The 125,257-nt window shown below is 53.8% G+C and overlaps 5 protein-coding genes and 1 pseudogene across 7 annotated transcripts; 3 read left to right on the top strand and 3 right to left on the bottom strand.

The window, feature by feature from the left end:
- The first annotated feature begins 36 nt into the window (after positions 1-36).
- MBOAT4 (membrane bound ghrelin O-acyltransferase MBOAT4) lies at positions 37-1,319 on the top strand. Its single transcript, XM_075422106.1, has 2 exons — positions 37-189; positions 828-1,319. The coding sequence occupies exons 1-2, from the start codon at positions 37-39 to the stop codon at positions 1,317-1,319; spliced, it is 645 nt and encodes a 214-aa protein (XP_075278221.1).
- A 2,903-nt stretch (positions 1,320-4,222) lies between these two features.
- Positions 4,223-51,050, bottom strand: PRAG1 (PEAK1 related, kinase-activating pseudokinase 1). Of its 2 annotated transcripts, none has more exons than XM_075421549.1 (6): positions 50,869-51,050; positions 26,365-26,759; positions 23,172-24,997; positions 14,112-14,269; positions 9,173-9,912; positions 4,223-5,727 (listed from the first exon to the last, which is right to left on the bottom strand). In XM_075421549.1, the coding sequence occupies exons 2-6, from the start codon at positions 26,647-26,649 to the stop codon at positions 4,690-4,692; spliced, it is 4,047 nt and encodes a 1,348-aa protein (XP_075277664.1). In that variant the 5' UTR covers positions 26,650-26,759; positions 50,869-51,050; the 3' UTR covers positions 4,223-4,689. The 2 variants fall into 2 exon arrangements, with proteins under 2 accessions (XP_075277664.1, XP_075277663.1); XM_075421548.1 differs by lacking the exon at positions 50,869-51,050 and adding an exon at positions 29,054-29,139.
- Positions 51,051-51,469: 419 nt separating this feature from the next.
- On the top strand, positions 51,470-52,223 carry CLDN23 (claudin 23). Its single transcript, XM_075420126.1, has one exon. The coding sequence runs from the start codon at positions 51,470-51,472 to the stop codon at positions 52,169-52,171; it is 702 nt and encodes a 233-aa protein (XP_075276241.1). The 3' UTR covers positions 52,172-52,223.
- Positions 52,224-53,285: 1,062 nt separating this feature from the next.
- LOC142361509 (uncharacterized) lies at positions 53,286-69,112 on the bottom strand. The gene is made up of 38 exons (XM_075422105.1): positions 69,069-69,112; positions 68,703-68,719; positions 68,467-68,604; positions 67,301-67,466; positions 67,031-67,144; positions 66,521-66,714; positions 65,957-66,076; positions 65,471-65,590; positions 65,163-65,390; positions 64,818-64,931; positions 64,617-64,736; positions 64,208-64,333; positions 63,900-64,106; positions 63,566-63,734; positions 63,261-63,429; positions 62,803-63,028; positions 62,356-62,481; positions 61,934-62,149; positions 61,421-61,729; positions 60,967-61,179; positions 60,192-60,785; positions 59,562-59,777; positions 59,106-59,344; positions 58,895-59,024; positions 58,370-58,548; positions 58,066-58,252; positions 57,510-57,728; positions 57,187-57,370; positions 56,698-56,899; positions 56,462-56,626; positions 56,053-56,253; positions 55,417-55,960; positions 55,153-55,281; positions 54,856-54,963; positions 54,546-54,782; positions 53,998-54,421; positions 53,641-53,776; positions 53,286-53,359 (listed from the first exon to the last, which is right to left on the bottom strand). The coding sequence occupies exons 1-38, from the start codon at positions 69,110-69,112 to the stop codon at positions 53,303-53,305; spliced, it is 7,287 nt and encodes a 2,428-aa protein (XP_075278220.1). The 3' UTR covers positions 53,286-53,302.
- Positions 69,113-71,040: 1,928 nt separating this feature from the next.
- Positions 71,041-71,873, bottom strand: LOC142361508 (uncharacterized; annotated as a pseudogene).
- Positions 71,874-90,923: 19,050 nt separating this feature from the next.
- PPP1R3B (protein phosphatase 1 regulatory subunit 3B) lies at positions 90,924-98,436 on the top strand. 2 transcript variants are annotated; one of them, XM_075421547.1, is made up of 2 exons: positions 90,924-91,190; positions 94,902-98,436. In XM_075421547.1, exon 2 carries the CDS (start codon positions 94,933-94,935, stop codon positions 95,791-95,793), a length of 861 nt encoding a protein of 286 aa, XP_075277662.1. In that variant the 5' UTR covers positions 90,924-91,190; positions 94,902-94,932; the 3' UTR covers positions 95,794-98,436. The 2 variants fall into 2 exon arrangements, with proteins under 2 accessions (XP_075277662.1, XP_075277661.1); XM_075421546.1 differs by lacking the exon at positions 90,924-91,190 and adding an exon at positions 92,325-92,357.
- The last annotated feature ends 26,821 nt before the right edge of the window (positions 98,437-125,257 follow it).

Below are 125,257 nucleotides of genomic sequence, written 5' to 3'. Positions count from 1 at the left end.
CAGGCATCAGAGGCAGTTGAAGAAGCATGGTGCTCGATGCACTGTGCAGACTTGCTCATCCTTCTCGCTGCAGCTCCGTACCAGCCGGCGGCTTTCCCCTTTGCTGCCCTCTTCCATCACCTCTGTGCTTTGGGGTGCCACTCTCTGACTGCCCAGTACATGGTCATCACCCCTGCTGCCGTGCCGAGGGCAAGCTGTGCCAGTGGATGCTTTCTAGCGGCTCTCCTGGCCAGAGGTGCAGCAGGACGCGTGGTAGCAAGTCCTCGCTGACTCGGGTAGGGATGTCTGTGTGGCTTGGGCGTGAGCTGTCCCCATTCCCCTCTCTGCAGTGGGGCCAGATCAAGGACATCAAGCACAAAACAGCCAGGCCGGACACTCTGGTGTTGTGAGAGCTGGGTTTAGTGGTGTACCAGGAAGAGCACATGGGCAAAGGGAGCAGGGCCGGGAAGAGGCACAATCTCTGGTGAGATTAGGATGGGGGCCAGGCAGGGCCAGCAGTATCTGCCCCAGTCCACTCCCCCTCCATTCCTGCTTGCAGCCATGATGGCCCTGGTGATCCCTCAGCCCCACGAGAGGTCAAGAGGCAGACTGAAAGGGCACTGTGGAGGCTGCAGGACCCAGACTAAGCCCCACTATCAACACCCCAGCAGGGGTTACAAGCCCCATTTTTTACCAAAAGGCAGCCAAAGGGCATCTGGTCCCTTCTAGGTACATATTCCTCCTCGCTGGGGGCTGTCTCCTTGCTGGCATAGCCATGGGCAGCTATGCTGTGCTGCTCCTCACCCCTACCGCTGTCTCCGTGCTCGTCCTCCTCTCCATCCGTCCAGGTGCTGGGCTTCAGGCCGGAGGCAGGACAGGGAGACCTTTCCCTCCGCAACCTGTGGATGCTGGAGACAACCCACCGCCTGGCCGTCTTCACCCGGACCTGGAACAAGAGCATGTCCCGCTGGCTGAGGAGACTCGCCTTCCAGCGCTGCCCAGCCCAGCCACTCCTAGCCACCTTTGCCTTCTCTGCCTGGTGGCATGGTCTCCGGCCCGGGCAGGTCTTTGGTTTCCTGTGCTGGGCTGTCATGGTGGAGGCAGACTACTGCATCCATCCCTTCCTCAGCGCCTGGGCCACCTCCCAGGGTGTGAAGCTTTTCTACCATGGCACAACCTCGGTCTTCACACAGCTCATTGTTGCCTACATCGCAGTGGCTGTGGAGACAGAGAGCTTCTCCATGCTCTGTCTGTTCTGGACTTCCTGCAATGGCATCCTTCCCCTCTCCTATGGCCTTGCGCTGCTGCTGCTGCTTGCCAAGAAGCCAAGGCAGAACTGAGCCTGCCCTGGGCTACCTTATGCGGCTGGTGGGGCACATCCCCTCACATGTGAGCATGCAGGGTGAGAAGTGCTATTAACCAAGCAATCTTATATAATGGTATCTCCAGAGAACCAGGTTGACTATTGGGATATCCCCCAGCTTCGAGGGATGCTCTGAAGCAGGGAGGCGAGGTCACCAGACCACTGGGCAAGCGGGCTTCTAGCAGCACTGCCTGCCCAGTGTTTGTCTTGGGGCTTTGGGACTCAGCCTCATCTCGTGTAGGAATGACACAGCCTTCCCACCAAACTCATCTGTGCTACAAATGCACCGGTCAGCAACTGTGTCCAGCTCCTGGGAATCTGTCCTCCATGGCGACAGCAGGCACTGGCAGACAGCTGCCTTGCTACCTTTCCTGTGCGCATGGACCACTGGGAAAGGGGCTGGCAGACTGTCCAGGGGCAGCACAAGACAAGAAACACCCCTTTCCCCACCCAGCAGTACTACCAAGATGCATGGGTCTCTGATGCTCCTCTGGAGATTGCTCCTCAGCACTGTCCCTGTGGCATGTGGACCCCAAACTGTTTTCCCAATTAGATGTCTCCTGCAATCCCCACTCCTCCTGAGTGGGTGACATGCTTGGCTCCCAGGGTGCAGGGTCAGCTGTGTCCCCTGCCAGTCGGGGAAGGGGGATGGCCCATCCCCTCCACCATTCTTGCAGAGGGGATGGGTCATCCCCTCTTGCTGGGCGTGGGGGCAAGAATGCCTGCTAGGAAAAGGGGGGCTACTGCCCATGGCATGCTGAGGACAGCACGAGCAAGAGGGTGTAAGCCAGCAAAGTCCTCAAACGTGGCTGTGGCATTCAGCCAAGGCTTAGGTGTCGCTTTCCTCACAACAGCTACAAAGCAGAAACCCTAATGTGCTTCTCCAGTTCATGCATTGACCTAGGACCCAAAAGCCTAGGACTGTTTATGCTGGAGAAGCAGCATGAACTACCATCGGGGAAAGTACCAGCAGAGCATGGAGCTAAGAGTTTCTGTTTACATGAGAGCAAGAAGCCACCCACCAAATCTCAAAATACTACAGCTGAAAATCCTACAAGACTATTGGTGACCTCTGGGCTGCTGGGCATGCTGCTGCAGGGTACCAGTACCAACACCAGACCCAGTCTCAAGTGCCCAAACTCAAGGGAAAGCATTCTGATCAGGTTAACGTCCTACTCTGTGCAGGTCCTGTGCCAATACCTGTATCAGTGTTTGTCACTATGGTGAAACTCAGTATGCAAAATGGATCCAACCTTGTTTTATGTGGGCTGGTGGGATGTTTGGCTACTTCTTGAGTCCCGCTTTGCAAGCTACTTGCCCCACTTATTATCTCCCCGTTGCCAGCACAGCTTGGATTTGTCATGGCCAGGCCCTGTCTCCTTCAGTGCTGTCCTGCAGAGCTGCCTCCAACTTATTCCCTACATCCACGCTTAGAAACTGAGTCATCTCTTCCTCTTGTCTCTGAAAAACATGCTGGGCTCATTCAGACAGGTTCTCCAGCTATTTAATGACACTGCTGGCCCATGTGAGACCACATGCAGCAAGCCAGGGCCAAACTTTCCAGGGCGATGTGTCCAGGATAGTCCATGGGACAGTGGTTCCCAAGCCACCAGGATCCTGCCACCTATGTTGGAGGGAAGTGGACCCAAGAGTCAGACACAAGAAAGCCAGCGTATACAAAAATCCCCAATGGCCGCAGTTGGAGCCATCCCACATTCTTTCAGCAGGCAGGGACGTGCACAGCCTCTTCCCTAAGGGGATCGCGGGAAATTCATTGCAAATGGGTGCCCAGCCAAGGAACCATCCCCTCCCATCAGCAGCAACCACAGCCAAACAGATAAAAAAATCCAGGTGAGAAGCCTGGAAAAGATTCACAGAAAGTGTACAAAGTGTCAAAAGAACTGGGGAATTAAAATTCCCCCAAGAGCAGGCTGGATCTGGAGGTGAATCAAGGCTGGAGGAAAGCGCTCGTGAATTTCTCCCCATTTTGAGCTGGGAGGGGTTAGCTCAGCTAGTGGCATCCTGTCTCAGCTAAGCTGATGTTAGGCTCTCTCCATGTGTCCCAGACCTACCCCTTCTCCAACTGCTGCAGAACTGCTGCCAGGAGCAGGGCAGCTCATCTCTGCCTCGTATTCGGGTGGAAGAGAGTAAAAGCAGCCCACAACCTTTTGGAAAATCATTTTTTCTGAGCAGCAGCACAGCCTCTCTGCCAAGCTGGGTGGCTCCTATTACATCTGGATGGAGGTAAACGGGGCGGAAGGAGCTAGGCTAGCTTCTCCCTCTTCCATCCTGCTGCTCTTGCCTAGCATGTGTTGGAGGAGCGTGTTCGCAGTACACCAAGTCCTATGCATTCCTAACTCAAACACCAGCAGCAATAAGACCCTCCCAGACCACAGGCTAGTGGCCCTGGCCTTTCACATGCCAGCTCATCTCTCGTTAAAGGGGTTAAATAAATGCTAGACACAGGGGACAGATGAATTCCCAGGTGAAGGGAGGCAGCTGGAGGGATGGGGAAGGCAAAGCAACCCGGCCCTGACTTCCCCCCTAAGGCCTTGGAGGTGAACTGGGGATTTTCCATTTCATTAACTTTACAAGGGGTAATTCCCAGCATGCAGCATCATCCTCACGAACAGACCCATCCTGGGCTCCCTCTCACCCTTTCACCACCACCAGCCTGCACGGCTGCACCACTAGGGAGGAAAGCCATGCCGTATCGGTATCGAACGAAGGTAATAGGCAGCTGATACTGAGTTGTACACAGCGGAAAACACAGCTGATACACAGAAACAAGCAGTAATTTTTGTTTTTAAAGCAAGAAGCAAAATGGATGCCAAAACCCACAGAAGATGTGAATTTGAAAGCCCCTCCTGGTCCTCCCATGCAAAGGAGCATTACACAAATTGCTCCTGCTCCCCAGGAGCAGCAGCCAACCGCTCAGCCCTGCCGCCCGCTCTGGAGAGCGGTGGTGTTCCTGGGCAAAGAGGCTCTGATGCTTTAGGAGGGGGTGGAGATCAAAGGACTGTCCCACAGCTGCAGACATCTACTCACATACACTGTGTTCATTAGAAACATGCACACACACAGGTAGGAGTTTATTAGTCCACAGGCTTACCATATGAAAAAAAAAAAAGAGCCCCAAAATAGGGGTAGGTTCCCAGTTTTGCCTGCTCGCAAATTAACAGTGCTGAGGGTACTAAACATGCCCTGTGCACTCTGACGGGAGCATGGGGCAGGAGCTGCACGTGCATTCACAGCTGAGAGTGAAGCCTCTCACGTACAAAGGGGTTGGGTACTTCCAGCCGCGAGGCAGCCAGGAGCCCTCAGCTGCCTCTGAGACACGTCCACGGTCAGAGGAGCTGCAGCAGTTTTAATGTGTGCGAGAGGGAGGACGGCTCAGCAGACGCTAAGTACTGGCAGCACAGCCAGTCCTCCAGTTCAACGCTCCGCTCCGTGTCCACAGCCCTCTCCGCGAACTTCATCATGAGCAGGGCACGTTTCATGTCCACCCAGTTCTGCAGCACCCGGCGGAGGGCTTCCTCGTGGCTGAGGGGCTGCTCGGTGAGGTCTTTCCGTGGCCCCCAAAGCAGACACTGCAGCATCCGCTTGGCCTCGGTGATCCGCACACGCTTGATGGGATCTGCTTCCAGCAGCAGGTGGGCCAGCTGCTGGAGCCCCCGGGAGTAGATGGACAGGCTGGGCAGAGCAGGGAGGTCCTCAGGGCTGTACTCCTGCTCCCTGAGGTGCACCTTCTCCTCGAAGGGGTTGGGCTGGTGCAGCAGCTCATAGATGAGAATACCAGTCTGAAACTCGTCAAATTTCTTGTACTGAGAAGCCGACACAATCTCCGGGGCCAGCCGGGCCTGACTCTTCTTCAGTTTGGAGTCTCCAGTTCCTGGCTTCTGCTTGGCTTTCAAAAAATTGCTGATGATGAGGCGGGGTAAGTGTTTGTCGTCTTTGGCTTTCACACAGCTCATGGGGGGCTTGCAGGGGACAAGCAGGAGGTTCTCCAGGCACAGGTCACGATGGATGATGCCATGCTCTTTGAGATGCTCTAGGCCATTGCAGAGCTGGAGGAGCAAGAAGCAAACACGACGTTCATACAGCTCAGGCTTAGCTTGGTGCAACATCACTGAGTCCCTCACGAAGTCGGCGGTGGTCTGACTCGGCACCTCCCGTGTAATGACCACCACACAGTCATGCTCACTGGCAGTGCGGGAGGGATGGAGGCCTTCCCCAGGCATGCTTTTCCCCACATCTGAGGCCAGCAGCATGCTGGAGGGGACAGAGGCCACAAAATGCCCACAGTCCTGCTGGATGTTGAAGTGGACCGGCACTGCAGGGCTGCAGTATGAGGCAGCCACCTTGGACTCCTGGGTCTTACAAATCTGTGAGGAGAGACCAAAAGGAAAGTCTCATCAGTGACAAAGACAGGGCAGAGACCAGAAGTTCAGAGGTGGGTTCCTAAGCTGAGATTTGCAGATGTTAAGGAAGACATCAGTAGAAGCAGGGTGCACACTGGTCCCTTTAGTACTTTAAACTATCTCCTGGCTTGAGGATCTTTCCTCACCCCAACGTTAGCAACCAGTTGTGTGAGTCCCATTTCTGAGCACGCTTCCTTTGCCAGGCAATGCCCAGTACCTGCAGGGAGGGAGGGAGATAGTCTTCCCGCAAGTAACTTCTGGAGATTTTGTTTCATTGCCAACAGAAGTGACGTAGCTTTTACATCACAGACATCATCCCTGCAATCCAGGAGACATTTTGCAGGGGGGAAGAAAACCCTGTGGCAGAAGATGTGCTGCCTCCATCTCCAGAGATGGTTAACGCTTGCCTAGACAAGGCCCCGCACGATGTGATACGTCTGCGAGGGTGGCCCTGCTTGGAGTGAGGGGTGGACAGAGACCTCCAACACTTTCTTCCCACCTAACCCTCCTCTGGTCCTAAGCCCTGGAGCCACTTTCACATCCTCCTCAAGCACTCTGCTTCCTTGTGTCACCGACTACTCTCAAATCCCTAATCAATGGCTAAGGGAAACAAGCAACAAGCTGTACTCGTCAGCACAGGTCAAAAACACCAGAGAGAAAGAGGGAGCTAACAATAAGCTTAGAAATAAGTGAGAGTGCAGCAAACTCGAGGGGAAAAAGCATTTTATTATCCGGATTCTCTTAAACCCACAGGACTTTATCTTCATTTTGTTCTGTGTTTTAGCTTTATGACTGCATTAAAGACTAAACAAACTCAAGCTCGGGTTTATTATAGGAGTATCCATTAGCTTATGGGGCCTTCTGGCGTTTCTATTATATACTTTTTTTATTTTTTATTTAGTGATGTATTTATATCTCACCCACAGGAATCAGCAACAGGCTGAAACTCAGCATAAAAGGTTTCAAACCCTGGAGCGTGCCACTGCCAGTCACAGCATGCGTGCAAAATCGGACAAGAAATCAATTTTGCCTCCAAGTTAAAATAAATGCAAGAATAGAGAGGAGCTGGAGAAGTGGGCTGCTTTTGTATTCCTCTAGCAAGGGTTTGAATCTAGGCATTTGCAGGTAATTCGCTCAGAGGAGTCGATACTGTGGAGATGGGGCATTGTGAATCCCCATTGTCCCCTCTTTTCTAAACAAAAATACCCTGCTGTGCCTGCATGCTTATTTTGTGGAAAGACAAGCGTTGGGGAGCTAGGCAGACTGCAGATTAACGCAGTGGGACACAGGAAGACGTGCAAGGTCCCCAAAGGCAGAAGAGCCCTTCCAGCCCTCCGCTGAACAAGGCTGCTTGTTTCTCCCCACATAGGGAAGATGTGTAAGGCTTAGGAAAAGCGGAGGAACTCCTGTGAGACAGGAGTGTCTGGAAGAAGAACTGCTACCAAATGAAGACAGGGAGATCTTCCCCAGCCAGCCATTCTTCGCGACTTTGGCTGCACAAGAGGCATTCTCCATGCAGCAAGCTCCACGTAGGAGCCCGGGGCTGGCTTAGTCACGCATCTTTAAGCGGAGAAAGAAGCCAAGGCATGCAGAATATCTTGGCTTAATCCCTCTAAAGCCATTTCATGTAACCCTGGCTCCTTCTGTTTATACGTATCCATGTCTGCCTGTGCACAGCCCAAACTCAGGCTCTTGCTGCTCAGCAGCCTTCTTGGCTCAAGTCAGATCCTCTGCCCTTTTTGAGCTCTCCAAGTCTAATTTTAATACAGCCCCGTAATCTCTTTCATGTCAGAAAATCTGTACCAGAAGCCAGGAGAGACAGCTAGGAATCAGCCAGCTGTAAAGGTTCACAATTATTCTGTATTTCAGCTACCGAAAGGAAGGTGGCACACGGGAACAACGCAGGAGGTGTACGCGTGCACGTGTGTAAACACATGCGCGACTTCACTTTACGCTGGTGCAGAGTATGGCACTGTCAGAGTGGTTTTGGCTCTGTTAAGGTGCTCTGCAGCGTACCAAGCGCACAGAGTAAGCCCACATCACACGCAGGGACACAAGCGCAGTCCCATTCAGAGACTGAAATGTGCTGTTTCTGCCTTGGCAAGAATTCATGCACTACAGCCATAGAGCCAAGCCTCTGAACCCCACCTAACACGGCAGGCAGGAGCAAAGGTGTGTGCATGCCACGGGGAACCGCAGATTGAAAAGAAGCACGCCAGTTCACCATGCAGTTCTCAGGTTTCAGGAGGAAAGTTGCGATGGATTTAGGTATAACAGGCAAGAGAAGCTGCTGCTCTGGGTGCTGGACTAGGGATATTGGTGCAAGACCTCATCTAACTCCATTCTGGTTATTTACAGCCCCCCTGTTGGGTTGACTGTACTTCCTTTAGAATACCAGCTGGCTTTAAAGCTACCACTTAACTAAAACATCCCTTTGGGGCTCATAATGGCAGAAGCGATTCAGCAGAGTTTTTTTTTTTTTCCCCTTGCTTAATGCATCTCTGACAGTGCTTTTTTGGGGAATTACTTTAGGTTTAGAAAACAACCTGAAGAGTAAGCAGCAATGAGATTCCCCTAGGGTTAAGTCAGAATAGAAATGAAAGGCTCTCTATTCAAGTGGTAACATGGGTCAAGAACCCAAAATCCATGGGATGTGCTTGAAACGTGTTGGATAAGCTCACTTATCCAGGTTTCAAAGAGCTCAACTATTGCACCTGAATTTTCCATTTCAGACATGGATTCCGCAGAGTTACAGGAAGATATTTCAGAGCTGACATTACACAGCATGCCTAGGTCAGCCCCGCATTGTTTAATTGAGATCTGCGCTATCTTAACGCCTGTAGTTTCAAGATCATATAAGCACTCACACAGTTTCTGGGTCAGACCTTCCACTTAAAAGGCAGGCAAAGGCAAAAATGCTGTCTTTTGAACAGCCTTTCATCAGCTTGTGTCATCAGAGGCGAATGCCTCCGAGTTTACAACACAGTATTTGCACAAAGATTTTTTTGGAGAGAAACTGGTTGGGTTGCAGACCCTGCTAGTCTACAGCAACAAGCGACTGACTGGCATTTGTCACAACAAAAGCTACTTCTAATTAACCTTTGCAAGGGGTAGGAGAAAAGTGGCAATTTTGGAACGGGTTTCACTCGCCAGACTTCAGATGTGAGAAAAACAAGCAGAGTAAAAAGGCCATTGTGTGCTGCTGGTGCTTCTCAAAGGTGTACCACGAAGTCCACTTCCCACTCTTTCATTCAAATCCATACACCAGAAAGGGGGAAAAAGAAGCTCGAAGGTTCAGTCCCAATGCAGCTACAGATTCCCCCACAGCCTTGGACCCCGCAGCTCTTTGCCTCACCCTCCCAACTGGAAAATGGGGATAAGCCCGGGCACCTCCTGGACGCGGGCCTACCTTCACAGCGTAGGTGGTAGAAGGGTCCTTGGAGCAGGTGGCACAGTAATAGATCGCATCCCCCGAATCGCAGCAGGGCTTGTTGCACGCCAGCTTGAAGAGTGACCAATTGTTCTCGCTGAAGTGCAGCTCGTTCTTCTGCTCCCGCATGAAGCAGTCCTCACACTTGGCAACCAGGCGGCGCAAGGACTCGGCGTAGAGGGCCCCCAGCTTGGCGTACACCCCCTCCTTGCTGTCGATGTTGCTCAGGAGGTTGTGGAGCTGGAGGCTGGAGCCCGATGACACCTGGCTGGACACACTGAGCTGCGAGGAGGACAGGGACTGGACGTTTCTGCTGGGGACGCAAGCCCCTGTGCTCTTACCAGTGGCTGCGCCCCAGTAGCCGTTTCCTTTGGAGCCTTTCTCCAGGGACTCGGAGGAGGAGAAGGCACCGGGGCGGCCACCCAGGCTGGCTGGGTGGACGAAGGGAGGCTCCTCTCGGAGGCAGACATTGCTCTCAGAATGGCTGACGTTCAGCCTGGGGCTGGCAGCACCGGCTCCTCTGCCTGAAGACGCTTGTCCTCCAAAAAAGCCGTCCGGGGAGGACACCGTTCTGCTCACTGTCTTCTTCTGAGGCAGAGGTGGTGGGCAGCTGGAGGCAGAGGAGGGACCATCCTCACCGCAGGTGGGAAAGAAAGGGACAGGGGGAAACACTTGGCTCTCAGCTGGAGGGGGCGAGTGGTTCGGCTCAGACGAGTGCCCTAGGAGACAGCGACACACAAGAAGATGTCATGAATGGCCCTTGCAGGCTGGGAGCACAGGTTCCTCTCCGTGTCCCTGCCACCCCCACAGGCTACCTCTCCCGGGGCCCTGGCCGGGAACAAAGCAGCAAGCCAGGTTACATCTGAACCCAGCGCACAGTCCTCATCTACTCATGACTGCAAAGCTTCATTGAAAGAGTTGGGGATTTAAGCCAGTTTAATACAGCAGGTTTGCAAAGCAGGCTGCAACCAGCCTTCTGGAGAAATGCCCCCACCCCCCCGGAAACCACTCCTCTGTGAACTACACGCACAGTAGTAAAAAGGTAGTTGAGGGTAAATATTTAAGCTGTGATGTCATCCACAAGGAGGTAACAACGAAGCACTCGGGGAGACGAGGACAGCGTCAAACACAGCCTGTTTTGCCTGGGAGCTGCCACCCAGTGCTTCAGCAGCACGGCACGATAAGCAGAGGGTGACTCATGCTACACAGCTCCGGCTTAAGCGTGACCAGAGCAGCCCAAGAATTATATCGAACTTGTCTCTCTGCCTCACACTGGGTAAGGGTCACAGGGCAAGGCCTGGGATTTTGGCAGTTTCAGTCCTCCTGAAAAAAATCTGGCCTCCTCCCTGCTGCTTGTCCCCCAGCTTATTGCCAGACCTCTTTGCTCAGAGGGCAGCCATACCACTAAACCCCAAGCAGCTCCACGTGCCATCTGCACATGGATTGGGACGGCTGGCTCATTTCAGGCAGCTGTAGCAGATGTTTTCCTACCCTGGCCAGAATGGAGACAGGTAATACAGTTGCATGTCATGGAAGCAGGGGAAGGAAACGAAATATAAAACAAATTTAAAAAAAAAAGAAAAAAAAAGATGAACCGCATAAAGTTCAACAAGGCCAAGTGCAAGGTCCTGCACGTGGGTTGGGGCAATCCCAAACACAAGTACAGGCTGGGCAGAGAGTGGCTCCAGAGCAGCCCTGAGGAGAAGGACTTGGGGGTACTGGTGGATGAGAAGCTCAACACGAGTCGGCAATGTGCGCCTGCAGCCCAGAAAGCCAGCCGTATCCTGAGCTGCATCAAGAGAAGCGTGGCCAGCAGGTCAAGGGAGGTGATTCTGCCCCTTTACTCCGCTCTCGTGAGACCCCACCTGGAGTACTGCGTCCAGCTCTGGGGCCCCCAACATAGGGAGGACATGGATGTGTTGGAGCGGGTCCAGAGGAGGGCCACAAAGATGATCAGAGGGCTGGAGTACCTCTCCTATGAGGACAGGCTGAGGGAGCTGGGGCTGTTCAGCCTGGAGAAGAGAAGGCTCCGGGGACACCTTACAACAGCCTTCCAGTACCTGAAGGGGGCCTACAGGAAGGATGTAGAGGGGCTTTTTACAATGGTGTGTAGGGATGCACATACATGAATGGCTGTAAACTAAAAGAGGGGCAGATTTAGATAAGATATTATGAAGAAATTCTTCTCCACGAGGGTGGTGAAACACTGGCATAGGTTGCCCAGAGAAGCTGTGGCTGCCCCCTCCCTGGAAGTGTTCAAGGTCAGGCTGGATGGAGCTCCAAGTAACCTGGTCTAGGGAAGATGTCCCTGCTCATGGCAGGGGGGTTGGAACCAGATGATCTTTAAGGTCCCTTCCAACCCTTACCATTCTATGATTCTATGATTCATTCTATGATTTGACATTGAAATAAAAAGTAATAATTTCAGGTCACAGAGAACAAACAAGGAGTGGAGGGGTCTGCAAGGGAAATCAAAAGAAAAGACGTAATTACTTCAGAAAATTTTCTACGCCACTTGAACGTGGTGGGACTCTTGAGAAACCTGAGCTCTGCTAACACCTTGCATGCAAGTGTAGACCTTGAAAGGTGCATGGCAGCGTTTTGCTCCAAGCAAGCTCAGCAGATAGCAGGATCTATTGCTCTCTTTGAACCCAGCTTCCAAAGCTGCAGAGTGGTAGCAAGCCACCCTTCTTCGTCACCAGGCTGCTGGTGAGGGTTCAGCTGCCAGCAGGCCCTTCATCACTGTGGCTTTCTGCCCGCTCCACAGGAATGCCCTGGGACAGCTTCACGTCAGCCCGCGCTTGTCCCTGTCACAACTCTAGTGACTCACCAGCTCTCATCACAGCCTCCAGCTGCAGGGCCTCAGGTCCCCAAGCTCCCAGCCTGTCCTGGCGTGTCACATGCAGGCTCAGAGCCGCACCAGCTGTGCCAGGACAGCAGTCCCAGTTAGCTGCTCACCACCCGAGACCATATGAGGTGAGGGGCAGGTCCCCTAGTTCTCAGCTACCAGAGTGGATGCTGGCATGACCTGTCCCTGTCCCTCCCCACCGCAGTTTGGTAGCATGACATCAATTTTCACTTGTCCCCTCCACTGCCACAGCTGCCTGTATGCTCCTGCTGCAATACAGCCCATCCTGAGCAGCAGCATCGAGAGACACCCCAGGAAGGAGCAGCACCGATTTCAGCTTCTATGGAAGATGAGCTTCCCATGCAAGGCAGTTTCGGCACCCTGTTTCTGACAACACGCTCAGAAACAGCTCTGTAGGAAACGCTGTGAATCAGCACGCGTCCCTCGTGTCCCAGTTCCTGGGTGCCGAGCTATCAGACTCCTGTTGGGCCCTCGCCCCGGTGTCTGCCTGCACTGTACACCCAGTCGCTGAGCAATTGACTGCTCTCTGCTTCCAGCTGCTCTGCAGCGGCACAGTGAACCATGGAGCCCGTGGCACGACAGAGATGCACGCCCCAAGCTTTAACGAAAACCCCGATATCTGCATCACACCCTGCCGGGTCCATGGGAAAGATCCCCTCTGTTAAAGCCCTGTCAAAGGCCACAGGCAGCGATCGTTCAGCGTGGCACCTCTTGCCACTTCCAGCCCAAGGGGCTTTGACAGAGGATAAAGCCAAGAGAAATTCTTCGGCATGCAGCCCAAGAGCAGCTCAACAGAGGCATCTCTGCCAGGACACGCAGCTGGATCCCCATTTCAAGAGAGACAGAGCCTTACGGAACAAACGTCAGCGCTGCAAGCTTTGGCAACCGGTCCACACGCCTAGCCCACAGATGCCAAACTGCTCTTACCTTTTTTTCCTTTTCTTTTACGTGCTGCTGGGCTCTGCCCCAAGCACAGGGTAACGAATGAAACCCTTTCACAACTTTCCTAACAGTGCTCTGCACCTTCAGCATAGAGTCATTCTGCATGTCAAGGGCTTAAAAACTGCCCCTCACTTCGTATTTTAACATCTGACAGCACAGCAAATTAATTTGAGCTCACCTCACTCAGTGACTGACTGCATAGCTTCTTGTTTGCACCAGCAAGAAAAATTGCATTTGGGTTATTAATTTAAAAACTCAGCTTTCCTGAGATGAGTTGAAACAGTTGCTTCCATTAGGGGAGGCAGAGAAATCCTCTTGTCCCATATAACTTTTGACAGCAAATTGCTTCTGTGCCCCGCAAGTAAAGATCCAACATACGTGATTTTTTCTTCCCCCTGTACAATTTCCTGGCATGGTCTCACTCTCAGGCTCCAAGTTAGCGGTGGAAAAATGGAGTTTCCAGAGCTCTGGTTCTTAATTTTATTGCTGCATGCTATTGCTCTTGGAAAGACAGAGCTTCCACTACACGAAAGTTGCTTTTGCAAAGGAAATACTTTCTGAGCTGCTGAACACGTTAGTGCATGTCTAAGTTACGCACTGATGAAAAAAGTGACTTCATAGTAAGTATTTTTTTAATCTCAGTTAAACGAGTGCAGGCAGATTTTTTTTCCCCTTCAAGAAATAACTGGGAACACAATGAGGGGGAGAGACTCCTTCTGGTACTCCTCAAATCTATGGAGGACTTTCTAAGGCAGGGTTACGTTTGACCTTGTGCAATGTCTGAAGCACAAGCTGGATAAGGAAAATTGCTTTCACATGGCGGTTTTATCCAGACAAGAGGAGAGCTACAGGATGAATGATTTTGGCACTTGCCAACCAACAGAGGAAAACGCCTGTGATGTTGGCCTGACTCTGTCACACTCATTTTAAGCACATCAAGAGGGAAGGGTAGGACAAGTGGAAAGATGAAGGGTTGTTGGGGGAATGAGGTGACTGGACCCTCACGATCCCTGCTCTGAAGATGCTGCCGCAGCAGTGGGCCTGGGGATGGAAGTCACTCCTTCCTCAGGTCCGATGCTACCTCTCCCACACCCAATATTCACTTACTGCCATCGCTGCCGGTCTGCGTGTCCGAGTCGAGGCTCTCGGTAGAGCCAGCCGTGAAGCTGACGTGGACACTCCTGAAAGGTGGGCTGAGGCTCTCAGCAGAGCTGTTGCTGACCCTCTCCAACTCAGCGTTATTCGAGTTCATTTTCAAAGTATGCCTAGAGAGAGTGAAAGAGAAGAGTCAGGAGACACATGGCAAAAGATACCCTGCGTGCACTTGTGCATGGAGCTTCAATCCGAGAGCAGCCTTAGCTTGGTCCCTGACCATCCATACAGACACTGTACAGCCTTTTACCACGCCACAGTACCTCGTTCCTCTGCACTTTTCTCTTTCTCCGGCACCTGGGGATCGCGTCTCACTGACACGGAGCAGGTTATAGCCCTGCAGCCCCCATGCCAGCTCCCCATGACAAACCAGCTGCGCTTGAGCAGAGAGAGAACCACTGAGCCAACAGCATCCAGCCCCAGTCTGCGCCTCCTTTGCCTAGCACATGTGGGGGTCCTGGACCACATCCCACCCTGGCCACTGTCACTGGGAAGTGGGGACGCACCAGTGTTTGCCTTCAGTAAGGTTATCAAGGGAAGGGAGTGGCATCATTCCTTCCATTTTACAGAAAGGCAGGTTGAGGCTGGGAGTCAGGAATCTTCGTGGCAGAGGCGTAAGTGGAAGAAGAGCCCATCCCTAGCAGCCGTCGTCTCCTCAGTGCACCACAGTAACAACAGACACTGTCTGAAAGAAGCAGCACCTCTGCAGAAACCAAGTGTCTGCTGAACTCAGGACCTACCTTCCAGCCTTTAATGCAAGACCTACAGTTTTTCACGCAGCTTCCATCTAAACAAATAAATACATCATAAACTGGGCTTATAACCTGCAGGTCACAGTTTAAGTGATCAGTTGTAAGCAAGCAGGACTTTTCACTAAGTTAAAGAATTTCCCCTGCATTTTCTTCATTTTTTTCCTCCTTGGAAACCAACAGAAACTTGGAATCAGGCAGCACATCACAGCATAAACACTCCTAGCTTTGGTACAGTTCAGACTCTCTATCGGCCAGCAAACGAAGGTCATCGGTCCACATTTTTTAAGTAAAACTGCCAATCCGCTGATAAAATTTAACACATTGTTGATTAAGAATGTGGAAAGGTTAGTGGCAGGCCTGTAAAAGAGAAAAAGGACTTCCACCAGCTATCTTGCTGGAAGGTATCCGGCGTTTCCTAATCAGACGGTGGAATGGCTGCTGAGAAAGATAAACAAAGACGAGCACAACCGCTTTCTTGTGGCACCCTGTTCACGCGCACAGGATCCCTCCTCTTTCAAAACCCCCAACCACAGCAGATGCCACGAGCGATTTTTTATTTCAAGACTGAGAAATGTTTTGTTCCCCATCCAGACAAAGCACTTACTCTCGTGTCCACACCACCACATGGAGAGCAGAGCGTATGGGAAGCCCGGAAGAAACTTCTGCCAGACTTCCTCATTTGCCTGAGCAGCCTTGGTCTAAAAATACTCCGGGGCTGATGAAAATAAGGCTCTAAAAACCACCTCAGGTATAACTCAGCAGAGACACTGGTCTTGCACCAGTGATGAATTTACCACAGCAAGCCTCTTGGGGATGATTTACGTAACTTTGCAATGCACCACACAAGTCACAGTTAAAAAACAGAGAGAGAGAGAGAGAGAGAGAGTGAGAGAGACACATTGAGGTTTTCAGCTCTGTTATGATTAATGCTGTTGAAAGCAACCAACTGGACTTAAATGCTTTTCTTTTTTTTTATTATAAAGATATATCTTTATCCTATAACTTTCTCAGATGTTTAACTTTTAGTAATTTGGGGGGAAAACCACAAACGGCAGCACACCCACACGGGTGCACTGTCTGACCTGGCAACAATCAAGGAAGCTTTTGAATCCATAAGAAAAGCAGAAGATTTTGCAAGAGAGCCGGTCTCAGTTCGCACAGATGAGGTTTTCCCACACATTCCTCCCCTCCCTCCCTCCCTTCCTCCCCCCTCCAAGAAAAGTTGGTGCATTTCTGCTTCTTTCCCATCACTTAAACACAAATCCGCAGAGCTGCCTTACCATTCCCGCACTCAGAGAGAGATGGGACTTTGCTCGGCAGGGTCCAAGGTCCACCGCGCACAGCCACACCTATTCCTCCTCCAAGCAACCTGGGCGCAACGCGCCGTCTGCCAGAACCGTGCTGGCTCCTGCCTTTGCCGAGCTCAGCGCCGCGGTGAAGTCAGATGTACAGAGAGCCCCGTTTCCTCTCCGTACCGCCGTGACTTATGTAAAATGCAGTTCCTGAATAGGCACACCGAAATAGAAATTGTTTGCCGCTTAAACGACATCCTGCTCTTGTTTCAGATGTTACAGCCGGGCCAGCTAACATGGCCTGGAAATATCGCTGCTTTACATCCCCCTCCTTTCCTACGACCTGCTTGAAGCCCAGGCTACACAGATTAAAACACTGCCCGCTATGCCAACGAATTACTGAAAACACTTGCTAGGGTCAAAGTCTCCCATTTCAGTAAAATTCCAGCCAAGAGCTGAACAAGCCATCACTGTGACAACCTATGGGATCCTGATTTACAGCTAACCTGAACTTCCCCTGCTTTGCTCATGTTCCTTCCTACCACGTGTGACTGCAAGGGCACGGTTGCTATGCTCCATCTCACCCTTTTCACCAAAGGATATTGAAAATAAAGAGCACCAGTTCATCTTAAATGTGAAGAAACCATTGGGATTGCTCCCCCCCCCCCCCACTGGCTTTGCTAACATCTGTGGGCTCCACTCCCCTTCAGAAAAATGCAGCAGTGGTTGATTTGCCTCCATTTCAAAAATCTGTGTTCAGCACCTTAAATGTAACCAGCAGCTTCAAGAGCAGCACCAGAGCCTCCTTCATGTGCCAGTGCATAAAGAACAGGCCACAAGAGTCAGCTCTCCCAATCTAATAACCTAAAAAAGTCGGATTTCCAGTTCTCCAAATTATTCTGGCGGCTTTAAATACACTTCAGTTACTCAACATCCTTCATGCAACATGCTGGCATATTCAGGCGAGCCTTCCTATTTGCCCAGTTTTCCCATCCTAAACAGTTTCATCCACCTGGCTTTCCACACGACTCTCGCACTGCTGGCTAAAACAAGTCAAGGCTGAAAACAGTGGTCTTGTAACAAACAAAACAAAAAACAAACAAACAAAAAAACCCCACCACAGTTCGGAGTGCTATAAACATTGCAAGGGGACCCAGATCATTTACCATGCCTCCTGTTGCACCTCCAGCCGGGGCCTGCTTCGTCTTTCCCATGATTCATATTCGAGCAGTAGCCATGTGCTTAATTTCACATTTTTTAACGTATCGGAGTCCCACCTGATGCTGCTGTGGGACTCCAGCACCACTGGCTGTGCGCCTTGCACTGCTTGGAGAGAGGGGAGATGGGCACCAAAGCGTGGCTCCCCTAACAGCAGCAGACACACATCCCTTGGGATATCGCCCCAGGGACCCCTCGGCTTCTGGGCACGCCTTCGGCTTGAATCCCTTGCCCAAGATTTGACACACAGATGTGGCTACCTTCCAGAAGTGCAAGGGGCAGGGAGGTTTCGAGCAAGGGAGAAGCCCACTCAGATGCAAGAGCCGCAAGGCTCCCAACTTGCTCCTTTCCAGAGGCCATCCCGAGTCCAGCGTGTTGGCAGCAGCAGAGGATGCTGGAAGGCATTTCTCTCCCACAGAGAGATCCGATCACATGGAGCGCCCGCTCTGCAGCCCCATCACCGGGGTTTTCCAGCCTTGCTGTGCTGGCAGGTCGCTCGTTCTCAGCACAGGTGATGGGACTTGAACAGGTAAAAGAGATACTGAGCTTTATCAGTCATGCAACAGGGGAAGAAAGCAGGGCAGAGAACACACACAAACCACCACAAACCAAATTGCACTCCAGGAGAAGGGCAGTGATAATGTCAACAGGACACCCCCTCCCAGAATAAAACACTGGCACTAACGTGCGGCAGAGAGAAAAGCCAGACTGCATTACAGCATCAAACACAACATGACTGGGCATAATTACTACACAAGAGGAAGCACTATTGTACCATATGCCTGTCTATCATGAAATGTGAATAATTGTATCTTCCTCCTTCCTCTGCTGCTGTTTCTTCCAGCATCTTCTGCTGGATGCACAGGGCAGTTAAAAAACAGCATACAGGAGCTTACAACATTTGAGGCTTGGATTTGTACTTACCCTTCTGCCACCAGCTGGCAAATGTGAGAAAACCAAAATCAAGGTGAGGGAAAGAGAGGAATTTGAAACACTCCCTAGCTCTGTCCAGAGGACTACACCACTCCTCCCTGCACCAAAAAGGTTTTATGTAGCTCTGGTTAAGTTGAAACAAGGGTTTGGAGTCTGGAGATGCAAAGGGAAATTTGGATAGGGTGCAGAACCAAGATGAGAGATGGGTCAAAAATTAAATCACTGCATGCTCCGATGTGGTGGAGAGGACAATGAATCTCATTTCAACTTCCAACTCTGCGCTTTTTTAAATGGCAAGATAGGAAACACACATAAAAGTGAACGACTTTCATTTTAAAAGCAACAATCTCTCCTAAAAGATTGGCTGATAAATCATGACCTTTTAAAAATTATTCACTGGCAAAAGCAGCACAAAAAAAATCCCGACTAGTTTCAGACACAAAACACAGAGGGAATACAAAAGGTGTCTTCCATCCCTGTCCTGGAGCGTGATTCTCTCTCCTGCTTGAGCCATACCCTCCCTTTTTTTCTTTATTTACTTATTTAATTAATAATTATGTATTTAAATAGACTCCATCCAGAGGGTTTTGTTATTATTCTTATTATTTATTATTTTAATAATAATAAATCTGGCTTGTCCTAGACCAAACAGCAAGTTCGTGCTGTCACCCACGGTCACAGAGAACTGGGTCAAAATCTGGGACCTGTGTGACTTCCAATTGCTTTTGTAATTGCCACAGCAGCTCCATGTAGCCTGTCTGCTTTTGTCACCGGGGTACACCCTGACACTGAACTCCAAAGGGAAATGGGTGCCTCGGGAATGGTAAGAAGAGGGGTATATTCTGTCTCAGGTGCAGTGCTGCTCCATCACAGACCGATTCCTGGCAAGAAACACACAGCACTGTCCCACCAGCCAGCACCACACCCCCGGCGAGAAACAAACCTGGCTCCTTTTCTGGTGATCCGATTCCCCACACGGCTGGTTTTTTCTAACACTCTTGTTTTCTGTTCCCTCTGGCAACAAGCGGCAGCAGCAGCACCGTAACATGCAGTCTTGGCACATCCCAAGCTCATCTGTCCTGGCTGTTTCCAGCGATGGCGGGTGTCAGGACGTGCCACGCACACACCTTTGTTACCCCAAGCGAGCGCATTCAGCAAATTTCAGAAGCTATCTACCGCTCTGCCTTTTGAAGGTGGCATTAATTATGATGAAAACAGCTCAAAAGCCAACAGCTCAAGATGCAAAACAGCATCACTGTTTCCTTTCTTTAAGAGGCACATGAAATAAATTAACTGTCAAGGTTTTGCAGGCTAGAAGGAACCGTTAGGATCAGTTAGCCTGACGCTTAGCATAAGAGAGACGTAAATTTCAGCAAAGATTCATCCCTCATGCCCAGAAACTCAAAGCCACACTAGAGCATTTCACACTGACGAACCTTTAAGCCGTCATTGCGCCACTGGCTCCCCTGGCGAGCCCTTTCCATAGCCAACTACCTTCCCGGCGTTTGCAAGTAGGCTAGCCACCAGCTGCCCTGTCTAATCTCTTTCCTCGTGTAATTCAACTCACTTTCCATTCCAGTTCAGACCAAGCAAACTTTAAATGCCTATAATCTTCCAAACAAGCGTGTGTCCAGAGTAGCTTTATATAGGATGAAACAGGCACAAAGTCATTACTTTCCTTTTTTGTGCCAACTTTTTAAACTCCCTAAAATCGCTCTTTCCACCACCCTAAGAGACAGCTTACTGCAAAACCAGAGTTTCCCCAGTGCCTGGCAGGAATTTACCCTCTAAAAACTTTTTTCCCTTTTAATTGTTAGTACCAAGATGAACAAAACAAAACCCACAGACTCACTTTTTTCTTTCTCTGCTTTGAAACCAGTTTGAACACACACACAGGTTTTCTTTAAAATGAGCAAGTAAGTTTAATGAGGAAAGCCAAACAGGCGAGCTTCATTTTCCAGCATGAAATCAAGTATCTTGCTACAGGTTGAGATCTAGAAGGAAAGAGGATGGTTACACACATTTCCTGCACCTGAAATGAACCCTGATTTGCTAAGCCCCAACCCCCGAGACTGTGCCACAACCTGACCTACACTGGCTTCATCTCCATCCATCCATCCAAAGGAGCCTTTGCAGCTGTGCCACCAGAGATCATCTGGGGCTGATCAAGTCTGTCTCTGCGAGGGACTACATAAGCGTAACAGAAGTATTGGTGGTGGTTCTTCCATTACGGATGAGCACACGCCCGCAGCCTGCCCAGGCCTTGGAGAGATTGGATGCGTCTCAGAGTCATCTTTGTGTGCAAGACCTCCTCCCTTCTTCAGGCGTTTGGCTGCAGCCCAGGAAGACTGGAGGAGATGCTCCTCCAGCAGCAGGTAAGAGTCACGTCATGACCTGAAGCAGAAACGACTGCCCAGGGTAACACAATCCCGCTATGGTGATTTTAACCAGCTGTGCAGGTAGCCATCCCTCCCACCGCCACGCACAGGTAACACCACCCTGGTTCCTGCATCGACACGCTCAGAGATGCCACTCTTGAGATGAGAACGAGAGCACCTTCAAAGCAAACAAACAAAGCAACCAGCTGGGTTTGCACTGCTTACGAAATCTGCCATCTGATCAAATCGCTCCTCAGGCCGGCTGCGCAGGGGTTTGGTAGCCAGAGGGAGGGCAATGTTCTTTGAGTAAGGTGCCCCAAGGCTCAGCTGCAGGCATCAAGGCGTTTAGCAGACAAATACCTGCAGCCACAGGAGGTAAGAGCAGTGCCAGCACCTACCTCAACCACCTGGCAGGGTTTACAGCTCTACCAGAGCTCCTGGTCACAGATGCCCTGTGTTCCCTGACCTCAAGTTTCCCTGCCTTCTTTCACACAGGCTTTCTAGCACACAGACGCTATCAGGATGACTCAGAAGCCACTGTTACAGTTGGCACAGGCCGATCACACCAGGAACATGACACAGCCCCTCCAAGGAGCAGAAGATGCTCTGTGCCCCTCAGGATGGCTCATTGTAACTCCACGTGGAGGGCAACAGCAGGACACCCGCCTGGCTTGGAGCACAGCTGCTCCAAGTCACCCAGCCAAGGAAACCCTGACACATCAGGGAGCTACTGCCTCCCCTCCCAGCCCTCACAAAGGCAGAAATGAGACGGAGCGCTGCCAGGGAAGCATCCTCGCCCCCAGCACAGAAAAAGGGCTCTGCACAGCTGCTCCTCCATGGGCAGAAGGAGGTCCTTGCACTGCAAGTGGAAGATGCTGCTGGGGTATATATTGCTGAGTTTGAGTGCCACCACTCTTCTGCCCTGCCCAGTGACTTTTGCTCGGCAGGGGGAGGAGTCAGGTCCTAGAGGACTTTCAGCATGCTGTTTGGTGTCTCCCAAATGATCACTGCCTGACAGCACCACATCGTCACAGCTCTGCTGGGCCTCAACAACCCAACACTTCACACGGCAAATAGAACGGCAAGCCACAGGCTGATATGAGACACCAGGCGGCAGCAGCCATGAAAGAAAGTTCACAGGGTCAAAGCTAAAGTATATCTTAGATTTCAAGCAAATCTTTGATTTCAAAGGCAATGAAGCTCTTCTGTGTGCTCACTTGCTCGTGGACCTTTTATTTCCTCTGACTCCAAGAGGCATGCAGCATCAGAGCAGGAAGCCCAGCATTAAGGAGGACTAAAGCCTCTCGTTCACCTCTTCCCTTTCCTTGAGAAACCTAATTTGTTCACCACCTGGTCAATTTAAAACACTAATTCCCCGGGCTAGCGAACACTAAAAACATTGAAAATTCAATGTGAGAACAAAACAGAGGATGAGTCAACACAACCTCAGCCTGGAGGTCACTGACGCCTACACGTAAGCTTGACCATGGACCCCAAGAGCAAGTTCTCCTCCGAACATCTTCTTGTCTTCTCCCAACTTTTAAATCAAGGAGCTGGAGTCAAATCTGTTGTGCAAAGCACAGTTCCAGGTAACAAAAAACTGCCGCATGCAATAAAGCAAATACAGGACAACCGCAGAATGTGGAAGTGTCCCTCCCCGCTACGATCAGACAACCTGATCCATTAGTTGCATGGCAAGGAAATAAACCTTTGCTTTGTTCCTCCATTTTCTCTTTTTCTTTTCCCCCCTTTGTTGTTTTTTTTGGGGGGGGTGGATACACACAGCTGCAGATACTGAATGCACACAAAGTATCGGAAGAGTGGGTTTTTAACTGCTTAGCAGAGCTACTTCCTTCCCAGATGGACAGCTCTCCCTCATTCACGTTTGTTTTGTAGGGCCTGCTGTCACCCTGCCTGCAAACCTGACTTCCAGGAGAGTGGCGAGGGGAAGGCTGCCTGAAGCCAGGCAGCTCCCACACATCACGAGCACATGGTAGGCAAGCTCCAGCTACCTGCTTGCAGGCAAGGAGTCCTCCCTGGGAAACTGCAGCTTCAAGAGTTAACCTCAAAAGCAAAAAGACATCAGAGCCAAACTGAAAGTGAGGATCACTATTAGCGCCAAGAGAAGTTGCCCAGCTCCACCCACAAGAAGAGCTCACATCCCCAGATTTTCCATACTATTCAACATCGAGGAACCATGCCGAGGCAGAACAGAGCTGACCTGAGGAACACCAGCCACCCCAGGCACAGACCTTGTTCTCACTTGAATATTGCGACCCAAGGCCATACCTTGCAGCCTGAAGGGCTTTTGCAAGTACACACGGCATTCGAACCCAGGACTTGCAAAGATCTGACAGCATTTCAGATTAAAACAGTTAACTAGTTTTTTAGCCATGCAGTCACAGTTAACAGACTACTGCACACACGCTCAAAGGGCTGTACCTGGACTGCTTTTTCGGCGGCGGTGGTGGTGGTGCAAACTCCACACCATTGCTCTTGTCTTTAGGGAAATCAAAGGAGAAAGACGATGATTTGCTGATCCCAGTCTGGCTCTCCAGCATGGGGCCATTATCCACGAGGTCGGCACCAGCTCTTCCATTCTCAGCTCCCACTGCCCATGGGTGGGTTAAGAGATCCTGCTCCTCCTCCTGCTCCTGTTCCTCCTCCTCCTCTATCCGGCACTGCTTGGTCCACGCTGGGGGGTAGTATTTCTGTCTCCTGTCATAGGACGAGCCTGCCAGGCCTCTGCTGGACTCCTCCACAGAGACCCCATTGACATGAGTGCATGGAGATGGGGACGCCCCAAAGGCGCTGGTATTGGTATAGCTCCTGGGCAGCAGCTGAACACCAGCTCCATCGTGGCTTTTATCATCACCAAACCTCGCCACATGGGAGCTTACTGGGGGCACACGGTTCCCCTCACTGCCTGGCTGGCTGTTTTTGGACATCTTTGGGGGAATGGCTGGACTCTCAGCAACTGAGGTCTTGGCAGGAGCTGCCAGGTGAAATCTTGGACCGTTTTCACTTCCAGATGCTTGAAAAATCTCTCCAGGCTCAATGGCAGGTGGTGAAGTCCCAAAATCAGGGTGGGAAGTAGGGCTGATGCACGGCCACTGAACTCCCACAGCCGAGTCAGGGCTGCTGAGGAATATCGTCTTGTGATCATCCTCGGTGTGCGCCGTCATGATAGTGATCTTTGCCGCCACCTGCCCGGTGGAGTCCTGGTGTTCCTTCTCACCACCCAAAGCCCAGCTGCCATCCCTCCACGTCCCATCAGCTTGCTCCTTGCCAGTACCACGGGCCAGCTTCTCCACTTTTGCCTTTAGCTGCGCCGTCTTCCTCTTGGTGCTCTCGGCATAGATGGGATCTGCGCGGGCTGGGTCGGCGAGGCGCGGGCGCTGCGGCTCCACGAGAGCCTGCTGAGGGATGCTCGAACCCTCCGGCCAGGGACCACCGGTGACGGAGGGCTCTCCGGGGAGAGGCAAGTCCTCATCCTCTTGGGACAAAGCAAAGGCATCTGCCTTGCTGCTCCCTGTGCTCTCAGGGAGGGCAACAGGCTCTGCATGGAGAGCCAGCTTTTTCCTCTCTGAACACAGAGCGTAGGGGAGAGGATCGCCCTGGTTTTTAGTGATGCAGAAGGCCACGTTCACAGCTCTGCGCTCTTCTTCGCCGAACTTGACCGCCCTGCCACTCGGCCTGGGAATCTCTGGAGCATCCCGCTGCCTCCGTCCGCAGGGAACGGGGCTCTCCGTCTCGCACTGGGCACCCTTCCCCTCCGCGCAACGCGGCTCCCGGGAGACGGGGTGCTCTCTGCGGCAGTCTGTGATCGAACAGTACTCGCCCCCTTCGCTTTCAAAGCCGGAGGAGAGGCGACTGCAGTCGCCCTCCGAGGCGAGCGCTGCTCCTTCTCTGGCTTGGGAAGGAGGGGTTCTGCTGGAGTTCACAGTGCTTCTGTCCCCCAAGGTGGATGGATTCGGGCAGGGGGCCCGATGCGGCAGGGCAAACTTGTCTTTGGCTCTGTCCTCTTTTTTGCCCACCTCACCCACAAGCACCAGGCTGTGGATGGAGACGTTTCTCTCCACTCGACTCTCCAGGCTGTGCAGGCCCACCATGGAGTAGCTGGGAGGACAGCAAGACAGGCAGTCGCCGGGTGGGTTGTGAAGGAAGGGCTTTCTCACACCACCCTTGCCAAAATTGTCGAGGCAGATCCGCTGTGCATCTCCCGATTTCAGAAGGAGTTGTTTGCCAGAAACCACGCCCCAGCTGACCTGCATGGGCCAAAGAGACAAGTGCACTGTCAGGATGAGAGAAATTTAAAAAAAAAGGGAAAAAAAAAAAAAGCGAGAGAGAAAAGCCCAGCTCTGCAGAAAAGTCCTCTGACATTTGCCGTCTGTTGTGCTCTCTGCTCACCCCATCAATAACTACCGCAAACCCTTTCTACTTAAATTACACTTGTCCTATTTCCCGGACCATTTGCAATCCTTGCATTGCCAACAATGGCAATGCACTGAAATAAGGCATTCTCTTTTCTCTTTCTACGGGTTCGCTGCCAGAAACATGTCCAACCTGTCATCCTGTCTGCGAATCACCGTGCAATTAAAGATTCAGAGAGGGAAGGAATATCTGCACCTCTGTCTGCTTATTTTTGTTTCATTTCACACTGCTACTCCAGAGCTGCACGCTGCAGAGCGCAGACAGACTATCACAGGTTATCCTGGGATAGCAGCTTGGCCATGCTCAGCATTAGGGACTGGGGGGTCAGGGGGCAAACGGACCCAAAATCCCAGCATCTGAGGGAGACCAAGGAGATCCCTTGCCAAGGGAGGAGAGGGAGAGGCAGCGGGCAACGCATGCCTGCGGAGCGACCCCTCGTCCCAGGGTGGCAGAACCCGCTCCCATAGTGCAAAGCTCAGCCTGGGGCCAAATCCGCGCGCACAGATCAAACCCCACTGACGACGGCAGCCTGCGCTCTTATGCCCTTAGAAGAGAAGCAAGGGACAGCAACGGGAGGCTAAGCAGAGAGCCAGCAAGCCCTGACTCTCCTCTGGGGCAAAGGTGGGAGATACGAGCCCACCCACGCCATGGGCAGGGTGAGAGCAGCCCACGCTTCGCTCTGCGTGGCTGGGGCAGTGCTGGTACCAACCGGTCAGGGAGAGAAGCGAACCACCCATCGTCACTGCGGCTGAAACCACCAGGGTTTGCCAGTTCGCAGGCAGGCAGCAGTGCTGCACCCGGAGGGCACTGCTGCTCTGGCAAAGGTTGGGAGCCAAGGCGCTGAGCGAGGAAGGCAGGGCACTTCTTTCTTCCTCATCCACAAAGATCCAATTAGCACCAACTGCAGGACTTCTTTTCGCTATATCTTCCCAGGTAAATAACTTTAACCTGCACCTTCATTTAAAATCTGGAAGTTCCTAAACAAACAACGTACTTTTAAGCTCCTTTGCACATGCCTTGTGAGCAACAGCTCATTCAGCTTCAGCCAAAGATACCCTGAGAAGCTGATATATGGCTTAAAAACCTGAGTCAAGACCAGAAGGAAAAACAAAGCGAAGGAAACCGTTTTAACAGATATTCCTAGCACTCCCGAGGAGAGGTAAGTAACGGGAAGTCATGCTTTGACTGGATTAATCATTACCTGTGACAGATCTGCATTCATATTCACATCCGCCCACGCGTCAGAAACATCCGAGTTTATCATAGTTGGCTTCACAGCAATCGTTGGCTTTGAGAAGGGGGAAGTATTTACACCTTCGTCTTCCAACACAGGGCTCTCAGGCTTGGTCCTAACTCCATTCAGGAGCACGGCACAAGCTCCCACGTCTGGGGGTGTTTGCAGCCGATGGGAACTCTTGGGGCTGAAGCAGTTTTTGCAGGAGCCGGGCTTCCAAACGTGTTCCACAAAGTCACTGCACGCAGACATCTTCAAATCCTCGTGGCTCAGACCGAGCGCCCTCTGCGTCTTCTGCACTGTCCTCCGCTGCTCATTTTGCGTTTGCTTCCCAGCGTCGCTCTCAAAGATCACCTAGTTATCTGGAAAAGCACAACACTGTCAGATTAGTTTGGTTATGCCCCAGAATAAGAAGATTTTTAAGACGGCAGGTGATGATTACACTTACTCTGCCTTCATCACAAAGGCTTATTGTTTACAAGGCTTTTTTCACAGCTCAGCTAAAGCCCACGCAATCACTTAAAAAGCCGCAACTTCTGAGCATAGCTCTGTAACAGAGAAGACATCAAGCAAACAGCATTCCTACGTGATTTAATTCCCTGGTTAATGAGCACGTATAACCAGCCTCGCGCGAGGTTTAGATCAAGGGTAAAGGAAAGAGGTCTTGGAAACAGCTGTTCACAGCCCCACAAGCAGAGCCAGGCAGGAGAAATTCCTTCTCCAGAGTGGCATCCTCTCTCTGCAAAACAAAAAGACCTGGAGATCCAAGGACCAGAAGCAACGACCGTGTAACCAAGGGGACCGGCAGCAACCTTCCTTCACCCAGAAGCACCACTGTGATTACTGCCGTGGTACACAAAGACTTCTCTCCGACCCAGCGACACGGGAGAAAGGCAATCAGCAAGGCTGGGGCTGGCATTGATCTGAGCAAGTGCCTGGCAGAAAGCTCTTATCTGGTTTGCCAGGAGCCACAAATAACAGTGTCAGCTCGCTGAAATGATTCATTGTCTGCAAGGGGAGAAACGTTTTGCTCTTGGATTACTCACAGACGAGGATCCCTTCCCATCTTCCTTCCCCAGGAGGAAATGCCCCAGGAACAAGACATTCCTGCATTCCTGTGCCCCCCCCCTTCCCCCTCCCACGGCCAGGTCTGATTGCGCTAAGCCAGTAGCTACCTGGAGCTAACAACTTTGGAGATACTTCAGAGGAGGACTCCCACAAAGCTCAGTGGATTAGGGAAGAGAAGATCAGAAAACGCAACTAAGATGAGGAAAATTGCAGCCGGCTGCCGTGAGTGCCAGGGCATGCAATCCCCCCACATGGCTCCGCAGAGTCCTTCCCCACCTCACCAACTTTAGGTCACCATCTCCCAGCCAGCTGACCCCGGTGCGAACTGAGGCTCCTTCCCCGAGGGTCTCCGAGTGAACAGGCACTTCTACACCCCAATCCTGATGACACAGGAGCAAAATTTACCCGCCTGATCCTTCGGCGCTTCCTCCCCGCAGGCATGCCGCAACACCACCACAGCTGCGGACACCTTCGCACCTGCACGAACGCCTAAACCAGGCCGTGCTTCCGAAAAGCCTCTTGCCTCTGGGCTCAGAGCTGCCCTGGCCGGCCTCTCCAACAGCCACCTCGCTGCACGGTGAGAAGAAAGAGTGCTCATAAGAGCCCCGGTGGGACAAAGCGAAGAGGGGGGACAACCACTGACCCACAAGCATCAGCTGAATTCAAATGCCACCTTTGGGACAGGAGCTTTGATCGGCTGAAGCGTCAGTACCTGCAGACTCCCGTCTGGCAGGCTGACAAATTAGGATCTGCTTTGTGAAGAAGCAGAAAAAAAGGGGGACTATCGATGGGGTTCACGAATCAGATTGGTGCAGGTCTCTCTCTTTTTTTAGGGAAGAGACTGTTTTACACAGGTTTTTCCACGGACTTCCCAGAGCCCAAATTAACCGCAGGACGGCAAATCACTCTTGGACATACCCCAACACCTTTAACGAGATTAACATCATCTGCAGGGAAAACATCTTTTAAAAAATATTCTATTCTTTGTTCCCTCTCGGCTCCAGCAAGCGATGCCTGGCATCACCCAAAGCCGAGCAAGTGTCCTGACGAGAGCCAGCAAAGAAAAAAAAGGAAAATCAAAAGAGAGGAAACCAGGGACCGGAGCCAGAAAAAACTCTTCGCTTCTGCTCTAACAACCGGCGCTGCCAACCGCCTTCTGCAGAGCGGGGTTTCCTTCGCCGCAGCCGAAGCTCCCGCTGTTCTTCGCTGCCCGCGGCGGGCGGCCCCGCGTCCGCACAAACCCACGCGTGGAAACCGGCCCTCCTCGGGCCAGCCGAAAGCCGGGAGCCGGGGCTGAAGCACCCCCGGCGAGGACCCGCCGTAACGGCTACCTGTTACCTGGGATGGAGACGCTGGGATGCGGCGCCGGGATGCTCCGGCACAAGAAGCAGCCCCCCAGAACCCCCGCGAACCGAGCAGGCACGGCCCCTCCGGGGCACCGGAGGAAAAGTTTACCGGGGGGGGGGGGGCCCAGAGGTTCACCCCCCCCTCCCCGCGTCCCCTCCCGCATGCTCGGCGGGCACCGGCCCGGCCCCGAGCGGCGGCGGGGTCCCCTCCCAGCCCGGCTTTGTCCCTGCTCCCCGCTCACCAGCCTCCCGCCGGGGCTCGGGCTCCGCTCCCGGCCACGGCCACGGCCACGGCCACGGCCGCCACCGGGCGAGCGGCGAGCGGGGGCCCCGCGTGGGCCGGGGGCCGCCCCGCCTCCAGCCCCGCCCCCCTTGGGACGCGGCGTGGGCGGGGCGGCACCCCCCGCGCTCCCCCCGCACACGCGTGGCTCCCCTTCGCCGGCTGCGGGCTTCGCGGGCATCCCCCCCGCGGGCACCGACCTCCTCGGGGGGGGATGCCGGGCGCCCGCGTACCCCAGCAGCCCCGCACAGACCAGGGCCGCAGCCGGGCCACGGCGCCCCGCACCCCGACACCGGGCTTGGGGTGACTGGAAGATGCCGGGAGCCAGAGAATTCCAAAATTTCTCTTCCTTCCCGCAGCGTCTCCTCGGGGTGAAGTTCAGGCTGCCAGACCAGGGCTCGGTGAACTTCACCCCGAGGAGACGCTGCGGAAAGAAGTTTGCAGTGACCAAAAATCAGGATTTGACCCCAAGCCCCACATAGAACACGCACCGCACTCAACACGGAAAAAAAAACCCCAGTCACCCTGGTAAATTCTTCTCCTTCGGGGAATTTCGGCAGCAAATTGCAAACCTTTTTCCTCGCAAACCTCCCGGCTGGCTGGTCTTCCCCGGTTACAGCTGTCTGCTCGTGCTCTCCCTTCTTTTTTTTTCTTTTTGATCAGTTACTAGAACAGCCCAGAGACCCCACAGAAACACAGGAAAATACGGGAACTCCCCTGCTCAATTTGCCGTATCACCGTGAAGACGTCTGCTTAACACACCTCCCGCTTCTTTCGAGCAAGCCACTCGCCGGCGATTTGCTGCATCTTTTGCGCCGGTGCGTCCGGGCGAACGAGTAAATTAGCCCTCAGAAACGCCTCCATCACAACAGAATCCTCGCTCCTAGCACAGAGCCACGGCTCGTCTGCGAGAGGGGAAAACGAGCGGGGAAAATGAGTGTCCCACGTTTCCGACATTTTCCCCGATTTAAAAATGTTTGGGTGGAAGAACCCAGCTCGAGCCAGCCCAGCTGAGGTTGTGGCTGAGGGCTGTATGGCTGGCTAATTTTGAAGGACGGTAAACTTCCCCAGATTCAAGCATCTGAATTTCACACCTGGAATTTAAAAAAGAGCCTCCAGTCTTTTCAGCAAGAGCGCCATAATTTTCTAATAGCGAAGGTGCTATAATTTTCTCAGCATGGCTTCCGAGTGAAGAGTCAGGGACAGCTTAGGGGAGGAAAACCAGATTGGAGATTTATTCTGTGTTCAAGTGGAACAGCACTGGGCCTGCTGAGCGAACTGTCCCGAGAGGTCCACCCCAGGCAGAAAAACCTTTCCCATGCTGGAGGCCTTGGGATTATGGGATAATGAAAATGCATATTTTTTTCCTGGTAAAGTCAGCCTGTTAATGTCCGGAGATTTCAGTGGAAAATTGAACGACCTCAGATTTTCATAAAATAATTGTTCTGTAAGGTCTGAGACCAAGCATGGTGGCTTTTTGCATAGCTGTAAACTCCTGTAGCTTCTCCAGTACAGTATTCATCACTGTTCCTTTTAGGTATTTTCTCAATGTCCAAGAAAACTTGCACTTAAAGAAGCCCTCTCAAGTGGAAAGCAGTACACAAAGCCTGCTAAGATGCGACCACATGTCCTGGCCAGCCGTACATCTTCCAATGTATTGTTTTCCAGAACGCTGACTCAGCAACAAGGCACATGGCTCGGAGCAGCCCTGATGGCACAAAGGAAAACTTCAGGCTGACCAGAGCTTCAAGCACCACCCCTCGCTGGCAGAAGGGAGACCACCACCAAGTTTTGCTTTCAACATGTCAGCTGTGAGAGAAACCCCCTGAGAAAGGAAGACAAACAGCCAGAGACCAACAGGGAGTTTCTCTGTGGGCAGATGAAAAAAGCAAAGCTCTCTCTCAGTGGGTCCAGCATTGCTCACAGCCAGCAAAGCTGCCCAGTTCCCGAGGCTGCTAGTGCCAAACAGTGCCTTTTACTCCAGGGGACTTAAGAAAAACAACGGGAAAGAACACGGCACCTTCTATCAGTTATGCTCCACGCTGTGTGGTTGAGCAAACCTTAGCTTCCACCTCCAGCGCATGGATCTCCTCCTGGGCCACAGTCCCCGGTGTTCTGGGCCGTCGTCCAGTCCCTGTCAGGATGCCATCTTCACCCATGGTGTCACAGCTGGTAGATCTTTCGGGTGGAAGTGTGGTGGCACCATCTGTGCTGCAACTGCATCGTACGCAGCAAGAATAAACGCACCGGTGATGGAGCCCGGGGCAGCCAGTGCTGGCACCTGCCGCCTGCCTGGCCAAAAAGCAACGGGCCGTCCTCCAGCAGGCTCTCAGGGATGTCAAGACCTGCTGCCACGCAACGAGCCACCCCGGTCAATGCACACAGCCCCGGAAATTGCCTCTCTGTGCACTGCAGAACCTTCTCCTACTCCAGACGTTGGCGGCTTTGTTTGCGGTGCCCCTTCTCTGCCCCAGCCCTCCCCGTCTTGCCGGAGCAGATGTGCCTGCTGCCCCCAGCAGCGCCTGTCCCCCACCCCCGGGACGTCTCCTGGCTCTTGGGGAGATTGTGGCCACCCTGACACTCCCTCTTGCTGTAGGAGGAGAACATCCCTGGGGCCATAGGTGCCCCTTTTGTTCAGAACAACACCGTAAGATCCACCTCCAAAACCCCCTCAAAATCTAGCCCCCCTTTCCTGGGAAGAGCAGATTAAAAGCATCAGCCATGAAGAACAAAACCCTAACGTGGTCTCTTAACCACCCTCCACTGGAGTTACCCCCCTCGCTGACATCTGGAGGCCCAAAGTATGATCTCTGTAGAACCCATCTACCTTGTAGGACTGGAACGAAGGCCTAAATCACTAACACAACCCCGTGTGTAGGCAGCAGCCCCCCGTCCTGCCCCGGCTACTGCGACGGGTTGCAAATCAGTATGCCAGCCAGCGACAGGCACCGCTGTTCCTTTGCTCGGGGGGCTCTGTCAAAGGGGGAGCTCGGTTCTCCGCACCCAAGAGCAACAGTGGCTGTTAAGAAATCGCAGGATAATAGCCCTTTTGATGGATGCTCGGCTTGTGCTTTGGGATGTAGCGGTCGTGGTGGCTGGGAAGGGGGAGGGTGCACAGAGGCGTATGACAGTGCCGATAACAAGCGGGCTTTGTGTGCCATGGCCAGAGGCTCCCACAGCTGCTCCAGTCCCCTCTCCCGCTTGAGGCAGTTGGGGCGGGAGAAGAGGCTACAAAAGCTCAAGCAAACGAGCACAACACAGATAAGATTTTTCTGATTTAGTCTCTGCCTCTCTTTAAAAAGTGAAACTGTGGCAAGGCATCTCCTCCTGCCATTCAGGCAGGGGGTCTGGAGAGGAGAGACTGCTCCGGGCTGGTGGTGTGGCTGCTGCAGTGCCTCCTGGACAGGGAATGCCCTCGAGCATGTCCGTCCAGTTTGTTTCCTTACCCCGTGTAGCTGGTCAATCTTGCAGTCCATGCTGGCCAAGGCCCTCATCTGCTTCTTGCCGTCATTCTGAGGGCCTTGGTGGTGCTGACGTGGAGCCTGGTCGCAACCTAAAGCATCCCCCCAGGAGAGGGCAGGGCAAGTCATCAGCTCCAAGCCAGCCTGTCCCAGTGACTGGTGCAAGAAAAGGAACGAGCCTGGGAGCGGGCACCGTGGCACAGGGAGGACCACCGGGCCACACAGCGTCTATCTGATACTAACTCTATGTATCCCTGGCTTTACTCCACCTGTCATCACTTAATGACAGTGTTTTTCTCCTATGATGCATATTCTCGGTGGATGGGGAGATAGTGGTGATGGCAGCCGGCTACAGATTGCCAAAAAAAAATACTCCGCCCCCCAAAAAAAACCCCAAGCAGAAAAACCCCACCCCAAAACCCACACACACTTTGCTTCTGTAATCCCTGTCCCAACAGGACACAAGCACAGCCTCCCAGCCGGCATGTGTGGTTGCTCTTATTCAGCTTTGAACAGCTGGGAGATTTGGAGATGGGATTAGCTAACACAATCCAGGCTCAATTAGCAAAGGAAGCATGGAGATTCCAGCTCCCATCGGGACAGATGTGGGCAGGACCCCTCCAGAGGGGTTAATCACAGGGCAACCTGCACTTCATCCACAAATACCCTCTGCCTGCGTCCCCCCATCCCACCCACGGCTGCCGTTGGAGTGGGAATGCTTGCCATTGCCAAATGCTCTCTTACCCCCTGGACCCAGCTGAAACCCGCTTTCCTGCCCATGGGCTGGGAGAGGGAAGGACTAACCGCAGCGGGGAGGGAGAGCAGGCGTGCACGCAGGTGCAGAAAGCTGGCAGGGAAACAAAGGGAGATCGCAGGAGCAGATACGGGCGCATGCAGGCTACAGTGCTTGTCAGCACAGCTTTCTATGAGCAAGACCAAAGGCAAGGGGGGGGAGGTGAAGAGGACGGTTTCTCGTTGATGGGGAGATGCTAAGATGCATCAGCAATGGGACGTCAGTGCTTCGTTTGAAACCTGGACCCCTGGGCAGGGCTTTTGTTATCACAAATGCTCTCTGCTCGGCCAACTGGGAAAAGCACTGGGCTCACTGGCTGCTGGGGCATCCTTCAGGACAGGCTTTCAAGCACTCCTGGCCACCTTGGGATGAAGTAGGGCCCACATCTCTAAAAAGCTCAGTGGGCAGTGGCTTCCAAACTTCTCCCCACGCCAGTTCCCTTGAAAAGCTGAACCAAACCTGTGTGGATGCCTGACGAGCATCCCCAGCCTCAGTTGGTTCCTCATTTCCAAAAGCTGACATCAAATCTGTCATCTGCCTTTTCGGGGCATATTAAAGACACATCGCCCCTCGCGCTGAGACACAGAGGCTCCCTTGCCAGAGACAGGCCTCCGCTTGCAGAGCTGGTGAACCGGTTCCCAGGATGCAAGTTGCATGGGCAAGCTCTCCCACGCACGGATGGGTTTCACATAGCCCTCTTGGAGACTGGCTGCTAAACGCCAGCTCTCTGTGGAAAGCAGATGGACTTGGAAAGGATGGGGGGGCCCCAAGGCAGTCATTGCTTTGGAAAAGGTTGCTCTTGAAGCCAGGGCTGAGGAATGCCAAAAGGCAAGATGTTAACTGATTTTCCCTTCTCTAAAGGCGGGAGTCAGGAATCAGACCAGTGAAGGGTGGTGAGGGACAGGGCTTGGACCAGGCAAAGCGACTGGCATGGGAGATGCAGTGAGCCAGACTTGCTTTCGCAGCCTTCCTCAAATAGGGAAGCAAAACTCTTGCAGAGCAACCTAATCGTCCTTGACCAGTGCCAGGAGAATTCAAATAAATGTCAAACACCTTCCCAGGTGCCAGCTTGGGAAACAAACCCACCAGCCTCTTCCCAGTCCAGTTGCTGGGATTCTCACAGACGAAGCAGTAGCCGCCAGCACTGTGGAGAAGATCTGTGGGGGTCAGCAAACACCACCTGGTCTTGTGCCAGAGTACCCCAGGGTCTGATGCTCCCCCCGCACCCAGAAGGCATAGCTAGGTCTGGAAAAGCCATCACCACAGAAGGAGCAGACACACAGACACGAGGCACCACGGGAGAGCACACCGCTGGTATCTGCCTCTTTCCAATCAGACTGGCTTTTTTCCTCCCTCCTCAGCGGTGTTTGGTGTTTACAGGCACTGGGAAACATTTGCTCCTTGCACTCCTTCCAATGGAGCGTGGGAAAAGCTCTCACCCGAAGCAAAAAAAACACGGGAATTTGCTTTCAAGTCTATTCTTCTCACTCTCTTTCTCTCCAAGTGAAAAGCCCTGAGCTGGCTTTTTTTCTCTGTGAGGCAAGTTTTCTGGCCAAGGCAAACTGGTGTTTGTCTCTCCTGCTGTCAGCGGAGTGACAGGCATCAGTACAAGCTGAGGGGCATGGCAGTGGCAAATCAGCCAGGACGGAGGGAGTGGTAGCAGGGCAGACAGGGCCTGTGTCCACCTTCGCCCCCCCTTTTAGGTCAGGAAAACAGAACATTTCAGCTTCAGTAGAAAGAAATAAGGGCTTGTTTGGGGGGGCATTTTACTCCCAGAGGATACAGAGAGCCCTCGGTTTGGTGCTCGGCTCACTGAGGCAGGCAAAGAAGAAAGGAAAATTAGCATGAAAAAAAAAATGGAAGCCCTGCTCACTGGCTCTGGGGTGAATAGGTAGTGAGCAGAAATACAAAAGCATCCTCCCCTGTCAGGAGCAGCACCAGGGTTTCTCCCACCCCTCACCCAGCTGCTGTGTGCTGGATCTGTCCGATGAAGGCAGCCCCTGCACCGGCACCTGGCGCAGGCAAGCGTTGAGTGCCGTCAGCCCCGTGTGCCCAGAGCTCCCGGGGCTGGGCGCCCAGCGGCTCCGTCCTCACCGGCACCTCAGTCTCCAGAGAGCTGGTAGCAGGAGGAGGCTTCCCATCCCAGCAGCCCACATCTGCCTCCACTCTGGGCTTCTCCACCTGGTCCAGGAGGCTTCAGGTGGCCTGTTTGCAGCAAGGCTAGGGTGATGCAGGGAGGCAGGGAACACTCAAGCAGAAGAAAGAGGCAAAGTCATGCAATTCCTTGCCCGGGGGACCACTCCTTCTTCACAAAATAAGGCTGAGGGACCCAGCAGGAGTCTGCAGAACCCACAGGACAGTGACAAACCTGGAGAAAAAGGAGCCCTCAGGGAGATGGCCTCTCTCTACACCCAAGGATGCTGCTAGGAGGGGAAGAAAGCTACACTTGTCCCCATGAGTCCCCCCACAGTCCTCTCTCCAGTATTACAGGTCAACCCTGGGACAAGCAAAAAGACAACTGTAACCCCTGATATGACCCAAGAGACCTACTCTACGTCCAGACCAAAGAGGGAGGAATACCCTCTATACCCAGAGGTCGAAGGCAGATCTCACGGGCTTCCAAACTCCATCCTGCAAATAACCTGATGCCCCCAGCACAATATCTCCTGTGCGAAACTCCCTCCCCAAGAGGTGCCTAAGGTGAGCAGCTGCGGAGGTAGCCAGATCCAGGAGGAGATGTTTGCCTTCTCCATCTTCCCCCCCTCCCCACACCCTCTCTTTAATTGTTTGCGCATCAAGAAACGACTTGCCGCGTTGCAGCCTCCCAAAGGGAAGCAGGCACTGAACTCGTAACCTGAAACTGCCTCTCAGGGAGACAGCCAGCACCCACCTCCCTCCGCTCCCACCTCCTCTCCCCGGGCTCATCCCCGCCTGAGCAGCAGCCATGTCCTCCCTTCGCTCCGCTCTTCAGCAGCTACAACCTTCGCTGTTAATGAGCACAGAGGAAAAACAAGCACAGAGCTGCCATTCAGTGCCTCTCTCAGACACCAAGACATCTCTGTGCATTAACAATCCCTTTCAAAAGCCCTCTTCCTCGCACACATCTCCCCCCGCCCCCAGCCCCCAATGCTTTTCAGGAGTGACTGCGATTCATCTGAGGTGCGAAACAGCACGGTAAAATTTTAATACAGCCTGAACACGATGTGAGAGCGTTCAACCGTTTTTCATGCAGCTCGCCTGTCTCCAGCAACTGCTTTGAAGGCAAGATCGCTTCAGCACTGCGTGAAGAGCTTCAAAGAGAATATTTGGGACTGATTTTGACACAACTTAGAGAAAGCAGGAAGCCTCTGAACACAGTTCCCTCAAAGGGTGAGAGCCAGCAAAGGAACATGCTGGCTGTTACCATGCCTCCCTGCCGAGGGTTGGTCCAGCTGCGCTGTACAGGAGGGCCTGGGAGGACCAGAGCTGCGAGTACCTGTAGGATACCAACCGGTCCTCATCTCCACAGACTCCTGCGGGGAAGAGATTTCCCAGTGGACTGGTGGTGATATAACAGCCCTGGGACCGATGGTCTGCCCCCAGCTGTGATCTCAAGGGCTGGGAAGCAGGGGAGAGTTCTCCACGCCCCAGGGTACGTGTGTTGATAGGAAAAGTACGTAAATAAGGCAAAACACTTGGGTTAGCCCAAACAGAAAGAGATAGTGATAGCACCTAAGGACTCCTCTACAGCCAGCAAACAACAGGGAAACAAAAACAGTGTCCCAGAAAGTGGGGCTAAGAGATGAGTGAAAAACAGCACAGGCAGAGGGTACTTCCCAAGGCAGGGGTTGGAAGACTCCACGAGCTCAGCTATGAACTTCGCTGCTTTTCAGTGTCACACACTGTTCCTTGGCTCCCTGGGCCTCTCCAGCACAGCACTGCCTTCACACAGGGAAATGCTCTGGCCCTGGAGACCTTTGACCTCAACTTGGGAACGTCAAAGGCCAAAGCAAGAAGCTGAGCTCCACATCTCCAGGTGCCCTGCCACAGGGCAGCTGGCAGCTCCTGGTGATCTATCTTGTATTGTCTCTGCTCCCACACCACAGGCAGAACATCAACCAAAAGCACCTTGTCCTGAGTAGCAGGGATCTGCTTCAGTACTGAGCAGCTCTCACAGCTCCTTCCCAGATCATCCCTTCCCATTTACCTGCCAAACTGGCCCCAGTAGTACACGTCAGCCCAGGGCTGCTGGAAGGATGGTGGGAAGGTGAAGGTTGCAACCCTGCATATCCTGTGCCATCAAGAAAGGGAGGATGAAGCCACTGAGAAGAGGGTAGGTTTCAGCTGGTAAAACCCCTGGGGGTACTGCAGCATTTGGCTTTTCTCTGCAAATTATGCAATGAGCCAAAGTAATTTGCCTCCTGGGCCACTGCAAAGAGAACTCAGAAAGGTAGGAGTGCCTTTTTTTTAAATTTAAAAGCAAGTCACAACACAGGCTCATATGGGCTAGGAAGCACTTGGGCAGCAAGGCCATGGAGGACAGGGACAGCAGCCCTCACGCTTTGGAGGAAAGGACCCTCTCGACATCAAGGCAAGGCAGCCTCAGTAACTGTAGTGCGGTTGTCTGGGAGAGTTCAGGGCAGCTGGCCTCTACTGCCCTGCAGAGACAAGCCTGAAAGGACCCCAAAGTGCGCAGACCTGCACAGGGTTGAAGGGAGCACAACCACCTGAGCCCTAGGTTTACATGAAGATGGTGCAATTTTTGAAGGTCTTTTGGCATCTGGAGCTACCTATGGAGAGGAATCAACCTGGTATCAACCTCAGGGTCACTTGTCACTCCAAAAGAGACCGTTCCCCTTCCCAGGGCTACACTCACGACCAGTTTTCCCTGCAGAAACATCTTCACTTAGCAGAACTAGCATCTGTGCTGACACATCCCGAGCATTTGCAGTTTTTCAGAGAAGAGCAGCTGAAGCACTTGGCCTGGCTGTTTGGGAGCAACAAGTGCAGAGAACACCCGGGCTGCACATAGCCTGAGAAATCCCAAAGTGGAGTTATTTTGGGGAAAAACAGTGGATTTCAAAGCTGAGCTGTATTTTCCAGAGATTCAGCAGACACATCTCCTAAGACAACTTTTGAAATGAGAGCTCTCCAAGTCAACTGGGAAGTGAAAAAGGCATGCGTACCAACCTTTCATCAGAGTTACCCCAGAGAGGGAGCAGAGGCATCATCTCACCTGCAGCAGGGCTGTTGAAATGCAGACATCAGCTACTCAGCCTCCAGCAGGACTGTGCCACCCCTAGAACCATACCAGCAGGGTGCCCGGGCTGAGGATGAAGCTTCTTATGCCCAGTTCATGCTCTCTCAGCTGCAGGAAGACGCAATACGGTGACCTATCTGCTTTCTGGAGGTCTGCTGCTCCTAAAAGGTTCCTCACAGGAGAATGGAGACAACTGAATGCAAACCACGTCTACACAATTTAAGAAAACAGCAAAACTCAATTAGCTAATGGGCACACTTAATGTTGGCTGACACACCCATGAGCATAGGCATGTCTGCAAGGAAACGTCAGAGTTTCTATGTGCTCACACCCCTTATATTTCAAAGCCACCTTCTGAACTAGGAATGACAGGGGAGAGAAAAAGCAACCAGCAGTTCTGTGAGGGAGCAACAGACAGGACAGCTGAGCAAAGGCTGGTGTGACAGGAAGGGATCACAAAATCAACAAAATGGGGCTTAAGCACAGTCACCGTCAGCACTTGCACATAAGGAAGGAATTGCCTACAAGCCACCATTGTGGAGAAATCCCCCAGATCCTCCCCCGGAACTCAGCACGCCGGGGAGCCTCTCTAATTTGTCTGTACACTAATGCATGCAGGAGGGGGAATAAACATGAGGAACTGGAGATCTGTGTGCAGTTGCAGGGCTGCGATCTTGTGGTGGGATGGCTCCCTTGACAGGCTCTTCAGGAAGGACAGGATGGGAAGCTGAGGAGGGGGAGTTGCCCTTCATGTGAGCGAGCAACTGGAGTGTGTGGAGCTCTCCCTGGGGATGGATAAGGAACCAGCTGAGAGCTTATGGGCTATGATTAAAGGGAGAACAGGTAAAGGTGATGTTATTGTAGTGAGTGTCTGCTATAGGCCACCTGACCTGGAAGAAAGTGGATGAGGCCCTCTAGAGAAAGGAGCAGTCTCATGTTCACAGGCCCTGGTGTCCTCACGGGGGACTTCAACCACCCTGATACATGCTGGAGGGACAGCATAGCAGGACATAAACAATCCAGGAGGTTCCTGGAGCGCACTGATCATAAATTCCTCCTCCAAGTGACAGAGAAGCCAACGAGGAGGACTACTCTGCTGGACCTCATACTCATCAACAAGTAAGGGCTCATTGTGAATGTGAAGATCAAAGGCAGCCTTCACTTCAGTGACCTTGAGATAGTGGAGTTCATGATCCTGAGGGGAGGGAGGAGGATGGGAAGCAAGCTCACAAGCCTGGACTTCAGGAGAGCAGACTTTGGCCTCTTCCAAGATCTGCTTGCAAGAGTCCCATGGAATAAAGCCCCTGGAGGGAATGCGGGGTGGGGGAGGAGGGCGGGCAAAAAAGGTGGTTAATATTCAAGGATCATCTCATCCAAGCTCAGGAGAGCTCCATCCCAACAAATACAAAGCCAGGCAAAAATGCCAGGAGGTCTGTGTGTATGAACAAGTTGCTTCTGTCCAAACTCAGACACAGAAAGGAGGCATACAGAGGGTGGAAGCAAGGATGGGCAACCTGAGGGGAATACAGAAATGTTGTCCAAGAATCTCTGGCCAGATTCAGTTTCAGTTGGGCTTTAGCTTTCCTAACTCCAGAGAGCGATGTGGAATGAAAACCGCCCGAATGGCCAGGCTGGGGAAGTGGGCTGACAGCAAAAGAAGTTCAGTGACTTCATCAAGTTCAACAAAGAGAAGTGGAAAGTCATGCACCTGGCGAGGAACAACTCTAGGCACCAGTACATGTTGTGGACCACCCAGATGGAAAGCAGCTTGGCAGGAAAGGACCTCGGGGTCCTGCTGGACACCAAGTTGAGCATGAGCCACCAATGTGCTGTTGCAGAAAAGGCTAACGGTACCCTGGGCTGCATTAGGAGGAGTGCTGCCAGCAGGTGGAGGGTAGCGATCCTTCCCTCTGCTCAGCACCGGTGAGGCCACACCTGGAGTGCTGTGTCCAATTCTGGGCTCACCAGTACGAGACAGACACAGACATACTGGAGAAAGTCCCACAAAGGGTCATGAAGATGATGAGGAAACTGCAACAACTCTCCTACAAGGAAGGGCTGCAAGAGCTGGGATTGTTCAGCCTGGAGAAGGGAAGACTCAGGGAGGATCTCATCCATGTGTACAGATACCTGCAGGGAGGGTGTAAAGAGGCTCTTTTCAGTGGTGCCCAGTGACGAGACCAGAGGCAATGGGCACAAACTGAAATTCCAGGGTACTGTGCCGGGCCGTAATGTGCAACAGGTACAGCACCCTGGCATCAGTACCAACTGGCTTTTGGAGCAGCGCAGAAAAAAACCGCAGAGGGGTGGGAAGATACACAGTATGTTTCTGTCCTATCCCCTTTCCCAGCGGCTGTTTTTGCTGAGATAAGATTTGACCTCTCAAGAGCAGCATCAGACAAACCCAGTCCCCCTTGGTATTTTATCACTGGGCAATGATTTATGGAGCAGTCTAGGAGAAACCCCAGCCAAGGTAGAGAAAAACCAGTCTCAGAACTGAATCCTGTTTGGCTTTGCAGCTGTAGCTGACATAAAGTTGAATATCTCTGAAAGATCAGCCCTGCAAAGTCAAGCCTGCTGGCACATTATCAGGCTGCAGGCACTAGTCACTGAGTAAAATTCTGTCTGGTTTTGTGCCAGAGAAACTCATAACCAAAAGGGAACCTCTGCCATAAAAATCCCCTACCTTCTCTAAAAATGAGCACTGGGGATGGGTACTGGTCTCTTCCTGAGTGGAAGGGAAAGCCTTGGTCCCTGTATGAGGTTTACAGCTGCTGATCTTATCTTCTAGCTATGTGGGCCTTTGTCCCTCATTGAGATGGGCCAAAATATATCCAGGAGTGGCTGCATATATTGTGGGTAGAAAATTTTCAGAGCAGCTGAGAGCTGGAATTTGTGTTCTGAGTAAGATGAGCTCCTACAGCATGAGTTAGCGGATGTTTTAGGTGATTCATTGTCTTCTGATAACTGCCCAGCTCCGAGGCATGCGAAAACAAGGTAGGTCTGAGTGAATCAGAGGGCTGAGGGAAGAGTATTGGCAGTAGTTAGCAAAGACTTGCACATGTTTATTCAGGGACCAACCTGTAAACTACCACAGTTTTTCAAGGTCTGCAGTGAACTTCCTGGAAAAACTGGGTCTTCTTAGCTGCCAGATTTGGGGTGTGCCTTGGGTGTGAGCCCCTTGCTCCATCCTCCAAAGGCAGGCGCTGTCGTGATAGGCCAGAATAGCCAGGCTGAGCCATCTATATGTGGCAACTCCTGCCCACCCTCCAAACACATCTCCAGTAAGTCCTCTGTGCCAGGCAGCAAGAGATGAGGTCTCACTGGTGCTGCCTGGATGATCCTGGGTGTCTCCAAAAGATGGGAGCACCTTTTCTTCCATCTTCTGCTGGCCTCCAGGACACATCTCCAGATTCTTTGGCCTTGGTTTCTCCACCAGGCACCTAAGCTACAATAACGTGCTTCTCTCTACAACTGCCAAGAGTATTTGACATGTGAGTACCCACAGGTTACTTTGGAGAGGCCAGATGAATGACAAAGTCTGGAGAATGAAGGAAGGAGCAAGGAACTCAGTGCCACCTCCTATCTACATCACCGCTAGCTTCTCACTTTAAACCAGAGGTCAAGCATTTGTCACGGAAGGAAAAGGAGCAGAAAACACAGAGGACTTTGCAATGCAGCTCAGTGGCCTTGCATACATCGCAGGGCAAACTTTGTAATTATACCTTATCCTAATTACTGTTGCACCAGCAAAACAACAGAACAGGCACCAGCACCCAGGGCACCCAGGGAAGTCCTGGCCATGGGAAAGGATGCAAGCATTCCCAGCCCTAGCTATTAAATCCCAAATTCTGGTGCTCAGGAAGCTCAGCAACAAGCTTGCAAGTTGAGACATTTCAGCAAGGTTATCTCAAATGCAGCAGCAGGCCTGAGCAAGGAACGCAAGGTCGGCTCTTCCGTATGCGCTGCGTTTCCATTGTACATACAAGTAATATGGGGCCACTTAGCAGGACACTAACACCAGGCCAAAGGAAAAGAAAGGACTGCTGTGTCCAAGTGCAATGCAGATGTGCTCCTCATGCAGTGGAATAACCCAGCTTTGGTACATGTTGAATATTTTCCTTTGCAGACCCATGGCAGCACTGTCTGGAAAAGCCCTCCACAGCCTCTGGTCCAACCTCTTGAAGCAAGCCTATTGCCAGCACTGATGCAGGCCAGCCAGATTTGTCTAACCAACACCCAGAAACCCCCAAGGGTGGCAAGCCACAGTCACTCTGAGGACCCATCCCAGGGAGATTTTTTTCCTAATGTGCAGGCTGAAATCCCAGTGCTGCAGGAGCAATTCCTTGTAAAAAGCTTTTTAGAAAAGGGAGGGGAGAGGAAAAGAGGAGAGCAGAGGAAAAATCTGAGAATTAGGAAAGCTCAAATGTTTGCAAGTGGCTTTAGACTGAATCAGCTAGCTCTGTGCCCAGTGTTCGCCTTGCCAATGACTGCTTACCAGTGAGCAGATAGCTTATGTGTTGCAAAGCTAGTGATGGACATGAGAAGCAACTGTAGGAGGGTGAAGAGGAAGGACCAAGGGGTGGGGTGAGACCATCACTCTTCTTCGTTTGAGGAAAGTAAATGGAAGAAACTGATGACTCTGCTGCCTTTCTTGCGTTGACCTTGCACATAGAAGTTAAATCTAGAGGTGCATAACTCACTAAAGGGATCAGCTACCTTCCACAAACCACCAAGATAAAGAAAAATGACTAGCTGAGACTTTGCAGTCTCTCTCTTAGGCACCTACAGCCAAGCCCTTGCCCCGGCGTTTCACCATGACGATGAACAGAAAAGGGGTCGGGAAATGGGCCAGGATTGCGAAAGAAGAGGTTCACGAACTTTCAGCTAGGTGAAATGTATATGAGCTACAGCAACTCTCATTATCAGAGGAGGAGCCATCTCCAGTTCCCAAGCCAGGCTCTCCAAGAACTGCTGGAGGGCTGGAGCAGAATGAAAGAAACGGCAAAGAACGAGCGCAGCATCCTGTTTAAAAGGCTTGAAGTCAAGTATAGATCCATAATTCAGTGCCTGGAAAACCGACCTGCACAAAGGATTAATTCAGAGGCACCAAGGGGCTAACATGGGGGCCGAGAAGCAGACAACTGGGATTTCTTAAGAACTATTTTATACCAAACCATTTTAATTTCCTCTCTCAGAGATTTGGCTGATAAAGGGGAAGCAGCAGATGTGACAATTTTGACCTCCACAGAAGACTTTGTGTTATCCCATTCAGACTTCTTTTCAGAAAGGGAAATACCATCTACATGAAAGATGCATGTAAAATTGGTGTAAAAATAGCACCTTGATCTGGTGACAAGAGCTATTGGTGGCTTATGTCAGACTAGAAGGACATACACAGAAAGGAACAGCAAGAAAATGGTCCTGTCTTTGGTATTATTCAATGCTTCCATACTGTGGGCTACAAGCCACGCTACGGTGCCTTAGAAACATTGTGGATAATTTTAAAGAAAACGACACCAGAGAAATGCCAGAAAGTAGGTTCATCAGATGACCTTAAAGGCCTGGCAAAGACAGGATTTGACATCAGTCAGATGAAATTCAGTCAAGTCAGGTGTGAAACGCTTTGAAATCAGATCAGTCCAACCCAAGGAAAGAATGGGACGTGGGATGAAACAGGCCACAAACTGGGCAGGGAATCATAGAATCATAGAATGCTTTGGGTTGGAAGGGACCTTTAGAGGTCATCTAGCCCAGCCGCCCCTGCAGTGAGCAGGGAAGCATGCTGGAAGCAAGCCTTCCTCTGGTGGTGCAGAGGAGGACACGTCACACACTTTAACGATGTTTGCAGCTCTATTCCCATCACTGAATAAGTGTCAGGGACCAAATAGGTGCCACAGAGGGATTCCTATTCAGGGGATGGACGCAGTTCACCCTAGCTTTACCCTGCCCATGACTGCTGTGTCTACCTGCTCTCTCCTTCCTGCACAAGCGACTGGCCGAGGCAAGGGTGATGGGGACAGGCAGCTAGCCAGGGCCAGCTGCGCCCATTACAGCTTAGCCTTAACGGAGCTCCACCAGGCTGGGAACAGTGTTGCATACCAAGTTTCCATGTGGCCCACAGCTCATGCCTGCTTTGAGAGGGAGCTGATTCCCGAGGGATGCTGTGGCCAGTGAGCAGCAGCCTGCCCTGGACACTCCCAGAGAAGGGCAGACCTGCAGCCAGCCACAAACACCCGGCCACCACAGCCAGACCAGTGAGAAAGTCCCATCTGAGTGGGGCACAGGCCAATACCACCAGCAGAAACCTCTGCTATCTCCCAGGGCAAGAACAATCAGGCCACCCCATCCTGGAGGCAAGACCACCATCTTGCAGCCCTCCATAGTTTCTCAGGTGCCCAAAATCCCATCCATCCATACGACAGCTTCCCACTGTCACCAGTATCAAGCCCCCAGCTTCTGAGTGAGGGCACCCAGTACATCCCAGGGCCAACCAGCAGGCAATCCTGTGCCTCACGTGAGCAGCAAGTCCTGCCAGGCTCTTCATATAGGCTGTGGCACACTGGGCATCCTTCTGCGAGTCAAGCAGCCTCTGGGTGCTTTGAAGCAGCCTGGCATTTTAGGAAGAGAGAGGACTTCTGTGACATTTCATGAAGAGCTTTCTCACCCTGATGATTTAGCAGCAGCCTTTGAAATTCAGCAGCGAAAAGTCCTGCAGGTAGGGCTACCAGTGATGCTGTTTACGCAGTAAATTTTCATTATGACAGGATAGGAACCATGGTGAATGATGATATTCCTCCTCACACACTCTCCCCTGCCACAGCCCATGGCTTTTCAGCCAAGCACGTGTCTTTGAACATTCAGATGACAGGTGCAGGCAGCACACACCGCTTTGGGATTGCAGCGGTTGCCTGTTGTCCTCCCCGAAGGGACCAAGGCTAGAAAGAAGCAGATGCTGGCAGCACTGCAGGGCACAGGTCTAGAGGAGTGGGTTTTTTTAGCTTGGCATAGAAGGAAAGACACAAGGTACCCAAGACTAATCCTGCTCTGCTTGTTACCTGTGCTTCACATTCTCTGTGGCTGGTGATTTCACTGGACATTCCATGCCAAAATCAATTAGCTTTGTCTTCTCCACTGATGTACTGACTGCCTCAAAAGTATCTGTTGATGGTATCAGGCACATTGAAGGTAGGCTATACTGCATGGATCTGACACCTTGCCAAGAAGAAAAGTATTTTCCTTTCATTTGCAAGATTTCTCTGATTAACCTGGAAGAGTTCCTGTGCTTTCCTTCAAAGGGAGCAGGATCCTCCTCCGGAGCAAAACTGGCGAGTCTGTTCACCAGCAAGCAAAAATGGAGGGAGACGCAACAATCCTTCCATCTAAAATGTCCACACAGTTCACAAATACAGTGGGGGAATTTCCTGCTGTCAAGACAGATCTCATCCCACCAAAGTTCTCATCCTGTCCACTATCAGAATAAAATACCCATAGACTAGAAGTCCCACTGTTCCTCAGCCCCCAGAACAGGCATGGGACACAGCTGTCTGCCGCCTTGGGCATTCTCTAGACGAAAGGTTTAAGGAGGTCTTTTCTCCTGCGGCCTCGGCCATACGTCCAGTGGTTTGACCCACAGAGCTGACCGAACTGCTAGAAAATACATAAAGGCACAGTCATAAGCCATGTACACTTTGCTTTCAGGCCTTTCAGCCCAACGAGAGACCGAAGTACGTGCAGATGAGTCACATTTACAGTAACTAGATGAACCACATCGTGAAGCACTGCTTTCGCCTTGCCAGTTGCAACATGCTCTGCACCCACGGGCATTGGCATTGCCCTTTAGCTCCCAAGCTCTGTGGCCCAGGAACTGGACAAACATGCACCTTTCACAGACAGACACAGCTTCAACCACTCTATTCTCTGTGTCTGAAAAGGTCTGCACCTCCGAAACCCAGCACGAGATCTTCATGTCCAAACCACTCTCAACTGTTTCAGGATTGAATCCGACACAAATAGATACAGCTACAAAAATGCTTATTATATTGTTCTCTGAACTGAAAGCAAAAAATCAGAAGCAGCACTGGGCAATCTGGTAAGCCCAAGTGCAGCAGTTTGGAAGTGAGGGAGTTTAACAGATGAGTAAATACCCGGGGGGCATCTAATAAGGCTTTCAACAACTCATTCCCAGGATCTAGCCTGAATAGTGTTCAGAGCCACAGCTGGGCTGCAGAAACAGAGCAGGAACAACCTCAGCGCTCGCTGACGGATTTACTGCTCCCTGCAGGCGCTGCAGGATGCTGCCGCCGAATTGCACGGGTGTATGCGGCTCCCGCACGCTGAGCTTTGAGCGGGGGGCCAGCCAAGACTCCCGCGGGCCGCAGGCCTGAGTGCGATAAGCCACCGCTGGGTCACAGCCCCGGAGCGGGACCTGCCAGCACGGGGCTTGCAAGCCCTTGCACACCCAGCACATCCCCTGGTCTCTGATAACCCCTCTAAAATGCGTCCTCGGGGGCTGCCGTCGCCGCCACGGCCGGTCTGGAGGGTGGCAGGTCAACGGGCAAATGGAAGGCTGAGAAATCTGCTCGCAGAAGTCACACCCTGAAGGCTGGAGAGCTGGGGCAGGGAGCTGCACGCTGGGTGCCAACTGCCGCTGCCTGTGCTCTGGGGAGGACGCACAGACGTCTGTTCCACATTCAGCTGGCGGGGAGGACTGCAGACCCTGTCTTGCCTGGGGACTCGTCCTTGGCATCCCGGCGGGCACACAGACAGCAGTGGGAGCTGGTCTGAGAGCAGCCCATTGCAACTGCAGCTGTTTGCACAACGCAGAGCATCTCCTGGCTGCACTCACGTGCTGCCTGGGCTGTGGCTGGAAAGCAAGGATTTGTTGATGGGGAACCCTCATTTTGCACTCTTAGAAACTTCCACCTCCAAATTCTAGAACAAAAAGCAGCAAAAAGAAATGGTCAGGACCAAGTCCTTCAACCTAGACATTTGCCTAATGAGACTTTCCTGGGGGATGGAGACCTAGGAGAGGCTTAGACAATGAGACCTAATGCTGAAAAACCTAGCATGGGCTGTTTGAGCCATCCTGCTTTGCTCCCAGCCTGCAGGGATTCAGGGTTTCAACAGAGAGGCAAACACAGGTGGCTGGTGGACCTGTCTAAGGGGCGAGACCAGAGGAAATTGCAGCCCACCAAGTGTCCCCAGGTGCCGTTCCCAGCCAGTTCCTATCTCCTGCAGCAGGCAGGACACAGAGGGCTGCCAGGTTCTGCAGAGCAAATTCTCCTGAAGTGAGAGGGCGGGCGAAGGATACGCAGCCAGGGTCAAGCGTTGTGCCTGCTGGGCACCTGCCAGCCATCAGGCAGCCCAGTGAGGCACAGGAGATGTGCTGCCATTCACCACATCCACAGAGCTGGCTGCCACGTGGCTCGGTGTCCAGCATGGGCTGAGGCCGCTTTGACCCCAGAAGCGGTTGGGTATGGTATAACTTGCATCATATGCAGGCAGCGTGGTGCTGGGGGGCGGATCTTGCCGTATGCAACGCCCCAGGGTCAGTGGGATGTAAACAGGAATTACCAGCTGCAGGCTCCCGCTGGACAGCCCTGGCCCCGGCTCTTCCCCGCAGGGCAAACAGGATGCTGAGAGATCCTGCTGCTGCTGAGGACAAGCCCCGCAGCAGGAAGGGGAAGGGGGTCAAAGTGACCCCCTCACAAAATATGTGCCACCCCCCACTCTCAGTGTCATGAGCTCAGCAGACAGCATAAGGGCAGAGCTGCAGGAAAGCTCTTCTCTCCAGAGCCACTTTTTGAAAGCTCAGCTGGACCCAGGAGTCTGGATCAGACTAAGGATAACAAAGGAAGCTTTGGAGACTGTTGTGTGCGTGTGTCCCCCAGCTGTGGCCATTTCTGGCATCAGGCAAGGCCCAGCTATTACACCGAACTCTGCTCAGTTGGTGTGATAATGGTGTAATCCAAAAGCCACTAGTCCTACCCCCACTGACCCTACACTGAGCCCTGTCACCTAAGAGACACTTGTACTTGTCCAGTCTGGAGTCCCGTCACCACCAGGGGCTGGAAGCAGCCACCTAGGGAGGCAGGCGACAGGCTGAACACAGCGATACTGCCCTGAATGCGTTCCCAGCCTTCAACGAGGCAGGGTGTCTGAGGCTGGAAGCAGCAAACTGACGCTCAGTAGCCCATCATGGATTTTTCTTTTACATTTTTTTTCTTCCTTGGAATCAGTCTCAAGCTCTGACCATCCTGCCCTGGATCTTTTCCAGTTCCAGTTAGCTCAAGGCCTTCTGCTGCTCCTCCAATTTACAAGGAAAAGGGGGGGTTTAAAAAAATAATAAAATGCAAGCCAACTTGACCAAGCCTGGGTAAAGTTTCCATCAAGTGCTTAAAGAGATAACTTTTCCAAGGTAGGAAAAACTAAGTCACAGGCTTGGAGAAGTAGGAAACACCAAGTAAGGTGGCTCTCCCCACCCAGCAGCCAGGGAAACGTGGGAAGGAAGGCTGTTTCAGCCAAACCATTTTATCTCTGAGACCAGGCTCTAAATGCTTCCCCAGAGCCTGGAAAGGGCCAGGCTCTGCTTTGAATTGCTTTTCATACAGCCTCATTAGAAAGTAAAAGGGAAGAAATGAACAATCTCCAACTGTGTGGCGTCGGGAAACAGCTCTGTTAATCCCATTTCCTTCCCTGAGCTCACTCAAACATCAGGCCACATCACCTAATCTGCTTATTCTTGACCCGCAATCAGGAGCCTGGCACCAGCCCGAAGGGCAGATGCATCCTCCTGGGCATTATTAATAAATTAGAAAGGCCCAGGTTGTTAAACCTGACCGCGGTGCTTAATTGCGACACTCCCAGCACCCAGCTTCTACTTGCTGCTGCAGATCCAAGCAGTGGCCCCCTCCCAAACCCAAGCCGGTGGGAGCGAGGGCAAGAGGGGCAGAGCATGGCTGCGGGAGCAGATGAGAGGTGAAGGAAGGTGCTGCAGGGAGAGGCACCCTAGGGCAGGCACTGCACATCCCAGGGTGGGGGTGCCTGTGGCACCCCGAGCAGCAGGGCTCTAGGTTTCTTGGCCTATCTGGGATAAAACGTGGGTGAACCCGGCAAGATGCAGAATTCCTCCCTTTCCAGCAGGGCTGGCGCACGCCACACTCGCATGCCTGGGACAGGAGCGAAGCCCTCGCCAGCCACACAGGGCTCAGGGCTTGCTCCCCCCCGCTCACAGTTACAGCTCGGCCTTGCTGGTCCACAGCTGACCACTGCTTTACCTGCCAGCTTTGCCATCGAGCTGCGTTTTGTAACCTCAGCAAAAACCTCCCGAGCTCAGGAGGAGCCAAACAGCACCGATGGGTCCTCATCCACAGCGCCCAGGCTCACCATGCCACCCAGCTCACCACCAGCCTTTCTCCTGCCCAGGAGGACTATGTCTTCTCACAGCCAACCTCCGCCTCGTGTCTAAATGGAAAGGAAAATACAGCCTCCTGTGAGAGCCGGGACTAGAAGATGTCAGGCTCTCTCAGTGCCTGCTTCCGTCAGGGGCGGGGGTCCCGCGGCAGAAGGCAGCCTCGGGCAGCGCACCAGGCGGGCAGCGTTCGGTGCGTTGGTTGGACCCACAGCTCCGAGGGCAGTAATGGGTGGCTTGGCACCGGGTCAATGGCTGGAGCGGGGCAGAAGTCAAAAGAGTCAACAGGGCAGAGAAACAGCAATGCCTAGCTTGGTTTCTCAGCTGAGGAGTGCCAAATTTTAGCCGCGTATGACAAAGCCAGGAGCCCCCGGTCTGGAGCTGCGCACAGCCGGCTGTCAGCATGGCTGCCCTGCAGATGTGGCTGGGCACGTGAGGCTCTGGCTGAGCCTGACCCACCCCTGCCTTCCAGCTGGGCTGAGATCCACCGACCAACAGCTCCGCATCCATCCCTGAAACGGTCTGGCAGCCACAGAGCAGAAGGGCTTCGGGGGCACTCGGGGAATAGCTGTAGGACAGAGGATCGAGGAAGGGAGCCAGGGAGCAGCTGGTCCAGCACAGACCCACCCAGCCCTCCGGGAGCCCAAGCCCCCAAAGCCAGCAGAGCGAAGATGCTGTGGGACGAGCCTGCAGCAGCCCGCTGGATCAGCCGGGGTTGCTCGTCCCAAACCAATCCACAGAGGCTGCTGCCCTCTTTTGGGCTCAGCCCGACCGGCAGAAGTTCAGGGAAATTTGGAGAGGCCCAAGACCAGTGCTTTTTGGGGGCTCAGCACTCCGCATAGGGATTCTCAAAGGCGGTGGCTCCCCGTACCTGTCTCGGTGGACATCGGAGGGCCTTTTCCCGCTGAGACCCGGGACGCTGAGCCTGCGGGGGGCCTCCGGGCGCAGCCTGGGACCCGCAGGGCAGAGCCGAGCTCCGGAGCGGTCCCTGAAGGACGGGGAGACGCTCGCTGGGACGAAGAGCAAGAAGACGAAGTCCGGGAGCTGCACAGGTCTCCTGGGCCTGGGGAGGACCGCGGGGTCCTTACCAACCGCGAGAGCCGCCATCATTTCGCCTTAATTAACGCGAGCCGTAAGCGGGTCCTGCGCTGGCCCGGCGGGGAGGAGCCGGGACGGAGCGGTGCCGAGCCCCGGGGGGAGGCTGCGGCGTCCCGGTGCCGCCCGCAGCCCGGGGCGGCTGCCCGGCCCCCGCTGCCCGCAGCGCTGCGGGGGTTCCCGGGGGAGGCCGGACTCCGGGGCAGCCCTGCCCGCCCGCCCCGCGCTCCTCCCACCCCGCCGCACCGGCCCCGGCACTGACGCGGGGCACCCCCGCCCGCAGCGAGCCCCGGCTCCCCCGGAGACCCTCCCGCCCCGCACCTCTCTGGCGAGCGGAGGAGGATTCGGAGACAACCCCCCCACCCCCACCCCGCAGCATGCGGACGCCGCCGGCGATGATCGTGGGGCTGGTGCTGTGCCCCTGCGGGCTCCTGCTGAGCCTGACGGGCACGCTGGCACCCAGCTGGAGGCAGGTGAGCCACATCAGCGGCCAGCCCGCGGACCTCATCTTGGAGCAGGGCATCTGGGACATCTGCAGCGAGCAGCAGAGCAGCCACAACCGCCTCTGCGGGCAGGCTGATGAGCTGGGCTACTTCGAGGAGCTGGTCGTGCGGGTGGCCCGCGGGGTGATGCCCACCTCGCTGGTGCTAGCGCTCCTGGGCTTAGTGGTGGCTGCCCTGGGGGTTCGCTGCTGGCAGGAGCAGCCACGGCACCCGGTCGCTGGCGTGGCGGGGCTGGTGCTGCTTATCTCGGGACTGCTGAGCCTGGTGCCTGCCTCCTGGTACACCCACGAGCTGTGGGCGCTGCCCTCGCCGGCTGGCAGCACACTGGTTGTGGGCTACAGCTTGGTGCTGAGCTACTTGGGAAGCTGCATGGAGATCTTGGGCGGGCTGGCCCTCACCTACAGCTTCCACCACTGCTGCAAGGAGCTCAGGGGCCCCAGGCTGCCCCCCAGCCCTGTGCTGGAGACTGGGACGTGCTCCACCACAGGGGCTTACCGCAATCCTTGGGACGTGCAGGAAGATGAGCGAGACAGACAACAGTGGAGGAGCACCCTGCCTTGTGACTCTGACTTGTAGCCCCAGCACAGGGACAGCAGTGGGCACAGGCTGGCCCACCTGCCTGGCAGCGAGAGCAGCACTGGCTCCTGCCCCTCCAAGCCATGCCCTGCCCTTGGGCCACCTCAGAGCAGACTGGAAACGAGACCAAGGACCTGGCTTGCATCTCTGCAACCTCCTTGAAAGGCTGCTGTGCTCTGGGTTCCACAACTGTGCCAAAGTTGTGCGGGGTTCAGGACCAGCCCTGGCTCTAGTCCCTCCGTGCAGCTTTTAGCTCATCCTGCGCTTAGGCAAAGGCAGCTCCGGTGTTCCCAGGTGAGCAAGGTACAGGTTAGCACCATGTAGCATTCAATGCTGGGAACAGGGGAGGAGACACGTCCCTACCCAACTCGGGGCTGTGCAAACAGCAAAATAAATGAAGAGGAACGGGTGTGTGCTGTGGGATGGTTCATGAGCTTTTTGCCAGACAGGCTGGGCTGAGAGCCAGAGGGCACGGCTAACCCAGCTCCCCCGTGATTTGCCCGAAGCAGGAAGGAAAGGTCTGTAAAAGATGATAGGTAGCTTTTACAGCACTTTCCTCAAGGACTTTTCCCCTCCATGGTCAAAAACAGCTCTGGAATACATTTCTCCTTCATTGAGCACAGCCACAGATTACAAGGGGGGAAAAAAAAAAACCCACATCGCATGTATTTCCCCTTTCATCATTAGCTTGGTGTGAGGTGGTAGAACTGGTCTCACTGGTTTGTAAGGGACAGTCAGGAGGTCAGAGCTGCACTATAAAATCCTGCTCAGCAGGCACCCTGGTAACAGGGCAAGAGCTGAGCCAGCTTCCCTGCAGAGCTGTTCAGGTGGATTTCTACCACAGGCAAGCCCAAAGCTCCCTGGTCAACAAGCTAAGCCTTGCTGCGAAGGGACAGTGGATCAAGACGCCCTAAGTGTGGTTAAGAGATGGTAGAGGATGTACCCTAGAGCAAAGGACCAGATTCAGGTGGCTCGGAGTGTGCTGGGGCTGGAGACTTCCCAAAAAACTGCCCAAAGCCTTTTGCTCTGGACTGTAAGCTCCCTAGAGCTACCAGGGATGAGCAAACCAACCTTCCCTCCCCAGCCCACACACAAAGCACAACGGCACCACAGATGCTGCACAATGTTCCTTTATGAAAATACAGCGTCGGGGCGAGATGGTCCCTTCCTCAGCGGGGCTGGCAGCTCCTGCAGAGATCAGACGGGTGCATCAGGGGTGAGTGCGAGCCAGCCTCCCGGGGCCCACCCCACACCTTGGCATGGGAGCTCCAGCCACAGGCGGAGCAGGATGGCCCCTGTACCAGCCAGACTCCAGGCAGCCCCAGGTCTTGCTCCTCGCTCCCAAGCAGGGGGGCAGAGCTTTGCCTCAACAGTGGGCACCATGCCAGCGCTGGGGCTGGGGAGAGATCTGCATATCGGGTGGGGGGGCAGAGGGGTCCCTACCAGGACCTGCTCGAGATACTGCTCACCTCTTTCCCATCATATGCTTCATTCACAAAGGTATCGCTCTTGGGGGGAAGCTCTTCCTCCTCCTCATCCTCTTCCTCGGGGTCGCTTTCACGGTGGTACAAGGTCAGCACCCGGGTAGAGGCAGTGCTTGAGGTCCTGGGGGGGAAAAAAGCTACACTGAGGATAGCACAGCCATCTCCTAGAAATGGGACAGATCCCAGGGTCCTGCCACAACCCCCGGTAACAGCCCATCGGGGTGATCTGAGCTTTCCACATAGCCCAGGAGTGCCCCAGGACACCATGCTGTCCCTGGGCAGGGACACCCTGTCCCTCTCCATCCCTAGTTGGACCTGTCCCAGCCCGGCCACAGAGCTCACCTCCTCCGCCTGTCCCGCCTCCGCATGTAGGCCAGGGCCCCCACGGCAGCAGCAGCAAGCAGCAGGAGCACGGCCACCCCCAGGGCGATAGGGCCCGCAACGGGCTGCACCTCTGCCTCCTCGCAGTAGTCGCCACGATAGCCCAGAGCACAGTGGCACATCACTCGCCCGGCCTCGATGGCGCAGTCCCCGCGCAGGTTGCACGTCTCGCTGCTGCAAGGCATGGCCCCCAGCACCTCCTCAGTGCTGGGGGGTACCAGGAAGGGCTCTCCATGCTCCCGGCGGCCAGGGGCTGTGGGCGGGCTGGGGACGGGCTGCCGAGGCTTGGGTGCAGCTGTGGGTGAGGCTGGTTTCTGTTCTTCCACACGGGATGTGCCTGATGGTGCTACTTCGGGGACCTGTGTCCACACCTCCCTGGAGGGGCCTGGAGGGATGGGCATAGATTAGAGACCCAAGTGACACTTCCCTTCCCAAAGCGGGGGAGACTGGGCAGGCCCCCAGCGCCCAGCCAGGACCCCTGCCCGCCCCGGCTGTGGACAGGCACTCACAGTCAGACTCATCGGAGCCATCAATGCAGTCGGGGCGCCCATCGCAGACCTGCTCCGCGGCGATGCAGCTCTGGAGGTCGGGGCAAGCCTGGAGCGGGGCCGGGCAGGGCAGTGCTGGCACGCATGCCACCCCACGCACCAGGCGGTAGCCGGAGGAGCAGCGGCACAGCCGCCCTGCGGGGTTGGGCAGGCAGAGCTGGGCACAGCCCCCGTTGCTCTTGGCACAGCCATTGGTGCCTACCAAAACAGCACGGGTTAGCATGGCCACCACGGGGCACGGCTCAAAGGGCTGGGGTGACCCCAGACCCACCTTCCTGCGAGAAATGGCTGTAAATCCTCATGGCTACCAACTCCTGCTCCATCGGGAACCACCAGCTCTCAGCCCGCTCCAGCCGGCTGTGCCAGATCTTGCTGGAGCCTGGAGACACATGGGGTCAAGCGCTGCTCCACCTCCTCCCACCAGGGTGCCCGGGATGGGAGGTGGGGTCCCCCAGCCTGCCCGTCACCCCGGGGAGGGGCAGCCTGCACTCCACGGCAGGGACTGGCAGGGACCCCCGTGTCCTGGTGCAGCAGGAGCAGCTGGACAAAGCCCAGCGGAGGGACTCACCGTTGGTCGAGGTCGTGCTCCAGAGCAGAAAGCCTTCTCCGACGGCGAAGAGCGAGAGGCCGTGCAGCCCTTCCCGCACCACGCGGAAGTGGGACCCGTCCAGCTCGACGCTGCTGATGGTACCTCTCTCTGCGGGGCACAGACGCAGGGATGTCAGACGAGGGGGGCACAGTGGGCTCCGGGCTGCCCCTCGGGGCTGCGCCCTGCGGACCAAGCACCCGCACCGCCGTACCCCCCCCAGCACCCGGCTTGTCCCACACTCACCGCGGTCTGCCCAGTACAGCCGGGTGCCAGCACCCCCGAAGGCGAGGCCGGTGGGAGCCCGCGCCCTCTTCCAGAGCGCTCTGCGGCCAGTGCCGTCCATGGCCGCGCACTCCACCGTGGCGCCGGGCCCGCGTCCACCGTCTGCCGTGACGAAGCACATGGCAGAGGCGCGCGGGCAGAGCGCCAGCCAGGCAGCGCCCTGCAGCCCCTCGCTGAGCAGCGCCAGCGCCCACCGCCCCCCGGGAGCTGCCACGTGGATGCTGGGCGGCCACCCCTCGATCCAGTACAGGTTCCCGCTCAGCCAGTCCAGGGCCAGGGATGTCACCGTGCCCTCCGCAGCCACCGCCTGCTTCCAGGACAGCCGGCCCCAGTCCTTCATGCGCAGCAGCCCGATGGAGTCGCCCCCCACCTCCGCGAAGTACAGGCTCTTGTCCTTCACGGCGTAGTCGATGGCTGCCAGGCGGCCTACCTTGGCCAAGGGCAGCGCCCGGTGCGGCGGAAGGCCTTGGGATCCAGCTGTTGCAGGCAGGTCCTTCAGGTAGACCTGGAGGAAGGAGGCAGCGCTCGGATGGGGACCCAGCTCCCCGGGCAGTGGGGAGGAGAGCAGCCCCCCAGGACGTCTCCAGAGGACGGTACCTGTGCCACGGCTGCCGGTGACGCCAGGAGGGCAAAGGCTGAATCGCGGAGGGGCAGGCAGGTGGTCTCATCATCAGCCAGCGTCAGCCTGGCAGGGCACCGGCACTGCCCGGCGTGCCTGGCGCTGAGCAGGCACAGGTGGGAGCAGCCACGCGCCGTGCAGGGGCTGGGAGCCGTGAGGCGCAGGGATGGGTGCATCACCTGCGGGAAGGGCAGGCTCAGACATGGCCCCGCCGGGTGCAGGACGGTGAGGCAGAGATGCTCCGAGTGGAGCAGAGACCCATGAGCACCAGGACTGCTGCCTGAGGACCGCTGGGATGTGGGTACAGCTCCCCATGGCTCTGACTCTGCAGGGTGGGAGCCCCGGCAGAGCTGGCGCAGTAGGGTTTGGGGTCCCCCAGGTAGGTACCTGGAGGCCATGGGGCTCCCCATGTCTCTTGAGCAGCACGGTCCTGTTCTTGCCGCTGGCCTTGTCCACCTGCTGCACGGACCATGCCTTCCTCTCCGACCAGTAGAGCTGCCCCTCGAACACAGCCGCCGCAAAGGGGCTCCGCACCCAGCCCAGCTGCAGGACCTGGCGGAGAGGCCGTGAGCACCCAACCCTGGCCCCCATTGAGGCCCCGTCACCAGAGCCCCACCACACACCTTCACACCGGTGCCATCCAGACGTGCAGAACCAACGCTGCCCAGCTTCTCATCCAGCCAGAAGATCCTCCAGGTGGGGAGGTCGAGTGCCAGTGCTGTGGGCCAGCCCAGCCCCTGGGCCACCAGCATGTGCCGCCGACTCCCATCCATGGCAGCCTTCATCACCCGTGGGTGGCTCCCCACCTCTGACCAGTACAGCAGCCTGTCAGGAAGAGAGGTGCTGGCCCACAGACCTGCCACAGCATCGTCCCAGTACCAGTGCAGCCCAGAGGAGCAGTGCTGAGCTTCCCATCCCATCAGGGACGCACTGAGAGCTCCACACAGGGCAGGGGCAGGTGCCTGGGCTCCTCCTGCCCCAGTCACACAGCCTCGACAGCACCCAGGTGAGGCCATCCCAACTCTTCCCCAGCATTGCCTGCCTCAGTGGAGGAAGACGGGGCAGGGCAGGGATGGCAAGGAGGTACCCATGTTCTCTTGTCCCAGCCTTACCCTGCCAGAGGCTGGAGCACCAGAGAGTGGGGCTGGTCCAGGTCTCCATCCATCACGACAGTGTACTCTGGTATCCCTCGCCAGGCAGCCCCCAGACGAGTGGCCAGCACCTGCCCTGCTGCCCCATCTGTCCAGTACAGGTTCCTCCCAAGCCAGTCCACTGCTATGCAGTCCGACCTCACACCTGCAATGTGCCCAAGAGTCAGCACCCGTGGGCCGACAGCTGCATGGCCCTCTGGCACAATGCTCCCAGCCCAGGCCCCCTCCATCCCAGGAGTTCTGGCTCCTCCCAACCCTGCTAACCCTACGCAGTCACAGCCCACCTTTCACCAGTGTGCCTTTCTTGCCCGAGTCGAGGTCCTGCCAGCGGATGCTCTCTGTGGCTAGGTCCATCCAGAAGACTTTCCTATCCACCAGGTCATAGTCAAGCGAGAAGACAACGCGATCCTTGTCGGTGGCCAGCAGCACCTCCTCACGCCCACTCCGCAGGCCATAGGACAACACCTCTGACTGCACGGCCACCAGCAACGTGGGCTCTGGTCCTGGGGCAACACAGAGCCACCCAGACCCTGCTCAGCACTGGCGGCCCCATGGTCCCAGCGCACGCAGGCAACACGGCGCTCGTGGGCATTGGAGCCCTACCACACAGCGTGGTCCCCAGCCAATGCAGATGGATATTCCAACTGGCCACGGGCTGGCAAGCAGTAGCTCACAGCCAAGTGGGGCATGGGAGGCCATGTGGCAGAGGTGACAAGGCCATTCATGGCACTACAAGGTTCCCCACGGGCAGCAGGCACGGGAGGACATGTACCCACTGGCTCCTGGTATACCCTAGAGTGCCAGGGACCCTCAGCACTACTTGGCCATCCCAGGGCTTACCAGTGAGTTTGCAGACGCGGCCGTCGGGCTCCAGCAGGTAGCCAGCGACACAGTCACAGCTGTAGGACCCTGGGGCATTGAGGCACATCTGGCTGCAGACTCCCTCACCCTGCTCCTTGCACTCATCTATATCCACGCAGGACAGACCATCCTCGGCCAGCCGATAGCCTGGGTCACACCAGCACCGCTGTGGGAAAAGAGGCCATCAGGATCCCCTTCTTGGGGACACATGAGACTCCCTCCTGCAGCTGGACTGGGACAGCACAGTGGGGTAAGCCCCCAGACCAGGGCTGCTGGCACTCACGGGGCCCTGGGGCGAGGGGTAGCAGAAGCGAGCGCAGGACTGCTGGCAGGGCACAGAGCAGTTCCCCGCCTCGTCCGAGCCGTCCGTGCAGTCCTGCCGGCCGTCGCACACCAGGGATGCATTCAGGCAGGCCCCCAGCCCACAAGGGTACTGGTGGCTCTGGCAGGGAGCAGGTTGGCCTGCAGGGACACATCAGGAAGGCTGCCCTGAGCCTCGTCCACCAGCTCCTTGTGTTCAGCTGGGGCAGATTCAGCTGTGCCCACAGGCTGCCCAAGGCTTACTGCAGCCACATCCAGAGCTGTGCCTGTAGCCTGGCTCCAGGCTATCCTCATCCCAAGGCCACCAGCCCTACAGGGACAATGCACCTGCCTGGGGCCTGGAGCCAGCACAGATGCTGGAAGAGACAACCAGCACACAGCGCCCTTTGCCTCGGCACAGACACATCCCCTGCCACCATCTGTGCTGGGCACCCACCAACCACCCCTGGGTGAGACGCGGAGGGGATAAAAGCAGGGTGCTGCTCACAGCCAGCCTCGTCGCTGCCGTCCGCGCAGTCACTCTCTCCATCACAGCGCCAGACACCAGGGATGCACTGGTGGCCACGGGAGCAGCCCCACTGCTGGTCCCCACATGGCTGTTCCTCCGAGGGACAGCCCTGCAAGAGCAGAGGTGAACAAGGCCACCAGCGCCGCCAGCAGCGAGCAGGGCCAGGCTGTGTCCCCGCCACCCCACCCACCTGCTCATCCGTGCTGTCCCCGCAGTCGGCATCGCCATCGCAGAGCCAAGCCTCCGGCACGCACTCCCCGCTGCGAGGACACGCCACCTCGCCCGGGCGGCAGAGCCGCGGCCGGGACACGGCACAGCCCTCCTCATCTGAGCCATCTGGGCAGTCGCGGTCACCATCACAGCGCAGGGCCACGGCCACGCACTGCCCGCTCTGGCAGCGGAACTCGGCTGGGCTGCACTCCTTTGGCACTGCGGGCAGGGCCAGGGCTCAGCGGGGGCACTGTCCCCATCCCCATCCCCGTCCCACCAGAGCAGGCACAGCGCTGAGCAGGGTACGGCTCCTCCAGCCGCTCGGCAGCTTGCCCCGGGCAGTGCCTGCTTCTGGACCCAGAGGAACCCCGGCGCACCCACCTGCGGGGCAGGCAACCCCCAGAAGCCCCGGTCCCACCCAGCCCCGGGGTCTCACCGCAGCCCTGCTCGTCGGTGTGGTCCAGGCAGTCGGCATGGCCGTCACACAGCCAGCTCTCGGGGACGCAGCGGGCGTCCGCGTCGCAGCGCAGGGCGCACTCCTGCGTGGGGCTCCAGCAGCCCGCCTCATCCGAGGCGTCGGGGCACTGCGGCACCCCGTCGCAGCGCTCGCCAGCCCCGACGCACGCCACTCCGCTCGCGCAGCGGAAGGACCCTGGGGAGACGAGGGGTCTCGCTAAGCCCGCAGCAGGCAGCCATGGTGCCCAGCCTCTCTGCTAGCCCTGCAGCGACCTAGAATGGCCCCCCACCACAGCGACAGGGCTTCGTCCCTCCTAGTCAATGCGTCCCAGTGCATCCAGGTCCAAAGCAAGGTGACTGAGGCAGCCTCAGCTCCGCCACATCTATGTCACTGAGCAGCGGGGACAGCCCTGCTGTCCCCTTCTGACTCACAGCACCTCCAGCCCAGTGCCAAGCTCGGAAGAAACCAGCACGCCACATTACAAGCATCAGAGCCCAGGACACCCTCGGACCTTCCCAGGGCCCCATCCCACTAGCCCCACCAGGAAGCAGCCAGAAGCCCTGGCACAGGGCGACCCAGCTGCCCAGGGGACTGCAGAACGACTCCTACCTGGGGTGTCACAAAGCTGGGCACACCCGTCCTCGTCAGAGCCATCCGCACAGTCCTTCTCCCCATCACACAGGTACTCCTGGGCCACGCACTCAGTGCCATCACGGCAGGGCACATGTGTGCGAGGACAGGACAGATGGGGCACTGGCGTCAGGGGGCGTGCAGGGCTGGACGGGAGGGAAGGGGTAGGTGGCACTACCCGTGCGGGGCTGGTTGAGCGCTGGGTGGTAGTAGCTGGCTGTGGGGCAGTGGTCTTTGTTGTTGAGAACCGAGTGGTGGTGGTGGTGGCACTGGTGGTGGCAGTGCTGGTGGTGGTAGTGGTGGCTGGCCGCACAGTGGTGGTCTTGGTTGGTGTGGTCCGGGCAGTGGTTGGTGCAGGGGTAGTCCTGGCTGATGTGGACTGGCTGGTGGTGGTCAGTGTTGTGGTAGCCTTGCTGGTTGGTGTAGGAGTAGTGGTGAGCGCAGTGGTGGTCTTGCTTGGCGTAGGTCTTGTGGTGTAACTGGTGGGCCGAGCAGCAGTGGTGCTTGTGGTTGTCCTCATAGTGGTGGTCACAGGTGGAGGAAGCGGCAGGGCAGACCCCTTGCTTGGTGGCACTGGCAGAGGCACAGACACACGAGCCTGAATTTAGGACTGTACCCTCCCCACGCTCCAGGCACCTCCAAGAGCACCCCACATGGCCACCAGCAGCCAGTCACCCTGCCCCAGTTCAGAGCAGCACGGGCCACCCAGCCCCATCAGGTACAGCACCAGGCACAGAGCCACGGACCCTCTTACCAGCCTGTGGCTCCGAGCCCACGAAGGCCACAACTCCCTGCACGTCTGCTGCCGGCATGGACAGCACAAGGGCCAGCGTCCTCCGGTCCCACAGCAGCAGAGACGTCCCATTTGCTGACACCAGGTATGGCTCAAAGGAAGCCACGAGGCCGTGGGACCAGCTAGGTGCCAGGGTGACAGCTTGCCGCTTGGTCAGACTCAGTGCCCGCAGGCCTGTGAGGCAGAGGGATGGTGGTGCCCTGGGGCCCCTAGGCACCCCTCATGGCCCACCCCACGCTCCCACAGCTATGGCAGAGACCTCATGGCTGAGGCCAGGGGCTCAGCCATGCGACAGACCCCACCCCACGAGCACCCCACTGCCCGGGCAGGGACCTGCTGCACATCGGGCATGGCTGGTCACTCCTGCCTGGAGCAACCACCTCTGCTCCCCATGCCAGATACCACCAGGGCTCACCCAGGGCTGAGCTCCAGAACAGGCTGAAGGCTCTGCTGTCCATGGCCGCAGGCAGGTCTCCAGGCCACGTCTCGTTCCAGGCATCCCGCGGAGCACCCCCAGCCAGGCTCAGCTGCTGTAGGGGCTGCCCGCGGGCTAGCCAGTACAGAGAGCCCCGCTGCCAGTCCAAGAAGAGGTGCTGGATGCTGCTGCGAGCACGGTGCAGGACGCGCGGGGACATGTCAGACGCCTGGATCACCCCGATGTCCCTCCGGTTACATGCGAGCCAGTACAGGTCCCCCGAGCGGATGTCCACACGGGCAGAGCAGACTTGGCAAGAGTAGGCAGACAAGCAGTTATGGGACTGTCCCATGACCTGATGGGGCCCGGGTCCCCCCTGCCCCTACAACCAGGGCACAGCTGCCTGGTGCCTCGGCACAGTCCCACCATGGGACTGCTGTGCTCGGCACCCAAGAGATCCTCAGGGAGAACCTGGAAGGGGAGCATGCCCTCCATCACCCCATGGGGTCTAACCTGGCAGCCCAGTCACGATGGCCTCTCTCCTGCCAGGGTGCCCCACGACACGCAGCAGCGTCCCACGGTCATCCGTCCCGTAGAGCACCGACCTCTGCCAGTCCACATCTTGCAGGTGGAGGGGCTCTTGCCACTCCTGCACCCTTCTACTGTGTGCTCCAGGGCCCACCTGTACCATGGAGACAGCCTTCCCCGACGCATACACGATGGACAGCTCTGCGAGGTGCAAGGGCAGCGCGTGAGCACGGCCCCGGGGGCACCAGACGGGGTCACCAGCAAGACGCAAGGCAGAAATATAAGAGCACCCGTGTGTGCTTGGAACCTCATCCCACCAAAGCTGCAGCCCCTCAGGCCCCCCCGCCAGCTCCCACAGGATGCATCCTGCCCCGGACAGCCGAGCCCGCGCTGCAGACCCGGCTCACCTGCGCACTTCCCCGAGGGCAGGAGGAAGAGGCCCTCTGGACACGCACACTTGTAGCCCCGAGGGTGAACAGGGGACAGGAGGCACAGGTGACTGCACAGGCCTGGAGCACACGCGGCAGTGTCCCCTGGGAGCAAGAGGATGTTAACAGCTCAGAAAGCCATGAACCCCCCCCGCGCCTCTCCCGACCCCCAAAAGCCACCAGCTACCCCAGGCAGGGCAGCAGTGACACATGAGGTAGGAGGGCTCAGCTCTACCCAAAGCCGCGGGACTCGGTGGATTTCCTAGTTTCACGTATCCCCCCATCACAACCTCACACCCCTCCGCCACGGGACCAGGGGAGCCATCGGGCAGGACCCGGTGGGCTCTGGGACACAGCGCAGCCTCCCCTGGCACCCCGGGAAGCGGTGGGGGTGCCACCAGCCCCGCTTCGGTGCAGGGTACTCACGGGGAGGCTGCTGCAGCGCGTGCAGCACCGTGAACGCCGAGACAGGGGCACGGAGCAGCACGGCGTGCTCCTGCGGAGAGGCCCGGGTGGCCGACGCCAGCTCGGTGCCGTCGGTCCAGAAGAACCGGCTCTCGAACACAGCCAGGCCCAGCGGCTCCGTGTGGCTCCGCAGGACAGCAGGGAAGGAGTGGCGCCCGCCGCCGTCCACCCGCAGCGTCTCGATGGACTGGGGACAAGGCGACCATGTGGCACCCCCGCGTGCCGGCACCGTCCCACGGCCACGAGGCTCACAGTGGTGCCTTCCCAGCCCAAGGACGTGTGCTGGACCCAGACACTGCTCCCTGCTCCCTCCCACGCCTCGGCCATAGCCGCAGGGGAACCAGGGCCACCCTCCTCACTCCCACCTCATGGCCTCCCCGCAGCTGGGGGGGCAAAGCCCCGCTGCCCCACGTCCCTACCTCCTTGTACTCGCTGATCCAGTACAGCCTGCCAACCACGTGGTCCAGGCTCAGCCCCACGGGCTCCTCCATGGACACCACTGTGAGCTCCCGACGGTTTGAGCCATCCATGCCAGCCGCAGCAATGACTGTCCGGCCCCTCTGTCCGCGGTTGACCCAGTACAGCGACCTGGGGGCAGGCACTCAGCACCCACTTCACCGCACGACACCAGTACTGCCACAGCCCCACAGCAGGCACGACGTGGCCAGCACCAGCATCACTCACCCAGGAGCCCGGGGCCAGCCCTGGCTCGCTCGCCCCTCACCTTGCAGCGGGGTAAACTGTCAGCTGCTCCGGTGTCACGTCCTTCCCCAGCACTGTCACGTAGCCCTGGCCATCGCCCAGCCCCGCACAGATGGCTGCAGGGTGGCTGCTGGCCCAGTACAGCTGCCCTGTGAACCAGTCCACGGAGATGCTGTTCACCTCGCCGGCACCTGCGGAGACAGAGCAGTTCAAGGCACACCACCACTGCTCCAGGCCAGGAGGCAAAACCCAGTTGACCCCTTCCTCTACAGAAAAGGCAGGGCTGGGGCAGCAGGCCAGCTCCTGGCACCCATCTCAGCTCTGCTACGGCACCCAGCACCCTCACTCCTTCCCACCTGCATAGAGGGGCCGCGTGCCCTTCCCTGGGAGGTGAGTACGGAGCTCCCCGTCCTCTGTCAGCCAGTAATAGGTTTCTCGGAGCAGGTCGTACACCAGGGCGCGGGGCTCGGTCTCGGTGGAGAGCAGGGGCCGGTAGGCTTGGGTCCGCACATCCAGAAGGGCCAGGTCCTGCCCCACCGCCACCAGGATCTGCGTTGCGTTGTCTGCCAGGGCGAGGGAGGTTGTCACCCGGTGAGCAGGGATGCCCCGGGCTGGGGGCACTGCCCAGCCCCTCGGAGAGCCCGGGCTCCCCGGCTGGCCCTACCTGCCACTTCACAGATGGTGCCGTGCCACAGGGTGTAGCCCTGGAGGCAGGCGCAGCTGAAAGCGCCCGGGGTGTTGCTGCACAGCTGGCTGCAGGGGCTGTACTCCAGGGAGCACTCGTCCACATCTGCGGGGACAGGCGCAGCCAGGAGCCCGCTGCACGGCTGGCTAGCCCTCCCCCCAAGACAGCACCGCCACGGCTCCCCAGGGACCGTGACCCCAGCCCCAAAACGTACCAGCTGCCGCGGGGACATGCCCCAGACACAGCCTTTGCGGGGCCAGGCGTGACACGCAGGCAGGAGCGGGGCTGAGGCAGGGGTTCCCGCACCAACGCTGGCTCCGGGCAGACCCCGCTCTCGGCAGCCGCGGCCACACGCGCCCGAAGCGTGTGCACCCCGACCTCTCCTTACCAGCACAGCTCTGCCCGTCGGCCTGCAGCACCCAGCCGGCCCCACAGGAGCACTGCACTCCCCAGTGCGTGTCAGCGCACGTCTCTGCGCAGCCCCCGTTGCGTACAAAGCAGCTCCGACCTGCGGGGACGCAGCGGAGGGGTGACACAGCGCGGGATGGCTCCGCGGCTCCCCGCGGCCCCGGCCACACGGGCAACTCACCGCACGTGCTGGGCTCGTCGGTGCCGTCCAGGCAGTCATCCTCATCGTTGCACATCAGCGACTCCAGGATACACTTCCCCTCGTCGCACCGCACCATGCCAGGCGGGCAGGGGGCTACGGCACACACAGCTCAAGTTAGGAGGGCAGACCGATACCAAGTGGGCATGGGGGAAGCCATGGGTCTCAGACTCACAGGGAGGCCCCACAAATCATCAACAGGTTCTCAGGATGCTTGCCCCCAGCCCAAGGGGAGCTGGGGCTCGGGAAGGCAAAGTACCCCCCTTGCTTCACACGTGGCCTGGACAGGTCTCACCCCACTGTGGAGCATCCAGCGCGCTCGCTTACCGCAGACATCTTCATCCGAGGAATCGCCGCAGTCATCGATCCCATTGCACTTCCACTCGGCCATGATGCACACCCTGTTCCTGCACTGCCACTGCCCGGGCAGACAGGGCTGCTGGGGACACCCCTCCTCGTCCCAGCCGTCCTCGCAGTCCTGGTGCCGATCGCACAGCTCCCAGTGCGGGATGCAGTGGTGGGTGCCAGGACACTGCACCTTCTTCGCCCCGCACACTAAGAGAACAGAGCAGCACTCACACCCTGCCCCACGCCCCCATCCACCCCCACTAAGCCCCCCAGTGAAGCCCACGCACCACAGTCCTGCTCGTCAGAGCCATCCAGGCAGTCCGCAGCACCGTCGCAACGCCAGCTGCTAGAAACACACCGGCCGTCGTCACACTGCCAAACGTGGGGGTCCCCGCCACAGGCAACATCTGCGGGGACAGCGCATGGTCACTGGGACCTACTCCTCCAGCACAACTGCAAGGGTCCCCCCCGCACTGTCCCATCCCAGGGCAGGTGCTGGCAATGCCCGAGGGGCTCTGCCAAGGGGCGACCCCCAGCAGGGCTCTCCGGCAGGCGGGGGGGTGCCTCGCTGAGCACGGGATCCAGGATGTGTCCCCACGCCACAGACATCCTCAGCAGCTCTGGGGCACACACGTCCCTGCAGCAGAGTCAGCAAGGAGCGAGGTGCCCCTGCCCTGCCCCACCACCCCCCCAGAGCACCCTGATGCCGGCGCAGCGCAGCCCCCCAGGCCACCCCCCGACAGAGGGTGGGTGCCAGCTTCCCCCCTGCTCACCGCACTGCTCGTCAGTCCCGTCAGGACACTGCTGCTCGCCATCGCAGAGCCAGGGAACGGGGATGCAGGCGGCACCGCAGGCGGCCTGGCGTGAGGCTGCGCACGTCGGGCTGGTGGGCGCTGTGGGAGAGCGGGACCCCAGCCCGCGGTCAGCCACGCCGAGCCCCCGCTGCCACGCACCCCACGCTGCTCCCAGCTTGAGGGTCCCAGCGCAACCCTGCAGAGGGGGGGACTGCCCCCACCCAGGGGCACCCCAGGACCTTCCGCGGGCCTGGAGGGAAAGCTGCAACCTCTCATTCCCCCCCCCGGAGAAAGGCAGGGACCCCCCAGACAGTGGGACACGGCTCCTCAAGACACAGGGACCCCCCCATGTTGCCAGGGCGGGAAGGATGCCACGGGGGGCAGGGACCCCCCCATGCTGCAAGGGCATGCCACAGGGGCAGGGACCCCACATCACCGGGGGGTGGGAGAACGGGGACACCCTCTGTGACAGGGACCGACCCCCCCCAGCCCCTCGGGATGGCGCAGGGTCCCCGCCCCGCCCCCCCACCCCCCCCGGCTCACGGGCGCGGCGGGTCCCAGCGGCGCCCCCGGCCAGCAGCAGCAGCAGCAGCAGCAGCAGCGGGAGGATGCTGAGGAGGGCGAGCAGCAGGCGGAGCGGCGGCGGGGGCCGGCCCATGGCGGCGGCGGCGGCGGGGAGGGGCGGTTCCGGGGGGCCCGGCCGGCGGAGGGGAGCGCGCTGCTGCTGCCGCCGCCGCCTTTATGCCGGGGCGTGGGCAGCCATTGGGCACCGCGGGCACCGCCTGCCGCCGGCGGAGACCCCGGCCCGCCCCGCCGCCGCGGGGGATGCGCTCGGCTGCCCCGGGGACCGCCGGCCTGGGCCCGGGGGCGCCGGCCTCGGGCGGGGAGCTGCGGGCCCCCCGGCCGGGCGCGCTCGGGGCCCGCCGCCACCCCCCCCCCCCCCGCATCCATGAGCCCGGGGGTCCCCAGGCCCCGCTCGCTGCTCCGCCTCGTCCTTATCGGCCGGGGGGGGTTGTTGTGAGAGCCGGCCGTGTGAACCGGACCCCGCAGCACCTGCGCCGGGCGTGGGAAGGCAGCGGCGGCCTTGAACGCGGGGGCACCCCCCCCGAAAACACGGGGCTCGGCCCCGGCCGCCGGTCCTCGGCCTTGAGGGCTGCGGGGAAGCCGCTGGAGCACAACAAGCAGCGGAAAAGCGGAGGAAAACAGCCCGGCCGGAGGATAAGGCACCTGCCGGCGCCTGGGAAAGGAGCCCCCGGGGGGGGGGCATCGCCCGAGCCGAGGAGGTGGCCCGGGGGCAGGGGGGTGCAGGGCCCCTTGCCGCACGCCCCGGGGAAGCGGCCAGCGGCTGCCCCTCCACCGGCTTTCGGCTTGCCCACCCGGCTCTGTGGTGGCCCGAGCGTCTGTCCACCCCCGAGACCTGTCTGTGCTCCCAGGGCATCCGTTGCCCATGGGTGCTGGGCGTTCGTCTTCTCTAGACCCACCATGAACCCTCCCCACACGTGACAGACAGAACCACAGACTCACAGGATGTTCGGAGTTGGAAGGGGCCTTTGTGGGTCACCCAGTCCAACCCCCCTGCCGAAGCAGGGTCACCTACAGCAGGCTGCACAGGACCTTGTCCAGGCGGGTCTTGAATATCTCCAGAGAAGGAGACTCCACAACCTCCCTGGGCAGCCTGTGCCAGGGCTCCATCACCCTCAGAGGGAAGAAGTTCTTCCTCATGTTCAGATGGAACTTCCTCTGCTTCAGTTTGCTCCTTTTGCCCCTTGTCCTGTCACTGGGCACCGCTGAAAAGAGTCTGGCCCCATCCTCTTGACACCCACCCTTGAGATATTTATAAACATTTATTAGGTCCCCTCTCAGCCTTCTCTTCTTCAGGCTGAACAAGCCCAGCTCCCTCAGCCTCCCCTCGTAGGAGAGACGTTCCAGTCCCCTCATCATCCTCGTAGCCCTCCGCTGGACTCTCTCCAGTAGCTCTTCATCTTTCTTGAACTGGGGAGCCCAGAACTGGACAGAGTACTCCAGATGGGGCCTCACCAGGGCAGTGTAGAGGGGAAGGAGAACCTCCCTCGACCTTCTGGCCACACTCCTCCTAATGCACCCCAGGATCCCATTGGCTTTCTTGGCAGCCAGGGCACACTGCTCTGCCACCCCCAGCATGCTCTTTTCTCCTTGGGATGTCCAGCGCTGCCTCCACCCAGGAACAGAGCCACCCCAAAGAAAGGGACAAAGAGACTCCCCCCAAGAACAACACCTCTGTGATGGGCAGGAGGCAGACAGCACTTTGGGCAGGACCCAGCAGGGACCCTCTTGCCTCCCTGGGGTGCCCAGCATGCGTGGTCCTTTTCCTGCTTTCCATGTCCTTCCCTCAGGCTGGGAAGGGGCCATGGAAGCCTGCCCGCGGGGATGTGCAAGCCCCTAACAGTTCTCTGGGCTGGGGGCTGCAATGTGCATCGCTCCTGAGAGACTCGTGGGGTCTCCTTGCCCACCTATCCTTGTGTTCAACTTATTTCCAGCATGGCCGTTGCCTGCCCCTGACACCAAGCTCTCCCCACGGTGGAGCCGCGCTCCCGAAGCAGTAACTCCTTGCAGCAGCTGGCTGGGAAGGGCAGGTGGCAGCAGAGGGGCTGTGGGGAAAGGTCCAGAAGTCAGTGGGTGCAGTAGAAATCCCCGGTGCGCCTGAGCGTTAGGCTGGGGAGCTGGGGAGCAGTGGTGGACAGGATACCTAGCGTGGCCAGACTCCTAAAATGCAGGAAAAATTTTTCAAAAGCATGATTTTAAGTCAAAGTATTTTAAATATATGTGCATAGATAGAAGAACATACAGGTATATGTATGCACAGACAGTGGCCCACTGTACAGAGTTATATTCATCTGCACATACAGTGGCTCTTGCTCTACGAGGTACTGAGGTTTTTTGCCCCAACTTCTGGATATTTTCAGTTTTATTCGCTACAGTTCCATCAGTTGGGAAGTCCCCTTTTCTCACTGACATTTAGATTCTCCCTTCTCTGTCTCCAAAAGCTAAGGGGCGCTTGAAGATAGCAGAAGGCTCCCACTGAAATGGTGAGAGGGAGCAAGTCTGCGCTCACTTGGACAGCAGCATGCAAAATACTATACAAAAGTCCAGCACCATGTCTCAATAAGTGCAAAATAACATTTTCACCTTTAACTGTTGCTAGTACAGCAAACAATTTCTTCAGCTATCCAAAGGCAGTTTCGCATTAAATAGCATGATTGTTTTTATACTGTTCACGTAAAATTACATGTATCCCTCCTGCTATATGATTGACCAGATTCTCTTCTCATTATTGGTGTGAGAAGTTTAAAACTATTCCTGTTCCTTTCCAGTATCTTTTAAGAATTCTTTTCCTAAAGATGAGGGATGTCATGCTTGTAAAAAAAAAAAAAAAATTCAGTGTGGCAGCCTGCCTCACATCAGTTATTAAGCTACTGTAACCTTGTTCCCATAAAGAAAGTACAGTTCTACTTGACTCTGTGCTGTGTGTCTGTGCTCAAAATTAAACTGCCTGCAATCTGTTGTCTAAAATTTATTCCATCAGAAAAAAAGCATTTCATGAAACACCCATTTCTTCCTAGGGAAACATTCAGTGCTTAAGTTACTAAAAATTTCAGAGCATTCCAAACTATTTTAATAAAGGTATTTTTTATTTCAGTTTCAAAAAACTGAAGCTTTTTCCAGATAACAAAAATCCCTTTTTCAGTCCTGAACACACCAGCTGAATACTTTATGCCGAAGAACTACAGCTCCTACTTCAGAGTCTGGCCCACAGCAACCCAAACCATCAGCCACGTTGACTGCAACGGTCCCGTTGCAGAGTGGTGTCCCAGTGCTGGAAGACTCCCTGACATACCTGGATTACCAGGAACTCTGGCCTGGGACAGCCTTGCAAAGTGGGTGTCAGATGCTCTGCCAGAGAGATAGGAAGTGACTGCAGACATTGTCCTTCATTTGTCATTTTTCTACTTACTGTCTTAGCAGGACTGAGTTTCTTCTGCTTAAACATCCCTCCAACCTACACCCTTGTGGCCAGCGCATGTGCCCAGCACCAGCCCCAAAGCAAGAGGCATCTGCCCTAGTGGGTACTTCAGAGAGCAATGAAGTGGTCTCAGAAGTGGTACCTCCAGCCTCCAAAAGCGTAGGCAGGAGAAGCACCAACACCGAGACCTGCGGGCAAATCCTCCCACCTCCCAAAGGCCAAACAGCCCTGGAAAAATACATTTACAAACCCAAGGCACTGCTGGGGAGAACTAGGAAATATTAGCACCTACTGTGACGCAGCCTGGCAAGAAACTCCAAGTAACAGCATCCTTTACCACAGTATTCTTTCCATTAATTAAAAGGGTTAATTTTGAAAGGAACAACTTGCAGGGCATCTGTAGGACTGATTTGATGAATGCACTAAGGAAACAATTTCTTGCTCTCAGCAGTACAACAAGAGCCGTGCTGCTCTCACCACCCAAAAAGCGGCTGGCAACTCGACGCGTTTGCCCTCACGCCTTTTGTTTCGGAACAGGACAGGAGCAGGAGAGGAACAACCTTTTTCAGATGCGAATTATCAAGGTCAGGAAACTGAGCCAATTTCAACCTCTTTCACCGGTTCTGGAAAATAAGCCCAGAAGGTACTGTTCAGTGCCCAAAAGGGTCTTTCAAAAAATTTGTTTATTTTCAAACAACTCTAGGCTTGCGATTGCATCTCCCCCCACACCCTTGCCACCTTTCTCTTCCCCAGCCCGGCGAGAGTCCTCTGTGAGACCTGCGGACGAAGGAGTAGGGAACAGGGGCCGGAGCCCCCTCGCCACCCCCAGCCTGGGGGAGTGGCAGACAGCTGCGGGAGGGTCCGGCCTCGGCCTCCGGCTCCCCCCGGGCTCTGCCAGATGTCCCCCAGCCCTGGGGGGATCGGGGGAGGGAAATGGGGACCTCCCAGCCTCGCTGGCTGCCGCCGAGCCCTACTCAAAGCTCCCTGTGCTGAGGAGGTGAGACTCTGCTGGGAGGCCAAGCCCAGGTTTAGCCCAGGACAGGATGACCGGGGGTGAAGTCACCTAGCCCTGGTAGCTCCGACCTGGCTCTGATCCTTCCGTCTTGGGAGCAGGAGGGAAAATCACCATCAGCCCACACCAACAGGGCAGGAGCCTCTCCCCAGGGTTGCAGGCACGCAGGTCTCTCTGGGGGACAGCTGTGCTAGTAGGACATAAGGGACCTCCCACCTGGTGACACACACTCACGTGCATGCATATAGAATCATAGAATCATATCATAGGTTGGAAAAGACCTCTAAGATCATGAAGTCCAACCATCCACCCAACACCACCATGCCTACTAAACCACGTCCCAAAGTGCCACATCTATGTTTTTTGAACACCTCCAGGGATGGGGACTCAACCACCTCCCTGGGCAGCCTGTTCCAATGTCTGACCACTCTTTCAGTAAAGAAATTTTTCCTAATATCTGATCTAAATCTCCCCTGATGAAACTTGAGGCCATTGCCTCTCATCCTGTTGTTAGTTAGTTGAGAGAAGAGACCAACAACTGCCTTACTACAACCTCCTTTCAGGTAGCTGTAGAGACTGATGAGGTTCCCCCTCAGCCTCCTCTTCTCCAGACTAAACAGCCCCAGTTCCCTCAGCTGCTCCTCATAAGACTTGTTCTCTAGACCCCTCATCAAACTCGTTGCCCTTCTCTGGACACGCTCCAGCAACTCAATGTCTTTCTTGTAGTGAGGGGCCCAAAACTGAACACAGTACTCCAGGTGTGACCTCACCAGTGCCGAATGCAGGGGCACGATTGCCGCCCTACTCCAGCTGGCCACACTGTGCCTGATACAGGCCAGGATGCCGTTGGCCTTCTTGGCCACCTGGGCACACTGCTGGCTCATGTTCAGCCGGCTGTCGACCAACACCCCAAGATCCTTTTCCGCCGGGCAGCTTTCCAGTCACTATATATACATGCACATATATAGACAGATGCATATATAGATTCACACACACCTATCTGGTTGTTGAAGGATTGTTTCCAGTCCTTTGATATGCTGCTCTGCTGAGATGTCTCCTGCCAGGCAGGTCCATGGAAGTCAGTTGATTTTGGACATGATAGTTAAAGCAACATGGAGTGGTGCTGTCCTCTCTTGCTGCAGGTTATGGCCTTGCAGAGCCATGGGAAGGTGGGCAACCAACCCATGAGCAGCTGAGTGTCCCTTGCATGGATGGGTGAGATTGTCTGCAAAGATTAAGTGACGGGGTGGCTGGATAAGGGGCAGCATTCACTGCTGCTTATAATGACTGCAGATTGAATTCATCATTATGGGTGTCTTGTCAGCTCTCACGGGCAGCAGCTGACCCTTCACTGTCTCCTCTGGCTTCTTCTCTGTGTTCCACCATGCTTTCTGGCACAGTGCCTCTGCTCTTCGCAGCAGCCACGCTGCCACACACACTTTTTGCTCACCCCTCCAGCCAGTCCTGCTTTCAGCCAAGCTGCCACCTCACACCAGCATGTTTCTACCCTTCGTGACCAGGACCTGGCAGGGACCAGGCAACCTGGAGGCTCCTCACCCCAGAATAACCAGCTGGCCACCACACTTTGCTCTTCCCCCAAAAGAAATAAAACTCTTTGCCAAAAAAAAAAAGGCACAGGTCTTTGTTTCTGTTCTGTTTTTCTATCTACTTAATAGTGCCACATTCCTCCTTGCCCATACCCCATCTCTGGTTCTGCATTCAACACACAGAGTGAACACTGCTGGCAAAGACGCATTCTCACTGCGTCCCTTGGCTGGGCTTGTTATCTAACAGAGTAAAATCCCAAATGATGAGAAAAGGTCCTCCTCTTCCAGAAGCAGCCAACTCAACATTGCTCCAGCATCACAGATACCAGTTAGAATCACATCACTGTGTTTAGCTTCTTAATACGGCATGCCAAGAAAAACCATCATCTTTTATCATCTATTCTCTAGACGCACGTAACTTCACAGGAAAACATCTGATTCATCATTACTTAGAAAATCAGCCTGGCTTTAACAAGCCCCCACAACAGTTCCTCCCCACCCAGCTTTGACTGGATTTCTTTTTTTAGAAGGGAATTTGACTTTCTGATTTCCAACAGTCTGCAGATCTTTCCTCCTTCTCTACGTACTGAAAGATCCATCTGCACTTGGCCACTGCTGCTGGGCTCAGCCAGAGCAGGGACCAGCTCATACGCATCATGGCTTCTCACCCAACCTGCCCATGCGTGTTCCTTCCGTGAACATCACAGTGCAGGCTGGGATCTGGGTACACTCAGCCCTCACTGCCAGAAGCACAGTTGGTGTGCTGGGCCAAGATGCCCTCCAAGACTCATGATACTGCCCTGGAGTCACTGGTGCCTGCTCTCAGTGTTTGCATTAAAACCTCACCGACTTTGATTGCTCCAGACCTCGGACGACAGTGCGGCCCACCGCTATGTGAAGGCACTCACGCAGGAAGAAACAGCAAACCTCACCCTCTGCCAGTGCTTCCAGGGTCACTTCTTCAGTGACTCCGAGCGGTACTGAGAGCTGCAAGGAGACAAAGGAGGTTATAAAACAGGCTGATCTGCCCTCCTCTCAGCCTGTCACAGCAGATCTTACTTCTTGCCAGTGAGCAATAAAGCTTTATAACCCTGAGACAGCCTGTGCTCCACACATCGCCTCCCTTTCTTGTTCCTCAAGGAGCTTTCAACAAAATTCAGGAAAAAAAAAAAGCCACAAAGAAAAAGAAATGATACTTAAGGAGGAAAGAGAGAGAGAGAGAACCGGGAAAACATGCAGTTCTCCCTGAAACCTCATCCAGGTTCCAGCAATCAGCAGTTCTTGAGCCAGACAAGGTGTCTCCATCTAATAACCCTTGACGGCTTTTTCTTCAAGGTATTCCTTTTTGAACTCTTGCAAACCTCAATGTCCCACAGCAGGGACTTCCTCCTCAGCTCTGCGTTGTGGGAAGAAACCAGCTCCGCTTGCTTCCTTGTAACAGGACGCCCAAGAGCTTCACCTGGTGAAAGACAGTTCCTCCTTGCCCGCTCATAGCTGTACCTCATCTGTCCTCTCAAGGCTGAATAACCCTACCCCGTTCCTGTTGTAGAAACTATCCCAGATCTTTAAAAATCCTTGGTGCTCTGTCCTCTGGCACTGGGGTTGTGCAGAGTGTGCACACAGTTGTGCAGAGCATCGGAGACACAGGCACACCCTGGCTGCAGATACACTGCCGCCAGCGGCATTTCCATTTTGTTCTGTTCCTAGCCATTCCTAAGGTCTCTCTCAGACGTGGTAGGGGTTAATCCATTCCTTGGCACCCTGAGAGCTGAAGCTAGCAGCCAGGTGCCTGTGAAACACAGCATCCCTGCTGCTGGCACGCACCTGCGCAGCTTGCTGCTGATGGTGTGCTCTGCTGGGACACAGTGTGGCCAACACTCACTCTTCAGCCAGGAGCGGGGCTTCTCACCTCACACTATCGGGCTGGCTTTGAGCACAAACGCAGCACAAGTCCCAGATACAGGAGTACTCCTTGCATCTCTGCCTCTACCATGCAGTGAGTTGCCACATGTTTCCGGTCTAATTCTTCTCCTCCAAAAGCTCTTCAGAGGCAGCCAAGAGCATGTAGTACTAAATGACTGAGTTACCTCAGCCTGGGACACAGAAAGAGAGATGACAAGACCAGGTTAGCGCTGGCCATGAAAGCTCTCCCATGGCCTTGCAGGATGCTGCTCTTCAGCATCAGCACTTGCACTTACTGGAGTGGATGGCACAGAGGGCTCCAAGGGAGAGAACGGCAAGCGCTGGAGACCCAAAAGGCTTTGAAATAGATGCACACGTGTTTTTGTTCATCACAGCCCATTCACGTTTTCCTTCTGGATTGGCAGTGCTGGAAACGGCATTAGCTGCATGGGGAATGTGCCTTGCTGCCTGCTTCTCATACCACAGGAGCATAGAAGACACCTTTTGGTGTGTGGTTCCAGGGATGGCATGCTAACATCAGGCTGTCTGCAGATCACCTTGAGGGTATTAGCCTGGAAGACCCAACAGTTGTGATCATACCGGGTGGACTTGGTACAAGTCTGGTCACTTCCTGAGCACATGTTTTTCTTGGGGACTTCTGCCACCTTCTCCTCTCCTGTTAGGTCTCTGGACCATAGGATTAACGAGATAAAAAGCAGTAGGATGCGGTCAGCCCCTTGCAGTCTGGCATCACCATGCCAGCCCTGCTGCCAAAGTCAATCACCAGTGGCTCTTCATCTTACCTAGCAGATACCAGCAAGGTGGGCAGTTGGAGCAAGAAGGGCATCAGCCCAGGAAACTACAGCATTTTGCTGTTGTAGGGCCCACATTTTGCGATGGGCTCTGGTATGTGCTGTATTTAGTCTCTCCTTCTGAGTGCCTGTTTGCCTTGAGTCTGGAACGAGCAGAGAAATCCCAATGCTCAAGCAAAGTGGAGGAGCACTCCAGGAAGATTTGATGGTAACAGATGTAGGCAGAGTGGGTATTCCTCCCTGGAGTAACACTGCCTAAATCCTACTGATTGCAAAAGTCTCAAGCAGGATGAGGATTTTGGCTTTTTTTAATGACTCACGGCAGCTTTGCTCTCTGCCAGATCAAACCGCACCACACACTGCTTTACGCTGACTGGGCTTCCAGCCCCATGCGGAACACTGCTGTTGCCACACTGCCCAAAAGCAGGCACCCGGGGAGCTGGGGCTGCATCCACAGCCACTTGCTTAATCCCACGAATACCAGTCCCCACAAAAATAGAAACAATCACTTTCTCACAGAGGAGCTTACCGTATCAAGTTTCTAGCACTCATAGTAACCAAGATAAATTAGTATTATCTTTGTAGCTGTTAGACGAAATGGTTTCTTTCCTGTAATGTTAAATAAATGAGGGATTTTTTTTGCCTTTTGGGGAGGCAGGGGGTTTGTGATATCTCCTTTTCTTAATGACATATTGCGCCCACTTCATTTTTTGCATTGGTGACACAAAGAGTATGCTTGAAGCCAAACATGGAGCATGTTTGCCGTGCATAGCAAGCGTGTTGGCAGAGAGAGGCTGGTTCAGCTAATCAAGCAGCCCGCATTATTTAAAACAATCCTAAACTGCCAGCGGGCCCTGCAGTTAGCACATCGTCTCTGGAGCTCAGCATCCAGGACAATGCTGCCACGGCAGACTCGCTGTGATGAGACCGAGAAGCAAGCGGAGGAGAGAGCCCTGTAGCCATGGCTCTGACACTGCCGCAGTTTTCATAGAAGTATTCAAATGGGCTCGCCAAGACTGCTTTGTAGGCTAGCCTCCCATCTCAGGGCAGGGTTTCTATTTCTAAGACGTAGTCTTTCTTTCATTTTAGTGCCAGAATTTTAATCAACTTCAAATGAATAAATGTGAATGATTTGCCTACATGCTCACTGCTGCTCACCGTAGCTTCATGTTGTCTCAGGTGGCTGTCAGTAAGACGCCCCGCCAGCTCTCCCTGGAAAACCTGGAGGAAGATTTTTAAATCTCCTGTAATTTGGTGTGTCTTTTTGAGCAGGATGCTGAGAAGCTATTGAGATCCTGACTTTTAAGGTGTGCAACGCCTTTCCCAGAGACTGGCAGTCTCCCAGGAGGTGCCCAAGTGCACGGAGAAGTGCTGACGTCCACCCTCCTCAGCACGGCCACCTCTCGGGAAGCGGGAGGCCTCTGCATTTTCCCATCAGAGCAATGTGGGAGCGCCAGGGCAGAGCATTTTGCAGTCCCTTGGAGGGACTGTGCCACTAAGTCCCGGGACACCAGGCGCTGCACTCATTTTCTTCTTTTAGGGTGGCACCCTCTTTCATTCCTGCCAGTTCACTCTGGTTTGACCCCATTTCCTACAAGCAGGGGTTGTTTGATACTGGCCACTCGGTCTGTGTGCCCCCTTCTCGAAACCGTTTAAACTCACAGGTCAACAGCAAGCCATAGGTCAAAATTAGACCCAAACATAAAGGTCTGCAATACACCCCATCCAGGAAAATCAAGCCCAGTAGAGGTGAGAGACCTCTTGGCAGGACTTCCCTTCATCCCTGCAGTGCCATCAGCTGAAGACATGGAGCCATAAGGCAATGTGGGGCGCCGGCTCTGCTCTCCACAAGATCACTTGCTTTTCTTTTGCCCAGAGCACCCTCAGGCTATGCTCTTGCCACCACGAAGGAAGAGCTGTGCAGGTAATGGTAGACTTGTGACCTTCAGCGCACGTCTTTCCTGCAGTGAGTAGATACTGCCAGTGCCTTTAGGAAAGCCCTGGGGCTGGCTGTGGCAGCAGGTCTGCTGCAGACTGGAGCTCTGGGCAGCCACAGATTGCAGCATCTGGCATGAATGCATGACCAGGCTACTTTTTTTTTTTTTTTTTTTTCTGGGAAACAAAGCCATGTGAGCCTTGGGACCATGACTATTGGCCTCTTGCTTCCTAGAAGCGGAGCTGCGCTGACCCAGCCAAACACGCTGCCTGTGGCCTTGTGGCTTTTTGGGAAGTACCAAGGGGCAGATGACACTGACATGGGCAGGCAGCGCTGCCTGAGCTGGCTGGGAGGGAGGTGGGGAGGGTGCGTGAGATGCTGTCACGCAGGAGGTGCTGGGTGCGATTGGCATTGCGTCCCACACGGCTGGGGGGAGAAGCAGTCCTGAGCAGGCTGTGTGGTGTGGGGATACCAGGGTAAAGACAGGGCAGCCCAAAATCTTCAGCGTGTGTGAGCCATCCGCATATCTAACGTCTGCCAAGATGCAGATTGCCTTATTCATGAAGAAAACACGCGTATTTAACCCGGCACCCACCACCACAGCCCCCATCTCCAATTAAGGCTGTCCCAGGCCCTTTGGGGAGACGATAAAGGCTGTAGGAGATGAAAGGCACCTGGGAAAAGCTCCAGGGCTGTGAAACTTCCTCCCCCATTAGCCGTACATGCATACAACCTGCCAGGCTGTTTGGTTTTCCGGAGATAACCCTGGGGTTACACACGCAGCGGCGCAGTCTGTCTGAGCCTGCCAGTGCCTCTTGGCCTCGCCAAGAGCCCCGAGCCCAGGCAGCCTCCGGCGCAGCGCGCAGCCCAGCGCGAGGACCAGAGGGCATGGTAAACAACCGTGGCTTCTTTAAACAGCCCCAGCCTGGCAGCAAGAGGTAAAACAGCAGGAGCAAGACTTTGGCAGCTCTTGGCCTTGCAGGACTACCACGAAACCAGCTGCCAGACGTTTCCTCAAGCACCCTGCCTTCCTCCCGAGGAAGGGGCGAAGCAGGATGCTCGGTCTCGGTGCAGGCACCCGGGGTCGAGCCCCTCTGGGGGTGGCTGGCTGGTGTCACGTAGCCACTGCTGAGACACGCCAGCCTGGCAGGGCACAAGCACTTTGCATGTCCCATGGGTACCCGAGAGGCCATCGAGCACCTGCTGAGGCCTGGCCGCATCACAGCAGGATGCTGGGGGAAGGCTTCTCCACAGAGGGGGTCCTGAGCCTGCTAGCCAGCTGAGAGGGAGACGTGACCCCGGCGTCTCCTCTCTCCGGCTGCAGCTCAAGGTGTGGCAGAGGCTTGTGTTGACTTTGTGCTCCAGGGCTGCACGGGCATGTGTACAGAGCTCAGCACCCAGTGCAGCAGCTCTTCTCAGAATGAAGCTGGGACTTCAGCCCTGAAGCTGGCCACGCTCGCAGCATGCAACCCCTATGTGATCCCGTGGCTGCCCTCCTGCTCCCCATGCTATGAGGGCAGGGGATGCTCCAAGCCAGGCAGGGAAAAGCCAGCTGGGTCCTGCAATGTGTGCCACCTGCTGCAGAGGAGCTTCAAGACCCTTCCTCAGATGTCCCGTTTCACCATCACCGTGCTGGCGCCGGGCAAAGCAGAGGGACTGCTCCCATCAGCTCAGCAGTGGGGAGAGTTAAGGCAATTTAGTCTGAAAACCCTTGATGCTCCAGTTCTGGCTTTTGGAGCCTACTCCCTGGCCACACTCAGTTTCCTGCACTTCTGTGGAGACAGCAAAGCTTTCTGTTGCTATGTTCATCCCTTGTTTTTCTTTGCTCTTGAGCGCCGCTGCGGGGTAGAGAGGCATAGAATGGAAACATAGCAGGCCAGGAGCAGAAAGGAGGAGAAGGATGGACAACCATCTGCAGCTCGTTTCCCAACAGCTCTATGTGAGTTCTGGGAGAGGATTGCTGCCAGAGGATTTTTGGCATGTTTACACTGCATCTCCACTGGAAATGAAACAAGCACTTCAACTCCAAGGACTCTTTTCCAGCCTTTCAACCACCTTTGCAGAGCTGGGACTCCCAAGTTCCTCTTGCATTTGCAAGAAGGGAAATACGGGTTTCCGCTGCCGTCCCCTGGCCTGCCTAGAGGAGAAGTCTGGGTTAGACCAAACTCTGTGACGACAGGGATGCGAGGAGAGGGCTGCACAGAGGCACTTGCATAAGACACAGCTGCCTGTGCCTAAGGCGGATCAGCAGGGACCTCCCAAGGAGTCCAGACAGTCAGGGAAAGGGAAACCTCACAGTCCTCAGAGGGATGACAGGAGGCCATGGGGCTGCTTGCTGGAGGCATCTTCTAGAAGGCACTTGCTCACCACGTTTGTTTGAAGCCTGGAGTTAAGATTGAACTAATCAGACATTAGCCCTGTGCACCCCAAAGAGCACCCGCTACCAACACCGGGGATTTTGCAACAATATCCATGGAGCACACATCTTTGGTGGCTACGGCTGCTCAGCGTGAGCGGCTGCTCAGCTTGAGCACCTGCTCGCTTTTTCCTCCAAACTGAGTCCAGGCTGAGATTGAAAGGCATTAAACAACCGCAAGAATTTGGAGGGAGCTTGAATATCCTTTTTGCAAGATGAAAGGGAGAGCAAGGTTAGGCCACAGTCTACTTGCAGGTTAAAAAATAGTCTCCAAAAAAGCTGGGGTCACATGGCCACACAGTAGCTGGCTGCCACTTTGTTTGGAACTGGGCTTATCGAGCATGCCCCTCTCGGATGCCAGCCCACGCCTGTCTCTTGCAGTCTTTAGCTTGTCCCAGAAAGGAGCGTGCTTTACCTCATGACTGGGCCTGTAGATCAAGAGATCTCAGATGAACCTGTGAAAGAGCTCTGGAAAGCTCAGGGGTCTCTTTTGGATGACCTTCGGTCACTGTGGGACCTGGTCACTGAAAGAGAAACCGGGTCACAATCTGTGGTAAGAGCAAAACTCATCCAGCACAGGAAAGGCAAACTGTGAGGGAGTCTGCAGTCGCTGCTCCAGTTTTTGGAGCTGGAACCTGACTTTGATCTGCCCCTGAATTTACACCTTACTCTGACGCCAATGTCTGCACTGGCTTTGGGTCAGACGCTTCAGCCCAGACTCCAGGAGATTGCCTGTGGAAAGGACATTGATAAGCACCACCGCAGAGTCCTGTGAGACATGGAAACTTATGAAAACCATCTTTTCCCCTCTCCTGTGATGTTCCCTAAACCAGGCCAGCACAGTAGCAACCCATGATGAGAACACTATGGCTGCCTGTGCCTCCAGAACCTCACCCAGGGAGGCAAAGGCTGATGCCAGGGAACTTGCAAGGGCAGCAGGGAGAGCTGTGCCCCACCACGGGGCAAGTGACATCCTGGACGGGGGCCAGGGAGGGATGTGCAGCTTCTGAGGTCCTACCTTGGTGGCCAAGCTTGGTGACTTCTTGGATGACATTCTGGCAGCAATGCTTTTGCATCTGAAGCATAGGGCACGTGCCACACAATTTGAAGGGCTGCGTGGCACTCTAGGGAGCAATAAGAAATGCAGCTGGCAAGCAGCTGGACCGGGCAATGCAGTCCAGCATGTGTGGCTTGGCAGGCAGGGCCACTTCTCATCACCCAGGGGTTCCATGCAGGCCAACTCAAGCTCTGGGGAGGACCGCCCAGGAGAATGACCCCTCTCCTCTTGTGGCTCTGTGTAGGGTGGGCAAAGGACAGTCTCACAGTGCCTCTGAGAAGCAGCACGTGTCACTCACCCCTTGCGAGCCTCCTCGGGAGTGAAATGTGAGACTGAGTGTGCGGGGCAGGTGTCACCTCCTCGCATATCAAGCCCCACTGCCCCAGCCTATGTGTCCATATGAGGCATTCCCCAGCTGCCCTCATCACTATTTCAGGACCACTTGAATTCCTGGCTCTTGTCAGGCTTTTTCTAGACATGTGAGTCCTTAGTCTCAAATGCCATTAGGCCACATCTGGGTCCTTCCCTGCCCATGCGCTGAGCCAGCTGCACTGAAGTTGGGGTGCCAGTGTTGACATAAAGGGCAACTTTTGGATGATAAACTTTTTTTGCTCAGAGGATCACAGAAATCATGGACTCTTAGGCTGCTACTTCTCATGGCCCTGTTTATTATCAAGCAGAGACTTATTCCACCTGCCATGGGGCAGGCACCTTTGAGTTTTATGCCAGCGATGCTCACCAGTGCCCTCGCTGCTGGGTCCCAGCTCTCCCAGTACAGGGTGGTTGGAGTTACTGATGCTACATGGGCTCTCCAGCTGAAGCATGTGGGTGGGGAAGCATCATCTCCGGAAGGCCATCACTACCTGTCCCCGCGGGTGATTTCAAGCTATTTGCAAGCCCCAGGAGCATTTCTGCACAGGAATCCTTGGGCAGGGAGGAGGAGTTGGGCAGCCTTGCTCTTTGTTCTGCAGCTGCCCCTTGGCCCGTAAGATTCTGCCTTCTGTGAAGATTTCTAGGGAGAAATTCCGATAAACCTGTGACACTGAGCAAGCTTTTTTGTGAGTCCTTAAGCTCCAAGGTGGTCCATCTCCCCCCACCCCCTGTCTGGTAGGAAGCTGTGGCAGATGCCTGAGGAAGAGGAGAGCTGGACAAGCCTGTAGTGATTTCTCTTCGGATTAGTTTCCCAGCCAGCTCGATTTGCAGATCCAGGATTTCCTGAAAAGGCAGGAATGTCTTTGTGTGCAACAGTGGCGGTTTTTTTCTTCTGTGAATGTGGCTGGTCCCTTTTTGAGCTCACATCAATTTTTAGCATTCACAAGGTCCCGTGACAGGGAGTTGCACATTTTATGTACACCTCCTTTAGAAACGGAAAAAACCAAGAGTGGTCTGATGCTAGCAGCTGATGGGATGACAGGATCTCTGGTATAATCTTCATTCACACAGAAGGTCTTAGACCAGAGAGAGCAGTGAAGCAAACCAGCAAAAGTTACTTAAGACAACAGCGCAGACGGCAGCCGAGCGTGTCACGGGTAACGGCGATACCCAGCACGAGCCCGTCTGTCCCACAGTGGGAGCTAAGGCAAGCAGCAATCTTCAGAGGTCCAAGAGTCACATCGCATGCTGTGGGCTAAGGTCTGTGAGTCAGAGCACTTGCACACAGCCCACAGATGGGCTTATTTGCTTTATGCAGAATAAGGTATCTCTGTACTAGTAAGGTTTGCACATGTTTACCTTAGATTGAGATAACTTGGCTTTCACATATTTGATTGCTTCCTACAGATCAGGACAATTTTATATTAGTAATAAATTAATTAAAGGAAGGGTTTTGCTCTGAGGCAGTGTAGTGAGCTCATGCTCATCTACTACTTCCTACCTGCAAAAGCTTTGAGACCTTTACTAAACCATTTGAGAGTCATCCTTGTTTCTTTCTTTCTTTCTCCTCTCTTAGCTGCATAATGCTGGGTTTTGTACCACAGTGATATATGAGTTCTCCGTGTCTTATCTGTCTCTCGTCGTTCTGTATTTGCTCATTGTATCACGTACTCTTAATTTTAAGTACTGTGGTTTTTCACCTGTTCCTGTGAGAGCCTTGGTCCCCTGAGATGGGTCTGTGAACTCCCACAAGACCACATCAGAGGGATCAGTAGCATTCAATGCTTTCAGGGGACAACAGTTTCAAATGGGGAAATATAATATGATCATACAATCATGGACAGCTTTATGTGGAAGGGAGCTCTGGAGGTGTCCATCCCCTCCCCACTCCTCGTGTGAGGGCCACCCTCACAGTCAGGTCAGGATGTTTGGGGCCGCATCCGCGCGAAGCTTGTTGGTCCCTGAGGATGGAGATGACACCACCTCTCTGGGCCACATACTGCTGCCCCATTCTTCTGGAGAAGAGTGGTTTCCACCTATCTTACCAGAGGTCCCTGTGTTGCAGAAGCGCCTGCTGGCTCTTGTCCTTTCAGCGAGCACCTCGGAGAAGGTTTGGCTCTGTATTCTCTGTCTGCCTCTCAGGCAGCGGAAGACGTATCTGCAGCCCCATCGGCTTTCTCTCCTCTCGGCTGAAGAAGCCCAGCTCCCTCGGTCTCCATTTATTCTCTGTGTGCTCCAAACTCTCGCCAATCTGGTGGCTACCGCTGGGTTGCAGCTTCATCTCCATTTCTCTTGTACTGGGGGCCCAGACTGGGCACAGCGCTCCACGTACAGCCTTGGCAGTGCCTGGTGGTGCAGAACACAGCCCCGAGGACGATTTAAGAGCCTCAAACTTTGGAATGACCTAGAAAAGGCAATTAAAGCTGGAGTGCGGTGCAATGCCTTTGACATTTCACAACCACACTGCCCGATCGTAAGGTGATAACACGCCCATAAGGGAAAGTGGGCTGCAAAACAAAGGAAGTCAACTCAATAAATAGGATGCATGCTCGTGCAGATAAGAAATGCTGGGGGCCAGCAGCACCGTGATGGGCAGCGGTCAGGCCCGTGACAGACTGTCCACTGCAGTGTCTGTACCAGACGGGGACATTGCCGGCTTTGCAATGTTGGTGTCAGGTGTCCTCCCTGCCCCAAGGCGGCTGCCTCCAACCATTTATTTAAAGATTTATTTCAAATATATTATTTAACTTTAGAAATCTCTACAGCTTGCTTTGCACTGAAGTCTAAATTTGCAATTCATGCTTTATATTTTCTATTACAAATTGTATATTGTAGATATGTACAAGCACATTTACTGCCATATAATAGATAAATATGTGTTTTCATATTTACAGGTGCCTAATGAAACATATGCCTGCCTCGCCATCGCACTGACTACAAGGCAGCAACGAACCACGAGTGCAGATGAACTTGGCCCCCAGCTGATGTGAGAGCTGAGGGCAGGAGCAGCCAAGCACTGACACTCTGTGATCAAAGCCCCTGGGTTAACCAGGGGCCACCGATTCCTATTTATAGCTGCCTTAGCTCACATTTAAGCGGAGGCTTTAAAAAGCTCGGAAGCAGTTTGGGTGCCGGGGTAGCTCCATCCTGCACGTGTGGCACAAGGTTCCTTGCACGAGAACAGTGCAAATCCCCAGCTGTGCCGTTGCATGGGCTGGATCTGGCTCTGGCTGTCAGGGAGGCCACAAACAGCTTGGGTTAAGCTGCTAATCACCCAGTACTTGATGATTTGATTTAACTGAGCTAACTCTGCCTACCTTTTGGAGGACCCAAGCAAATCCTTTACCTGAGCAAACCCCACCACAACCACAACTCTAGTGGCCATAGGGTGACTGAAGTGACCCTTACACGAATTGAAATAATTAGTGCAGAGAGATTGGTACTGCCTGCAATTTTTCAGCATTGCACTATGAGTTTTGATGGAACGGTACTGCACAAAATTGGACTAACGCAGTGAGGGTCAAAGTATTTTTGAAAGATCAGGAAAGATGGCCGATCAGTAGAGACCAAGTGGCATTTGGCTTTCAGAAAAAAACACCTGAGTTATTGTTGCAGTTCTGAAAGTGAAAAAAGATCAAAACCTAAGACAGCTCAAAACCTGTGCGACCAGGTTTCTTTGTTCTCTGCAACTGAGAAGCTCAACAGTAGATGATGTTCTGCTCTTTGAGCTTATTTGAGCATAGGACATAACACTGAACTATTACATCTTTCCGTGCACATCTTTGTGCAAGAGTATGTCCATGCAAGTACGTGTGTGTCTGCGCGCCTCTGTCTACGTCAGAGTCACACTGATGCCCACGTTGCTGTCCTCTTGCACAAGACACGAAAAAGCAATATTGCATTCATTTCCCTTCTCAGAAAAGATTTGTCTGAAACACAGCAGTCACCGGGGGATGTTCAGCTGCTATGCACCATTGCACCTCCTCTAGATTTGTCTCTCCTTTATCAGGAGCAAGTAAGTCAGCTAATTCAGTTACTTGTGACGACTTTCAGAACCATCATGTTTTTGTCAACTTGCTGTTTTTCCTACAGCCCCTGGCTATTGCTGCTTTTTTCCAGCTTTGCTGGTGCCACCTGGTTCAGATCACTGTAAGCTGGTCTCCCAGCTTACAAAGCCAAAGACCTCCTCCTTCACCACCTGCTGTGTCTGCACCACCTTGAATTGCCTTCCAGCACTTTAACTTCTGCGCAGGAATCGGTGGCATCCAGGGAAACGCAATGGGCACCAAGTAGTTCGGTTTACTTTTGGGAGGGGGTTGCACTTTCTTTGTTCTGGTTTTCAGCCACTGCAGGATCTCAATGGCTGCTGCTGGAGGTTGGCAGCTCCCTCCTCTTCCTCGTGCCATCCCATGCAGCGGAAGGAAGCTGGGCCGAGCAGTAATAGGAGATGAGCAAAGACTAGAGGAGGAGGGATGAAGGAGACAGCCAAAAATGCTTGCAGGCTCCATGGGCTTGGGACTTGTGCTGTTGCCAACTGCCAGCACTGGAACGCTGCTTACCGTACCATCTGATGGCCCGACTTCCTCCTCCCCGACCAGAGCCAGCGGCAGGCTTCCGATGATTAACTAGCCTGCTTTCCACCTTCTGTCAGAGTTATTCCTGCCCTGGGTGTGTCGGTTGTCTGCAGGCACATTTCCTAAATTCTGCCTCATCCAATCCAAGTTCAGAAGCCCTTGCTCTGGTGCAAAGATGCTGTGCATAACCAATTCCTGCTAGGTGCAGATGAGATTAGCTAGATTTTGCGAGATCAGGCAGGGAGAGAGCTGTCTCTGCAGGATCCTAAGCACTCAGGAGGGGCGGCAATGCCAAGCAATCTGCAGACAGTGGAGGTATTTTTATGCACCAAACTTGGAATCTCAAGTGACCTACTTAGCTGCATTTAATGTGCAACTTCAAAAGTACGAGAACCCCAGAGGAGAGGCTGAGGGAGCTGGGATTGTTCAGCCTGAAGAAAAGGCTGCGAGGGGACCTTATAAATGCTTATAAATATCTCAAGGGTGGGTGTCAGGAGGATGGGGCTAGACTCTTTTCAGTGGTGCCCAGAGACAGGACAAGGGGCAACGGGCACAAACTGAAGCACAGGAAGTTCCATCTGAACATGAGGAAGAACTTCTTCCCTCTGAGGGTGATGGAGCACTGGAACAGGCTGCCCAGGGAGGCGGTGGAGTCTCCTTCTCTGGAGATATTCAAGACCCACCTGGACAAGGTCCTGTGCAGCCTGCTGTAGGTGACCCTGCTTCGGCAGGAGGGTTGGACTAGATGACCCACAGAGGTCCCTTCCAACCCCGAACATTCTGTGATTCAGAGAGGGGTAGCTTTTGCTAGCGATCAGTTTCTGCAAGAAGGAAACTTAAAGCTTCTGGATAATTGGGTAAATCCTTGAATATCACCAGGGTTTTTTCTCCTGGGATTAAAATAAAACTTCCAGATAAAAAGGCCAGGTTACAGTTGAAAAACATTTTCAAAGAATGCAAAGGCTGATGATGGGAGTAGCTCCAGCTGACCTCCTTCCCCAGCACCCTCCACTCAGCACTTGCCTTTACTGTTGGCATCGCCCTTGGTACTTGCTCTAGACACCATTCAAAAGTCAGGCATCTTGATCCTGCTGATTTTCAGATTCCCTCCGTAGTGAAGGCACAGAGACAGGCAAATCCAGAAAGCAACGGATCCCGTCTTCCGTTGGCACTAGTATTAGGATGAGACAAAATGCTTCATGGAGGGACGGACCATTCTCTGCTGCAGCAGAGAGAGCCTGGATACTGACAAAGGCTCAGCTCAAGGGCATGAACTCCTGAGAGGAGCTTAGGATCATATTTATCACCAAGAACTACATGCATTCCTCAGTCTGGCCTTTTCTCTCTCAACCGTCATCAGCATACAAGTGACTTTCAGGCAAAGCACAGTCTCTCACGCCAAGACAAGCCCTCTGAGTCCCCAGGCCCAGATATGTGCAAGTTCCCAAGACATCTGTCCCACCAAATAAGGTCTGCAGTCTTTGTAGGGCACTGAAGGTAAAATATACATTGCTTGTGCATGACTTGTGCATCTAGGGCAGATCCGAGTCCAGCCAGTTGGAAAATTATATGATATAAACAAGGCAAGCTGGACTGATTTAGCCCGCCTGAGAGGAGCTGAGCATCCCTCTATCTCTGCAATCACATCAGTGTATCGATGGAAATAGCCCCGATTCCTTTTCATATTCTTGTCACCCCAGCTCAGCCCTGTGGTCCTGCAAGAGCACACGGTGAATGTGGAAGATTTGAGGTTCTAGTCCAGGCTGGGTCCTAATGCTCCTTTTTCCCTTCAGGTAGGAGCGCATGTACTGCTCACAGACAATTTTTTTTTATTTTTTATTTTTTTACACATCATATCTGCACAACCAGGTACTCCCAGGTTCAAGCAAACAGCAGAGAGATGGAAAGCTACCACGTTTCTCTGCATCAACCAAAGCATAACAAAGAAAATTTCTGGGAGGTCAAGAGAGACACCTCCACAGTGCACATTCACTAGGGGAAGGAATGCTCTCAAGAAAAAAAATGTAAGGATGGGCACACAGTTGTTGCACTGCTTTGTGCAGTCTTGGGGCAGACAACCAACCTCCTTTCTTTTGCGATGATTTTTCCAGGACTTCACTGATGGGAATGAAATCTGTAGACTGCGTGAAGGAAAGGTCACGGAGCAGCTCTCTGAAGAGAACATCATAGACGTTGCCAAAGCAGCAGGTACCCTTCTCTGCTTGGAGGGACTCACCTGCTCTTGGGTCCCAGTCTCTGGAGCAGAGGTTGTTTTAACCTGGTACCCTGGACACAGTGCCTCACTTTAGCACCTCTGTAACATTTTTGCCAAGCGTGTTGTACACCCGGCCAAGGACTTACCTCTTTGTTGTTCCCACCTGCCTGTCATCTGGTTGCTCTACCGTCATTTTGTCTCGTTGTGCTGCCCTGTGGGCTCTTCCTTCACTGGAAGCCCATTCCCTTTTTCTCTGCGGGCAGCATCTTTCCTTAAGCCACTTGTAACAACGGATTTGTGTTCATTCCTTCCCCTATAACCTCCTTTTTTTGCAAGGATTTTCATGGTGTCTCTTGCTGGATGTCTTTATTATTAAGAACCATAGTTTCACAATACCCTTTCTTTTTCTACAACACACAGTGCCAGGCCAGGCTTTGCATCTGGCCCCACACTATCTTCTCTTTGATGGGTTGACAGTTGGACTTGATGATCTTAGAGGTCTTTTCAAACCTTAATGATTCTATGATTCGATGAATCTCTGTGCTCATTTGGCTGGAAGGGAAGGTGCCGTGGTCTTCGGCAGGGCAGAGTACACATTCCTTGGGGTGCTTGACACTGAGCACTTGCGAGATCCAAAGGGAGCTGTGCCAAGGTAAATATCCTACCTCAGGCCTGCAGCCAATGCATTGAAGTAACTCCTCATTTCCAGACAGAGCCAGGAGAAGCAGCAGGGCCTCTGCCTTGGAGCACAGCTCCCCAAAGCACAGTGCAGACCCTTAACCGAGCGGGATTTCCTTTGATACTGGGGCATGTTGTATGCTCTTTGCTTAATTTCCTGGGACGGCCACAGGAGTTCGAGACCTATCAAAATAAAAGAGGGGAATCTCATCACCCAACAGGACTTCTCAAGTCTTTTCTTTCCTGGAGCTGTGTTTGTTGTGACCCTACAGGAGCTGGACAGGGGCCTGGGACCACAATGAGCTCTGAAGCAACACGTCAGGCCTCAGCACGCACTTGTGGCAAAGGCTAAGTTGATGGTGAACCACCGAGCGAGAGCAGCTGTGTTTCCTACAGATTTCTGTCATGTTGTCCCTCTCTCCCGCTTTTGTTATCCCAGTTTCTTCCATGGCTCCAAAACCAGCCCCAGCACACTGACTGGCCAGCAGGCCACTGCAGCCAAGTCCCACTTTGCTTTTGCTCAGCGAGGATGCTCACTGGGTCTCTGCCTGCCAGTTGTTGGTTCAAAACCTAAAAGGGGTCTGTAAGCTTCCCACTCGCCCATCAATTGTGGCTGAAACCCACCGGTACGTCTAGAAGGGATGAGGGAGGACTGACAGCCAGACAGACACCCAGCTCAGCCACTGATACGTCCTTTCTGGAGGATGGCACGTCCTGCTGCTGACTGCCACCGCTCCTGGGGCTCTGCACAGGCCTGGCTGACTCTCCTGCAGTGCCCCAGAACTGCCCAAAATAGCCTCTTCTGTTTCAGTCAGGCTTTCCTCCCTGACCACATGCCCTCAATGACAAAAATTACTCCAGAATTAGTTTCTCCGTTAGCTTTTTAATATGAGGCAACATCTGACTGAAATTACTTCAGAGTTATTCTCACAGCCTTGTCACAGGTAGGTGGACCTCAACGAAAACCCTCCCCTGCTTGGGGCAAGCATCGCAGCCTGGCTCAAAGGCAGCAGCAGCAGTTTCTCAGTGCCGCCGATTTGGAAATTCCTGGCAAGCGCCAGCATTGATTGCAACAGCATCACACGCACCACCACGGCGGACACCCTCCGCCTCTGCGGGCTGCTGCGGCGAGCACAGGGAGCATGGCACCTTCCCCGCCGCCCCAAGGACTTCCAGAAGCCAGGGATGGAGACGTCCCCAGAGCCGTGCCGCCGGGTGCTCCCAGCCGGGCTGGGGCTGCAGTCAGTTGTGGGGATGTGGGGGCTGGAGCCCCTGTGCCCATCAGCAGCAATGAGGGATGGCAGCCAGGGTGGTGGGGGGAGCACGGTAACAGGAGGGGGGCTGCTGATTCGGGAGAGGGCATGAGGTGTGGGCTGGGGTGGCCCATGGCGGCAGCCCCAGCGCGGCTCCCTGGGCCGCGCTGTTACATCAGCTGCCCCACCAGTTTACAACACTCGCCCTTGAGCCTTGGCCCCGCAGTCTGCCGTGGTGTGGACACGTTGCACAACACCCCCCGGTCCCGCTCCCCTTCCCCATCGCGGCTGCCTGGCTGCTGGAAAGCCGAGCTGTCACAGCAGCCTGCCGGCTCCCGACAGGGAAAAGAAGATGCTCCATCCACCCCTGCCTCTAGCAGGGCACCGGAGGAGGTGGTAGGACCAAGAAGAGTCCCCAAGGACCTACTCAAACCTGCTGGTAGAAGTTGCTCTGGAGAGACTGTGGTGGGGGAAGGAGGGCTGCCCCACAAGAGAGGTGGGGAAGCTCTGCCTCCCCTCCCACAGCGAGCCTGTGGGGCTGCACCCCAGGGGTGCGGGAGCCACCACGTCCTGTCCCCGAGGGCCCTGAGGTAAATCCTCCAGCCGAACCAGGAATAAAACCTGATGGGAGAGTGGGATCCTCCTTCCAGAGATGTCTGTCATGGATGGGACTGGTTCTGCAACGCTCCCCCAGGGAGAAACACCCCCGGAGACTCTTCCGTATGCCAGGGAACAAGCTCTTCCTCACCCCTCAGCAAGGCGGCAGGGGTGGAAAGCTGTAGGGAAGTCACAAAGACCACTGTGCAAGGGCCTAGCACAGAGCTAAATATAGCCACTATCTCAGCTCCCCAAAGATAACAGTCTGTGTCCACAGCCCGCCACAACCCCTGCCCTGACTTCCACCTACCTTTGCTTTGGGGGCAAACACTGAGCAGCAGTTGTGAAACACCCTGCCCCGCTCATGGCAAACAGGGCTCGTATCGCGGGCCAGAAACGTGCCCTAAGCCACCCCGCATGCATTCCTTTCCCGGCTCTGGGGCCGGCTGGCCAAAACCCACGCAGCTCAGAGGCTGACCAACATCTCCCTCGGCACCTCCGCGCCGGTGCTCAGCAGCCAGCTACGCGCAGAAGAAGCCTGCGGCAGAGCAAAGCAACAAGCGTGAGTCTGGTCGAGCCTTCCCGGTTTTCGGGCTCATCCCACTAAACCCACGGCTCCCACCTGAATCTCTTCGCTGTCCCAAGATCAGCGACGTTCAGCCAGGCTGCGGTGGCCCTGCCCGCAGAAGGGGTGGCAGCGGCGGAGAGGGCCCACGGGCCGTGACCACCTTATCTGGCCCCTGTCCATCGCTCTCGGGCAAACCTGAACGTGGCTTTCCTCATCCCTGCTGTAAACCCCGTCACTGAGCAGCACGTGCTGCCTCGGCACACGAAGTATGACTGTAAGTCTGCGAGGCTCCTGCAGCGGGTACGTCTTTCAGCTCTCTCTCCCCAGCTTTAAATCTCATCGCTGCCTTTGTCTAAACAGGGTTTATAAAACAAAAAACGCTGTGTTTTTTTTCCCCTCAACAAAAACCCTTTTTTCCTCGCGGAGCACGGAGTTTATGAAATGGCAGCTTCCAGCAGGAAGTCGCCGGCTTTAACAATAGCTCTGTGTGCTTCCACCAGTGAATTGGAAACGCATGTTGACACTTCGGGCCTGCTTTCATGCCCTGCAAGGGAGGCGAGAGCGAGCGGCACTGCTCGCAGCTGTGCGGTTAGAGGCCAGATGTGGCACGGAAAGAGGCGAACGCTCTCGTCCCCGCCGCTGCCGTGGGGAGAAGGCAGACGCACCGTCCCCACCTCGCAGCAGGCCTGACGGCCGCCGCTGCTGGCCCGCGGAGGTGACGCCTGTCCCCACAGCCGCTGCCCCGCCAGGGCGGCAGCCCCTTGCACAGCCTTCGCAGGGGCGAGGGCATCGCGCTCGGGAGCAGCCCCGGGGAGCTGCCCCCCTCAGCCCACGCACCGACTCGCTCAGTGACTTTTTCCACTCCGCACCACAAATATTGTCCGGAAGGAGGATTTTGGAGTATCCTCTGGGGATTTCTGCCCAGTGCCAGCGCAGACCGGCAGCCTGGAGCCACGACCACCAGCCGCGGGGGTGTGAGCGACCCGCCCGTCCCCAGGCACCGCCGCGCCCCGGGGCTGGGGCAGAGCGGCGCTGGGAGCAGCCAAGGCCTGGTACCCGCTGCCGAAAGCAGCCAGCCCCGCTCGGGGATCGGCGGAGCGGCTGCCTCAGCAAGGTCCCTCCGCGAAGCAGAGGGTCCCTGCGCTCCGAAGGCCCCGAGCGCTGCCGGCCCCGGCCCCGCCGCCCCCGGACCGAGCGCGCCCGCGACCGCGCACCCCGCATCCGCCGCTCCCCATCGGCGGAGCCCCCCACCACCGCCAGGAGCGGACCCCGCCCCGTCCCTTCGCCTATTGGCCCCCCGCCGCCTCCGGAGGGCGCTCATTGGCTGCGGCGCGGGCTGGCCGGGCGGGGCGGGGCGCGCGGGCGGCCTTAAGGCGCCGGGTCCGGTGGTGCGGGGCGGCGGCGGGTTGCGGGACGGGGCCGGCCTCATGCAGTGCACCAGGTATGACCCCGCCGGGGCTCCCGCGGGTACCCGCTGTGTGCCGCTGCAGCTCCCCGGGTGAGCCGGGGCTCTGTCCCGGGGCACCGGCGGGACGGCGCCTCTTGGCGCCGGTGTGCAGCGGGGAGCGGTCGTTGCGGGGTTAGCTTCCCGCCTGGGAGAGCCGGGCTGAGCGCTGAGCTCGCCCGAAAAAAAACCTGGCTGGGCAGCTGCTGCCCGTCGAGCCCCCCGCAAGAATGGAGGCGGTCGGGGGGTTTTAAGAGGTGTAGGTGTAGATAATGGCTGGCTCCTCCTGCCTAGGCACGGGGGCGGGAGGGGTGAGCGGTCACCTCCGCCTCTGGTGAGGGCAGAGCTGCGGGAGGGTGCCCGGAGGCAGGATCTCGCCTGGGCTGCCTCTTGGGAGGAGGAGGGGAAGGGGTCGGCCCCTCTGCCCGTGTCGAGCCGCTCGCTGCCGGGAGCTGCCCCTGCTGCCTGAGGTCCCCGGGCTGTCCTCCCGCTCTCCCTTGGCGGCGGCCCCAGGAGGGAGCCCCTCCCCTGGCTGTCAGCCGGGCACCGGCGGGCCCTGGGGCGCGGAGGGGTGTGTCGGGGGTGTCCGAGGGGCTGAGAAGGGCGGCTGGCACAAGCGCAGAGCTCAGCCCGGCGGTAGGTGTGAAGAGCTCTTGCTGTAGTTCTTGGCTTGACACGAAGCTCCAGGCAGTGCCAGTCAGGCTGGGTACTTGATGCCTTCTTCATTCTGAAAACTGAACAACCGAGGCTTACTAAGAAACCTGGCTTCTCAGGAGTTACAGGAGTTCTGCTGAGTAAATCTCCCTGGGAAAAAGATGCAATGCGGATGAAACTGGCCCAAGTAAGAGAGAAGCACTGGAGGCTGCATTGACTTAGGGGAAATCAATCAATCATATGACCGATATAAAGCGTGCACAAATAAAAACTTGGCAAAACCAGGTAGAGATGAGCAGAACGGTGTCAGTGGACCAGTGAATCTGCTGTCTGTCTTGTACAGCTGCCCTGGAGCTGGAAGGCGGCTGGAGGAGGCAGAGCAGCAGGAGTTCAGTGGTGGGCGTGCTGGGGAGCGTGTGCTCTCAATAAACAGATGCCCTGCTGAATGGACGCTGTGAGAGCCCGCTCAGAGCGGCTCTGTTGGCGTTGCAGGGTGGGGAGTTCAAGCACTGAATCGGAGAGCGTAGCTCTTGCTTTTTTTTGGCACGGGGCAGCGATCAAGTACTAGGGCTGGCTGTGCGTGGCTTTGGCAGCCGGAGCTACCACTGCTGGCTCGCCCCGTGCTGTGCGGCGGGAGCAGCTTTGGAGCCTGGCCTGCAGCCAGCCAGGAGATTTTTATTAAGGGAACGCTCTGTGTTTAAGGTCAGCTGCAATGCAGTTGACTGAAGGGAGGTGAGTGCATGTGATAAATCTGTCCAGTGGTTTATCGGGAGTCTGCCAAAAGCATCCAGCGTAATGCCAGTGTAAGGGCAGGAGAGAAGGGCCCGATGTTTTGGGAGCTGCCCCGCTACAGAGGCAGCTCCAGGGCTACATCTGGCAAGGTGCTGGGTGGGAGCTGCCCTGGAGTCGGTGGGCAGAGGGAGAGTGCTGCATCCCTGGAGGAACGGGCTGGGTGCTGGTGGAGGGGCACATGGCCTGCGCCTTCTGGGGGAAGGACTTGTTTCCAAAGGCCTGGACGACCTGGAATAGAGAGCCCTGTGGCTATACGAGTGTTTCCCAGGGGCTGAGCGCAAGCGCTGTGAAGGCTTGAGGTGTGAACTCTGTGCTGGAGGCAAAACCTGCTGGGCCGTGCCTGGTGTTTGTTTTAAAGTGCAGGAGAGGGGAGAAAGCGGCTCCTCTGTAAGTGCAGAGCAATGTCTGCTGAGTCTGTACCCTGCTGCTGTATTAGGCTGTTGCTGTTCTTACAATACCACTTGCAGGAGCTTTAGATGGAGCAGTTCTGGGTGACAGTGATGAGCAAAGTATGCAGCTCAACTAAATGAGTGCTTTTTAGCCTATAAAATTACCAGACATTTGGGGTTTTATGAAAGGTGAGGTCAGTTGCGTACAGCAGCTTGTGACAAACTGAGTTCCCACCCCTACAGGAACATCTGATGCCCTGGGGAGAGTCTCTCCTGGAGGGAGGAGAGCGCAGCAGGAATACTGCTTTATGTAGCATTGGAATTTGATAGTCTGTGGATTTTGTGGACATTGGCAGGACTGAGCAATGGGTTTTGCTTTGGATCAGAAATGCTCTGGAGCTTGCTGTTGCTAGAAACAGTGCCTGCGTATGTCTTCACATGGTGGCTCTGTCCCTGTAGCAATTGGAAGAGATCTTGTTCAAGGGCACCACAGGTTCTGGTCCTACCACTTTTGCTGTAGCATGTTTCTTGCTGTGTCTGTAAATCACACACTGCAAATACCTGCCTTTAAGCTTGAGGGACTTGTGAGGTTGGTGGAAACAAGTTTCTTTGGGATGGCTGGGGGGAAGCGGTGTAGCGTTTGTCTGACAAGACTCATATTCAAATGCTTTGCTAGTATCAACTGACCCTTCTTCTCATCTTGCAGAGTATTAGACTATTTTCCTCACAAACAAGCAATGGCTGTGGATGTAGCAATGCAGCTATACCTATGCTCCTCACACTTGCGAAGAGAGAAATGTGCCTGCAAAATTGCTCCGAAGGCAAGCAAGCCGCTGCGGCCCTGCATCCAGCCGAGTAGCAAGGCTGTGCTGAATGGACCAGACGAGGCAGCAAGCGCCTTTTCACACAACAAAGTGAAGAAGAGAGTGTCGTTTGCAGATAGCAGAGGCTTTGCTCTGACGATGGTGAAGGTGTTCTCAGAGTTTGATGATCCACTGGATATTACGTTCAACATCACCGAGCTGATAGACAACATCGTGAGCCTGACAACAGTGGAGAGGGACAGCTTTGTCCTGGATTTTGTTCAGCCCTCTGTGGACTACCTGGACTTCAGAAACCGCCTCCAGACAGACTGTGTCTGCCTTGAAAACTGTGTGCTGAAGGAGCGATCTGTTGTGGGAACAGTGAAGGTGAGGAACCTTGCTTTTGAAAAGACTGTGAAGATCAGGATGACATTTGACACCTGGAAAAACTTTGTAGATTACCCATGCCAGTATGTCAAGGATACGTATGGAGGGTCAGATCGGGACACATTTTCCTTTGACATCAGCTTGCCCGAGGGAATTCCATCTCACGAAAGAATTGAGTTTGCCATCTCCTTTGAGTGCAATGGGAAGGTGTACTGGGACAGCAACAGGGGCACAAATTACAGGATCATACGATCAGAACTGAAGTCTGCCCAGGAAGCCATCCCCCCCTCGCAGGGCCCTGACTTCAGCAGTGCCTTTGACCAGTTTGGGAGCCCTCGGTGCTCCTATGGCCTCTTTCCAGAGTGGCCCAGCTACTCGGGCTATGAGAAGCTAGGGCCTTACTATTGACCCAGGGACAAAGTCCTGACTGACTAACTGTTGCTGGCACGTCCGCAGGCCTGGGAGCTGGTCTGAACATGAGGTGTACAGAGAAGTGGAAGAAGTACAGCTCCATGTAGCTCTGCACAAGCCTCCCAGCAAAACCAGATGTTCTCTGCTGGCGGTGGGCTTATAGTCAGGGAAGCATCTCTGGCGTAAAGGGCTGCCTTCCCTGCCTCAGCTGAGAACTGGCTCTCTGGATGCTCAAAGGACCAGGAGCTGTTGCTCGTGTGTCTCTTCAGTGCTGCTACTCCTTCTATAAAGCTGCTAGTCTCCAGGGAAACACTACAGTGCTTACATTGTCTGTCCAAGCTATGTAGTGGTGGCTGGTTTGTGTTGCTTGCCTAGTGTTAAAAGGCTTTTTTCAAAATATCTTCTAGTATTAATTTTTAGTGAGCTGTACTTCAGCTGCAGGGTTCTCCTTGCAAAGCTGGCCCATGCCTCTCGAAGTGGAGTGGTTGGCTTTCAGGGAATGGAGTCCTTTCCTTGCATGTGTCCTTGTGGTGTGAGGTCCTTCCTCCTGAAGGCAGAAAGGGTGTTCTGGAAATGAAAATGTGAGCACAGGAAATGTGACCCTACAGCCTGCCATATTACGAGATGTATGTACCCGTGGGAGAGGATTGATATGCTTAGTCACCAGTTGTTTTATCAGCTGATCTTGAGAAACTCTCATTATACCCTTGGTGTTACCAAAAATAGAGATTAGCTGTAGCTGTGTGGTGCTTGTAACATGGTTGTGGGTTGACAGCCTGGACTGCCTTCTTCAAAACCTTCCTGTTTCTATAATGACAAGTGATCAATGATGTTGTTTTGCTGTAATGAACAGCTGAAGACAGCTGATGGCCATGCTGGGCCCTGAAAATGCGGTTCTTCCTCCTGTGGACTGTAAAATGGGGTTTTGTCTGGCTGGGGCCCAGAGCCCTGTGCAGGAAGCTGTGCTCAGGTGTTGCAGGAGCTATAAAGGCAAACAGACCACATGGCTACTCTGTGCTGTTTCCTGTTACAAGAAGGTGACTGTTGTGTACCTACTGTGGTGGAAGTGCCTTGACTGAGAAAGGAGTGGTACGTGTGCTCCCAGCAATGCTTGGGATAAACAGGCTTTGGAAATGATGTTGCTTTTAAAAAAGATCTCCTAATGGTTTGTTACTCTGCTATGGACTGCTTGGCAGCTTCATGGTGTGGCATTCCTCACAGGCGAGGATGCTGTGGCTATGACTGGATGAACACCAACACGCTGGGCTTCCCTCGCTGTTGTAGCAGTAGCTGCCATTTCAACCTGTAAATGCCCAAACTTTTCATCTCTGTGTCCATAAGAAATGGCTCACCCCGCCTGTGCGAAGAATTAGCCCTGAGGAGTTTGAGATGTGGGGTTATCCTGATCCCACTCCTGGATATGAAACAAATGACTGATGTGAGCCATCCCTATCTCCAAAGAGGTGGCTTGTCTTCTAGGCTGTGCTGAGGTGAGGTGGCCAGCTTGTGCAGTGCCAAAAAGCCTCACAATGCTTTGTGCGTGCTAGTTGAGCAGAATAACTTAATCCTTCAACTCAAAGGGAGAGTGCTGAATAGTTTGTAGAAAATAGAGGTCAAAAGAATCTTGCTTTTTTCTAGTGCATAAGCTTTATATAGTTTATTTGGGTGCCTATAATAGCCTATGGATGGGCTGGAGAGAAGCAATGGGCTAGACTACTTAACGTTTTAAATGTAGCTTTTAATTCTGGAGACTACTGTATAAAATACTTACACGCTGTTTTACCCTAACCTAGAAGGGATTCTATGATCACTGTCAGATGCCAAAAGGGACAAGAAGAGCTTGCAGGAAGAATAGCTAGCCTTCAACTGCTGCTTTTTCAAAACCCAACATCAATGTATGTCATCACTGTGCTTGATCACTTAGTCCAGGTGGAAAATCTGCTTGCTTGCTGAGAGCTCATCAGACTTGGTTCCACAGTTCAAGCAGCTTCCTGAGTCAGTCCTTATAACCTGCATCTGGTCTCTCCTGAAGGGACTGTTGCCTAGCTTAGCTTGAACCTGGTTTTAAACTTAAAGCAAGTCTGAGTGAGACTGATTTTTTTTTTTTTTTTTTTTTTTCCTTTTTTGATGTAGTGTATGTTGTTAATGCTGTAAGACACTGACTGTAGAGAAGTCGTGTTCTCCTGGCATGCTGTCATGCCTATGGAGAGCTGTTGGCTGAAACAAGGCATGTGTGTCTGGGGTGGTGCGGATGGTGGTATCTCCATGTGGGGCCTGCTTGTTTTCAGGCTGTGGATGGGGTATGCTTAGAGGGGAACTTGGAAGATAAGCTAGAAGAGCAATGCCATAAGTAAAAGCTAGGCTGGGAACCGACTATTTGACCAATAGTGGTTTAAAAATACTACTTGTGGCCTTTTCCCTTTTGCCTTTTTCTGTTGCCAATGTGAACATAAAAGTGAGGGGTGGCCCTCCTCGCTCTGCCTGAAAAGTGCCTTGGGGGTGTCTTGCATGTTTGTTTTTAAAAGATATTTTTGTACACAACATTCAAGTGGAAAATGCACTTTATAATTGCCTTGTAATGACTCTTTTAAAATGATGGTTCTGTTTTTATCCGATTGTTAAAATAAAGGTGGAACAAACTGTTGGCTGTGTATCTCACCGTTGTGTTATTAAACACCCTTGGGGCTGGGGAGGCCATTTGGACATGGGACCATCTTCCTGCACATGTCACTGCCTAAATGGGAAAGAGCTGCCTGTTCCTGTTGCATATTCCTGCCAACACAAATGCTTCCAGAGCCCCTGCAGCCAGGGGAAGGAGGAGAGCAGCTGGGCTCTTGTCTCGGTGCTCTGAAGTTTCTCCATTAAGTGCTGTGTTCCTGAGCTGCTCTTCACTCTTCCGCTGCTTGCAGAGCCAGGAACAGCCTTTTCAGGGCTTTTCTGCATTTATTTCAGGTTGGTCTCAGTCCTTACACCCCACCTGGCTAATATGGGACCAATGCTTTTGCTCTGCCTGGATACTGGTGTGTGATGGGTGCTAGGAGATGTGTTGCCCTAAGAGGGTCAGGCTCTTTTCTAACACCAGGATCAAGTGGAATTTAGACCCCTTTGCATTTCAAACTAGTTGTTCCTGTAGTCACTGCAATAAGAAGCACTGGCAAGGAACTTGGCCTTTTGCAGAAAGGGAACAACTCTGGTGTAAACACCAGCCAGGTCTAGTTTCAGGGCTTGACCTGGCTGTGACCACAAAGACCAGGTCTTGGTGATGCCCTGAAGGTGCTGCATTTCAAACAATCAGCTACTGAGTTGGGTGGCTTTTGCCACTTACAGATAAGAAGGAAAGCTGGGAAGGGGGGGGGGGGGGGGGGAGCAGAGTCTTGGTGTGGGCTCACCTGAGGAACTGTGCAGGCAGTACTTCCCATCTTGCTACAAAGCCTTGCAGAGAGTGACCTCAGCCTTTGCTCTATACAGAAATAAAACTGAGCACCTTCTGACTGTGGCTATTTCTGAGTCTCTCGCTTTCAAAAGATGAACCGTCCTTCCAGGGTGTTCTGCTTTCCCCAGCAGCTGTGTAAGGTAAAGCTTTTGGTTTCTTACATTCCTCCCCCATCACAAAACCGAGCATGCTGACATAGTGGGGTGCAGGCTCTTCCACCAAGTCATGGAGCTGCTCCCCTCAACTCCACAGAGGAGTATGGGATCTGCATACACCTGGCAAAAGGGTACTGCGTGCTGTTTCTTGCAGGTCTGATGTTTCCCTCCCCTGTGGTTCAGGGGAGCTTGCGCTGGCTGTCACCCGCTGCTGGTTGTGCCCAGTGGCCCTTCTGGCGTTGTCTTTGTGGTGGGATTCTTCCAGCAGTGGCAGATCTGCCCAAAGGCAGCTAAGAGCTGCTCTGCAGCAGGAGTGCTTGGGTCCTGGGCAACGAAACAGCACTGGCTGAGGGGGAGGGAAAGTACCCATGTGAGATGTAGGTAAGAGAGAAAACCCTGCATGTAATCCCCTGCCTGACAGCGCTTATGCCACGAGAAGTAGCGTGAGGCAAAGGGCTTCGCTTTCTTGGCAACCATTTGCCACTCCCTTTTCTCCCCAAATTCTTTGTTACTAACTGCTATTAAGCACCATTAAAAATGCTTCAAATATTTTTTTTGTTACTACTGTTCTTTTAATCCAACACACAACACAGTTATCTTTTTAAAAGGCTATTTGATTGCTTTTGTGGTTGTAGGGGGGGGAAATATGTTTTTAAAAGCTGTTTGCCCCTCCCCTTGCCCCAGCACATCCCCAGGTGATTCGGGTGGCTTCGCCAGGTCTGCTTTCGTGTCTGAGCACTGGTCTAAACTCTTGAGTGAGACAACTGCAGCCAGCCATTTCCTGTAACAGTTTTGTGGCCGAAAACCCCGAAAACCCCATGTGACAACAGTTTCTGTTTGAGAGATAAGGAAGTCCAAGCCAAGCCTGGTGACATCTGGGGGAGCCGAGGAGATGTGCAAGTATTAGAAGGGCCAGAAGAGCTCTTGTGTTTCTCTCCTAATGCCCAGATGTTACTTGCTAGAGGATACAGACATTGGAATTACTGCATTTAAAAAGTCCTCGGTGACAGGTGTGATTGTGCCCTTGCTGTTTAATATACAAAGATTTCTTAGAGTGCTTCTGGCATCCTGCCCCCTCCCTCAACCTTTGCTCTAAGGTTCCCAAACCTCTGTGTCCTTAGGGCTGTCTGTGCCACCTCTTGGCAGAGATAATTAAGCTGGGATGTCACGCTGATCTCGGCTGGCGTGTTTGGAGGTTCATGTGCTCCGTGGGCAGCTCTGTAAAGGGGAGGGGGCAGGTGTTGCCCGGTCCATATCCAACTCCCTTTGCCATGCACCATCTCCCCCTGGCCCAGCGATGCTGTCCTAGAGGGGAGCAGCTCTGTGGAATCACTGCCGTCACAGCAGCCTCATCTAGAGCTCACTACAGTGCAAGCCCTGGAAGCAGTGGAAAAGGCAGGATGTGAGCTCTCTGTACCCACACCCTGGCAGAACAGGGTCAAAACTTTTTTGAAGTTTTTTTAAAGGTAGATCCACCACCCCAAGAAAAGCACAGGTGAGAGTCTGCCGCTCTCTTCCCATTCTCATCCTTGCCAAGAGGGTCCTTGCTGGGGAGTATGGGCTGCCAGAGTTGTCCCCAGCCTTGTCCAGCTTCCAGAGCAGGGCTGGTGATGGGCTGAAAAAGTTCACTCTTCAGGCTGTTCATGTGTTGAAGGTCGTTGAGTTCAGGTTTCAACGCATGGTTAGCTCATGACCCTGCTTAATCAGAGAGTGAGGCTCTGTTGCTAACTGAGCACCAGACAACAGTGCGATCAGAGGCACAGCTGAGACGCGAGAGCCTGAACTCGGGGAGGTGATGAGCAAAAACGTAGGAAGACCAAGCAGGCCAGGCTGCTTTCAGACCCAGCAAGGATGACCCTGCCGTCTGTCTGTGTCTCTGTACAGATGCTGTATGAGCACCCCACATTCTTGCTTTAGGTGTCTGCCAGGCCAGACTGGGCATCAGGGATGCTCTGCTGAAAAACTGCCCACAGAGGTGTAAGATTCAGAGGGTAAGAAAAATGTCTCTGCCAAACCATGGGAGAGTAAATGCGTCCAGATAGTACTTTGCTGCTGGAGAAAAGTTTTCTTCAGTGTTAAATGTGGCTCTTACAGGCACAAAGTGGAGAGTGACCTGTGGAAGATCTGTTCTGCCTTGCTAACAGAGGGCAGCAGGAGCGTAGGAGGGGAGGAAGGCAGAGTGCACCATTTCCCAACAGCAGCCAGCATTTCTTGCTCGGTTTCCCCTCCACAAACCGTCAGCGGATGGGCCTCACCAAGAGGCTGGGTCTTTGGAGTCATGTCCGTCGTCTGCAAGGCAAGGGCTAAACGGTGCTTCCTTTTCGACAGGTACCACGGGGCTTCCTCTTGCTCTCTAGTGTCTCCTCGTGCTCTGCAGCTGGACATTGCCCTTTTCTCTTCCCCCTTACGCACCATGATGCTGTTTTCACCACTGCCAGCGTAACCATCACCAAACTCGAGGCTGAGCTTGCTTTCACAATGTCTTCTGCAAGCTTACGTGTGGTCTGAGGGCAGGAAGGGCAGCTGTGTGTGGTGGGAGGAGGTTGCGCCCAGGACACAGCTCTCAGCAGTACCAAGAGCACCCTGCACCCCTGGCAGCGGCACAGGGCTTTGCCATGAAGCCGGCAGTATTGGGTCACGATGCTCCCAACCCCTCTGGGTCTTTCCACAGACTTGCTCCTGCTGGGCAGTTCGGCTGGCTCTAAACTATTGCAGTAAAACATATTTATGCCGTTGTCTCTTTTTGATGGAGCTAAGCTTCAAATCAGCTGCTCTGGCCCAGCAAGGCTCTGCCATGCTGCAGCCAGAAAAGCTGCCCAGCCTGTCTTTATCCTCCCCCTTGGAGGGGTACTGTGCCAGGCAGTTAGCTGTCTATTAAAGACTTGTTATTGACATTTACACAAGGTTTAAAAAAAAGAAGAAGGGTGTCTTTGTTGAAAAATAATTGCAGCTGGCATGTTTCTTTGGTACAGATAAGTCAGAGCAGTCACAAGTTAAGTACTTTGGCTCCTGGAACAGGGACATGGGCAAGCACTTCCAGCCAGTGCATTAGTCACAGATCTCCTCTCTGATCTGATGCTGCTGTGTAGTCTCCGAGGGAGGGAAGGCTCAAACTTCATAACCCAGGAGAATTACACTCAAAAGAGCATAAGAAGAGGGTGAAACGTTCAGGATATCTCCATAAATGCTTTCATAGCTTCCAGCTATATCTAGTGTGGGGATCTTCTCGAGATCATGGTGATGTTTTTAGATCTAATGAATCCTAGACAGGTTCAGGTGAGAAGACATCTTTAGATGTCTGCTCCAAGCAGACCACTCTCACACCTCACTGAGGTCACTCAAGGCCTCATCTATGTGGGTGCTGATGACCTCAGCAATGGAGATGCCCCTGCATCTCTGTTCCCTGTCCCAGGAATGCACTGCTCTCCTGGGGAAAAGACAAGGTCTTCAGGAATCAAAGGAGTTCTGAGCAATGTTGCAGTCTTGCCAAAGCACTCTGTTTGTTCCAGTTCCTGGCCAGATTCAGGACATACTGGATGTGAGGGGACAAGGTAAGTGGCCATCGGGCAAAAATATTTCAGGGCTGGCAAGTCCTAACCCCCATGTAGTTTGAGGCAAGGGAGTAGCTGTTATTTGCATACAGCAAGGTACTTGCCATTCCTCAAGGCATCCTGCATTACAGTAGAGCCAAATTCCCAAGTGCTAGAAAACCTACTGCCAAGAGCTGAAGACCTAAATTGACCTACAGCCCACCTTCCAATGATACCAATCAAGGTCAATCTGAGCCAGCCAGACCCCAGTTTCCTTCCCAGCACTCCATATTCAGCAGTAGGGAACTCATGATCTCCTGCATCTGCTTTCCATTTTTATGGTCCCTGCCAGAACAAAACTGGAGCATTGTCAGCAGGAGTGTAATTCCTCAGTGTTTGTGTGGTGACACTCCAGCGCTATGGAGACAGGCACTTTTATAGGAAGAAATACAATGGCCCTCTCCAGCCCCACTCAGGGTTTTATGACCGTTTCCCTTTCACACATTGCTCTCCTGGACACCTGGCAGGTGTTGTTTCTCCTGCATTTCCTTACTTGCTGTGATTTATTGGCATCTGGGAGACCACCAGAAATGCAGCGTGTCTATCCATCTATAAGCTCAGCTGAATATGTCCTTGATGGTGCTGCAAGCCAGGGTCCAGGGTAGTTGTATGTGATGTGGTGACAAAGACCATGAGTGGCACCTTCCACCCCTTACTCAAGAGCATATTCGGTCACTGGGGTAGGAGATGTTGGCACAGGTCTCCCTCTTGGTCTGAGAACTGTCACAGCCTGGCTTTACTTTCTCCAAGAAGCTGTCTCCAAGCACATCAACTCACAACAGGAGGCAAACTAAAAATAAACAAATCTATCGAACCCTCCACTTCTCCACGGTGGCTTCTGCAGGGGAACTTCAGAGACCAGAACAATTATCACTTCAATGCTTTGTAGCCATGCAAGCAATTATAGCAGACACGTACTAACTTTTAAGTTGGTGGTCAACAAGATTTCTGAGACAACCAATGAATCTACACACAAATCTTTCAGCGCTTCTAAATGGCCTGCAATAACAGCCCAGTGCTGGTAAACAGTGAGCCATAAAGCCAGCAGGGATGCACTCCCTGGGTAGCAGGATGACTGAGCATTTTAGTCATATTTCCTTTTTTTAGTTTTGGTGTTACTTACAAGGAAACACGGCTTTTGTTCAGGCAAGCGGTCTTGTGAGTGTTATTTCTGCTAATAGGTATCCTGGTTTAGTCTAAAATTGAGAAATTGAGTGTTTATTAACAGTTTAGCACAAAAAGCTTTTGTTATTACATGTCTGCATCAAACTGGATTTCATGTTTAACCACTTATCTCAGCAAATACAGGCACTGCACATGTAACTTGGTGGCCCACTCTGAGACCTGGGAAACCCACGGTGGTCTCAGGCTGCTTAGGACCCTCAGAACCCAAGCCTGTCTTCGGGGCTGGGCACCATGTGAGATGGCTCCAGCTGGCAACTCAGGATCGCTTTGAAAAGGAGAGCAGAGTTATCTCCTGCTGAAATCAGAGCAGTATGTCCTAGCAAGCAAAGAATATCTCCGAGGGCCTTGTCTTGGCCACCGCTATGCCTGTAGGATGGAGCTGTGCCCTGGATGAGGGGCCCGGGAGCCTGCATTTGCCGTTCCTCCTCTGGCACACCGGCAACATGGAGCAACTCAGCTGTGCTGGGAAAAGCCCACCGTTGGCCTTAGGGTGACTGGATGGGGAAGCAGGACACTGGCCACTCCAGCTGCCTCTGCCCCTTGCCTCTCCTCTCCTCTTCCTGGAACAATTTCTCAGGATGGGGAAGATGTCCATGGAGTTCAGTTCCTTCGACACCTGTTGGCCCACATGGCCATGGGGCACAAGGGTGGCCTGGCAGGGGACAGCCCATACCCACTTCCTCACCACTTGCCCGCAGGTCCCTTGCTGAGGATGCCACAGCCCACGCCTATGCATGCAGAAGTCACACAGACAAGGCACAGAAATTCATAGCATCATGGAATCATAGAACGGTAAGGGTTGGAAGGGACCTTAAATATCATCTAGTTCCAACCCCACCGTCATGAGCAGGGACATCTTCCACTAGACCAGGTTACTCAGAGCTTCATCCAACCTGGCCTTGAACACTGCCAGGGAGGGTGCATCCACAGCTTCTCTGGGCAACCTGTTCCAGTGCCTCACCGCCCACATGGTGAAGAATTCACACCAACGACCACTTATTGAGCTTACATGAAAAACATAGCATGGTTTTTATAAGGCTGTGGGGGCAACCAGCTGGTTACATGCGATCTACATCTCTTGTTACCATGCTACCTTCCGTCAGCTGAGCAGTGGTCCCCCAAGTCTGCCTATCCCCCTCCCTGCCAGATCAGGTCTCAGGTAACGCGGGAGCAACACTGCCTGCTCCTCTCCAAAAATGTCCCCTGTCCCAAGAGCAGAGCACCGATCCACCTCCCAATAGCTGGGCAGAGCCACTGACAGGCAGAAAGGAGTGGTAACATGACTCTCAGGTTGGTGTGCTTCGTGCCACGCACAACCTTCGAAGAAGGTCTTGTGCTGTTCCCCAGGCTGGCTTCACGCTGTTTGGTAGAGCCAAGTCCTCACTTGTCTGCAGCCTGGATTATTCACCTGTGGATGTCTACTAGACCGGGCATTATTTCTGAGTGCTTGTTGTAACTTGCTTTGCTGCTGCATTACTGTCTTGCAGAATGTGTCTCAGCAAGCACGATGAATTGAGTGTGGTCCTTTCAGCACAAGCTGTAATTTTCATATGGTCCCCCTGGTCCAGCACCAGCCAGAACTGGCAAAATGGCCTTTCTTGTAAAGATGGCTTGCTAGGTTGACTTGTGGGTGCTAAGCTGGAGGTGGCCAAATTCTGGCTACTTTAATCAACATCCAAATAACCATATAACCCCCCTCCCAAGCAAAACAATAGGATGTGGGGGGCTGTGGCTCCAGGTCATCTCAGCGAAGCTAAATACCCTGTGTAAGGCTACAGGATGAGCTACACTCCTGCTGAGAAGACAGAGGAGCCCAAGTCCCAGTGAGGTGGCAGGGCCAGTCCATCTCTGACCGCTGGCATGGAGTGGAGAATGTGGTCTCACATTGTAGGGGCTGGGACAAATCCCTTGTGCTGGGTTAGACAACTAGGCATCAGAAACACTCACTCCGAAGTGGGGTAAGTCCATCAAAACTGCAGCTGGAGTATGTCAGCTTGGGAAAAGCCTGCCTCATGGATGAATGTCTGGGACGAAAGAGTGCCAGCATGCCTGCACACCGTGCCAAGCTGAGCCAGCACAGGCTCTCAGGTTCCCTCTGTCTTAGTACAGCTAAGCTCACGCTCAGCATTAAAGCACTGCTTAGGTCCCCAGACATGGCCGTTGCAGAGCCACACTGCAGGAGGTGCAGCTCCTTTGAACACCCCTAAGCTGCCTGTCAACTTGAATCATGCTGTTCATGGGGCTGGGAATGGACTGCAGATCAGTCTGACCCGTCCTCTTGGGCTTCTCTGTCTTAGTGGTCCCTTTGCTGAACGGAGACAGGATGGCATTCCAATGCAGCACATTACAGTTATTCGGCTTTTCTTGCCATCAGCCAGGTCCTTACAGCAAAGCCCCCCAGCGATGGCAAGCATCCTGCCCCATCGCGGGTAGGAGGACCAAGGGAGAGAGAACGCCTGGGCTCAGCTTTCTGATTAACAAAACGAGAGACCTGCCAGAGTCTGGACAAAGCGCCCATCTGGCAGGACCCTGCAGCTCCACCCTCCGGGAATTTGCATTTCTGACACTCAATCTGCCTACTCCAGAGAATACACTCCCAGGACCAGGGGCACGCAGAGAGACTTGTGAGCCAGTTCTGTCCAACTTACTCTGAACAGGGCTCCACCCAGCTCTAGCTGCAGCCAAACAAAAGCAAAGGCTCTTTTCTTCTGAAATGCACAGGAGGTCATAAGCTAGCTTGGAGCTGTATTTTCAGCTCTGCCGTTGCTTTTCAGCTCTGCTGCTTGTGTTCGTGCTTGGCTGCTTCTCCCTTTCCAAATTCCAGCGGTGGATTGCCCTTGTTTCCTTAACGACATGAAGAAGGAAGAAGTTTGGATATGGTCTGACAGGAAAAGAGCGGTTGCAATTTATAGCATCTTGCACCGAGGGGGCACTGAGAACAGCTAGGAGCCTCAAATCCACCTGAAGCTGAAGCAGTAGCGAGATTTTTCCAAGGTGCAGATGACCCAGCAAGAGGAATGGGTGAGCAGTGACCAAGGGGGGTTCCCAGCTGCAGTACAGACCCTGAGAAAAGAAAAGACCGTTAAATCTGAACCCTGGGGAGATCTCCAGAACTCAAACTTTTCCGTTGATCAGTGAGCACGATCCCTTCTCAGAGGATCAGCCGTTTGGTACAGAGCGGCTCCGTGGCTCAGCAGACCAAGCTGTAAATGAAGCCCCAGGGAACTAGACCACTCCAAACTGGTGCAATTATTGAACTGTAGGCATGAATAATCACCCAAACAGCTTTCTCCAAGCGACGCAGAGAAGAAATGTCACCAACCACGTGAAAATGGAGACCATATGCTTCTAGGATGCTTTCTGAGAGGAGTGCGTTTGACAAAGCTGGAGTGAGTTCAAGGCTGGTTCCCAGGTCAGACCCCAGCACAGATGTCCCTCCTCTTCTGGTTCCAGGGACTCTCCCAGCTCTGGTCATTATTTTCACTGCAGCCAGTGCCTACTTTTCTGAAAGGCTGCAAGTCCTTCAAGGTCAAGACAGAGCTTGTGCTGTGTTTGTTTGGGAAAAAAATGAACGCTAGAAAAAAACAGATGCTGCAGAATTGCCTCTGGCCTCCCCCGTGCGTGCGTGAAGGCAACTCCTCCACGGCGGCAGCAGCCTCTCCTTCCGCTTGGCAGGTGTTGTCTGGACCAGAGCCACAGGTGCGGGATCTGTTTTCTGTTGAGCACGCGAAGGCAAAGCAGTTGCTGGGCACAGCCCATGCCAGAAAACACTTTGCTATGCAATTTAACTGCTGATCTGATACCACCGAGGCGCTTGCCCCTTTTCCCTGTGCTTCACTCCCTGAAGAAGCGGGGCGATCGTTGCTTTTTCTTGCCATGAGGAAACTGTCGGACATAACCTGGCACCTGACAGGGTTCTTCCACTGTGCGATTAGTTTCTGGGATTTGGGGGTTCTTTCACATGCTGAAAGATGGCATTCTCCACCTCTTGGGAGGCCCGTCCCTCATTGTCCGTCTCTGTGGGTGCCAGTAATGGAGCCACAGGTGCCGGAGCCTCCCCGATGCCTTGGCCTGGTTACCCCCATCCCGAACAGACTCGCCTGCAGCTCCTAGTTATTACCAAGCTGCTGTTTCTACTGCAAGAAGCTCTGGAGCAGCAAAACTGCTTGCCTGGTGTGTGTTCATTAGCAGCATGGATAAGAGCAGCGTTGATTGCAGGCTATAATTAGATCTCTGGGACCCTTCTGGACTGGCTTTCGCTGGCATTGTGCTACTCTGAAAGCACTTCCAATTTCTTTCCTCATTCTTTTTTTCTTTTCTGAATGGTTGGGATGGCATTTCCCTATTCAGCAGATTTGGGACAGTTTCTGTTTTCTCCATTGTGGCTTGCAGAGCTCTCCTCAGCTTGGTGCCACAAGGCTCACACCACAGAGCTAGCAAAAGCTCCATTGTTTGACCACTCCTGGTCTCTTGGGCTGCAGAGTTGGCCAGACTGTAGCTCCATTCTTAGCACTGCACTGCTAACCTGCCAGGCAGCCCTACCCGCTTCGGTTAGCTTGCCAAGATGTAGTTTCATGAGCATCTTCCGCTGACGATGACTCTGATTTTCCTGGAATCGCTTTCTTAGCGTGTTCTGCGCAGCCAGCCTGGAACACTCCCAGAAGAGATGGATGCGGTAAACCAGTGCTAAGCACGTACTCCCAGCACGGTGGCCTACATGGAAATTATTACTCCTCCCCTGGAGTGCTGGAAAATGTCCTCAGCATCCATGCAGTGAAAACAGGGGAGGAAGAGTCAAGGGAAAGACCCGCGTCGCAAAGGCCTGCTGTTCACGTGTCAACATGGCAAGTGGGACCCAGGGGTCTCCCTCCTTCTGGCTTCCCCTCCAACATGCTGGTGTGTTGGAGCCCACCATTGAGCAAGGCCCTGCGGTGGGCACGGGCCTTCTGGGCTGTGCCGCCTTCATCGTTCTCTGCCACATCCACAGACCACTCCTCTACCTTCTGCTGCACTGCCCACGCAGCAGCCGGCAGGCAAGGGCAGAGGTGCTGGCACCCCACCTGGGATTCTCCTTCTCTGGAGATATTCAAGACCTGCCTGGACAAGGTCCTGTGAGGCCTGCTGTAGGTGACCCTGCTTCGGCAGGGGATTTGGACTAGGTGACCCACAGAGGTCCCTTCCAACCCCCACCGTTCTGTGATTCTGTGATTACGGAGCTGGAGGCAAACATGCAGACCGAAGCTCGGCTGGCCCGTGTGCTGAAGGAGGGTATCTGAGGAAGCGTGTTTGTACCTCTGGTTTTGACCCCAAGGACAAACCAACTGAGATTAAAGCGTATTTTTGAGTGGCACTCTCTCTGAGGACAGAAATTCACCCAGGACAAGACATTTTGGCGATGAGCTACTTTTCGGCTTCGTATGTTCTCATCAGAGACTTGCTGACCTCATGCTGACTTGTAACCTGATAAATAGATATACTGAGTGCCTGCCTCTTCCCAATACCTTCAGGCAGCAATACAAATTCTGACCCACCCAATGCGAGTTAATCATGCTATTTTCTGCAATGTCAACATGGATTTTATCCTATTCTTTGTGCTTCAAAAAAATTCATGTGAATTGTTGGAAGAAATTTTTTTCTTTATTCCATAACCACCCCTTCCCTTTCTCTTCCCTAATCTTAAATTGCTTTTCTGATGGTTTAAAGTTGAAGCTCTTCTATGAGAAATTACTTTGTGAAACTGTATTTGCTTACGTATTAAATTTGTTCCCTGTGTGAGATCTAAGCCAGATCTGCTGAGGTTAGTGCCTCTCATATAGGTTTATTGCTCGGCACTCCTCTGAACCCAGAAGAACCAGTCCAGCAAAGGAGCAGGTGTCTTATTCTGGGTGATTTTCTAATTACCTGTATCAGCTCTGCACGTGCAAATCATGGTATCTAGCCAAAAGGTCTGGCCGGAGCTGAGAAACTTGATTATAATCAAGGGGTGAAAAAGAAATTACAAGCTTGAGTTTGAGAGCCTAGCACAGGTTCCGACCGAGCTCACGCTGATTAGCAGCCAAAAATTTAAGATCAACAACTCCATCTGCAAGTATGGCAGGAAGAAGTTCTCTAAACTGAGCAGCATGAATCAGGTCTCCCCACTGACTTTCTTTTATATTTAGCTGATTTTTGAACCACAGAGGCCTCTTTGTACCTAGCTCTCCATCTCCCCTGGAGGTCTTACAAGTTGTGTAGAGCAGCCTGCAACAAACCAGGCCTGCTGAAGAATTTCTAGCACAGAACTGCCAGAGCGGTAGCACCAGAACGGTTCTAATAGGCAGGGGCTAAGGGCAGAGCCTCTCTCTCCCAAGATGACCGTGGGTTTTCAGCAAATCGGTCTGGTGGGAAGAGGAGACAGCCATGACCATTTCTGTCCCAAGGCATTTGACAAGGCAATGCCTGGTTTGCACCGGAGTCAAAGTCCATTAGTTTAGCAACAAAAAGCCAGCAGGACCTGACTCTGTAATGTAACCCGATACCACTATTTAATGTCTACAGTGTGAATTATTAACAGAGTTCCACCCAACGCCTTATCACTGGGAGGCTGGAAAAATCAGCTGCTTTCAAGGGCAGGTTCATTTTCCTTCGTCTGACCTAGACTCTGTAATTCCCCCTCCTATCTTAGCCTTATTTCAATGCTTAAATTGACACACATGCTGTGTGGCTTACCAGCCTTCCATGAAAATATGGACAAGGGGGTGAAGGTCACTGCTACCTGTCTGTTGGAAGGGGACAAGCTGAAGGGGAGGCAGAGAGGGAGGGGGTGGTTCTGTTTTCTTTTGTTATAGTTTGGCACAGAAAATGCACACCCCTAAAAAGAAACTGAATGTTTAAAGTACGCTATGACAGGGACAGGTCTGCAGGGTAAAGACAAATCTTCTCCTGGCCAGACAGAAACTCAGGTTGTCTCTGCCTCTCACAGGCCACTCTCTTCTGCTTCCGTCCCCTGCTTGCCCTGCGCTCTCCTGGCAATCCCCCTGACAGAAGCCCACATTTCAAGTGTCCCATTCCCCTCCTTGTCTCCTCTCCCTGCCTCAGATTCCCTCTGGACACCCACTGCCGATAGAGGAACCCATCATACCATCCTCGCTTCTATCAAGGGCCAAGCCATGCCGCAGGTTTCTCCCGAGATGCCCGCAGCTAAGTGGTACCCAAGCATCTGATCTGGATGCTCCTGCTGCCCGTGCAGGCTGAGCAGCAAGCCATGCCGTGACGTGAGAAACGTGACAGCCCTGCTGCTCGAGGGCCTGGCTTCTTGCCCGATAATTGGTTTGAAGAAGAAGGAGAAAAAAATTGTTTGCGAGAGTGTCGTGGAGAGACATCAAGACGGGGCTGTTAATAACAGGGGAAACGTAACCTGCAGGCCACATGTCACGGGGCCTCGGGGTGAGGCCATCGCATGGTATGTGCAACTCGGTGTGCCTTCGTGGGGAGGCAAATGTAACCCTCACTCCTGTGGACCTGCAGCTACTCAGCCTTTACACTGAATATCCCGGTGCTTTGTGATGTTCTTGGGAAACACCTGAGGACCCCCAGGAGTGTTTCTCCCTTCTGTGAATGACCTTCGCTCAGTCCTGTGCCCATCATTTACCACTGCAGAGGATGCCACAGTGGGCAGGCGTCATCCTTCTTAATCCTCACTTAGCTGAGCTGCTATACCTAGACACAGACTAAAAGAGCCTTTGACTCATTCTGGGCGATTGCTCCCCTGGCAGCTCATCCCACAGGGTGCTACAGGAGCACACACAGGCTGCGTGGCCAAGCAAAGCAGGCAGCAGATCCAGCGGGCAGCAGTTGGGCTTCTCTCTGTGGCACATGGACACAAGGCGTTAGGCCGCCCATCCCCTGCAGCTGCTCGCTGTCCTGAAGGTCCCTCCATCCTCAGGACTGCTGATCCAGATGCTTTTTCCCCAGAATATACTGCACTTATGTGGAGCACCCCAAGAATTTTCCATGCCTTGTTTTCTGGCCACCTTCCTAATTTTTTCCAGGGCAACTTGGGTTTTTGTTTCATGCCATGTTCAAAGTCCTGGAAAGTTGTTGCAAGCAAGTGCCCTCACTTGCCGTTGAGATGTGCAGTCTCAGACTTCTCTTTACACAACCCTTGCTTTTGCCCACAGACCACAGCCCTCTTTCCATGGGATCCAGCCTGCTATCCAGCACCTCACGGACCTCTGGTGATGATATACCCAGCACAAGCCGTTCTGCCATGGAGTCCGAGAGTCTCCCTTTCCTGCCAGCACCACGCACAGATGATGGCCCGCTCCTTCCCAGCAGTATTTTTTCTTCTGCAAACCACAACTGGCTCCTGCTTTACAGCAGCAAAAGCAGATCTCTGTATTTCACTGTGTTACTAGGAAATGAAAATATTTCACAGTATTTGCCAAAAAATCCTTCTTCTCAGGTTTCAGTATGACCAGGAGTGGGAGGAAGATGCTGCTCTAGTTTCATCTACTTGAAGAATAGTTTGGCATGCAGCTAAAGAGCAGAGAAGGGCACAGATAAACAAGAGCAGGGCATATCTGCTGGTGGCCAGGCTGCCCTCAAGACCAAACAATCCACCTAGAGAGCCTGCAGAGCTGCCTGGAGACTGCTGTCTCGAGGAACAGCTCTTGAGGCCAGCCTCTCGCTTTTTAGGGGGTATTCCCCAGGGAAAGCCCAACCACCCACATGGGAATCATCTTCCAGGACAGCTTGCAGTGACTGCCAGGTCTCTCTGTCCAAGGGGCAGAGGCCAGCAAGGACCCCAGCCACACACATGAACCAAGCCCTGGTGTCAGAGAAAGAGCGGGGACGGCCTCGGGGGTGACTCCATCCATGTGTCCACCCTGCTGAGACAAGGTGATCTGCACAGGGCAGACACCTTGGGGCACAGCTAAATACCTGCCCCTTTATGGAGAGGAGATGGAAAGAGGCCAGTGGTCTGGGAGGGGCTGGCAGCCGTGCAGGGGTACAGCAAGAGAAGCCTGGGAGGGCTGGAGTAGGCTGATAGCGAAAGGTGGAGAAACCCCAGCCCATTCCTCCTCGGTGGCTTTGCTCTTCCCTCCTGCCACTTGCAATACACAACCACTAGGAAAGCGGCTGTTGGTTGGTGAGAAGGTGTGCCTTTGGGCTGGAGGAGGAGGGAGTGACCTGGAGAAGGAGCCCCAAGGCCAGAAAGGCAGGTGGAGATGGCCCAGCACTATGGGACGGGAACGATGGGAGACTGAGACTGAAGGAAACGGCAGTGGGAGGCCTTTTCTGTTTGCACCACATGCCCTCACAGGTCTGAGGAAGCAGAGCAGGGTTCCCCAGGCTCACCACAGCCATCCCACTCCAGCACAGTGCTCCACAGTAGAGTGAGGAACCAGCGAGAGGTCACTTCCCTGCCCAAGACACAGCAGCAACCACTGGCAAGGACGCCTGAAGGTGAGGTAGGATGCACGCTTCTCATCCACCTAGCAAGCAGCTCTGCCCATCAGATTCCCCTGAGGAAAGGAGGAGAAAAATGCATGTCACGCCCTGACCAGGAGTCAGCCAGCACCTCACAGTCACATCAGCTGTCATAAAACTGCAAAATAACCTCGTGGCTTAGCCAAGCCAAACCCCATTGCTCTGAAATTAATTAGCAAAGCATGTGCAACTCCAGTCAGAAGGCCCACGGGAAACACCCCAAAAGAGAGACATAAAGTTTTCTCAAAGCTGCTTGTAAGGTAGGTTAAGAAGGCCTTCCTTAGATGACCGTGAATGGTAATCTAAGCACAGGGTAGCAGAATCAGCTGTGATTTTGCTGGAGCCAGTTAGACTTTGGAGGCAAAAAGTTCTCCCATGAGATAATGTGAAGTTGCTTAGGACCAAGTTTTTCCTAAGAAAAGGGTGGACCAAACAATGGCTTGGTTAAGAGGAAAACCGTAAGATTTTTAAAAGGCCAAATATCAAGTGTTTTAAAACTGCATGATGAAACATTTGGAGAAACCCAAACCAAAGTATCACCTGAGCCTCAATTCACATTCGCTTTGACACTCCATCCTGGCTGGGGGTGGAGAAAGGGTGAAAACTTGGCAGTTTTCTTGGCGCAAGCAAACCCCTCCCTACAGGCGTGTTTGAATTTACTGTGAGAGAGGCCTGAAGGCTTGCGGGGAGTGGTGCCTGCATAAAGTAGAGCTATGGCTTTCTCCCCACTGAAACCCAGACACTCAATTTAGGTCTCATGTTCGCTCTTCAGGGAGGCTTTTAACCAAAAAGAAGGATTAGCATGGAAAAAATGACTCTGCGGGTACCGCATTGGAGTTGGGGGCTTCCTTGACTCATGGCGTTGGCAAAGCATACCAAGCTGGACTTTGAAGTTGGACCCAGGCCATGGAGTCCTTAAAATCCCAGTGGGACTTGGACCCTGCTGTCTGGAAAGGCTCTCTGCTGGGCTCTGAGCCTGCTCTCCCTCAGCCAGGGCAGGGCTGTTACTGCTTGTTGTCTCCAAAGCCTTCCTCTGGCGAGGGCAGCCGTATTTTCTCCAGCTACTGCAAGTCTCCGTTCCTCAGCTGTTAACCCTCCCACCAGTGACAGCTGCAAACTCACAGGATACCTGTCCTCCCCCTTGGTGTGAATCCCAAATGTCTTTGGTTTCTTCCAGGAGGAGATGGAGAGAAGACAGCCCTCCTTGTTACTGCCTCCATGCCATGGGCTAACAAGAACACGTGCCTGCTATTCCCTCCTCTGAGATAACATCAACAGAGCCCATCGCAGACACGGGATGCCTGCGGCACCCGTCCTGCCTTTCTCCTGCTTCCAGCAACCTCAGATCAGCGAAGCTGTTAAAGCACTGAAACCATTGTCTTGCATGGACGCAACCAATGCCGATTCACAGCCCTTCCATGGAGAAGACCGATCCAAACAAGTCAGGCAGTGATCACTGCCAAGACCTGGAGATGGGAGAAGCCTGGAAAGTCAGGGGAGGTGAGGTTTCCCAAGAAGCAAGGAAGAAATGGCGTATCTCTTCAGCAAGTTCATGAGGTTGAGATGGCAGCCTGTGAAGACGTGAAAGGATACACGGCACTGGGCCCTTGGAGCAGAGGAGCCAACACTCCTACAGACAGCAAAACCCCCACAAAAAGAGATGTCCCACCAGATGCCCTCTGAGCCAGCCTGGAGGATCTCAAAGGATTTCAAGATCAAACGAGTAGTGGGCAGATCAAGAGGTCAGGCAGAAAGCACCAGTGCAGCTCCAGGCAGCCTTTTACACAAATGGCTGAATGCAGACGGAATGAAGGTCAGACAGAGAAGAGAGAAGCCTGGACATCTGCTCAAGGCTACTGAGGAGCAGTCTGACCAGGAAAGATCAGTCCTACAAAGTTCTAAGGCCCAGCACCGCTCCTCTGGGTTTGCTCTTGCAGTGAGAGGCACCCAGCCCAGTCCATGCTGATGGACCTGAAAATGACCGCAGAGGAATGCTGTGAAGTAAAGGCATTCACAAGAGACGAAGGCCATGGTGGACATTTTGGTGATGATTACCAGATTTTAAGCCTGTTGGCAAGGTTTCCAGACATGGAATTTTCCCCTTGAAGTCATCTGATGGACCCACGCTGAAGCCAGAACCTCACCATCTTCCATATAGGGAATCAAACCTTGTGTCACTCCCTGCCCCCCTCCCCCTGCATTTTTAAATCCTGTTTAAAAATAGGATGTTTATGAGTTCAGCCTCCCCTAGTGAAAACCATAGGAACAGTTGCTACACAAAATAGTGTTGTCATGAGTTGTGTACACCGAAAGACTGTAAAGCTGGAGTGCAGAAAGCCAGTGTCCTCAGGAGAGGTAAAAATGGCTGCAAAATTACTCCCTCTCCATTCAAATGTGTTGCTTTCTCAGCCAGTGCCTGCCAAAGGAGACAAATGCTTTTTAATCATTCGGCTCCCAAAGTCATTAAGTAGACTAGTACCAAGCTAGCTGAAGTTTGACATCTTTGCTTTTTTATTGTTTTGTTTTTTTAATGAGCATACTATATTTCCTTCAAAAAACATCTTTGCCATGAAAAAGAGCAAAAGCCAGCTGTCTGTGTTTCATTGGGTCCCTGCATGTTTGGCTTACGTGCACGTTAGTAGAGAAAGAAATGTGGGAACAGGGCCAGCATTTGCAAAACTCATGAGAAAAAACCCCACGGTCGCTGCTTCCGCAGAAGCACTGCCTCCCATGCATTCATGCTTGCACAACCAACCAAGAGAAGAGAAAAGCATGCAGAGTGGTCACTCGTGTTTAGCTCTCCTTCCCTTCTCCCTCCAGCAGCACAGGGACATCAGGTCTGGGTAGCTTCTCAGCCCGCGATGCTGTGAGATAGGAACAGGACAGTTGACTAAGCTATCTGTAGTCTTTCCGTCAGTCAGATCTGCCTTAGTCAAGCATTGCTCCTAGGAAGGTCAGAAGTCTGCAGGAAGGAAGGAACTGCTGCAGTGGGCTTTCAGTCTGCTGCAGCATAAAACACCCACGCAACTTCTCAAAAATCAAGGCTGAACATACCAGTAGCAGGAATCCTCCTCTGAGGACTTCATGCGCCACGTGACGTGGTGCAGGACCACCGGTGGTGAGAGTTTCCCTGTTGCTGCTGGCTCCTAAAAGCAGAAAAGCCAGGCTGGAGGCACTGAGATCCAGGATGCTCATGTTGCTCTGTGCCACTTGGCAACCAGACAAGCCCATCGCAGCAGTTTTCAGCCCATTCCCAGGAAGAGGGCAAGGGAGGAAGCAGGTTGTCTGGGTCCAAATCTGAGATGATGTGACCCAGTGCCAGAGCCCTACAGGGACTGTAGCTGAACACTGGGTAGCAACACCACATTTAAGCATACCAGCGTGGGACAACTTGGGCTGCTGTGGCCAGGCCTCCGTCCACCATAAGGCACTAGAATCACCCAACAGGAGACCCACAAGAAGGAGCTACCTATGCAGCTGATGGTGTGTCTGAGCTGCAAGACCAACAACTTGCCTGCGGCAGAGCAAGTGCTCTCCACTCTCAACTCCGAGCAGTTGAGCAAGGTGACCTCGCTGTGTTTTCCCACCCAGAGACCTTCTCTGTGTTGCTCTGAAGAGTACAGACCACCTTTGAGTCAGATGCTTGGCTCTGAGCAGAGCACGTTAAGCAGAACCCAGAACAAGAGCAGCTCACCAGCAACTGGAAGGCCCTCTCCAGCAGAAAAAGGCTCTCAAAATCATTCAAAAATATCTAGAGCCATACAGCCTTGTGTGGCAACATCAAGAAAAGAAATTCTGAAGAGAAGACTTAGCACTGGACAAACACAGATGAGGGACTGGCCCTGAATTTCTCAACAGCCCTGAAACTCAAAGATGTTATTTTCTGTTAAGCACAATCCTTAGAGAGTGCTTTCAGCAGTGCGAGTAGAAACAATTGCAGCTGGCTTCAGCGATGGACAGACATTGTGAAAATGCCTACAATGGTGCAAGCATCCATTGGGACCTATTTTCTGGAGGTTACAGCCCTCAGATGTATCAGTGTTTTTCATCTCCCACTGCTAGTTGTGCTTGCCTCTCCACAAGAGATTGTCTGCACTCACCCAGCCAACATTTTGCTCAAGTTAGAGCTGGAAAAAAGGACATCTGAAAATGCAATGACCTTTCTCAAGATGAGACCCTCATCACCCCAGGGACATTTTCAGATGTTTGACATCTTGAGCATGCACAATGTGGAAATTTATTCTCAGCTGATTCTTATAAAGTAAACAAGCAAGCACACAATGCCTCTGCAAAACGGGTACATCTCAGGGGGCTGCAAATACCTCAAAATTGGAATAATGTGTAGGGTAATCGCTACTTTAGTACTTTCTTATATGTTCTTTGCTAGAGATTGAAAGACTTTCTGTATATTAATAAAGCAAGAATTTTCTGTTTCCAGAGACACAGACAGAGTCCACAGACAAATCAAGAGTGTGTGGTATCAAACATTGGCAAGTTTAGAAAAGAACCTAAGGACAGGGGGAATAAAAAAACCCACAACACTTAGCAGCTTGGGAAAAACTCTAGTGCTTTTTTAGGAGCCTCAGGAAGGGCTAAAAGTTAAAACAGGCCTGAGCATCTGAAGTAATGTTTATGGCTACACACACCCTCCTGCTTTTTCTGGAGAACTGGCTACTAGCACTGGCCATGACTTGGAAGCCATTGGTCCTTCTCACCTCTGACTCCTTGTTGGGTGACCTTGGAAATGTACTTGGGGTCACCTTGGACACCTAAAAGAGGGCTGGATATGGGCACTAAGCAAACCCGTTAAGTTCCATGCCTTGCCTTGACCTTTTCCTCCATCCTGCCTCTCCCTGAGCACATCAGACCCTCCCTGCTTGATGTGACATTTCCCCAGGTGTCGAGAGCTCAGAAGTACCTTGAGTAAAAGATGGGAGCAGCACTATTGCCCCATACCCTGCCTCTCCCCTGCGGTCATGGCTCAGGAGAAAGACATGCCTCTGTCCATCACATGTACACCATTTATGACAGAAACCACCCTGTCCAAGGACTGTTCCCACCTTACCGGTGAGGAGTGTGGTTTTCTGCAAAGTTATTATTTTTCGGGCCTGTTTACATATAATCATTGCCTGGCTCACTCCAGACTGTTGACTTCTTTGTTCTGAAGGTCCTCAAGCCGGACACCACCCATCTGATACAACCCTACAAACACCAAGTGGAGGGAAACCAATCAAGCTAGGCAGGAGAAATCACCCCTGAGGACAAAAGGCATCAAGGATACTTTTGGGCTCAACCAAAAACTGGAGTGAAGCTGGATAAGCACCACCTAGAACTGTGCTTAGAGGTGTAGTTATTCTGAAAGAGAGACTGGTGCATTGCAAAGCTGACAACCTCTGCAGAAGTCAGGGCAGCAGCTGGGCGAGAGGGTGCTCTTGTGGACACCAAATTCCTGGGACCATGGCCTGCAGGAAAGACCTAGTCACTGGAAAAAGTGCATCTGGGTGTTAAGTTTATGCTAGAATTACATTTGCATATTATCTACTCAGATGTCCCTTTCTTTCCAATCTTGTGCAATCTTGTTTTCCGCGTCCCTTAGCACTCACTGAAGACTCCTTTTCGTATTGAGCCAGACAGAATTGGGGTCAAGATGAACTGAAATGAAACCTATAGCTTTGTGGAGAGCAGGTGTCCTACAGTCACCAGAAAGGGCAAAGAGAGGGGATATGTTACCTACATAAACCTCGAGAGGATTTGGAGTCCAAGAAGCGGGTGCCACCTAAGCTCTCAGCGGACCCTGAATGAATACCACTGCCAATGGTAAGATGGAGATAGGGAAGAAAAGGTGCCATGAGGCTAAACTCTGGGAAGGTGCTTCAGATGGCAACCTGAAGCCAGCATGCCCCCACCCCCAGCTCTGTTTTCAGTCTCCTCTAGAGTAACACTGGCTGCTTTACAAGCTTGGTATGGGCAAGCTGGTGAAAGAATTTGTGGCTGATTTGCGCCTGATTTGTCAGGTAAAAGGGGACCAGTTTGTAGTGATGCTGTCACACAAGGTCAAAGTCACCTGTGAAGTAGTGCAGGCTCCAGGGCAAACACGGAGACGAGCCCACAATAGCATCAGCTGCCAAACTCAGAAAGCCTTCGACTGCAGCATTATTACCTAAATTTAAGAGCAGCAGGACTGGCTGAATTATTCATTGCAAGGAAACTCTCTGCCAAAGCTTAGCCCTGCTAACAGGCTTCAGGCAAACTGCATTTCTGTTTACAGACGTTTGTTATGCAGAAGCCTACAACCTGTTCATGCAAAACACATTTCAGCCTAGGAGCTGTCTGCCAGCCCTTTAACTCCGCAGCTCCTCGCCCACGAGTGGTACCGTGTCTCAGGCGGCAGAGAGGTACCCCTGCTCCCCGCGGGACATGTAAGTCCTACCCGTGGGCAGAAGCACCAGGGAGGGGGAGGATTCTTCCTCGGAAGCGTGTGGGTAGATTTCACTGTCCTTTTTTTGCAGATGCTTACGCATGTATTTGCTTGTATCCATTTTCCACTCTTTGTTTCCCTCTGGAAGATGAACCTCTTTCTCCAGTGGGGTTTTTTTGCCTGTCTGGGGGAGCAGACTGGAGACGCGGTTGAGAGTCCATCATGAGATGCACTCCTACTGCTGTCAATCTGTTTGCAGCCAGTGCTCTGTCGCTTTCTGCCTTCAGCTGTCTCCCAGCCATTTCCAACTCTCCTGGCTAAATAATCAAAACAAAGCACTGGCTGGTGGTGTGCTGTCAGTGTTGAAAGCACATCCCTTTGAGGCCTTGCACTACCCTTTCCAGAGGCAGAGCTCCATTACCAGGGACAGTCTTTAGTGCAGAAAAACTGTTTTCTCGGAAGAGGAAGCATGGGGCTGAAGGCAGCCCAGAAAGACTGGCTGCTCCAGTCTTCCCTTCTTCTTCCCAGTCCTCTGCTTTCCTTCCCTTAGGAAGGGAAAATAAAGTGCAAAGAATACTCCTTTTTCTTTTTTTTTTTTCCTTTCTGTTTCTTCACTTCCCTTTTTTGGGGCATTTTTCATTTTGCAGGGGAAGGCCAGTTCTCTTGCCCACCCCTTTCACCTACGCTCAGCAACGTCTCCGTGTCTGGCAAGGCTGGGTTCACTGCCCAGCACGCTAGTTTGCTCCACTTGTTCTCACACACTTGCACAGAAACCACCTCTGTCCTGCTCATGCAAGAAGTGCCTTTTCATGTTCTACCAGTGGAAACGAGACAACAGTCTCAGGCTCTGTGGTTTGTGCAGACAGCCATGGAGATAGTTTGGCAGGCAAAAGTTGCCCTGAGAGGAAGTGACAGCGCTGAGACGAGGCATCCCAAATGCAGCGTTTTGCTCTTTGAAACTGAAAAGCTGAAATCCCTTCATCCCAGCTTAAGCACTGGCACCAAACCACTGCCAAAAAGTAAGCATCACTTCAGCAAGTGTTTTGGAGACTCTTCCCAGCTTTGAATCAGTTCAAGACTGCCTAAAGGTCAAAGGCTAAGCACCCTGATCTGCAGCTAGAGGACCTTGGCAAGTAATTGACTTCCACAAAGGTCAGCTCCTCCACCACTCCTGTGCAAACACGCAGTACAGCAGAAGGCAATCCCATCCTTAACAAGCCTATAGCAGCTGACACTACTTATTTTCACTGAAGTGCAGAAATACAACAACTAAATCCAGATCTGTCTTCCTCTCATGCTTTTTTGGGAAGTCTTGCAAGTGAGCCAAACAGAAGCATGTCCTCATTTCCCAAAGCCTTTGGTGTTTGGGAGATGTCTCAGCCTCACAATTGCATTCCCTCTCCTGGCTGCCTGAAATCACCATCCCTCTAGCAAAGGCTCTGTGGAAGCTCTTATGCTGCACAGCAGTAGCACAGCTTCCACCTTGCAGCTAAGTCATAATAAGAGGCAGCAAAGACCAACGGGACAATTCGTCCTCTGGAGGTACCTATCTCTTCCTGTTAAGTTGACTGGGCCATGGGCTTGCTCTAGGGTCACCGTTCTGGTGGCCACACACAGCTATGAGCAACAGTGCTACTGGAGTTATCTCAGGTCTCCAGTCTGGCCTCCAGCTGCAGCTTCAGAAGACAGGAGAAATCCTGCAGGTCCCATAAGGTATCTTCAAGCTTTGTGCAGACAGCTCACATACCAGAAGGCACCAGACAGCTATGTTAATTAACTATGTCTTTCCACTAGCAGGCCCTACAGGTCTAATTCTTAAAGAGTTTGAGATAAAGTGAATTATGTGCTGTTTGTGCCAAGCTCTTCTGAGACAGGAAGAAATAAAGTGGAATTGGAAACATGACTAGAGTGAATACTATAAATCTATGGCAGACCCAGCAAGTGAGAATTATTTCTAACAAATATGCATCCTTCTGTCTCCTTGAGAAAACAACCTCCTAGTTGGTCTCCATTTGCCCATTAAACTGCCAAAAATGCACACGTCATCATGCTTCCTTGATATGCTCTGTAGACTGTGTCTGGAAAGACTCACAGACTCCTTTTCCATTTCAAAGCTCGTCATTTGAGGTTTTAGCCTTCGGAGTGGATCACCAAACCTGTTTTGTAGTGGGACGCTGGAGTCCCCTCCCATCTTTTGAGTTTGTCTTCTTATTGGTAGATCCTGGAAGGATGGCTCCATGCACAGCCAGATTGCCCTCTACATTGTGTGGGATCCCAACAGTCCAGTAAGTCATCGGTGCCTTAGCAGTGTGCTAAGTGGTACACACACACACACCTTGCAACACCAGGATTTGGCTGCATATATGCTCCCAAGACCTCTTTTCACACTCACGTGAAGCCAAAATAAATCCAATGACATGGATGAGTAGAGGGTACTGGTGAGACATTCTAGTGCTACTGCTAAAATCACTAGAAGCTACTGGTTTCCAGCAGGCTTTCAAGAGTAGGACAGCCTGTGACAGGAAACCAAGGAGCAGAAAACAACGTCAGAGCTTGCTTTTAAAGTGGCAAAATCAAGCCACAAGTGAAAGAGAAGAGACAGCTGGAGAAGGCAACTTGAAAAGGTGACTTTCCCCCAAAGACATTGGACCAAGAGTGAACACTTTGCATTCCAGCACTACCTATGCACTAATGGACAACTGTATCAAAGCTCCAGGTGAGACTGTAGAAAGTGATTTTGTTTAAAAAAATCCAAACTGATTACTTATGCATACTCACATACATATAAATCACAAGTACTACAACATGTTTCCATGTTGTCGGTCCAGAATGCAAGTACCAAGGGTCCATGCTCTTGCCAGGATTACTTGAAACGAGATGGAAGAAAAAAGATGCCTGCTATCTTCTCCTGAACTCTAAGGCTGGTGAGCACACAAGGTTTTGGATGTGCTCTACGTATCTGTAGGAGTCCAACCTGTGATTAGGATTATCTTGTCATATCTCTGAATCATTAGGATATACTCGCTGTCTTTTGTCTCCTTATCTCAACGACTAATGGCTCCAATCCCAGTCTTTCATCATTCAGGAGGACAGGAAGAATGCACTTCTGTTTTCTGCCTGAAAGGGAGCTAAATCATACCTGTTACAGTGATTCTGTTTTCATAGTGAAAGAGCATTGTCTGAGGATCATTCATTCTGGAAGCCTTGATCCAACACTTACAAGAACATCACCATCTCCCAGACTAAACTACGGAAGAAAATTTCCTGCTGAGATGTTGAGGCATAGTGTTTATAATACAATTGACTTCCTCTATGGAGCTGCCACCAACTCAGCCTGTAGTATCTTGCTCTGTGCTACAAGCTGCACCCCTGCTGGGACTGCTCCACAAAAACAGCCAGAAAGGTGGACCAAGGTCCTCCAGAGCTCCGCGGTGCCACACTCCAAAGTATTAAACAGCTACACAACACTAAATGCTACACAACTATCACAAGAATGTCTCACTCCAAACAAAATCCATTGTTTGCCATTGAGTACCAGAGCGTGTGACACAAAACCACTTTCTCAGCACCAGTGTGTTTCTTCTAAAGTGCTTCCAATTTCCCAGTCCTCCTGAAACCATATGCAGATCTCTTAATCCTTCCAGTCCCTCAAATACAAACTTTTAAAAGATTTTTATAAGTTTAAAAACATTGTTTTCCTCTTCCAAGACCAACACAAGTCTTCCACGCTTGAAGGCTAACGACAGTCTGTCAGGAAAATCAAAGGCATTTGATCAGGCTTACCCACTAGGGTAAGGATCTAGTAAAGTGTCACTCTACCTCCTCCACACGATGCTACACTTACTGAGGCAGCTCTGCTGTAGAAACAAATACCCATCACGCATCTAACTTAACTGGCATTCAGTTTCAAATTGACCCTGTCCCTGCCATGATTTTTAATGTCTACTGGTGGCAGTAGCCCCAGAGGAGATGTACATGTGACAGCATGCATGAATAAAAGGACTACTAAACCATGAGAATTTGCCACAAGCTTTTTGCCATGACTTGTGAAGGAAGCCAAGAGGTTCTCCGTTTACTTATACCGTCCTCCCTACTGTTAGTATCTCTTAAATGGCTGCAGCATTCAGGAACTGCAGTGCCGCACCACACAAGCTCCTAACAAGGCAGCAGTCCCTGATCCGATGAGGTTTCTGTAAGACCTGTTCGTAACAGTTAGGTTAGCAGCGCAGACAAGATTAGAGCACAGAGTACAGCTGCTTCCAGACATGGCTTGTTAGAAAATCAGTACAAGCAGGGTCAGGGAAGGACTGTTTCATGCAAGCAAAACAATCAAGAACAAGGAGCGAGACAGTAAATTCCAGAGAAGCCAGCCCCCAGACCTGCAAATCTGAAGTGTTTGAGAAGGGCTTGAAGACGAAACACGTCCGTGCAGCTCCGCAGATGAACAGGGGGAAACAAGGCCCCAGCACAGCTGAAGGAAACTGCTCCCAAAGATCTGCAGCATGCCAACAGACGGGCTTTGCAGGCACCACAGCAATTCCCTCCGATGCCGGATAAGGATGCCCGACTTCTTTTTCAGCCGTGCCCCACCCAGGCTTCTCAGCTGAAATAAATGCCCCTTATCTCCAGGGCTGCGGGTTTACTGAGGGCTGCCAAGTGTGGCGACCTGCTCTATGGGTAGTGCTCTCAGCAGGACACAGTTCAGCTTTCCAAACTAATAGAACGCAAGACACTGTGTTGGCAGAAAAGAACAGTAATGAGAAAGAGAGTCCTCTGAAGAGCAAAGCTGGTCTGAAGGCCCTGCCTGTGGCCAAAAACACATGCAAAATTCCCAGTCAACTAAGTGATCCCAGCAGCAGATTAAGACTACCAGATGATCTACAGCTTGTTCTTCCCCTTGACGTTCACAGAACCAGAGCCTTGTTGTTTGGGAAGGAGGTCTCCTATGCAGCCTCCTATTTGGAGCAGAGATATCCCTAACACGAGGTCGGGGGGCTGGCTCCGTCTTCCCTGTCTTTGTGGAGGACTACAATATGTGACCATGCTGTCCCCCAGATTGTATTTAAATACAGCCACACTTACCGCAGAAGCGGTCAGTTAACCCCTCTGTGCATGGTGCTGGGCATCCCAAAAAGCCTGTTCTCAAAGTTCACCAACTGTATTAAACACTCAGGCTAAGAGAGTTGGGGCTGTTCAGCCTGGAGAAGAG

Source organism: Opisthocomus hoazin, chromosome 5 (genome assembly GCF_030867145.1).
Source record: "Opisthocomus hoazin isolate bOpiHoa1 chromosome 5, bOpiHoa1.hap1, whole genome shotgun sequence".
Lineage (NCBI taxonomy): Eukaryota > Metazoa > Chordata > Aves > Opisthocomiformes > Opisthocomidae > Opisthocomus > Opisthocomus hoazin.
Note: the sequence above shows the minus strand (reverse complement) of the source record. Positions and strands in the feature narration are given on the sequence as shown.

Excerpts from the sequence above, each read along its gene's own strand:
- MBOAT4 (XM_075422106.1), top strand. The coding sequence starts at position 37 with ATGCACTGTGCAGACTTGCTCATCCTTCTCGCTGCAGCTCCGTACCAG. Across the intron at positions 190-827 it reads CCCCTGCTGCCGTGCCGAGG|GTGCTGGGCTTCAGGCCGGA; the intron begins GCAAGCTGTGCC and ends CCATCCGTCCAG.
- PRAG1 (XM_075421549.1), bottom strand. The coding sequence starts at position 26,649 with ATGTCTGCGTGCAGTGACTTTGTGGAACACGTTTGGAAGCCCGGCTCC. Across the intron at positions 24,998-26,364 it reads TGAATGCAGATCTGTCACAG|GTCAGCTGGGGCGTGGTTTC; the intron begins GTAATGATTAAT and ends TGGCCCATGCAG. Across the intron at positions 14,270-23,171 it reads CCGCCGAAAAAGCAGTCCAG|GCATACTTTGAAAATGAACT; the intron begins GTACAGCCCTTT and ends CACTCTCTCTAG.
- CLDN23 (XM_075420126.1), top strand. The coding sequence starts at position 51,470 with ATGCGGACGCCGCCGGCGATGATCGTGGGGCTGGTGCTGTGCCCCTGC.
- LOC142361509 (XM_075422105.1), bottom strand. The coding sequence starts at position 69,112 with ATGGTGCTGGACTTTTGTATAGTATTTTGCATGCTGCTGTCCAA. Across the intron at positions 66,077-66,520 it reads CGCTGGGACCCGCCGCGCCC|CGCCCACCAGCCCGACGTGC; the intron begins GTGAGCCGGGGG and ends GCTCTCCCACAG. Across the intron at positions 63,430-63,565 it reads ACAGTTTACCCCGCTGCAAG|GTCGCTGTACTGGGTCAACC; the intron begins GTGAGGGGCGAG and ends GCCTGCCCCCAG.